Genomic DNA, 116,165 nt, shown 5'->3' with positions numbered 1-116,165 from the left:
GGAAAAAAAAAAAAAAGAGTCGCGGCGCGGCCTCGACGGGGTCGGAGGCGAGAAAGGTGTGGGGTGGGCGCGGGCAAGGGCGAGGGCGAGAGCATGAGGGTGAGAGGCGAGGCGGGTCGTTTTCGTTTCTGCCTCTGCCTCCGCTGCCTCTTCAAAAAATGAACGAGAGAAAAAAAAAAGAGAAAGAGGAAAGAGAAAAAATAATAAGGGTATTTTGGTCAGTTTGCTAAAAATTCGGTCCGAATCTGCAAAATCGAAAAAAGTGGCCCACTTTTGCAAAAGCGCAAAACTAGTGGATTTTTTATGCAAATTGGCCATCAAATAAATATAAAACAATGGAAGTTATTCAAAAAACTAATTTATTATGTATTATGTAAAGCAAAAGATTAATCAGGCAAGAAATAACTAAGGAATAAACTAAACATCAATACTTATCTATATAAGTGCATATATATATATTTGAATGAGTAATGCTACACCCACTTACATATTCTACAACACTTTACGAATTATATGATGCTTCGTTGATATAATTACGAGAAAAGTCATTTAACTCGACAGCCAAATGACAATTCTAATGGCTAAAGTGAATTAATAAATACCATTTTTAATTAGCAGAAGCAAAAAAAAATTTACAAAACTTGCAAGAGCTTGCTTAGTATTAAGACACATCTGACACTAATAAATAAAATAGAGTTGAGATAAAAGTATATATATAAATAGGGATATAATCTGTATTTTTCGGTGAAACCGTAAAAATATATCGTAACCGATTTATTATTATATATGCGGAATACAATATTAGATACGAAAGATATTTTCTGATCATACTTTCTCATCGCAAGTAACACAATTTTTTTATAATCCCAATCTAATTTAAGAAACCCCCGAGGAGGTACTAGACTACTAGTAGAGTAACTATATATCTCAGCACCCTTTTTCTCTCTCTCTCTCTCTCTCTCTCTCTCTCTCTCTTTATATATAGCTATCCACTTATAAACTCCACCCACTCTCTCATGACCCTTACCAAAAAGCTAAAATAAAATTGAGCTGCAACAACAGTACTGTAAACTGCTAAGCTTCTCGGTTAGAACGCAGTCACGTACCCTGTACACGGGACGGTGAAACTTGGTTGCTGCGCTTTTACTAATGCACATGAATACATGCATGATAGAGTATGCTTGTGGGAAATGCTAAGTCTATATATATATATAGAGAGAGAGAGAGAGAGGGAGTAGGATTACTATACTCTTATGAATATAGAGCCCTTCGTACTCATAAGTTATTTTTGATGATAGAGTTTCCGAATCAACGATCCATTCCGTTAAATATGATCTAGAGCATTTGAAACTTTTAAAAAATAAATTTAGTAAATTTTCAAAATCATAATAAAGTCTATTAAGTAGGTATAAAATGAATGATCAAAATCAAACGATATCCTAAAAATGGATGATCGGATCCTTCAATTTAAGATCGCAGTAATTGATCTTTATCTAGATAGTGAAAAATTTTTTTTGTAAAAAGTTCAATCTATTCCAATTCTTTTACACTGTTAAAGTAACAAGTATTCCATACCGGCCGTTAAAAATTGTCAATTTTGTGACCTTTTAATCGTAAGGTAAATAATGTCGAAAAGTTATGAAATTTGATTTCTAGAAGTTTTAAATTTTCTAGATAATGTTTAACGACATAGATCGTCAATTCGGAAGCTCTATCATAAAAAACGACTTATGAGTACGAGAACGATCATATTCATAAGAGTATAACAGCCGAACTATATATATATAAAAACCATTTTGAGTTGTATCTCTCTTTGTGCAACACTCCATCCTAGCTAGTGTTATGACAATTATTATAGGGGTTTTCTTTTAAAAAAAAGAGTAATAAGACTTGGTGAAATTTAGGTTCTTTGGATGAGGATGTTGTATTTTATTATGTGTGCTTACAAATGTACTCTTATATTTAATTAATAGAAAGATCCTAATTGATAGATATAATTAATTTATAAGCCACGTATCAAATCTAACAATTAATTTTTTTAAAAAAACTTTATAATTATATATATATATATTATACTTATTTAGTATTATATATATATATTTAGCGCGGAGCGGCAGTGACTATGAGAAGGCGCGAAGTTTGGGGCCGTAAAGTAGAGGAGGCGAACGTGATCCATGTAAGCACGTAATTCCGCACGCGTCCGTTTGCCTTATTATTATTATTTTTACTTTTCGTTTTGGCAAAACTCTTTTTAGACACCTCGGGTATTTTGAGATATTGCGGATCTCCTCGGATGGCAGCGGTGCGGGAACGACAGCTTCGACTACAACGGCGGGGTTGGGCCGCGTGCGAGTTAGTGAAGGCGATACGGTTAATACGTACGAAGAGTTATATGAAACAATATATTAGATGTATATAAAATATCTATAATATTATAGTATATATATATATCGTAGAGAGAGAGATGTGTTATGGGGATTAATTGGACCATATTTAGAGAGAGAGAGAGAGAGAGAGAGATGTGTAATGGGGATTAATTGGACCATATTTAGCGAAAGCACGAAGAGATCTCCATGGGGGGCCCACGCTAGATTCTATATGTCATGGTGGCCAATGGTGGGTCGCCACGTCGGACAGGGTGTGGCTAGTTGTCGGAGAGAACCACCCTGAACCAAAGAACCCGGCCCCTTGGCTCGAGTATATATCGCGGGAGAGGATGAGTAGTGATTGGGAAAAAAAGATAATTTTTCTTCTTTTTTTTTTACGTTTTTTTCAAGGAGAACATGGAAAAAGATAAACGCAGTAGCAAAAAAGTGATCACAGAAGAGAGAGGTAGATAGAGAGAGAAAGAGAAAGAGAGAGAGAGAGAGAGAGAGAGAGTCTCTTGTGATTTCCAACACCTTACACATTCTGAATCACTGTGGAAAGCGACAGTTCATCACCGCTCACAACAAGTATCTCTCTCTCTCTCTCTCTCTCTCTCTCTCTCTCTCTCTCTCATTCATGTGGAACATTTTACTACCATTCTCCGCGCTCAATATTTGATAATATTCACATTTGGTTACTCTCTCTTTCTCTCTCAAGATAATAAAGAATGTGAGTTTATATATTTACTAGAAATATTTAGTAATACCTGCCAAATGAAAATTATGGTTCTTTCTGTTTGTTCACATGCAATATTCGATTGTGTTCTTTGTTTCTGCAGCTGGTTGTATATATATATATATATCATCTTTTTTAAAAAAAATTATATGTTGTAGATCCAATAATTAACTGGTTTGTTCCATCTTATTCTTTGATCTTACGGAGCTTGTTTACTAATTGTTCACTTTTCATCATTAATGACATTTTTTTTGTGCAAGCATACTTGGATTAATTATAAAAATGTGGCTATGTGATCGTACCATAAAGCATCAGTTCCTATTAGAACTTTGATGTTCAGCTCCTACTTGTCTCAAAATAATAAAAAGAAACCACCACCACCACCAACAACAACAACTATATAGCTAATTAAAAATATCTATGCCATTTAATTTTCGAAAATGTCGAACGACTCATAATGATAAGTAGATACTAACTAAAAAAGGGGTTAGAATTAAGGTCTCTAACTTCTCTAGAAGCAACTCAATTAATATCACAGGCTACTATATATATATATGTATATCCAGTTGGTTACATAATATAAATGACATGCAAAGTAAACTAGCTATAAATATATAATATTTGCACAAGATTAATACATCACCTAACTCGGTGATCGAATATTAATTAATTAATTATATGACATCAAATCACAAGCGCGAATAGTCATTTTCTCATTACACAGACGATTACGAATCTAGAGAAGGTCCGCAAGATCTTCTTAGCACATAGTAGTTTATACCTTGACTTGTAGATCACAAGTTCAATAGAGAATTAACATATATATAGCATCTAAATACTCGCAATGAAACTCTACTTAATAGAAACCTTGAGCTTTTTGTGGCCCTGGCATAGTGATCTCTTCGTCCCTCTTCTCTGGGTTAGCTCCATCAAGGGTCAGCCCGAAATGTATGCGAGGAAAATGCGCCCACTGCACGTCGACAAACGAACAACATAAAATTAGAAGAATTGTAGTGAAGTTAATTCTATGAAGATTACATGCAAGAAAATATAATTAAGGAAGTTGTATTTCAATATTCTCTAGAGCTACTGAGTCAACAACTGATTCCATAAGGGTTGTTTTTTTTTTTTTTTTTTTTTTTTTTTTTTTTTTTTGAGAGAGAGAGAGAGAGAGAGAGAGAGAGAGAGATTTCTTAAGGTTGATCTTTTCTTTTCCTTTTATTTTCCTTACCTTTTCTTTTTCTTCTTTGAGTATAATTCTATAGGGTTGATCAAGGTGTGCATCTTTTATCATCTAATGGGAGCTATTAATTAAGAAGCAATAACAAGGAAAGTATAACTAGGAAATTTAATAAGTTATTCACATGAATTATTAGTTCAAGTTTTAATGATTGAGATGAGAAATGAGAAAATTGAAGCAGTGAAATTGCAAGCCAAAAGAAAAGCTGCTAGGCCACTAAACAATATCCTATGTATAGATAATGATTAATTCCTTATCTTTAGCTATCCAGTTTTAGCATATAAGAAGAATGTGTAGCACAGCTAGTTTTGAAGTGTGACATGTGAAACTCTGCAGTTGAATAAGACTATAAGAGTAATGGTAGAAGATAGTACATGATTTTGATATCGTTTCAAATCAATGTAGGCTGTTAATTTTTGATGTACTCTTCAATTAATGCTACGTACAGACGAATTCTACAAATTAATGTCTACTCACTGGCATGCATATATAGCTGCATTTCATTGACAAGTATATGACAGTTATGAGATCGACTAAGCAAGTTATATATTAGATAGAAAAATGATTGTTTTCAGATATAAATTTTAAGATCCCTATTAATACTAATGATTTACGTATTTTGAACCGGTGGTCTAGACCAAACAAATTGCTATAGTTCTTATGGACCAAGTCATTTCATATTGTGTCATGGTAGTTGTCAGTCAAAAGTGTGAAAATTAAATACTTAGCAAGACAAAGTCTACAGCATGGATAGTATGGTCTTTTGAACTCACATTGCTTACTAATTTTGAGCTATGTGTGTGGTTGCACCTGACAAGGACGTCAAGATCTAAACAAAAAAGCTTGTAACACTTCAATAGTCAAATACTGGATTAAAAATGGTTAATATTTGGGTACATATGGGCTAAGCTTCTTAATACTAGTAACTTACTCTTAGGCCCCTTTTGTTCGGAGTATAAGCGGGGCTATTCTGTCAAATGAGATGATTTTTTGTCGGGATATTTTATCCTGGTCAAAGCTTGCTATCTTAGGTTATTCCGGAATAGCTTGAGATATACTATACCACCATTTTAGTATAATAGTGCTATTCCAATGTTTAGTTTTAAACTTTATTAAAATTATAAATTGAATTAAAACTAAATTATATATAAATATAATATGTTATATATTAATACTATAATATTATTATTTTTATTATAAAATTATTAATTATATTATATTAATACATATTATTTATTTTTAAATATTATAATAAATTTTATAATAAATAATATTTAAATATTATAATAAATTATTTTTATTAAATTTAAGTTTATGTAGAATTTTAAAAAAATTATAAATTTATTAATAATAAAAAATTTAAAAAATTATTGAAAAAATTATTTTTTATCAAATTTATAAATTTATTATAATAAATTATTTTTATTAATTGTTCCCACCCCTATTCATATTTTAAAATTTTAAAATTTATAATTTGTAATCTCACAATAAAAGTTTATAATTTTAAATTCAAAATTTTAAATTTGATATTTTGAATTTTTAAATTTAAATTTTATATTTTATGTTTTCAAATTTAAATTTGATCTTAAATTTAAAGTTTGAAATTTAAAATTTAAAATTTTGAATTTAAAAATTGAGATTTTAAAATTTAAGATTTTAATTTCAAATTTTGAAATTTAAATTTTAAAAATTTAAATTTAAAAATATAATTGTAAAATTTAACAATTCAAATTCAAATATAATGAGAGGGATAATATTATTATTTTTATTTATAATTATTCACTATCTTATTATTTTTATTTATAATTATTCACTATCTTTCTTATTCTATCTCATCTATCCAAACGTTATTTTTCTTATTCCCGGAAACAATCCAATTTTTATCCAAACGCAAAATTGGTCTAGTTCTTGCTTATACCTGAACTTATACCTATTCTTATAATAGATAGTTCTTACTTATATTCGAACCAAACGATACCTTAAGCATTTTTAATAGGAGCCGACAAGTTGTTAGTACATAATAACATGACGGTTCCCGTTACAATTTTATAATATTTTAATCATGCTATTGAGTATGTAATGATGCTATAGATGTATAACGAGTTAGTTTTGGAGCTTTCCATCCTCCTGAATTGGGAGTTGCTCAATACTTGGCTACCCTGCACAGCTAGACAATACTAAAGGCCAGGGAGGAGATTTTAGAAACCTCGACAATGCTAAAAGGGCACTAGATAACATGGTTGAGCATTGAAGGTTGAGCTTATAGGGTGACTATGAAATGCATACAAGAGATGTATTAACTTCCATCAATGGCAGGTTATTGGTTGTTGACAAAGTTGTGAATTTATCACTGTTACCACATATATGTTACTATATAATATATATATGGTTTACTATCCTAATAAACCATATATATATACTAATAAACCATATTTATATATGTTACTATATATAATATATATATGGTTTACTATCCTAATAAGCAAGTAATATACATAGTTATATATGTTACTATATATAATATATATATGGTTTACTATCCTAATAAACCATATTTATATATGTTACTATATATAATATATATATGGTTTACTATCCTAATAAGCAAGTAATATACATAGTAACATATATAATATAAATAGTAGTATATATATATATATATATTATATAGTAACATATATAATATATATATATGGTATGTAATATATATATATGGTAACAATCACAACTTACTTTTGTATGTTGTTAGTGTTAACAATCGTTCCAGAAGCTAAAACTAATAGAAATTAATAGGACAACCAATTCAGTTTAAATTAGGGAATTGCTTAGTATAAATAGGGAATTCTGTGTTTTCTCAAAAGTACAAAGAGAAAAATGTTAGAATTTGTTGGCATTATTGTGATTATTTGNAAATTAATAGGACAACCAATTCAGTTTAAATTATGGACATTCCACCTAGATACATCATAAATATAGCAAATGATCTAGCTAGGACAACAATTTCAAATACTAATTACTGAAATGCCAGATATCAAGAACAAAAAGAATCGACCTTTTCATCATTATGACGGGACTAATAAGTGTTAGTATTTCATGAATTAGGGAATTGCTTAGTATAAATAGGGAATTCTGTGTTTTCTCAAAAGTACAAAGAGAAAAATGTTAGAATTTGTTGGCATTATTGTGATTATTTGTTTGAAGATTTATAGTTAGTTCCAAAATATATTAAGTCTTGGTTTTCTATAGAAGTATAGATTAATTAGTACTTACATTCCTCAATGCACTACTAAATCCATCAACAAATATAAGAACTAACTAACCTTAAATGTATAGAGATTGCGCTCGACAGGTCAGAATAGAAAGAGTGCAACTAATTCTTAATATTGCATCGGAAAGTCTGAATTGTGATTTTCCATATCAATTGAACCGACAAAACTCGATACGTTATAGCAAATGTTCTAGGAAAACAATTTCAAATACTAATTGAAATGGAAGCAACAATATTTCAAAAATAAAAACAATTCACCTTGTTATCATTATGACAATTATGAGAACTATAAATATTTCATTTTGCAATTTTTTCTTAGTATAAATAGGGAATTCCAAGTTTTCTCAAACATAGGAAAAAATAAATGTCAGCATTTGTAAGAATTATAGTGTACATTTGTTTGGGGATTTATAGCTAAGTTGTATAATATATGGAGGTCATGGTTTTTTATGAAAGTATAGATTAACTATTACTTACATTCTTCGCCGCAGCACTGAATGCTTCCCTGTGGCTAATTTCTGGATTGTTAGCCTTTATCCTTTGGATTTCCTCCCTATAATTGAGAGAAGGACAATCCATACAAAACAACGACAATGAGAGAACAACATGATGGTATCATTAAATGATGTCCAATACGAGTAAAGTGGTAGTAAGACGCAACGAAAAGTTTAAGACAAATAAGCAAGTAAACAAATTTGAAGAACTTACTTGATAAACCTGTTATATGCTGAGGGAACACGTTGTCTTTTCTCCGGAGCTGGTCAGAGAGAAAGGAGCAAGTGATCAAGAAATGGCAAAGTATGAAATTATCAGATCACTGGCTCACTTATCATTATCTATTTATCCTACTTTTCTTGAAGATAAAATGTTAAAATCAAGGAGTTAAAAATGAATTGCAGAACTTTCTAAGAATAATGTCGGTAGCATTGGATATGGTTAGACTAATTTTGAAAGTTGGTATTATCTGAAAGGAAATTTTATCGCAGCGAATTACTTCCGGCCTATTAGCCATATCAATGAAGCGCAAAAGATCATCTCAAAAGTTATCATTAATAGGCTTGAGGGAGTGATGAAAGAGATTATTCACCTTCTCAATCCGGTTTTTCTAAAAAGGCAACTAATTCTGGATTCATTTGTGACTGCTAATGGGTTAGTGAGGTAATGCGCTAAAAGAGCGGACGAAGGTGTTGATATTAAAATTTATTTTTAGAATTAAGGCATACGACAAGGTTAACTGGGTGTTCCTCATGAGGATCTTGACCTGGCTAGGAGCAAGCTCTAGGTGGCGCGACTAAGTAGTACAATGTATCTCTAATGCCAAAATAGCAATAATAGTAAATGGGCATGTAACACCCCAATAGTCCTACATCGGATGGGATACTGATTCCGATCAGTTTATATGAGGCATACACGCTAGTAATAATAATTGCGCTTAAGTATTTTGGGCCAGTTGTTTGGGCCTAACGAGTTATTATTGCTAGCAGGTCGGGTCGTTACACTGGTATCAGAGCCGAATACCAATTGGAAGTGTGAGAGCTAAGTGTTATACGGGGCAAAGTACTACACTTGGTGGGAGCCACCTCTTGAACCTGTAGGAGTCACCTCTAAAATCTCACATCGCCTGGTAATTTTGATCATGGTCTGGTCTGTCTGTCTGTGATCTGATTTGGATCCGACGAGGATGTCAGGATCTAAACAGGGGGAGTTTGTAACACCCCAATAGTTCCATATCGGATAGGCCTGTGATTTGGGCCAAATGAGTTATTGTTGTTAGCGGGTCGGGTCATTATAGGGCACCCCACTAAGTGGATCACTGTGAAGAGGGGTCTATGTCAAGGTGATCCTCCCTTTCTCTATCTTTTCCTCCCTCTATCTTTTCCTAGTAGTAGTTGAGAGATTGGCAAGAATAACTACTAGTGTGGTGTGAAATACCCTCTTGAGTAGTTTGGGGCAGACTGTGGAGAGTAAGGTAGAGTTAATTCAGTATGTGGACAATACAATCTTCTTCTGCTAGGCGAAAAGAAGACAGATGAGGAATCTCAAAGTAATTTGGCGCCTTTTCGACTGTCCTCTAGACTAAAGATTAATATGGATAAGTTTGAACTATTCAATCTGGGAAACAACCTTGCAAAAAGGGATGGGTAAGCTAGATTATTGGGATACGGGTGTGGGACCCTCCCGATGTGTTATGTTGGATCAACCCTCTTCGACAGACAACTTATAGGGGACAACTGGTGTCTGATGCTTCAAAAGATTGAGAATAGAATAGGCGAGTGGCAGACCAAACTCCTTCCCCAAGGGGGCAAACTAGTTCCTAGTGAATGTAGTGATTACTAATCTTCCGCTATGCTCTCTTTCAGTTTTTACAACTCCGAAGTGAGTACTAAAATGCATTGAGGCCCCCTTAATTAGGAGAGCTTTTTTCTAGAAAGGCAAGAAATCAGTGTGCGAAAGATAGTGCGTGGTGAAATGGAAGACTATGGGGAGGAGCAAAAAGAAAGATGGTGTTAGGATTAGAGATATGACAAACCTGAATATAGCTCTGCTAGCAAAATGGTGGTGGCGATTCTTATCAGAACACCTTATCAGTATACTGTACTACAGAAGAAGTGATCGCTCAAGGAGGGAGCTACGTACCTTGAGACCCTTTTCATAGTGGTAGTGTTAGATGTGCCTTGAAATTAATAATCGACTTCAGTTTTGGAACTCCGACTTGTCGACAATTTCGCAGTGCGACTAATTTGAATAATAAGTTGTGAAAAAAAAAATGAATGTCTGTGGTAGGTAACGAAGGGCTCGGGCCAATCGGCTTGAACCCATAGCCCACCACTGACATTTGCCAGAGGGTGCAGGGGGCTCCACCCCTTGCGGTACGGATTAGATTGGATCCGAAGCCCGTTAAGAATTTGTTTCTTCGTTTCGCCCTAGAGGCAATAGATTGATTGTACTCTAAACTTTGTATTCTCTTTTTCCCAGCAAATAGTTTTCCATATAAATCTTCTTGTGGTTTGTCTATTTTCGTGTTCGCCATTTTCATTTCCGTTTGTGGATTTGTCATAATAGGTAGAGAGATGTGCTAACTGTTAAACAAGTTTTCAAATGTGGTGTCATTTACTCGATAGGCTTTGGTAATAGTACTCACTTACGGTCAGATATATGGTGTGGGAACTCTCCGCTTCGGACTTCCTTTTTGTATATTTACAATGGTATAACCTAGAAAAACTGTTGGGTCAGAGACTGTTATGACTAGCATAGGTGGTAGTGGGAGATGATCTTGATTGGCTATGTTCCTTCTTCATCGCAGGTAAGGGAAGAGATCTAGGAATTGAAACTGCTACTCTCTAACTAAGTCCAGGCAACTAGACATGACAAGATTAAGTGGAGATGGTCTCACTTGTAGAAATTTTCAATTAAGTCCTTACATGGATTCCTTCAGGATGGAGTCAGACTGTATTAGATATGTCTCAAATTTTAGAACCACAAGGTTAGAATCTATTTTGTTTTGATTATCCTATTAAGTTAAATTTAAATTTTGCCTAATATTTTTGAGAATTTTTCTAGTCTTAGTAGATTTGTTTTCTAGTTGTGTTAGGATTTAGCCATTATAGCAAACATACCTTTTATTCTATTGATCTGGGGCAGCACATAAGGAGAAGTATAATGTATTTTTGGGATTAGAATTTTGTAAGACGGGCATATATTGTACACCACTTTGATTATAATGAAGATCTCCACTACGTCTTCACCCGTAGATGTAGTGGCCGAACCACATAAATGTTTATGTGCTTTATTTTTTCTTCTCGATCACTTTCTCGATTCTCTTTTGGCATTTTTATACCCGACGAACTAGATCTTTTCTACTTTTGTCATAACAAACTAGTATCAAAGAAAGTTTGATATCAGTGTAAGTCACGAATTTCTCGTAGATCGGCATGCTGCTCTGAACTGTGGAAAATATATACCGCACTAAAGGCTAAATTTTTGTGTGGTTAGTTTTAAACAAAAAGTCCTGACGGTCGATGGCATTCGCTAGTACTCCCCTATGGGCAATCTATAGGAGCCGTCTTGCTCCAAGTCGGCTTCTACAAAGCAGTCAGAGTTGGCGACTATTGCTACAACATGGTGAGTCATATGGCTAAAGCAAAATAGAAGAATCTTTCAAAGGAGGAAAGTAAACCTAACACACATACTGTTTGAGATTCGATCGCTTAGGGATCTCTGGGCAGAGTGGCGGGTGGTCTCATAAAGCTTATGTTATTGGGTTTTGATTTTCCGTTGTTGTTCTCCTTTTCTTTTAGCTTCTTTTCATTTTTCTCCTTTTTGTTTACCCCAAGGCCTAGTTGCCTGATCAGTCTTTTATAGGTAAGTTCACTCTCATCCTTGATGAATGAAGCAGTAACAAACCACCTTTTCTCCAAAAAAAAATAAAAAAAAATAAAATAATCCCTAACAATTAATTAATTGCAACATTCTTGCTGCAATAATGATCAGTTTCTAATTCATTTTGGATGCTTCTGAGAGAACTCGAATAGTTTGTTCCTAGGAATTAGTGCAACTATGGAATTCTCTTTATACATGGGAATGTACTTTAAAAGAATCCTTTTTTAATTGCAAACTCTCTGCTTATAATATCTTTCTTTTTGCTGCAAGGGCAAAGAATAAGGTCAAGCAAGTACATGATCGAACAAGAAGAAATTTACTTAGTCAAAATTTGGATGCGTCTACTTAATTTGAGTAATTTCAAAAAGGCTTACGGCGCATTGGTTGCACTTGTTGCTGATTGTTTGGCATGGAGTACGCCATCGGCGTTTTGTTGCATTTGGAAGATGACTCGTACTCCCCACAGTTCTCACGAAGTACTTTGTTGTGAATCTGTAGTTTTATATTAAGTACCAATTACGAAGAAGACATTGTTAGAGACTACTATTTTGTACTTCCGGGTATATAGAAAAAAAAAATTTACTTCTTTAATTACTTCTTTACACACAATTGATGAAAATATTTGTATATGTGTCAACTTCTTGTTCCCACGCGCCTTATTGAGTCATGCCATGGAAGCATCACTATATATATATATATATATATATATATATATAGTACAAACAGATAAATATTAAACAAACAGACCGATCATCCCTAGCTAGTGCAAGTGGCAAAACGCTTGATGGTTTTGCTCGAGGTTCAAAGTTCGAAGTCTAGGCGCTTCACGTTTCTAGCTAGATTTATTTATTAAAAAAGAAACTGAACGAAGTGGATATCATGCTACTTTTCTCTCTCAAAAAAAAGAAAAAATTGGCGGATTAATTAATAAATCTAGAGATGCATGATGAAAAACTTTGTTCTTCTGGTGGAACTCACCGTATCGCATGAGATATAGCTAATATTTGTTGTATCACTTAATCCATCTCTCACTCTCTTCATAAATGATGAACATAAATTATCATAAGTCGACATCTAACTCTCTCTCTCTCTTCTCTAATTAACTGCATATCTCTTGAATAACCAATTAATAAGAGAAGCTAGGAAGTTTGGATTAGCTCCTACAATGTGTGCGTATGTGTATAGGTGCATGTTCACATATGCATGCATGATAAAAATACATATACTCATATGCATACATAAACTGTACAAAGGTGGGGTGGAGAATCAGAAATACAATAAAAGTCAACAGCCTCAGGAAATCTGAAAACGTACCAAATATGTTGATAGAGTGACTTTTTTTTCTTTTTCTTTTTTTTTTCCTTTCTTACTCTTTTTAAGCAAAACAATGAGATGGTATTTTCAAATAACCTATGTTCTCTATTTTCCAGCAAATCTCTTTGTTTTGGGATGTAGGCTTTAATTGCCAAAAATGTAAAATTCGAGCGAAAAGGATCAATTTTTTCCAGAGGTCAAGGGTTTTTTATAATTATTATTAGAAATTAGTTAATGGTTCTTTTCATACCAATGTAAACACCCTAAACTAAATTCTTGGAGATTAAATGGTAAACTATGTTGTTCATTGATTTGTATTAGAGAAGCATATATATATATATATATATATATATAGGGTTCGGATAGGAAGTTATTATTATGAACCTGGTAATCTTGACGAGCGAGCGTTTGAAGCAAATTTCCCATATTCACCGACAGCAGAACTCCACAATGTCCGCATCGAACTGTTACAATGTTGAACAAACTGTTGCATGGAACACTGACCTGCACCAAAATGATAACCAAAATTTGACGTTTACTTTGATCATATGTTGAGGAAATAAACTTGTTCATTCATAGGTATTCACATAGTTTTACAGTAAAGAAAAACAGTTAATAGTTCACAAGTTTAAGCTCATTTTGCTTTAAAGCAAAACAAACCTTGTGAATATATAGGAACATCACCTTCTATCTATCGAACAAAGATGCAGATTAATGTAACTTGATAACGGATATATAACACTTCTTACGGACTTTTCTTTGTTGCATTGGAGCATACATTATAAAAAGTTTTTCAACAAAAAGTGTAAATAATGAGAAAGGAACCAAATTACATATCCACTCAAAATAAAAAAAGGATCGAAGGGGGATGCAATGAAAATTACATGTAAGCGTAACATAAAAATATAATATAATCAAACCATATAAGTGACTCAAAAAATAACAAAAGAAAAGGAGAAAATGTTAATTTCCACTTTTAACAGTTGCTTCACTAATATTACTTAGTTCTACTATTAACAACTATGGGTGAGGGGAGATTGAAAGAGCCAGCTGGAATAAAAGGTTCACTTCAATAGAGAAGGTCTTCTAAAATCAAAAATATGGGGGAAAAAAACAAAACAAAATTGTAAAAGTTTGCAGATATTCATTCAAAATAAAAAAAAAATGAAGAAATATAAAAAACAGTGAATTACTTCAAAAACAAAACAAAGAAACAAGTGAAAGGAAAGAACCAATCATCCAGTAGGAATAAAAAAACCCAAATGAGCAAACATAGGAAACAGTATATAGTATGATACTATATATATACCACTCAAAGAAGAAAGGGGAAATATATATATCATGGACAATATCTCTTGTTCAGAAAAAAAAAAAAAAAAAAAAAAAAAAAGAANAGAGTACTATATCTATGAAGGGGAAACAGGTATAGACTCCCTATGCTCCCCTATTCTCCTATAAAGCAACAAAGATAAAAGATCCTTCAAATGTGAATAGAGGGCTTAGATGAAAGAGGAGGAAATTAAGGGAAAAAAAAAAAGAAAAATGAAATAACATTAGAAACACTGATTCTCTTAATAAAATGCGTTTCCTTTTGACCTGAAACATTCAACTCATTGTCCTCTCTTCTTTTCCATATATTCTGACTTCTTTTTTTTTTTTTCTTTCTGACTGATTTAAGTTATGCAAGAATAAGTAAAACGATGTACTAACAACAGGTAAAGAGAGGAAAACGACATGTCAAACGGAACCACTTTGTGGATATATAGTTAGAGAGAGGAAGAGACAATTAAAAAAATAAAACAAAAATAAAAAAAGAGGGGGATCTTTGAAAGGTAAAAGTATGATCTTTGGTACAACAAAGTAAATACTGGTGAACAGCCTTTGCAGCTTGGCAAAAGTAAGTGAGAAGTGAAAAGATTTTGGGTGGTGATCTCTTGCAGCAGGATATATATATATATATATATATATATATATATATATATATATATATATATATATATATATATATATATATATATATATATATATATATATATATTTAAGAGGCTATGCATCTCAAGTAGTTAAACTCAGTTACATGAAGAGGAGAAATCCATGTAGGGTAAACCATACATATATAAACTAGAAATGGAGATGTGATTAAAACCTCACATTAGCTTATTCTTGAAGAAAGAAGTTAAGAGGAATTTATAGGTGATTAATTATACACTGCACCAATATTCCAGCGAACAAATTGGGTTGCCTCCAACAAGTCCATCTTTATCCGCCATTTTTTTTTATAATCTTAAACATGGGATATTTGAATGCAGTAAGTAGATTCAGAGGAAGTTTAATTTGGGATAAAGCGCTAGTGTACCGTAGAATCATTCTGATTAGAAATTAACCTTGTATTGGTTAATATTTATGCATAACAGCTCAAAAAGGCAAAGAATGAGCTTAATCTCTTGATGAACGCAACAAAAGTATTTTTTTTTTTAAAAAAAGGAGCTCTTCATGAACTACTCTATTTCAAGAAAAGGAACAGTGGATTGTACCATCAAACCATATGAAAATTAATGGGTCTTGATAATCTATTTCCCTTTAAATAGCTCACGAATATAGTAAACTCTTGGTAAAGTTCAAAAAACATTGGCATTTGAGTCCAAAGCATAACCAGAACTAGCTAAGTCCACTCAAATGGAATTGCCAACTATGAACTGTTAGCCAATGTAATGGTTAGGTATGACCTTTATATCATTTCTTGAGTGTAATTCTTGTTTTTTTTTTTTTTTTTCCTTTTCATTTTTTTTCCTTTTTTTCTATGAGAATGCTCTCAATTCTTGTAGTTCTTGTTAGATCTGAAATCAGATGCTCTAAGGTTTTTATCATAGATTATGCTCTGTGTGTGTGTGTGTGTGTGTGTGTGAGAGAGAGAGAGAGAGAGAGAGAGAGAGAGAGAGAGAGAGAGAGTGATCGATACCGCGAGGATGGTGCTGCAGAAGTTGCAGTGAACATAGCAAACATGCTCAGGTGCGATTTGGGTCGACATTTTCCGATCTGAGGACCGATGAAGTAGCCTACGCTACGTACATAAGCAAGGGAAGAAGAAGAAGAAGAAGAAGCAAGGAAGAGATGATGATCTGAAGAGTGATGGGGCATATATATATATATATATATATATATATATTTATATATATATATATATAAGATAAGAAAGGAAGGATATAGCTTTCCTCTCTCTCTTAATTTGTTTTCTTTTGTTTTGGTAATAATATGGAAGAGGTGTCAAAGGATAGCAGCAAGAAGCAAAAAACAACCATGGTGGGGCAATAGTTTGGTAGTGGTTCTTTAGAGGTGGTTTTTGTGGAGCAATGGGGGGAGAAGGTGGAAAGGGTTATGATTGAAAGAATGAGTGGGTGGAGACTACTACTACTGTACACCTCTCTCTCTTTCTCTCTCTCTCTTTCTATGTGTGTGTGTGTGTGTGTGTGCGTGTGTGTTTAACAGCAAGTGGGGGGTGGGGGAGGAGACATTAATGGCCGAGAGAGATGCCAAAGTCCTACTATGCTATTTTCTGAAGTTACCCAATTACTCATTTAATGGGAATCCAAATGTAAAGTGATTAACTTTTCTTTTTGGGAGAAAAAGTCGAACTAGCTAACAGNTATATATGTAGTTCTTCAAAATTAGTGCAGTTCTTTTAAACCGCAAGAGCCAAAAATAGCTTTTCAAATTCATTTACTAGTTCATTAGATGTGCATCTTACTTCGGACAGCTACATTTTAACTACATACACTGAATTTTGGGAGTATTTCTACTTTCTATATCTACCGTACTTTATATTTTGTTGGTCGAAGCTCCGTTATAATTCAAGTTTTGCAACAATTATGTACACTTTGTTAATAGATGCATGTGATAGAATTTCAACAAGAGTCTCTTTTTTTTTTTTCTCTCTGAATTCGGCATGGATCTTCACCATCCAACTTACATAGAACTTAATTAAGCTTATGAATAACACTTGAATTTTCTTTAATTGAGAGAAAATGAAGAGAAGTAACAATGCAAAGCAAGGAACGAAGAGTCCATAATGTATGAACTTCTTTGTGAAATATACTCTCCTATGAGCTCTTCCATCAAGCTTGACAGCGGAAAGATCAAAGTTCAAAAGATTTCTGAATAAGAAAACAGATTTTTCCACTGTTTCCATGTGGCAGCAACTGAAATTAATGGATAATATGTGTTGTTTAAGAGAAGGATTATAAGGTTAATTAGGCAATTCAAACCACTTTAACCATGCTTAACGTTACCTGTTGCTTTAAGTATGAGAGTAGGGACTATTATAACATTTCAATTGTAATGGAGAATTTGGTAATACAATATGTATAATAAAAACACTCTTATGCTTCGTTTGGCAAAGAGAGTAGGAGAGCAAAGAAGAAAGAATTAAAAAAATATAAAAAAATTTCTCTTCTAGTGTTTGAATGAAGGGAGGGGGAAAAAAGTTTCTCACTTAATTTCTCTTCATTTTTTGAGAGAAAAGAAATTGACAGTGTTTTGGAAGGATACGTTTACTGTAGCTATTTCTCTTCTCCTCTCTCTCCTAATATTTCAAAGCAAATGAGAAAAATAGTTTTCTCTCCTGACTTTTTTCTTTTCTTTTCTTTTCTCTCCATTCAAATAGTGTAAAAATTTAGTGTAATGAAGGCACAGTTATAACTTTAAATTTTTGTTTTCATTCATTTAGTTTTGTAATAAAATGTGACACCCTCAGGATTTGGAATAATCCTATATATAAGATATAGCAAAACTAAACTTGTTAATATGACTATAGTATTTTGTGCAATGGTTAGACCAAAGAGATTAAAGAAGTTGACTGAGCCTAGGACTAGAATAGGTCTCTAGAATGGATGACCCTTCTAGGAAGCGGGGCATCATAGTTTGTATCATAGCCAATCATCAGTCGGAAGTGTGAGATGAGTCTCGACTGAGTTGGAGTTATACGGTGGGCAAAGCGCGTCTTCTCCGTCAACAATCATTGTAGGTGTAATGGCTTCCCATAAGGTCAGCTGAAGCTAACGAAACAAGTCTTACATCGCCTAATCTTTGCAAGTGCAGTTAAGCTTGACGAGTACATCAGGGCTTAAGGGGTGACACCCTCAAGATTTTGGATAGTTCTGTATATAAGGTATAGTAAGCCGGTTAAATCTCTTAACTCGGCTATAACATTTTGGACGTTGGCGAAGCTTAAGAGATTAACAGGTTTGAGCGAGTCTAGAACTAGAATAGTTCTAGACTGAGTGACCCTCTAGGGAGGCAAAGCATCATAAAATCAAATAATTTCACTGCATATATAGTCCAATTTCTTCAGCTTTTGACCTAATCTTTCAGTAAGTCGTACTTGTTTCATGGCCACAATTTTAGATCTTGGTTTTATACATATAAATGGCACTGAAATTAATGAATCAAAGTGGCCACGTTCTGAATATAATTTGTCGGAAGATTATCAAGTGAAATTAACTTACATTTCAGGTGTTTCATTGATCTTTGAACAGGGATGAGTGAACCCACCGATCTGGTGATAAAAGGCCTTAAAAAGATAAGTTTCGCATACAGTAATCACTCGCTCCTTAATTTCTTTTAATTTAATTCCTCGTTAATTAGTTGATCAGTTTCTCTCTTCTTTCACAACATTTATCAAAGAAATTGCATTTACCGGACAAAAATTATTGCCTCTATATATACGCTGCTTTTATACTAGCTAGCATCATTGACAAAAATGGAAAAAATCTAATTTGTTGGGCGTAAAAAGTACAAAAAATGAATCGAGAAAGAGAGAAGAAAAAAATTACACAAATTAATATATATTTACATAGTTTAGCTACTGACTTACGTTCACGGATGAAGACGGATAAAAACTTTCAGTATAATTAAAGTGGTATACAAAATATGACTTTCTCACAAAACTTTAGCCTCAAAATATACACTAGTACTCTCTAATCCCCTGCACTAAATCAACAAAATAAAGAGCATAGTGAAACTAGAAATAATCTCAATATGATTAGACATGCATCATCTTAATTTAATGGATTGACCAAAATAGATCAGGATTTTCTAACTTTAATTAATTTGCAGTTCAAAAATTCCTGATATATCTAATAAGTGTACATTGCAAGACTAGTCACTTAAGTGGATTTCAGCCATAAGCTGAATTACTGTGTGCAATATTCATCACTTCAGCTTATTAAATTATTTTTGACCTATTAAAGATGATCAGTTTAGAAAAACAAGTCCAGTACTCTTGACTCAAAGGCATTAATGTTTGTTTTCTAATTGTCCAAATTAGCTAGTATATGTTTAACCCCATCAATAAAGAATATCAAAATATACATCCAGTACACCTTAGGTCATTTCTAGGTCAATCAATAGTGTAGTATAATATTTATATATATCAAGTCTGGTTGCTATATTATCAGTAGCACGGAGGCCTCCGTGCTGTCAAGTTGTTTCGATGATGTAGCTTTCGAATTGATGATCGATTTTATTAGACTTGATCTATACTGTTGGAAATAAATTTTATAATTTTTTGATATCATTTATCTATCAAATGAGTAATCTAAAAATGAACGGCTGAAAATAAAAATCTCATAAAATATGATGGTAAAAGACTTAAATTTAAGATCAGAGGTACCGGTCTTACTCTAAATAATGAAAAAAAAAATTATAAAAATTTTATCAGATTTATATTGTTTTATACTGTTAAATTTACAAGCACATCACATTGACTATTAAAATTGTCAATTCTATATATATACATATAAATTGATCAACCTTCTTCAAACTTTACTTCTTGTTCTAAACTTGAATTAAATTCTACAGGATCATTGAAATATATGCATCATGCACTTGCATATGCACCTCATTCAACTAATGAAGAGCCTCAGTTCAGCTATCAATAATTGCTAGATGTTAACTGATATGTGTCTCAAGTGTTAGGTTAAACATATAAATTTAGAGATCGACCATCCCCGGTGCAAGTAGCAAAGATATTGATGCACGGTCGGTACTCAAGATTTCAAATTTGAAGTTTAATTACTTCACATTTTCAGCTAAGTTTATCTACTTTTCTCTCACTCAAATAAAAAGTGTATAAATTTAGTCTTTGAAGTTTCACTAATTTCAACTCAAATGATGAGGTTTGATCTGGATTTTGGAATCATAGTTTTGTTTCAATCGGGTCATATTTCACAGATATTACGTAATTATAACTGAAAATATAAAGATCCATGTAATCGAACGTCAGGTCAAACTTATGGGATCAAATAAGTAATTAGAAACTTTTCCTTCTTTACGAGAAAAATTGATGTGATACCTCCTTCTATCTCCTGAGTAATGAAAGAGTTCCAGCAATAATAATATTTAAATTGTTTGCAAAAGGAATGATGGTGACAACAATCGTGCCCTTTTTTCCTAATTTCTTTCTTTCTTTCTTTCTTTTTTTTTTTTTCTTTAGCTCATGTGTGCCTAAAGTGGTACAAAATTTGGTCAGTGATTCAGCATGCCTCCACGATGTAATGTCATTTCAATTGGACAGTTTGGATCTTTCGATAGGATGTATACCTAACTTTAAGGAACTAAAATCACTATGTATTGTGCCCATCATGATAAAACAATACTAGTAAATCCATTATTGATCACACAGCCCCTTACTACATGCATGATCCTCTACTATTCTAGTTTTGTTGTTAAGTATAAAATTTATCGCTCGCTCAAGACCTTTAGTCCTGACCTGGATCCGATGAAAAGAAATGAAATTCATTATATAAGGTATGACCATGAATGAAAGGAGGAAAAAAGCCAAGCTGCGTACAGGAAAATTTCATGTTGCTACGTACCATTGTCTCATGCAACAATGAAAAAACAAAGAAAGATGAACAGTTAGGACGTAAAATAGGTGTTTTTACTTATTATCTACATAAATATAGTCAAAATAGAAATACTTTTACTTGGGTAAGGGAACAGATGACTAGCTTGATCTCTTTCTACATTGATTGCGATATATGTAGTAAGAGCATTCATTTCAAATGCACATCCCATATATGTTTGCACAGTAGGATTATGAAAACCCACAACAACCCTTGGTTTCCATGATTTTAAGCCGATCTTATTTGGGATCGCAAATCCCAAGTTTGTCAATGAAGAGCTAAGAATAGTGATTAGATGGATATTAATGATTGTTTTCTCAAGATTAAATGGTTGTTAATTTTCGGATACGTGGGACCGGTAAGGGTTATATCTTTAGAGAAATGCTTCGATACACCGACTTATTTAAATCTAACCGTTTATTTTTTGAGGATATAATTGACTTTTAAACATTAGTAACCTACTCAACAGGTTACCAATTAAAATCAATTATAAGGACAATGTTGGAAAATAAATGTTAATCAAATACCAAATTAATAGTTTCCAATACTTTGTCTCCTTATTTAATTTTGTTACTTACCAAATTAGATAGTAGCTAATTTTATAAGTAACTAACCCCGAAACTAAAATTTAACTTGAGTTTTAAATTTATATTTATTATAGTATAAATTAAATTTTAAATGAGTAACAAATTTTAAATTTAAATTGTTAATTCAATATTAAAGTAACATAAAAGTTCAAAAATATTAATCTATTTTAAATTTGAGTTTAAATTACACTGTGCTTATAAACCCAACTTTTATTTTTATTTAAATAAAAATTTTCTATCTTTGAAAATAAAATTCAAATTGTTAATTCAATATTGAAACAACATTAAAGTTCAAAAATATTAATCAAATTTAAATTTTAAATTTGGATCTAATTTGAATCTCGATGGCTCTATTAGCTCTATTAGTTTGATTTTTTAGATTTGAATTATTCTTGTTATATTAGTTAAAATTTTATTAAATTTAATAGCTCCATTAATTGTCAATTATTCTAATTCATTTTTCTTAAAATTATTAAATTTGATAAAAAAATTTTATAAATTCAATAAAATCTCTTTTTTAACAAAACTACTTTGTTTAAAATTAAAAGTAAGGGCTCGTTCCAAAAGAATTTGAAAGTTGAGGGTGCTCTTTCTTAGTTGCTTATAGTTGAAGGGGTCATTGGAAACTTTCATGTACGAGGCGTCGCCAATAGTAATGCTAGACTCAATCTCATAAATGGCAAAAGTCCAAAATTGCTCTCACAGGTATAGCATAAAGTGAATTAAGCTACCGTTTGGTTCGGGTTAAGAAAAAACTAATTATTCCAGGAATAGAACTAAGTTTAGGATTAAGGTGAGGTTAGAGTATTTTTGTATTTGGTTGGGGGTTGGAGTTAGTCCAGGATAGTGAAAAATAGTGTTTGGTTGGAATAGGTGGGATAAGAAGGATAATGAGTTATTATGAATAGAAAATAATGTTTGGTTGGGGTTTGGTGGGGTTAGGTGAGGTTAGCTAACCCGGAATAACCCATTTGAAGTAGGGTTAGCTAACCCTACCAATTTTTAGAAGTATTTGGAGATAAAATGGGGGTTAAGGGGTTATTCCACCCCTTAACCCCCAACCAAACGGAGGCCTCCAATACTATTAACCGCTACCGAGAAACAAATATATAGCAGGTCACCAGTTTTGCCTGGCTAAATCATAGCCGTTCACCATAGTAAATTAATAGACAGGATTAAAGTGGTGTATAGGAGAATCACTCATATTTTTAACAATGCACCTAAAGCATAAATGATACTACATAAAATAAAGAAAATATAAAAAAAACTTGCAGATAACCAAGGAAATGTTAATGCATGTACACTGCTTAGGTGGATCTCCTAGTATTACATCAAATACAATTTACAAATAATCTACATACTCATGGAATAAGAGGCCCTCAAATAACTCTTTTTATTTTATATATATATACTCTGCTATTAATAGCATCAAGCACTTAGTGCTATCAAGTTTTCTGCCGTTAGATTAATCCCTTTGATTATTTTTACCCGTTAAATTATACTATTCAACCAACCACCCACTCAACCCTTGGGGGCCCACATCATCCTAACCGCACATTTCTCAATCCAAGGACTAAAAAACTAATAGCATCAGTATTCCAGCCTATATATATATATATATATAAAATTAGACTGGAATACTATTAATAGTAAAATTCTCTTTTTGCTATCAAGTTTTTAATCCTTGGATGAAAAATTGTAGGGCTAGGATGATATTAGTCAGTTAGAGTTGAGTGGTCCCCCTAGGGTTGAGTAGTCCCCACTGGGTTATAGTATTTAATCCAATGGTTAGAAATGATGAAAAGAGTTGATCCAAAGGTTAAAAAACTGGTAGCAACAATGAGATTTTGCTACTAATAGTAGCCCAGTCCAACTATATATATATATATATATATATATGCAAAGTAATAATCTTTTCAGTACTAGCAATAGAAAGTTTCTTTGATTAAGTTAATTACTACAGCACTATCGAATTATATTCGATCTGTAATAATAAATACAATAGAATCTTAATAAATGATTAAGTTAGTGAGTAGTTACAAATCTAGCTCATTACAAAAATTAAGAAATTAAAAGAGCAAATCAAAATTTTGGTATTGCACCTTGCAGTGCCACAACATGTGCGTGCATGGATGTAAAGTTTGCTCTATCACCTGAATAAATCCAAACCAAGTGTGACAAATGAGAAGCACAAGATATCCAAGATGGGGGACTCTCATGTGGGCAAATGTAGGACTAAAGCTAAGCCATGTGAGGTTCCTCAACCATTTTTGGAACTCTCATGACACTACAACAAAAGCGGTCTATAGCGACACTTTTAAATGTAGGTACATGTTAAAAAAGTGCTGCTAGCTAAAATTACCGACACTTTTAAAAAGTGTTGGTATATAGTGACAGTTAAAGAGTGTCGCTATAACCTAAAAGAGTGCTGCTAATTTACCAACACTTATTTAAGCATTTAGCAACCACCGAAACTCTATCTCGTTGGCTGCGTGGCGGAGGAGGATGACAGGAAAGGTTCTTCGTCTAGAATTTCAGTAGATTGAGTGAAGAGAGAAGAAAAGATGGTAATTGATTTTTCTTTTTTTTTTTCTTTTCTGTTTGTAATCGGGTCAAATGGACTGGGTGTCGTGGGTTGAGTAAAGTAATCTTTTATTTTTGGTTGGATTGAGCTTTATATTTAGGCATAAGTAGATGTTTTTTTAAGTTTTAGCATAAATGGGACACTTACTCAAAAGTGTTCCAAACATGTGTTCCTATAATCTAATTCTGTTGTAGTGTGAAAACCTAAAACTCATTTCGGAAAGAGAAGTAAAATCACATGCAAATATTACAATGATATTTACAAAGGTGACGAAGAGTTCCTTATTAAGGGTTTTTCAAATTAGAGAAAGGCTAATGAACAATTGTTTTCCAAATGGTTTGGTAATTGATGTTTTTTTCACTTTCCTCTTTAAACTGGTATATTACGATCATTTGCATATCCTAGTCGACTCACTGATCATGAATTCTAATTCGATCCGAATTTGTAGTCTTTTTTTATTAATTAGATTAGAATTATTTAAATCAGTAGATTGGAAAATGTATTTCATTTGAGATATTTACAACATTTGAAATATATGCCTTGGGATTTATTTTTTTCTTAGTTTCTTTACCATGTTAGAATTATTATTATAACTCTAAGCGTATAAATAAAATGTCGTAAATTCATTATACTTGCAACAGTTCCACCGAAAGAACGTGTAACTCTGCGGGTCCAGATCGTTGCACTCGTTTTACTGTCTTCTGAATCTTTGATCATATGTCGTGTCAAAGTCTCTCCGCTAGATTGTCGTAGGAGACTACTAGAGCCTCCCATAATTATTCACCTTCCAAAACCCCTAAATATAGGTGGAAATTCCATATAGAACCTAGAGAAGCAAAATAGAAAGAGGAATTTAAAAAATCAAATGGAGTATCCTATCAGAATCTCTTTTAAAATATCCTGATTCTCATATAGACATTAGGATTTAAACATTTATTAATATATTCACAAGGATAATACATTTCTTCACCAATCAAAAATATATAATCCTTATAAGTAATTAGGATAATTTCTTATCTACATCTCACGTGGATTGGGTTGATCTTGAACGGGCCAATGTGTGTCCACAACATGGCAACAGTAATGAATGGTTAATTTAATTAATAAAGAAGTGAACTTTTTTTAATGGTTTCTAGTTTAGACTAAGTTTAAAAAAAAAAAAAAGGTCCCTCATCTGATAGAAATGTTAGATCTATTTATTGGTATCAAAGCTACAGGAAAGAACAGGAGATTCAGGACTTAAACTCGATTATATTGTTTTATTTTATTTTATTCTTCATGGCCAAATATATGCATGCAAGTACTTTCGATTTACCAAGTTCCTGAGAGAGTCATGATTCTCATAGATTTCAACTTATCCTATACAGCAATTACTCATATTATTGATAAGCTTGCTAACTCTTGCAAGAAATACTAGTCTATTAAATATAAAATAAAAATATATAACACCATTTTTTATCAGCTTAAACTATTGGAGAATAACAGTTATTTCTGATTTTTTTAAATGATATCAGAGCAGGAGATCCAAAGTTTGAGTCTCGCCTGACTCTTAGCGTTATTTAATTTTGTCTCGTTTAATTAAGTCCACGTCTTGAACCTGTTAAAATGTCAAAACATGATGGTGAGTTTTAAATATAAAAATATAATTTTTTTTTTAGCATTTGAAGAAAACGGTTGATACTCACTAGCTGGCCAACTAAAAAAAAAAAAACAAACAAAAAAAAGTTGTTGTAGAGTTAAGTAAATCACTCCTCACAAAAACTTGGAATCATTTGCATCTAATAATTGTAGTAGATCTTCAAGTCCAAGCATTGTTTACGCCGTAATTGTAAGCATCACTGCAAATTAATTATAGAGCTTACAACTTGAGTTTGTCATTTATCCTTGATTCTTTCTTAATTCGACATAGAGGCCAAATAATATATCGAGAGAAATTAAAGCAAAGTTAGTGCCTTTGTATTATTGTATATTGTTACACACTGCACTTACATATTCATGTATCAAATGTTTTAGCACGAAAACTAAAGCTAGCCCACTTGGTATTAGCTCCACATGAATTCATCTGAATATTTATGTTCTGAAATGTATGTACCACTTCGTATAACCTCCAACTGACTTTTTACAAGTATAACACTAAACTCACTTACACATCCTATAATTAACATTTTACAAGTGGTGATGTAGAGGATTTTAATTTAATGATTGCGACAATCCGCAAGAGTAATGTTTTATAATTCAATTAATTCGCCAAAGAAGATGAATAAGAAACAGCATATATAAAAATGTACTAAAAAATTTACGAGTAGACTCAAATAATAACAATTTGTAGTACTGGCGAAAAAATGTCACTAACTATAGCAATCAACAATGAAACACCCACATGCGCGCGCACAAATTAAATCACCACTTTCCCCGGGGGATGCATCACCTGTCACTCGAGGTCCCCCCCCCCCCCCCCCCCCCCCNAAAAAACAAACAAGTAAAAAGTTTGAAGCTTCTGCTTTAGCGGACACTGCAAGTGAAATCATGAGCATCAAATTTACCGGTTTATATATTGATATCTTTTTTTTTGTTGGGAGGGGGGGACCTCTTTCACAATGAAGAGAGTAACATCGTTTTCATGGAATAGCTCGGATAAGTAGATAGATATAACATGGCAAAGAAAATTGACTTATTTGTAATTTACCTTCTATCTACTCAAAAAAAAAACAAACAAGTAAAAAGTTTGAAGCTTCTGCTTTAGCGGACACTGCAAGTGAAATCATGAGCATCAAATTTACCGGTTTATATATTGATATATAGTTAGATATATAGCATTTCATCAATCAGTACTACGACCGTAACAGACGTATCGCGATCATGTTTCTGAATAGCTGAATCCAAATAGTACTTTTGTAGAAACTCCGGGAAGCCCCGTTCGGAGTCCCCGTACCAAACATGGCCTCAACCTCAGCCTCAGGTTCTTGCTAACTTGTCCTTTCCACAAGCCATTAACTCTCCATTTGGCCCATCAGGTGTTGGTTAGTTTTTGGATTTGTAGGTGAAGGAAAGGGACCAGCAACACAGATTAACTTTAAACAGCAAACTTAATTGAGTCTAGCTGGAATAGATAATGCTCATTTTTTCATGCCTAGCTAACATGTTGCAACGACCGGACCCGCTAGCAATAATAACTCGTTGGGCAAATCAGTATCCCATCCGATGTGGAACTATTGGGGGCGTTACAAACTGACGTCCTCGTCGGGTCCAAACCAGATCACTGACAGACAGATCATGACTATTACCAGGCGATGTAAGATTCTAGAGATGGCTCCTACGGGTTCAAGAGGTGGCTCCCATCAAACCCGTTGGTGTATGCTTAGTTCTCAAACTTCCGGCTGGTATTCGGCTCTGATATCAATTGCAACAACCCGACCCGCTAGCAATAATAACTCGTTGGACCCAAACCACCGGCCCAAAATACTTAAGCCTAGTTATTATTACTAATATATAGGCCTCATATAAACTGATCGAAATCAGTATCACATCCGATGTAGGACTATTAGGGGCGTTACACATGTACCTCATTTTCCTGTCCTTAGTTGCTACTCGGAATTTGTTTGATAAAAAAGGGAATACAATTGATAGTAGAAGAATAGTATTTATTATCTACTTTTTATCCCTCGGACGCATCGGATTTATATTTGGTGGTGGTACTGTTATGGATTCAACAGATAAAAAGTTGACAATAAATGTTATTCATCTACTATTAATACATCGTATCGTATCGTATCGTATCGTATCGTAGCTCAATTCAGGAAAATGTTGTATAAATTTATGGGCATGCATATTGTGGACGCATGAACATCGGATCCAATACTATTTCTCAAAAGATAAATGTAATAGAAAATGGCCCGACAATATATTTAACATCTCCGCTCGCAGGAATAATTGATATAATTGGCACATGGAATTGATAGGCGAGATAAGAGGTGGAGATTTAACCAATTGCAATATAATTAATGTAACACAAGACCTCACAAAATGACAGGAGTTTAGAATTAGCTCTGATGCAATATTTCCGAGGAGATCGATTTGATAGGAAATACATGAGGATTATGTTTCGCAAGTTCTTAGCTTACTGAAGTAACATATGTTTATATTCGATCGGTTGATGGAAAGTACGAAAAGATGTCTACAACTGCATATTCTAAGTCATGTTAAATGAATCAAGATTGAGAGGACCTTAAAATGACTGTATATTGTCAAGATCCTAATCTGCAATTTCGAAAGAAAATCTTCATACTGAACACATGTAATTACCGAATAACTTGGTCCCGCATAATGCACTTCCAATTCTCAGCAAATTGGGTAAAATGCAAGTTTTGAGGATAACTAACGATCAAATGTGACAGCTAGACGCCATGTGCGCTGGCAAGAAGATTGTCAGCCTACAGTGAGAGAGAGCCATTCAATGAAAACTACGTTGGATTCGATGATTGCAATATGTACAAAAGCAGATACTGTTCCGCGAACTTGACAATTTCTTAGCCAAAATAGATGGAAAAAAGAAAGAAAGAGTTTATATAATATGAAGTATTTCCTAACAAGCACATTAATTACTAGGTCTGATCAATGTGACCTTCAGAGAACAAGGGAGAATTATACATTACCTTGGTATAAAATTCCTTATCAGAAGAAATGGATCAGTAAATTTTGATATAGATCTTTAATTCCTTTATGTAAGCATTTTCACCTGTCTAAGTAATTATATATGTAACAATGTGACTTTACTTTCATGCAAAAAAGTATCACCAATTCAAGTAGCAAAACCACTGAAATAATTAAAATTGTCTTTGAATTGAATTGTTATGTATTAAATCTTATATACTCTTACTAGCTAGAAGATAAGGGAGAGAGATGGAGCATCTGACCCCCCTTTAAATGCGGAATTGGCCGCCATGAAAGCCGCCAATCGCCATCACCACTATTGCTGCTGTTTGTACTTCGAACGCAGGCCTACTCGGTGAGAATAAACGACGCATATATATATATATCTGAATGCGAAAACCATGCACATGACAAAAATAGGTATTTTGTGGATGTAAATAAGTATGCTAAATCTGCAATATTCAGATTCATGGATTGGTACTGTAAGTGTGGGCACCAACATCGTAATCTCGCGCAAGTAAAACCTGTTGCACTTGGCCTGTACGCACACCACATGATTCAATCCAAAATAGAAACTAGAGAGATCCTGTAATCTAGAACGGTCCCTACTCTACCACTCTGCGGCAAATAGTAATTTAATTCTGGTTGGATCTTCTAAAAGAAAGAAACAAAAAATGAACAAGTATTCAGGACCAACATGATGGAAATTAATGAAAGAGAAGTCAAAAGCGTTACGCCTAGTGGATAGAGGATATCTCATATTTGAATCATCGATTACACGAGCATCACAATCTCAAATTGAGCGTGTCTTTGCATCGTGAATTTGTCAGAGATTTGTCGTATCATTGGAGCTCTTATCTTTCTGCTCCGGGTTTTTCAGTATATACATATACCTGAAAAATCATCTATTTACACATATAACTATATAAAATCTACCTGTACAGATATACCCTTGAGTTTTTTACAGAGGATAATTTTGTAGAGGACAGAGGAAATTCAGATTTGGCCAGGATATGTGTAGATAATTTTGGGTATATATGTGAACATTTGCAGTGTTTTACAAGTTCGCAAAAAATTAAAATGAATGAGAATCATAAATATCCAGCTTGTAGCAGAACCTGCATAAGCTTTCGAGTCCCAAGCTCATGCACATGTATGATCATAAACTAAAAGATATTAACAGAATATCAAATGCTCATTAGTGGACATGCTTGTACCAGCTGAAGTTTTTTCAAAAGTGCTTTCCCAGTAGAGCTTATTTATAAGCCCCAACTATTCCTTGTTGAAGCCACAAGATCCAAAAGCCCATCTAAAAGCCCGACTGCTGCTTCTCGAGTAGACGAGCACTTCAGAAAGCTTAGACCGAACGACGGCCACCAACATCCATTTTGTAGTTTCAGATTCTCTTCTACGAAGTCAATACAAAAAGTTAATGAACAAGCAACACGAAGAGCATCAAGGACAAAATGCAAACAGTTGATTGTTCCCCAATTCGCCAGTTTAGTCGACATGGTTTAGTTGTCACACAATCATCAGTAATTGCACACCATTTTACTGTCATATTATACCGAGTCTCAACATTTTTGTACGGCAGCGTTATACGAGCATATATCTGAAGCGTATCTTACAAAGATAAAGAAGGATTGCAATAAAGCAAAGAAAAGTATGTAAATCTTGGGTTGTGGTAACCAAGTTTTACATATCAGTTGCTGAACACCTGACTGTTTCATCCGTTTCGTCACCTCGTCTCTATCATGTTCTTGACGATACATCGCCAAATGAAAAATTACGAAAGCGAGAGATATTAAAGGAAAAGTTAAAACCAAAATAAACATTTGCAAAACAGCGATCATCTTACCATGTTGTCGAATTCAAGTGGAAGTGACTCCTGAGTGCAATGTTGGTAACTGCCATGGCTTCTTGCATTCAATGATTTGTGAAGACTGAAGATTAGAGCAGATTTCATGCAGCCGAAAACATTTGTTTGACAGTCTACAGTTAAATAAACTATTGAACAACGGAATGTTCGGTAAGTTGTGCGACGGAAAAACTAGCTATCAAATGAGTCAAGAACTCGACTACTCGGGCTACAAAAGACCACAATGCCCAAGAACACAAGAACCACGAATCCTCTAGAACAAGAGATAAACGATTATAAATTGTGTGGATTTGGCAATACATAAATTGACCGATGCACGATAGCAAAAGAAGGCGCGAAATCCTGAATGGCGGAGTTATAGAAGTTCGATTCGTCGAGTTTAAGAACTTCTGCTTTATTCTAAATCTTGGTCCTTCCGCGACAATTTGAGTTCTACTGCGCTGTCGTGCACATTTGGTCTAGTTCATGTAATCGCTTCTCTTTTCAGAGAAGCAATAGTCACGCGCTTGACAAATAAAGATTAAAATAGCTCTAACATGAAACTTTTGATTACATTGTAATAAAATTTAAGTGCGTCTCTAAACAGTTCATTTTCCTACTCCAATGCCCCAAGTAAATAAATTCCCTGTGCAATGTTTATTATCATTCCTCACACAAAAAATACAGCTATAAAGAACTCAACGAGTATACACTAATCAAAATTAAACAATTTTCATAGGAAATTAATCTACAAAAGAGAAAAAAAAGGGAAGAACAAAAGAAGAACTAGCTAGCTACACAAGGGGCAGGGGACCAGACCATTCTCATTGCAATTCGGGCACCGAACGGCGGCCGATCTCTCCTCGTCGTAGAGCTTACGACTACCGTCGCACTCGGCGCACACCACGAACCTCATCGCGCCGCACCCCTCGCACGCCGCGGCCCCGCGCCTCCGCGGGGCGCGGCGCAGCAGCGGCAGCAGCTTCCCCTGCTCATGGAGCCCCACGACCTCGTCGGCGCCGCCGACGTACCTCCCCCCTATGAACAACCTCGGAGGGGGCACATTACTACTCTCCAGAAGCCTCCACATCTCTTCCTTGTATCCCAAATCCATGGACACGTCCCTCTCGTGGAAAACCACCTTCAGATTCTCCAGAAGCATCCGGACGGCGTTGCAGTCCTCGAACGTCTTCCGGATTCCTCGGAGGCTCGTCGTGTATAAAGTTACGAATTGTTTTCCCACCGGAGGGCAGCACTCTGCGGATTCGGCTGTAGGCCGATTCCGCTCGTAGTCGGCCACCGCCTGCCGGAACGCGGCGAGAAGGGCCGGGTCGAAGAGGGTTGGGGAATGCGGATTCGGGCGCCGGAATGACGGCGCTTGTTTGGTGGTGCTCGCATCTTCTGCATCTTCTCCGTCGGGTGGTTGGGGATCCGATAAGATCATTTGATCATCAGCTCGGAGACTGTTCTCCTTGTTATTATCGTCGTCGTCATAGTCGTTGTGAAATTGTTTTATGAGCTGAAAGGGATGGAGCAGGAAAGATTTGGGGGATGCGGAGGCAGGAATGGCGAAGTTCGGAGAAGGCGATGGCAGCGATTTGAGCGACCGCAGGATTCTTGATTTGAATTCCTTCATCCCTGATTTTTTTTTTTTTTTTTTAAGCTAAAAGAGAGTTTTCGAAAGAGAAGCGTAGCTTCCCACAGAAGCAGTTCTGGAGGAAAGAGAGACGTTATTTTTCTCTGAACTCTCTTTTCCTGCTTGCTGCTTTTTCTATGTAAGAAGCTCCAGTACCGATCAGGATTATTAGCCAACGGCTATACTGGTTTTAAATTTGAGAATAAGGTCTTCGCGTCCGAGAGACTGAGGATGAAAGACTCAGCGTGCGCCCGGTGTACCGTGCACCACACCCAAAAAATCTCAGGAATTGATATTTTTAGTCTTAGTCTTAAGTTTGATGATCTCATAACAAGAAAAAAAATCTAAATCATGACATGATATAAAGTACCTGTTCTGATAATATCAAGCTTAGATTTGAGAATGTCAATTCCCGAATTCAAATAAAAAGGGTTTGAAATCTGAATTTAATATATCAGATACCAGGTTTTCAAACTTGTAAATTCTTTTTTTTACACATGATCCTATTAAATCTTCTAAACCATAGTTATTATAATAATTATTATCAGATTAAATTCTAAGGGTGGTGCATAAGTTGTAAATATAGACACGTTGCAAGCAATATTTTATCCTCGGAGTAGTGGACAATAATTAACACAAGTAGAAGCAAAAGCGGGCAACGGTCATAATTCACGGTGGGGCCGCACGGTTTGAGAGGGGCCCAACAAGTTGTCAACAAGACAATTTGACAAGTCATACAATTCATCGTCCCGCCTCTTAATTTTAAAAACTTTATTTTAATATAAAACAATTTTAGTCCGGATTTTAAGGCCAATTTGCATAAAAAATCAACTTATTTTGGGCTTTTGCAAAATCGGGCCATCTTTTTGGCTTTTGCAGATTCGGTCCGCTTTTTCAGCAAACTGACCAAAATACCCTTATACCTTTTTCTCTTTCCTTTTTCTCTNAAAAAAAAAAAAGAAGGTTAAATAATTTGAATGAGAAGCACCACATTGAAATTTGTTCTGCTCGAAAGACCAGATCCATAGGGAATTTTATGAAGGGAATATACTAGACAAAAAGGAAAAAAATATATCCTCACGAACTTTTCTGCAAATATAATTTAAACAGCTTTTTTTACACCTATTTACCTCTTGATTTAACCTGATTAAAGTGCGATTCCCAGATTACAAGCAACTAAAAATAAAAATCTAACGTCTCGCATCCTTTCTTGATACTAAACACTTGCAGAATTCTCAATAACAGGGAAAAAGTAAGGTTACATGCACGACCATTCTATATATACTACATAAATGTCCAAGCAAAAGAGCTCGGATAGAATAGAATACATGCAAGACTCTTTGCATTCAAAATGGAATATAAATGTCAGTTTTGGCTGTAATCACCACACCAAGCGACCTAGCATTGCAACCCCAGAAAACAGGAGGGGAATGAAAAAAAAAGGGATTACCCCCGACTACTGTTGGGCGCATTGTACACGCTGGGCCCCGCCAAAGGCGTCGTCGTCCTCATCGTACGCCTCCTGAGCCTGAGACTGCTGCTTCCTCCTCATCTCCTCCTCGATGTTCACGTCGTGCAAGGTGGTCTCCTCACACTCGTCCAGCTCCATGTCCGTCAGCTCGGACGCAGGCTTTGGCGGGAGCACGGCCTCGAGGGCTCTGCACTGGTCGAGGGTCAAGGAATCGGGGAAATCCACAGTGAAGTGGATGTAGAGCTTCCCCTTCATGAATGGCCTCTGGTAGACTGGCATGCCCTCGTCGTTTATCGCCTTGAATTGATCTGAATTAAGGTGCCAAGCGACAAGTCAGAGATACACAAAGTTGAACAGAATCAAAGAGGCATATTTATAACCTTTCCAGCTTTTACATATGTAATCCTACAGAATCATCTACTTCCTTTGTAAAAGATGAATTTTTATATTATACATCCCTAAAAAAGTGGTTTTGATGGCAAAAGGACCCTCTTGGTTGTCGGAACAAGTTGGTGTTGTATTAGTTTTTTGAAGGGAAAATCTATTCATATATGCATGTGTATGGATGCACGTAAATAGATAAGTTGCATAAAGATGTAAATAGATAAGACAATACTGCACATGCATACATGTAAATATCTCCCTTTTTTTTTTTTTTTGTTCTGAAGTCATACCTGGTTTGACAACTTCACCAGGATTTGATTTGATAAGCAGCTGCCTATTGTCCAAATGAGTCAAAACAAACTGGAACCCACATAGAGCCTCGGTGAGAGACAATGTGTGCTCAACAAAGAGATCATCGCCCTTTCTCTTGAACTTGGGATGATCCTTCTGCTGGAGTATTAACACAATGTCTCCAGTGATTGTGTCGGGCTGCACCAAATAAACAAAATAAGTTAAAAAGGTATGGAACAACAACTTTGGTTAAAACTTTGGAGCTTTTGTGGCGCAAGAAGCCAAAATGAGCTTTTGAGCTCCGAAAGCAAAAGCTCCCCATCTAAAAATTCTGCGTCCGCAGACAGCTGTTGGAGAAAATTGTTCAATAAAGAGAAGATACAAGTGCTTTTTCGCACAAGTCTAGCAAACAGCACTTATTTGTAAGCTCCAAACGTGCCACACGTGCCCAAATTCAGGATTTTCAATGCATAAAAAACTCGAACATACCGCTTCATCTGCCTCTCCAGGGAAGGTGATCTTCTGGCCATGCTGCATCCCCTTCTCAACCACGATGTCCAATACCTTCTTTTCCTGGACAACCTTCTCACCATTGCACTGTGGACACCGGTCATTCTCATCGATGGCCTCACCCGTGCCCTTGCACTCATTGCATGGGTGCTGCATCTGTTGAATCATATTAGGCCCCAACTGGCGGATCGAGACCTTCATGCCTGTGCCCTGGCAGGCACCACACTCCATCGAAGCACCAGATTTTGAACCCTTTCTGCCAAGTGCAATGTCGCAAAAGTTAAGAGAACAATAACAAGTTAGAAAATGGCCATTTCATGGAAAGCATAGTCACAACAATCCCCAGGTCTTCGAGAAGTTTGTGAATAATTTACAAGAGTTCGGTTAGCCAATACTATATGAATTATCTGCTAGCGTTAACGTGTGAATATTAACAACCAAAATCACAGAAAGAATGATTAGCTAAATATTGTTCCACTAGTTTAAAAAATTGGAAGAATTTTCATTCTTAACAGACTGATTCATTATATTTTGAAGTTCCTTTCGGAATAATTTAAGAAAATTAACAAATGTTATATTGTTCCTTTATATATTTATGTTTTCATTGACAAAACATCTGATATTAATTTACTGAATATTAGTCGAAACCAGAATTTTCAACCCTTCTAAAATCATTCCAAATGCCAAACTTGTGACTATGGTAGAAAGTAGGGTGTTTACCCATTGCACTGGGAGCAAATGATATTTCGGGAAAGGGAGAACTTCTTTGTGGTCCCATTGTACAGCTCCTCAAGTGAAACTTTAAGAGGGTGGATCACGTCTTCTCCTCTCTTTTGCCTTCTGCCTCTGCTGCTTCCACCACCTTTGTAGCCACAGTAACAACGGAAAAGATCAGTAACTTGATGGCAAAAGATGAACTACAGAGAAAAAGGTTAATCATCATGTTTAAATATGATGCATACCTCCAAAGGAGCTTCCACCAAAGAATGATTGGAAGATGTCGAATGGGTCGTGCACACCTCCCCCTGCACCCATTCCTTCCTTAAGGGCATCCTCGCCATACTGATCATATATCTCGCGCTTCTCTGGGTCACTGAGGACTTCATAAGCCTGCGCCAACTCCTTGAACTGAAAGCAAGCAGGTCCTACTAATCAGCTCCAACTTAATAAAGGACAAATTATAACTATCCTTCGACAATTTATGTCAACCGACATACAACATCGTCAAATAACCCACACATCATCAGCATCAAAGAACTGAACTAGTTGTGGTGCATTAACAAATGACGCACTTACAACCAACCGCAAAACCAGAGTTCGAACAAAAATCCTTCTCAATCCTCCTCGGACACTTCCAATACATAAACTCAGCTTCAAAGGTAATTCGCTTGACCAGATTAAGATGCATTTAACTAAGTTCAGTTGAAATAAAAGAACTTATCGAGAAACTTAAATATTTGTAGGTCGAATTTGGCTGCATATTTTGTAAGAAGGCAAGTACAAATAACAATACTAAGCCATACGGTATTTAAAATGAATGTTCAATGACATTGTATCCCTCTACGTTCTTTCATAACTTCTTCCTACCCCTCATTCTGCACCAACTAGTTTGATTTCTTCTTCTCATTAAGCTTCGAGAAGTTCCATCAACATTTCCACAGCCCCTGGATTCATAAAAGCTTTAAAGAAATTGAACTAAATAACAAATCAAAGGCTTTTAGCAACTCTAGGCCGACATACAATCGATTGACCTCGTAGCCAGATCCCCCTACAGAAACAACCCACCGATTGATGAATCTGACCACGCCAACTGATCAACAAATTAAACTGCAGAATTTCCAACAAGCTACATACTTCTAATTCCTTTTATTCACAATTAGCTTATGCCACTCCTTTCTACAACATTCTCTTCCTTGAACCTTCACCCCAACATTGCAATCAACAGGTAAAAGATAATTCAACTAAGTTGTTCAGAGCCTTCAAATTGTTAAATCTCTTTTCTTTCTCCACAATTTCAAGATTCAAACACAAAAAAAAATAGGACTATGAATTCAATCAATTCCCCTAGGTTTGAATAGCTAAAAAAAATTAGAATCAAGCCAATCCACTAACTTGAAACCATAACTAGTAAATTTAAGTAAATCAATTTCCATTCGACGGAACTATAATCGTCGTGAATAGAGAGATAACAAGGCAATTAAAATCCCCATATACTTGCAAAAGTGGCACACGAAGATAAAACGTTTTCTCTACCAGAAACATCTAAAAAAATAACAGCAATTCGATCAATTCAACAACCTAATCGAAGATCCAATGAGCTAAAAAAAGAAAAGCAAAAGTAGGGCAACCTGGATGAGGAACAGCATCAGAGATCGCTTACCTTCTCCGGATCCCCGCCCTTGTCGGGGTGGTTCTTGATCGCGGCTTTGCGATAGGCCTTCTTGAGGTCGTCCTGCGACGCGTTCTTCGACACGCCGAGGATCTCGTAGTACCTCGTGTTGTCGCTCTTCTTCGGCGCCCTCCCGAACATCTCGGCGACGAAAACCTAACCCCAACCCTAACCCTAACCCTAACCCTAACTCTAATCCTCCGATCCGAACACGATCTCAACGAAGAAGACGAAGACGAAGACGACGCGGTGGAGATGGAGATGCGATTTTGGAGCCTCCCGTAAATGAGAGGCGGAAATTATAGTTGGTGGGGGGAGAGAGCGGGGAAGGTTCTCGAATGGTCGAGACTCTGATGAGAGTTTCTGGGAGCGGGAACGGATCTCGTCCGTCGGCTGCTTATTGGACGGACGAGATCGACGCTGCGGAGAAGATTCGCGTATCTTTCTCGCCGAAAGCGTTCCGAGCTAATTTATGAGTTGCAAAAACTACGCGCAGGTCCCTGAACTTTGTACTATTATAACCTGAACGGGGTGCATGTGATAAATGTCTCAAAATTAGAAGGATAAATTGTAATTTTGATCCTCAAACTATAACCATTGTGGTATTTTGGTCCTCAAATTTTAATTTGTTATAATTTTTTGTTCGAATATTCAAAATTAAGTTAGTTAATTTCTACATCCTAATTTTGCTCACTACATGCTGATAACATCTTAATTATATCGCATTATCAATCATAATATTATTATATCACTTCTATATTAGCGATATAATAATATTTAGTTAACTAAATTGGGTTCTAAAATTTAATTGTAGCAAATCTGAAAATTCGAGTCAAATATATTACAAAAAAATAAAGTCTAAGGACCATTGTGTCCACCCGCCTTAGAGTTTGTGAACCAAACATGCAATTTACCCAAATTAAAATTTAATTGATAAGATATATTTAATAGCATTAAAAAATTTAAATATAAAAGATCAAAATTTTTTGAATATTTCCTCTTACAAATGGAGTTATGACCCTACTTTTTAGCCGATATTAAGGTTATTACCTGGCGCTTTAGTAATATATATATTTTTAAATTTTATAACTTTTTATATATAAAATTTTTAGATAGCGTGGATTGTGTCTATCTAATTGGGCTTTGGTTTTAAAATGTTGTACTATTAAAAAAAAATTAAGAATTACTAATATTTATTCTATTATTAAACTATTATACTTAAGAGTTACATGTTAATAATTAATTACGTGTTTTAGTGAAAATGTAAGTTCAACTGTTTTGAATTTAGCACAAATTTTTTTTCTCCCTTCCTTTCATGTCCTTTTCTTTTTCCAACAAAAAAAAAAGCAAAAAATAAATATATTATCTTTTAGAACAAATTATATTTAACATATTTATAAAACCGTACTAAACAAATGGTTTACCACAAAAATTAAAACAAAAAGTCCACCAACCATTTATTTTGCATATGTTATTCATAGTTTTGTTGTAAACACGACGCGCTATTATACATAAAAATATTGTAAGTTGACGTGCATTAACATAAACATATCCTAAGAACAATGCTAATTAAGATTGGCTTTTGCATTATTTCCAAGAGTTATTTATGTTGGTCCAATGTTTGAATTGATTTAATATAGGCTAAATTATAGAAACCCCTCCTATAATAATCCGTTTTTTCACTTTCCTTTCCTGACATTTAAAAATCTACATTTTGTCCCATTGTAAAATGAAAAATGTTCACAGGAAGATTACGGTGTGTAAAATGATCATTTTGTCCCTCGCTATTTTCGTCTTCTTCCTCATCTTCCTCAGCCGCCCCTTCGATCGGCCGCGATTTCCCCCTCAATCGGCCTCGATTTCTCTCGATTTCCTTCTCCATCTGCTCCCCTTCTCTTTCTGCACCCTCGCCACCCCCTTGATTTCGATGATAGTAGAGAGGAAATCGAGATGGGTGTTGATGGAGAGGTAGGCAAGGGCAACGAGGGCGAAGGCGAGGTGGAGGAGGAGGGCGAAGGGGATGTGGGCGAGGGCGAGGGTGAGGCAGTGGAGGAAGGCGAGGCGGCGAGGCGGCGAGCCAGAGGGAGGCGAAGCAACAAAGAAGAGGGCGAAGGGGTATTTTCAGCATAAAAAAATATTTTATAATGGAACCCTAACGGTAGGGAATGAAGTGCACATTTTTTATTTTACAAGAAAAAAAAGTGTAGATTTTTAAATGTCAGGAAGGGAAAGTGAAAAAGCAAGTTATTACATGAAGGTTTTCAGTAATTTAGCCTTTAATATATATTATTTTTCAATATAATATGATCTAATGAAGAGATGAAGAGCTTTTTTCTATTATGCATTTGACAAATTAGGCCCCTAAAAATTACACCTTTACTAATTTTCCTATGATGATAAACCATAAACTATTTCTTGAAGATTCATAAAACTGATCTTATATATTTAATTTGTTAATAAGTGTTGAGTAATTTTTTGAACTGCAATTGCTCTAAAATACTACTGAAGCGCAGATCTAAAGAAATATTTTAGTTGAATGTAAAATGGATTAGAAATTAGTTTTTAACATTAAAGTCATTATGGTTGCATTTATTGCATCGAAAGTGAAGAGAAGTGAGGTGATTTTTGATTGTAAATATTCACTTCCGATGTTAGATATCCCGTAAAATCACTTTGATTCAAAACTCAAACTCTTAAAAATATCGTAATTGACTTCGAACAATCCCGAAGTGATCAAAGCCAATTACACAAAAAATAAATTAACTGATGGTCCCTAAAGCAGGTGGCTAATCGCTTGATAAATTACTACTAGTTGTTCTAAGTTCGAAGTTTAATTTTGTCACATTTCCAGCTAAGTTTATCTTTAATAAAAAAATATAAATGAAGTAAGTAGCATGCTATTTTTTCTAAATAAATATAGTAAAAAATAATAAAATATTAACGACTATTTTTACATTATTCACTTTATGTCAAATAAATAGCAAAATAAAAAAAAAATTACATCCATGGCTATGGAACATGAGGTAAAAGAAAAGTAATTAAATATAAAGTTTAGTTTATCTCAAAATCTATTATTTTGCCATCTTAAATACAAACAGGATATTAATAAATTATTATATTTTTCAAAAGTTTTATTTTTTATAAGTACGTAGTTACAATATTATATGTACAATATTTTAAATAATCGAAGAGAATTAATTGTTAGACTCTCGCGGTTTGACGTGTAATTCTAGTCTACGTATTAAATACCCAACAATACAATATTAATTAATAATTATATATATTATTTGGTATAACCATAAATGCGTAGCCACTTTGGCGTACTTATTATCCATTATTCTCTTGTTATTTATTATATTACTATTATTAATAATTATTATATTATTATTATCTATATATCCTCTATTAATTCCCGTATTAGCCTATCCACGTGTCATATTATCCTTAATCTATTCTTAATTTGTTGTACACGTGGACCCGTCCTGGGTCCCACCTGTAGGTTTTCATGTTCGGTTTTATTTCTAAATAGGTTCTTTTTTCGATCTACCCCTGCCGTTTCAACTCTCGACCCTCTCCCCTCACCGCTTCGATCCCTTTGCCCACATCGCTTCGACTCTCGACCCTCTCCCCTCGCCGCTTCGATCCCTGCTATCCCGTCGCTTCGATAGCGTCTATTACTCCTTCCGTCGCTTCGATCCTGTTGGTTGCTCCCCCTAATGCCTGAAAAATGGATTTGGTTCATGCTCGCTCCCAAAATGAGGCCTCCTCTCCGTCTCCTCCTCCTCCCCCTCTACCTACTCTCTATTACGGTAAGGATCATCTCATCTCTAAAATTTTTGTATGGATATTCTTCCTCTCTCTAATTCTCTCTCTCTCTCCTGTGTTCATCGTGGAGGTGAAGGTGGATGCGGCGCTAGGGCAACCTGTGGTTGTGAGCACGTGGGCGTTCCGGGAGGCGGCGAGGGCGACGTAGCGCGCTATGGACGGCAGCGGGTCGTCGGCGGTGGACACCATGGTCGCCGGATGCTCCGCCTGCGAGGAGCTCCGCTGCGACGACACAGGTCGGTGTGGGGGTGGTAGGGTTTGATTCAATTTGCCCTTAACCCTAATGGTTTATCTCTTTTGATTAGTTTAGTTTAGTTTAATCTATTCTTAACTACCCGTTTTTATTTTAAGATATATTAGGAATTATTTTTCTTTAGCTTTACCTATTTTTACATTGCAAACTACTATTGCTGTCATCTGCTGCTGTTGTAGACTGCCGCTGCTGCTGCTACATCACCTGCTGATGCTGCTTCAATCTACTGGTAATATTTTCCATATGGTAATTAAAAAGAGAGAAAATAATGAGAATAGATAAACCATTCTATGATTAGTTTGTTTCTATTCAAAAGCTTTTAAGTGCAAGTTCAAGTTTACTAAATCAAATAAAGTTTGGTACTCCTCCTGAGATTAGGACCCTAAGCAAATAGAAAGTTAGCAAATACAATCTCCAAAAGCAAAAAAAGTAGTTCAAAAGTGCCTTGACTTTCGAAGGCAATTGAATAATTGGATAAGATTTTATAGAGAAACGATTTCTCTGTAGACATAAGAAGCGCAACGAAAACTACTCAAGCTCAATTATCATGGAAATGACAATGTAAAGAAGGTCTAATAACAAAGATATTTTTGAAAGTTTGATTTGAATTTTAATTTCATTCTCAAATTTTCGAGCAACTCTAAGAGTTTTGAAGCTCTATAAGATTCTATTTATATGCAAAGACAACTTCAATTAAAGAGATGGACTACTTAAAATTTTAATTTTTAAAAAAAATTAATTATCAAAAGATTTTGCCCAAAGATCCACGCCTCGAGAGCATTTGCGAGAATGTGCTTGCCTCCCCCCACAAAAAAAAAAAGAAAGGAAAATGCTACGTGTACATCTCTTATTCGGTGTGGATCCCAAAATTTACAAAAGCCCCTTATTAGGTTTTTAGTTCAAAAAAACAAAAAATCGATACCAAATTGGAAAGGATTTTCTCAAAAAAAAGGCTCAATATTTTTTTTTTTTTTGAAAATCCGAGGATGTAGAAACTTAACCAAAACACAAACAGGCCTGTCACATACATAAAGGATTTATTGTCTATATGGAGAGTCTTCTCTTTATATACATGCACTACGTTGGGATACAAAGCAATCAAACCATATGAGGGTCTATTATCCAACCAAACGAGCAATTACAACAAGACGAACAGAATGAATTTTCACCTTATTCCTCACAAATATAGATATTTCTTTTCAATGATCTTTTAAAATTTATTCTATAAGTTATTTTGTAGAGAGTAAAACACATTTACATTAAAAGTTTTAATAATTTTAAAGTATATTAAAAAGTATGAAGAACATTTTTTTTTAATATTCTAATTTTTAATACTGAAGCATCTCATGTATAGTTTTCTTAAAATATACTAACTTAGCTTTCCCACCATTGTGATTACGAAATACTTTTCTAAGAGAGTATGGTGCATTTAATATTGATATTCAACTGTTGCTATTATACAAGTAAACGTGGCATTAAATTATATTATTTACATTTGTCTCAATAAGACAATTAAAGTTATGTGTATTATTTTTTTTAGGAGAATATGTTAAATGCCAAATATGGGATTATCTTCAAATTGCAGCATGCGTTAGATCTAGCTATATCATGTCAACTTCTAACTAGATTGGTTGGAATTATCACGAAAAGACATTTGCATATTTCACTTGCTCTGGTGTTACATTTATTTGACTTTTGCTGATTGCCAACTGCTTCGTTTTCGTATACAGCAAATTTGGATGATGCGAAAGTAGCAAGCAGCGCGAACCTCTCAGTAATGGTATTAGATTTATCGATCCCATCTTATTTTGAAATCTCCATATGATAAATTTGTGGTCGAGTTAAGCATCTTATTAGAAGTGGCTGTAGTGTTCCAGGAAATCGGAGAAACGAATAAGGTAGCAGCTAAGTAAGGTCGAATATTCAGTTTCTTCGTATGACATGGCATGGATAGCCATGGTCCCTTCTCCTGGATCTCCTCAAACCCCGTACTTCCCTCAGTGCGTCGATTGGATGTTACAAAATCAAAATTCTAATGGATCCTGGGGACTTGACCACATTCATCCCTCTTTGATGAAAGATGCTCTATCTTCCACATTGGCATGCATGTGTACTTGCGCTCAAGCGATGGAATGTGGGTGAAGAGCATGTAAGATGAGGTATTAAGAAACAGAACATCATCAACATTGTGTTCTGCTCAATGGAATAAGAAACTTCGCTTTTCATTTTTGTCTTATTGCAGGGCTACGTTATATTGGATCTAATTTGTCATGTATTCTGGACGAGAATTATCAACCTCCTGTCGACTTCAATATCATTTTCCTTGCAATGCTGAACTTGCCATCGATTTGGGTTTCGACATTCCCATAAGTCAGCATGCTATTTAGGATATTCTTTTCCTTCGAGATTTAGAATTGAAAAGGTCAGGCGTGATGGTTATTCGAATGTAAATTTTGTTTGAATCTTATATCATCAAATTTCACTTAGTATACAATTTTTTTTGTAATTGGCATTTATGTTGTGACACGTATATTGATTTTTTAGGGATTCTACACACAATTCTGAGGGACGAAAAGCATACATGGCATATGTATCCCAAGGATTAGAATATTTCTAAGAATCTATTTTATATTATAAAATAATAGTGAATGAGTATATTACTATCTAAACATTTTTTTCCACAATTTTCACTCAACATCTTCAGTTTGTTTTATATTTTGCCCGCCGCATCGCGCGAGTTACTACACTAGTTTTATTATTATTATTTATGATTATCCTGCCACGCACCACGTGGACCGTTTCCCTAATTTCTAATTTTTTAATTAATGACACGTGGGGCCGGCCTAATTAGGAAATCTAATGATTTTTTTAATAATTAACTAAGGCTTTTTTTTTTTTGTTTTTTTGGGAGTGTTACGTATATAAACATCCCTCCTCAACTATTGGCCATTTCGAAATGAGTTTTTCTACACATTTTTTTGTTATTTTTAAATTTAAATTATATGATTTTGATTTTGATCAATTAAATTAAAAATTTTAGGCCAATATATATATATATATATATATATATATATAGAGCTAGGCTACTATACTATCGGTAGCACGGAGCGCTCCGTGCTACCGATAGCATAGTAGCCGAACTCTATATATATATATATATATATATAAAACTTATCTTAACTATCATCAATTTTAAACAAACTATTTAATCTTTTAAATATTTTAAGTATGCTATCCAACTTTTTAACGTATTTAATTTGAGTCAGTTAATAATTATATAATTATTAATTTATTAAATTAAATAATTATCTTAAGTTTTATGTTAAAATATTCATCAAACGGCTTAAATTAAATAAATATTTCAATTATTTTTTTAAGAAATAAATAGTTAAATTAAAATGATTTGTAGTTTAGATAAATTTTATAATTTTTATAAAAAAATATGATGTTTATTTGATAATAATACTATTAAATTTAATAATAGGACGTACAAAGTAATTTTTTTTAAAAAAAAAAGTTTAAGGGCCTACCGCGGAGAACTCTATAGTCAAGGGGGTCTCAATACATTTTCAACCTATCTGTGCAAGCCACGCGCATCACGATCAGAGGCGTAGTTTGACTACTCACAGAACAGATGACGTGGCACTACATTCAACACAGCTGTGAAATAATAATCCAATAAAAATATGCCACGTAATCAGCTTTGTGTTATTATTAAGTTATCCTCGAGAGAATAGTAACTAAATGAGAAAAAAAAAGAACAAACTTCAAATACCACCCTATAGTTTCATACTTTTTCACCTTAGTATTCTATAATTCGAAGTGTATTAATTTAGTATCTATGATTTTATTTTATTTTTTTTATTATTCATTCAACTATTTTTTTTTTCGTTAAATTAGTAAGGAAGTTAAAACTAAAGGATACTAAAGTGAATGTTCGATAAATCGAGCTGAGGTATCTAAAGTTTTTTGTATATAATTTAACGAAATATTAACGAAGGAGCTGATAAAAAAAAATGAAACCTCATGTACTAATTTGATACATTTTAAGCTATACAGTACTAAATTGAGAAAGTACAAAACCCCGAGGTGGTACTTGAAGTTTACCTTAAAAAAAAATTGATATAATTACATCTGAGCTCTCAACAGTGAAAAAGGGCGTATACAGAAAAAGGCGATTCCTTTTGTTCAGAATCCTACAGCGGGAGCGAAAACGAGCTTTTTTTTAGAGAGAGAGAGAGAGAGAGAGAGAGAGAGAGAGAGGAGGAGGAGGAGGAGGAGGTGAGGAGAGAGAAAAAGAGGGGCAAATGGTATATCCCCTCGCCTCTCTCTCTCTTTCCCTCAGGTGAATCCCCTTTGGAATTTCTCATCCCCTTTTTGTTAATTTCTAACAGGAGATTCCCAGATCCGCCGCTTTTGTGAGCTCAATTTGAAGCATCTGGTTTGAATTTTGGATTCGCGGGGTTTTAGTTCGAATTTGGTTCGAATTCGGGGTTTCTTTTAGAGTGTTTCTTCGAGTTTTTTTGATCGGATCGGGGGATCGAAGCGGCTTCGCCGGGATTGGAGCATCCGTGCAATGCATGTTTGATTTGATGAGGTAAAAAAGAAAAAAAAAAAGGTTTTGACTTTGATTCGTGTGGGAGATTGAAGTCGAATGTGTTTGAATGTGTTTGGTTGGGGGTTTGGGTGGAGTAATTTGTGCTTTGTTGCGATCAGTGTTGTTGACTTTGTTTCGTAGGGTAAATGATACTCTCTGCGGTTATTGAGCAGAGTTATTAAGGTTTTGTGACTTTTCTTTTTGTGGTGATGTTTGCGGAAGCTGCGAATTGCTGTTGATCTAGTAAAAATTTGCATCAATAACTCATCCATAGCATTCGGACTGTTAGTTATTACGAAATCGACTGTGTGGAGTGAACAAAATATGTTTTTTTTGGGTAGCAATATCAGTTGTTATGTCTGTGTTCTTTAGTTTTAGTTGGTACTTATATGTATAATTTTAATTCAGGCCTTTGATTTATTGTCTCATGTCATGGTTGTCCAATGCATAGTTACTGAATAATTCTTATTGAGAGTTTCATTGACTGATAAAGTGCACTTTTTATACTTTACTCTATACCTCTCTAAGTGAGCTTTCTTAACTAAATAAGACAATTTTTCACTGCTAGTGTCATAATGAAGTTCAATTCAAGCTTTCTTTAATTGAATTCAGTGCATCCTACCTTCTAGTGGGAGAAGAAAAATATTGATGCTTAATGTCAAGTTGTCTAGATCAGCATTTTACTGTTTTCTCGTCCCTTTACGAGCATAATTACATACAAAAGTGACGCTTGGAGCTCTCATACTAACTGTTTTTCTCTTTTTGCAGCTGCAGGCATTGATCTTCTGAAATTTTACGTAACAGGAAATGGGTATCCCTGCTAAGTGGCTTCGGTCATTAGTTGGTCTGAGAAAACCTGAGAAATCACGGGATCCAGAGGATAAAAATGTGAGTAAGACAAATTCCATGAAGATTTATATATTGTTTTGAACAATTTGTTCATCATCCTTGGTCATATTCTATTGTTATGTTTGTTTAGATTCACGTTATAAGATTCCAATTATTATGTGCATTATGTTTACTGGATGTTTGCCAGCTTCTGGAGACTTTTTTGAAAGAACTTGGCTATTCTTGGAGAGCATGTATGAGATTTGTCCCTAGCTAGATTGTTAACCTTGTATGTTGGATATGCTTTTGATCGTTGTGCTGGACAAATTACTTGATATCAGTTTTTGACACGTAAACTTGTAATAAAGTAACACTTGAAGCCGTACTGACATCTACTTACGTCAATCTTCTACATAAGATCCAACCAACGGTTTGCACTCTTAAATGTGATTATTAGCATATTTCCTTCACTCTCCTCCTATCTATCATGTATTTCCCTTCTGGATCTTGTGATTCCTGTGTCACATATTGTCACCAATTGCTATCTCTGTCAATCTGGAGTCCCCAGCTGCCCACTTTTTGTTTAAGAGAGATGATAGCAATTTCAAGAGATCTGGACTCCATCAAAACGACATCATGCTAAGTCGCTGCATCCTTGTTAATTTGTCTCGATATGGCTAGCTGACATCAGCGTCGTAACCTCGTGTGTATTAATCCATTTGCTTATCCTCACTAATGAATTGATAATGTCGCAGAATAGCATTGGTGATGATCAGTTGCTGCACCATGGAAAAAATTCTACTGGTCAGGATGAGTTCAGTGTTGGTACTTCTTCGACCGGCAATGGAGATGCCCAATCAAGCTCAAATCCCAGTACCTCACTTCTTATGCCAGTGTCTTCTCAAACTGAGCATGATGCGAAAGAGAACTGGGCTGCCACAGTTATTCAAACCGCATTTCGAGCTTTCCTGGTATTGTGTAATGTCCTTTAATAATGTGCTCTTAATATCTTTGTTTCCAAGGTGCTGGTAATTGTGGCTCATAAATTATTAAACTACAATGTAAATATTGTCTAGCATTAGCATTGCTACAGGGCTGAGTAGTTGTGGAACACCAGAATCAGCTAGTAGTGTCTTCGTTTTGTCCAAGTTGGATATTGTGTTCAAAGGTGTTTACCTAACTTGGTTCATGACTCGCAGATTGCTTTGCTTAGTTGAAAAGGTTCTGATCAAACATGTGAGAATAGGCTAAAGAGCTTCTGCACTCTGCATTTTGGTTATATTCCAAATGTGTGATTGTTCTTGATATCTTGCAATCAGTTACTTATGATTGATTGACTTTTCAGGCTAGACGAGCTTTACGAGCTTTAAAAGGATTGGTTAGACTTCAGGCCCTTGTGAGGGGTCATGCCGTCAGAAAACAAGCGGCAGTAACACTTCGCTGTATGCAAGCTTTGGTAAGAGTTCAGGCTCGTGTCAGAGCAAGGAGGGTTCGCATGGCTTTAGAAAGTCAGTCGGGCGAGGCAAAGATTCAAGAACAAGATCATGAGGCCCATATTCGGGAGATTGAGGTGAGTTGAGCTACCCAACAACTTGCACTAATGTTGCTCTAAATCTAAAGCAGTATTAATCATCAACATTAAGACCTTTTCTTAGATGTTTTCAGTTGCATATGTTATAGAGGACGAAAATAAAGCAGAGATGCTCCACAGATTTCTTTTCCTATACTTGTTATTAATAGTTGGTTCTCAGCATGACTGCAATCTTCTCAAAGTTGACTAGTTGGCAAATTTATGTAGCGTGACTAAACAATTCCTCATGCTTAAAGTCATGCAATTTCTGAGAGAAGTCTGTGTGTACAAGAAACATGATCATTTTGGAACAAAGCAGTAGTCTTTACTTCCATGAAAAAAATACTAACAATGGAAGGACATCCAGACCAGACTTGCCTGGTCTAGCTAGCCGTAAAGATTCGGATCTTGATAACTGTTTAGTTGTTGAGCTTAACACAGCCTAGCTTGTAGAAGACCGTGAGGTTAAAAAGGCCTGGTTGTGTTTCGTCGGGCCTAGCCCGAAGTTACAGTGAGCCTGCTTTTGTATGCTGTCACCCTTTCCCAGATTGTAATCTGGATCCACCAAACCTATTAGCACTCCTACGCATAGTACCCTGAGAAATCTAATTAATCAGTCTGATAATAATTATTCTAGTAGACTAGTACTAAATATACAGCAGGATTTAAAATGCCATTTATTTTTCCATGTTGGAAATAACTACATGTGGCATTCACTATTTCGTTAATGCAACTATTCCTCGATAACTTCCATTTGTCATAAATTTTGGGATATGACCTTTTTCACTAAAAGGTGATTTCCCAGTTATGATCCCACCAAGTGGGGTCCTGGGACAATCCTATTCTTGATGTAATCTGCTGGTGGCTTGTAAGTTCCCCATTGTATCATTTAAATGCAGGAAGGCTGGTGTGACAGTGTTGGATCGGTGGAGGAAATACAATCAAAATTACTAAAAAGGCAAGAAGCTGCAGCGAAGCGTGAGAGAGCCATGGCATATGCTCTAACTCATCAGGTAACTTCGAATAAGAACACCACTTGGCGTGGGATAGTACTAGATTGGATGCGTTGAGATTTGTTACGTTGACATGATGCTAATTTTGCTACGACAGACCTTGTTTCAGCTTTTTCTTTAAATAGCATTGTTAATAGAATTGACCTGACAAAAAAGAAAAAATGTGTCAGTTTTGGTCTGTTTGGATCATTGGTGCATTCTTAATGGAGATTGCTAGACCTCGGAATTCAACTTGGTATGAATTAGCTCTTACTGATTAAGATTTTTTGCCCCCCTGATTAAGAGTTTTTCGTTTTACTCATTTCAGTGGCAAGCGGGTTCCAGGCAGCAGGCTACCTCTGCAGGGTTTGACCCTGACAAGAACAATTGGGGCTGGAAATGGCTAGAGAGATGGATGGCGGTCCGTCCATGGGAGAACCGATTCCTCGACATAAATCTTAAAGACGAAACGGCGGTGCATGAGAGTGAAGAGGCTGAGGGAAGTGGAACTAAGACGCAGTACAAAACACCCGGAAAAAAACCCATTTCGACTCTTCATTCCAATGTTCTGAACCAAAAGGTGGGCCCGTCGCACTCTGAGGGAAGTGGCTCTTCATCAAGCCGTTCTGCAGGTGTGCTAGTGTCTTCTACCTCGAAGCTAAAGCCACGGTCCAAAGAGCTTTCTGAGGAAGCCATCTCCCGACCTTCTGAACCTGGCACTCGGTCATATAGCAATCCAAAAGAGAGGCCCGCACAACAAGATTTACAAGCTAAAAGAAGACTATCCCTGCCAAAAGGCGGTAAGTTCAATCCTCTGTACTGGTAGAGTTATTCTCGTCCCCTTAGAATTGCTTAATGCATTGTAAGTTCTTCCTGTTGCAAGTCTGCTGCAATTGTTCTTTCACATGTTATGGTTCATGAGCAACTCTTTCTACTGGATAGTTGATATGACTACTAATGCACATTATCATGTCTGGGGGCTTAAACCCTGCTATATAAAATAAAGCTTTGAAGCTTCAATTGCAGCGGCTTAAGGAGATATTTGATAAGCATGTATTTCATATTTTCATGTAGTTTTCTTTCAGGTATGGTTCCGTTTTAAGCTGCCACTCAGTAGCATGCATAACACGTATATGAAGAGAAACTAATTTTAGATTTTCCATGTAACTCAATTAGTTTCCTACATTTCACCTTCTGTTTTTAATTTATACCGAATTAATAATTCTCAGGTAAAAAGGTTCTGACCGGTTTCTCTGATGTAATTCATATCAAACAGGTATAGAAGCAGGAAAGCCTGTCAAGTCCGCGCTTCACCAGCCTCAAAAACCCATCAAAGATACTCCGAAATCCGAATTGAAAAATGGCGTGAAGCCTCTCGAGCCTGCTCCGAAGAGAGTCGAACTACAAACCGGATAAGCCATCTTCTGTTGATCAAGGATATTTATTACTATTTAGTGGTTGATACACGTTTGTTCCTTCGTAGTATCGAACTATCTGTGTATAAATCACTAATCTTTTAGTCTTGGGGTTGTGCTATTTTGCATTTTTATGTGTTTATATTGTATGGATTGTCGCGGCTGAACATTCTGAAATTTCACTGGGAGAGAGAGCTTGTTCTGTTGCTGTATTCTGGTTGTTTTGAGTATTGTAATGTTATTTATTTTTTTTTTCTTAGTACCATTTTTTTGAGTCTGTGAGTGAACCTTGGAATGTTATTTATATATAAGTGTTTAGCATTGTTGTCTTTTGCTTTTAAATTTTGTTTCTATTGATGAAATTTGGTTTACCAGGATTAAAGCAAGTTTCCAACATTGTATTGTAATGTTATTTAATGCTTTGTAACAAAACCACTCAATTCAAAAATGGTCCCTCAACCATGAATAAATATTATTTTATCAACTTTTCCTTAACTTTTGGATTCTTTTCTTAGTCATCTTGCTTGATTAAATTACAGATTTTATCCAATTTATTTGTAAATGAAACTAAAATAATAATGGCTATAGTTAATATCAACATAAAATAAAATTAGTAAGATTTTTAGAGCAAACTACCTGTACACATATATCATAGGTGTAAAATCTTGCATCCTACACTTTCTAGTATGTAGATTTTCTAGGCCAATTTGCATAAAAAATCCACTTATTTTGGGCTTTTGCAAAATCGGGCCATCTTTTTGGCTTTTACAGATTCGGTCCGCTTTTTCAGCAAACTGACCAAAATACCCTTATACCTTTTTCTCTTTCCTCTTTCTCTCTCCTCTTTTTTTCTCTCGTTCTTTTTTCTTTTTCTTCCCAGAGAGCGGCGAAGACGGAGCCGAGGTGCCCTTATACCTTTTTCTTTTCTCTTTTTTTCTCTCGTTCTTTTTTTTTCTTTCTCTTCCCAGAGAGCGGCGAAGACAGAGCGGTGTCGCCGCCGATGCCCCCACTTTCCTCGCCTCCGATTCCCCTAAGGCCGGGCTGTGACTTTTTTTTTTTTTGCATTTTTCTTTTCTTTTCTTCTCTGACTCTCCTCCACAGTTTCCGACGACGGCGCCTCTCTCGCTCCTCCCTGCCCTTCCCGTCTCTCCTTCTCCCTCCTTCTCTGCTGCCTCCGACGACNCCGTGCGCCGACGCGAGGATCCAGCGGGGGGACGGGTTCACGTTCGGCGTCGCCTTCTCGAGCCGCGACGCCTTCTTCTTCAACCGGGCGCAGCAGCTCTCCCCCTGCGACAGCCGCCTCTCCCTCTCCTCCTCCGGCTCCGCCCAGCTCGCCGTGTTCCGCCCCAAGGTCGACGAGATCTCCCTCCTCACCGTCAACACCACCTCCAACTTCGATCCGGTACGGCTTCCATTCGCTCCCCCTCCCTTTTGATTTCTCTATTCTAGGGTTTCGATTTCGCCCCGATGAGGTCTCTGGATTGACGTCCGATTCTAGGGTTTTTTGATCTCGTTCCTTCGCTGTTTGCCTTTTTTTTTTCGATTTCTTTTGTTAAATTGTTTTTTTTCGACGTTTTGATCTGATTATAAGTAGATTCTGAGATGATCGGATCGAGAAATTTGACTAGAGCAAGAGATGGAATGTCTTTTTATTTCAAAAAGCTAATCTGGATAATATATGCATTGATCTGTAAACCTCTGTTGTGTGAAAGATGACTGGGAATGTGCTTGATGGTCGCTTTCTAGGGTTCGTGGATCTCCTTTCTTAATCTTCTATTGGGATCTGCGCTGTGGTGAATTCTTGTTTGTTTCTGTGGTGAATTCTTGTTCCTTCCTTGTCGATCTGATTGGAAGTATGTTTGGTTAGGGGAAAAAATGGAGATTATTGAATTAGAGGAAAAAAAAAAATGATGTATGGATGCTAATGCATTTTGTTATAGACGTTTTTTGGGACCGTAGGTAACCATGGGAGTTGCTAGGGATGTGGTTTAGTGGGATTGTAACAAATGATTCAGAAAGAATGAAGTATGTAAGCTGTTTGTCGTAAGATGTAGGTCGATAATGTGTGGTGTTTCTTTGGTTAACTACACACAAAGTGAACTAAAATTATGAGCGGGTATGATTCCATGTCATCCTCCTTGTTGTTTCCCTTTAATTTTGAATCTGTATGGTTTCTGCTGTTACTTTACTTCTTTTGACCTTTTGATTTGGGTATAAGTAGATTTTGAGATGATGGAATCAAGAACTGGACAAGAGAAAGAGATGGAGTTACCATAAAAAAGGGGGACGGACTAGAATTTTGCAAAAGAATAACTGAGAGGAACGAACCTGTGGACCTCATCCCTATTTTTCTTTTGCTTTCGCTTCCTTATTTTCTATCTCTTTGCCCGTCAGTGACCTCACTATTCCCTTTTCTTTCCTAATGAAATAGAAATTTTGCAGGAGACTACTAGATAAATCTAGAAATCGTTGTTGAAATCTTAATATATTTCATTTGGGCCATTTAGATCTAATCTTAAGATTTTGTATGGATAGAGTTAGAGCAAGATTTTTCATATTCATTGTAATTTCTGTTTAAAGTTTTAAGCTCTATGTGCTAATAGGTGTTCACTAAGTGGATCGGCGGTCCTCTTTCACTCATATATAGCTAGCTGTTTTAGACCATCGTTGGCATATTTCCTACAATATCTTGCGAGGAAATTGTTTGCTGAAATCCTTAAAGCTTTTGCTCGAATTTTATTTCGGAATCAGCAAAACAATGTTTTCTGGAAACTTTGAAGTTCCTCCTTTTTAAATTTTTATTTCTAATTGTGGAGTCTAAGGAACAATGTATGTCCGCCTACCTTAGATTTTTGTTTCTATAGCTCATTGTTCTTCGGAGTTTTGACATTTAGTATCATTTGGAAGCGAAAAAGGTTAATTTACTCTGTTGTGGAATTTGTCTTCTTAGTTTTGAGCTAGACCAGCATTCAAGGTGATACTATTGTCACATCTTTTTATTTCTTGACTTTTGAGTTTTGAGTACATGTAGCATTACGAAGCAACAAGGGTGTACTGATCCTGGATTTGAGCTTGCAATTGGAACTATGATATATTATTCCTAATTGTGTTATTTCATTAAGGAAATCCCATTGTGGTTATTATTAAAAGGGTAATATGATGGTTGAAAATTGAATTAGATCTGGGAGTTGGTAATCATTTTTATTTCTAGTGTGGAATGAATAGGATTATACATTCGCGTTTGTTGCCGCTATTGTCCTTACCTTTTTCACCAGTTTGAGTTATTTTCTGCAGCCTTGGACTTTATATAATTGGTTTTCTATCATTTTTTGTCAAAAAGAACCTAGTAAATCTAATTTGAATTGCTATTTATTGCTTTTAAATCCTTTTAACAAGACCTCTCTACATTTATCCCAGTTTTTCCGGAGGTACGCAATTAATAGGCGTCTTAGTCTCATTCAGGTCTCCTTTGTTTTGATACAGTCAGCAGCCTGCTTCCTATTATTGCCATGAAAGTTCACTACATGGACCCCTATGTTGGTCCCCTGTAAAGCATTTCAGTGGAGAGAAAGTTGTATATCTGGGGCTTTGTTTTTCCATATATTCTTGGTCTTACTTTTTCTAGGATATTCTAACCCTGTTTCTTCCATTTCTCCTCTTTTTCCTTCCCTAGAACAGTTCTCTCTGATTTATTCTTCCCTTTATCCTCCACTTTTAAGTTTTAGAGGGGCATGGAATTTACAGTCAAAATTTTCTGTCATGGAATGGTTAGGAATTGAATGTAAGATCATGTCTTTAGCTTCTTTATAAAAACACTTTCATTGCACATTGGATAATATTTAATCTCTAATATAAAACTTGAATAAATAAATAAAACAAACTCAAATTCTTCAGTACAACTTACAAGAATAAATTGTATGATGTTTCAATTTGAAGTTGGAAGAACTAATGAAATAATATTAAATATTTTTGGAAAAAATAAAATCTAATTTTATATTGTAGTACATTAATACATATGAGAAATTTTGGTACGTTCAAAATTTGTCATAGATAAAATAATATAATATGATATGATATGATGTTATATTGAAGGTGGTTACTAAAATTGTCATAATATAATATGATATGATTTGAACTAATTGAAGGCAGTTACTAAAAGCAGGGGAGAGAGAGAGGGGATATGTTGATATATATTTCGCAGTATGACCTATCTTCATAGGAGGGAGTATTAGATCATAATCCTAATCTGCTCGTCTTCTTATTGGGTGAACTGAAACCATCGACCACCTCGCCAATCAATAACCCCCTATTTTACATTACTATCTCATCCCTTAACATCTTGCTAATTTATTCAGGGATCTTGTTTTTCCACATCTTAAAATCACTTTCGTAGAAATTACTCTTTATAATTTGTACATTTCTAGGCCAATGCTGGTGGATACATGGTAGCATTTGCCGGTAGAAAGTATGCAGCAAGGTCGCTCCCGGTGTTTGTCGCTAACAGCTCATACACAGTGAGCGGCTTCACTCTGGTACGTCGCCATAATATCTCACCTTTGTATTCAATCAAATTCTACAATTTATTCAATTATTCAACGGAAATCCCATTTCAGGTCCTCGAGTTCCAAAAGGGCACGCTTCAAAACCTGTACTGGAAAACGGACGGCTGTTCTTCATGCTCGGGGCAGTCGTCTTTCGTCTGCCTCAACAAGCAGACCTGCGCGATTAAAACGTCAAGCTGCAAGAGCCAGGGGGGCTCGGTCGATTGCAGCATAGGCTTACAGCTTGCGTTCTCCGGCACCGACAAGCACTCATGGTACGAGGTGTCGAACCTCCGCCAGTACTCCCTCTACGGCCTATACTCCAACCTCAGAGATTCCCTCACCGGCCAGTTCAACAAGTTCTTCTAATTTGTCTTCGGCGTGCTTCGTTGGGTTTTTTTTTTTTTTCTTTTCTTTTTCTTTTTTCCTGATCAGTACTGCTTATGTAATATGCTGTTGTAATATTTTAACATGTTGAGATACATCTCTTTTGCTGCTAAAGTTTCTGTAAATTTGGTGGACACTTTACTGTGGATCTATGTATGGCTCGGCCATATTAAAATTTATTTGTTATTGTGGCGTTTTAGATGTCGTTATTTTACTTTCTTTTTTGGAATTTTTTTGTCTACTGGATTAATTATGTGCTAATATTCGGACTTTGGAACTGTTTGCTTTCGCGAAAAAGTGTGGATAAAAAAAATTTGTGAGAAAATTTTTGGTAGAAATTATTTTTTTCGGTTTTTGTCTGTTTGGTTAAAATGAAAAAAAGCTTTTTGGAAAGTCTTTTTCTAAAATTTAATGAAAATTAGTGTTATTGTTTTTCAGATTTTTTTTTTTTCTCTACGAAACAAAAATGCTAGTTTTTATAAAATCTGAAAAAAAAATGAAAGAATTATTTTTTTAGAAGCATACTGAGTGAAAAAATTGAAGAGTCTTTTATGGGAAAAAAAAAAAGAAGTTTTTCTTAATTTTTTTTTTCATATTTTTTTTGAGCAACTGCTGCATTTGATAAGTATAGTTTGATAAATGTGGCTGCATGTTTCAGCCACTCAAAATGTTGACAATCACATTATTATAATTATAATATTATAACTAGAATGTCAATTTTATTCTTGTACTCAATACTTGTAGGCAAAATTTATATAAAATCAACCTCAATTTTCGCAGTTTGAGACCGGAATATTTGATGACAATAGGATCAGAATAAGTGCATTACATTATTGTATCTCCAAATTAGGCCTAAATATAATATTCAACTATTGCATTGATTTTTCTCTTTTTAAATCATAATTAGAAATTGCCTTGGTTATAGTTTTGGGATGTTTCAATGTATAGAAGGGAAAAGAAGAGATATTTTCTTGGTGGAAAGAAAAACATGGAAAATAAGCCTCTGTACATTTTCTCTATTAAGACCTGTTTTTGCCATTATCTCTTTCATTTCAAAAAGACCAAAAAAAAAAAAAAATTCTAACTTTCTTTCACTTCTATCTTTTCTCCCATCCAATCAACGCAAATTAATGCTATCTTCTTTTCTCTACATAGCCGGATAAGCACAACCTTTTTTATCTGCACATATACTTTCTCCTTTTTTTTCTTTTTTTTTCTTTTTTTTTATAGGAATAATTATGTATGTATCGTTTGGTTCGGGAATAAAAAAAAAGTGGCTATTTCAAAAATAAGTATAAATTGAGGTATAAGCGGGGATTAAATCAATTTTGCGTTTGGATGAAAATTGGGTTATTCCTGGGAATAAAAAAATTACGTTTGGTTAGGTAAGATAGAATAAGAAAGATAATGAGTTTTGTAAATAAAAAATAATGATATTATCCACTTATTATATTTGAATTTGAATTTTTAAATTTTTAAATTTATATTTCTAAATTTAAAATTTTAACTTTGAAATTTAAAATCTCAAAATTTAAAATAAATCGAATATTTAAAAAGTTTGAAAATATTCGATTTATTTTTATTTTTATTTTTTAAATACTCCTCATATATTCTACCGTTATTATAAAATATTCCGCAGTTATCTCCTGTTAAGTTAACTTAGGTTAAACGTGAGTTAAATATCTATCACAATTAAAAAAAAATAAAATACCAATTTTGTGCTTAACTTAAGGACAAATAAGAAATATTGGTGACGATAGAGAGATATATTGGGAAAAACCAAAAGTCAAAATACTTTTTATGTCCCTGACTTTAAGGGCAAATAAAAAAGTCAGTGATGGTGAAAGAATATATTTGAAAGGACAAAATAGTAATTTTACAGAAATAACAGAGTTAATTAACATATTTTAACTCTAGAGGTATATCAGTTAGAGGAATATCAAAAATAAGTTGGAACATAGAAAAGATATTTTTAATATTAGCCTTCTAAGAGGGGCAAATCGGAAAATCGAAAAATTTTCGGGAATATATAAGTAATTGCCCCTTATATATNCCATGTACCTTTAAATTCTTTCCTAGATGAAAATGTGTACAAAGGCCCCTCAACTATAGATTGTTTTGAACCTAGGACCTAACACTTTTTTAGTTGCGCTGTGCTTTATACGATAATTCGGTGAGCCGAAGCAAAAATATATAAAAGATGTTCTCTTTTTAGTCCTCTTTTTAGTTACATTTTTCTAACTAAAAGAGTAATCATTTTAAGATGCATGTAACCAAATAACTTTTCAGAAATGTATGAAGTTATGCTGAGATATCCAAACTTTATGTGATTTTCCATTTTAGTTTTTAACATTTTAAATTTCTATAATTTATTACAAATTTTTATTTAAATTCTTGACATTAAAATTAGGCTAAATTACATAAAATTTTTCTATCAAAATTCGATTTTTCACTTTTCCTCCCTGTCATTTAAAAATCTACATTTTGTCCTCTTATAAAATAAAAAATGGTCAGAGGGGAGTACGGTGTAAACTGTGATAACAAAATGACTATTTTGCCTCTCATCATTTTTGGCAACAGGAGAGAAGGCTGAGGGCATTTTTTGCATAAAAAAATATATAATAATATTTTATAAACGGAACCCTAATGGATCACTAACGGCAGAGGGTGAAGTGAACATTTTTTATTTTATAAGAGAGCAAAGTATAGATTTTTAAATGACAGGAAGAGAAAATGAAAAATCAAGTTTTGACAGAAAAATTTTCTGTAATTTAGCCATAAAATTATCATCAAGTTGGACAAAAATTATCATGTGATAACAGTTGGTGCTAATGTGCTAATTTCGTTTAAAAAAAAACACAAAAAAGCTTTTTTTAAAACAACTGCAATAATGATTAAAAGCCAATAGTGCAATTAAGCCAGGGACCGAAAAAGAAAAAAAAACACTCTCCTAAAAGGTGTGGAGTGAGCAAAACTAAGAATTTCTAAGGAGAAAATAAACTAATATATACATATTCATTTCCATTGAATGTGAACAATATTTTTTCAGATTAAGTTGAAGCACCACTAAGTTCATTCTAATTAAGCATCTTTTTCTTTCTTTTTTTTCTTTTTTGATTAATTCTTAATCCAGAGAGAGAGAGAGAGAGAGAGAGAGAGAGAGAAAGAGAGGGGTATATAACATTGTATGATGTGGACATTGAATCAGATTCAACTTTGAAATGGCCTGTTTTAATTATTTTTTATTTTTTGAAAAGACCTTTTAATTAATTGTATTTCGATTGTGTTTATTTCATCACACAGTTATTTATTTATTTTATAATAAAAGTGTCCCTCTTTCTTTTTTATTTGAGAAAACAAAAGTTAATTACACCATTAGTTGTTCATCCTTATCCGATTAAGACCTCAGCATTTTTGTTCTTTTTTTTTTTCTATTCAATTTCTTATCATTATTAGTTATTTCTATTTATTCCTTATTATCGAAAGTTTATTAACTCTAATGAAAACTGTCATACATGTTGATATAGGCCTTACCGTATGATAATTTTTATAAAGTTTATTTGCATACTATCAGTAGCATTCTAGCTCCGCTTCGAGTCCTTCTTCTTCGGAGCCAACGTCAGTGCCGGCACTAGCAAAGGTATAGGTGGAGGAAGAGGAGGTACCGTTTCTCTCATTACAGTCGCCGAAGACAGTTAAGGCGATGAGAATTGGAGAGGAAAATAAAAATGAATAAAAATATTTTGATTAGTGTACTCAAAATTCGAACCTGTAAAATTTAAAATAGTGATCCTTTTTTTATAAAAATATATAAAACTTGTGAATTTTTTATGGATGGAAAAATTTGGGCAAAAATGGTATAATTTACCCTAAAAAGTTTCCTCTAGCTAGGGCTAGATTCTGTATTTTATCCCAAGGACAGCTGTCATGCACTACTTGGCCCATGGTAAATACTCTCTTGGATATGAAAATTAATTAAGGACCTACATTTAGTCACTAAATAGCCCTTAATAATGGGGGGAGCACAATGAAATTAGGCACAAGAGCCTCTTAATTATATGCTGTCCTCCATGCTATTTCTTGTTTAATCTTTGGCCTAACATTGTCCTCTTGCATTTTGTTGTTAGTAGTGTAGGTAGAAGAAAAGTGAGGGGGCTTTTGAAATCTTATTTTTAATTTGTACTTGCCTATATATATATATATATATATATATATATATATATATATATATATATATATATATATATATATATATATAGCACAGGAAAAGAAAAGTCCCATGGAATAAAACCATCTCCCTCAATGTAGATAAAGAAAATTGTTAAAATTATTTCTAAACTTGTTATGCGAATAAAATCACCGCGATCATCTGATAACGCAAAAAGTATTAGAACTATTTTTGGGCTGTTTTCTGATCTTTATCTGAATAATATGCTTTAGAGCTAATTCTAAGCTACTTCTAATGTGACAGATTTTGAAATGCATATCTAGATATTCCACATGAGAGAGTACATCCATTATGTATATAAACGAGAGTATTAATAATTAAAAAGTGTTCATGTGTTTTTCTTATTATATTGTTCTTTTGGATAACAATAATTTGTACTTTTGAAATTGAGCCACAAAAATCTCCAATTTAGGAATATATATATATATATATATATATATATATATATATATATATATGTTTGGTTTTGTAAACTTGTGAACAAGATAAATGATGTACATGGAGGACCAGTGGAGGCAATAATTTCTCTTTATGGAAGGATATGATTAAAAGGAAGAGGTAAGTAAGGAAAACCTAGGGGCTTAATTGTATGGTTGTTGTACCATTTGAGTTGGCTTGAACAGGAAATTAAAGGTGGAATCCCAAACTTTGTTTAGTTAACTTTTTGCTTTTTGTAATGGCACTTTCTTAACTCTTAATTATTTTCATTTAAATTATGCTTGTAAAACACACAAGAAAATTAAAATTTCATAGAATATAACACTTATTTTGTGATATTCAATGTGTTTGTAAGCTTTTTAGCCGACAACATAAAAACTTCAACAAAGAAAAACAAAACTACGTATATTCCACTTATTACTCGACAATGAGTAATGTCACAAGTATAATTGAACGCAACCTAGCTAAAATGATATTGTAATATTGACCTATCAGTTCTGTGTATGTAACAAATATAAGTAAATGGATTAGTTTGCCAAATTTCAAATGTGGCATGTGAATGCAATGCCAACTATGAAAGGTTAATTCTTTAAAATATATATTGACATCTATAATGCTAACTCATAAATATTATTTGGAGAATACTTATAATTGATATATATATATATATATATATATATATATAGGGTCCGGCTACTATCCTATTAATAGGATTGGGACCCTTATCCTATCAAGTCGATTTGAATGATCAGAACTTCAAATTGATAATCGGCACCGTTGAAGTTGATCTACACAATTAGAAATGTTTAGAAATCAAATTTTGTATTATTTAAAAATCATTATCAAGTTCATCTTAAGAGTTGAAAAATGAACGGTCATAAATAAATAACCTTCTTAAAATAGAGGTTAGACTTTCTCAGTTCGTAATCAGAGTTATCAAACATTATTTAAATAGTATAAAGAATTTTCTATCAAAAATTCAAGCAATTTGGATTGCTCTACACCGTTAAACAAACAAACAGCTCATATAGTCCGTCAAAAATTGTCGATTTTACGACACTTTGATCACTATGTAAATCATTATCAAAATTTATGAAATTTAGTTTCTAGATATTTCAAATACTCTAGATCAACTTCAACGGCTCCGATCATCGATTCGGAATCTCGATCATCAAGAACAACTTGATAAGACAAGTACTCCTATCCTATTAATAGGATAGTAGCATTAGCCTATATATATATATTTGATTTTCGTAAATGCTCTATGCTTAAATCAATTTGCAGAAAAATTTATATAATTAAAAAAAATAAATTCATTGAATCTGATGAGAATCAACCTATATAATGTACCTTAATTTGTTTATACTATTTCCCAAACATTTTTAGTACAAATGGACATTGTACTTAGCTACCACGTACCCTTGCAAACCCATATCATTGTTGCATAAAGTGATCCAACTCTCTCATGAGTACAAACCCAAAACCCCCTCCCCCCTTCTTTTCGGGGCACACATCACATATGCACTCATTAAACTGTACTACACATGCATGCGCCAGTAATAGTATTATATGAATTAGGCTATTATACTATTAATAGCATGCATCAAGTTATTATGGTGCTATAAAATTTTTGACTCTTTAATGAAAAAATGTACAGTTAGAATAATAATAGTCGTCTAAAATTTAGTGGAGTAAAATAATATAATTTAAGGAGTAAAAATGATCAAATAGCATTACAACAAAAACGGTGTATAGCGATACTTTTAAATATCGGTACAGGTTAAAAAAAAATACTGCTGGCTAAATTACCGACACTTTTTAAAAGTATTGTGATATGTGGGGTCGATATAGATAGGGCCGCCTTGATATTTGGCACCCACTCCTCCAGCAACCTGTCGCGGAGGGATACGTGGCGATCATAGTCCTCTACGGTTCCTGCGAGATCCTCGCGGCCGAACTCCAGCCGCCACGTATTTTGGCACCCACTTTCTTTTTTTTATTTTTTATTTGTAATCGGGCCGAGTGAGCTGGGTGTGGTTGGTTGAGTAGATGAACTTTTTTGTTTTTGATTGGATTGAGTTTTATATTAGGACTTAGTAGGTTTTTTTTAAAAAAATTGACATAAATAAGATACTTATATAAAAGTATTTCAAAAATATGTCTCTATAATCTAATTCTGTTGTGGTATAAATAGATCTAACGATGAAAAATTTATTAGCACCACTTACTTGGTGCTGTTGATAGCATTGTAGTCGGATTCGATATATATGCGGTAAAAAGAAAAGGTAAAAGTCCGTTGCCTTACTATTTGAGGGAGAGGGCCGTTATATACGTTGCCTTGTTTGATAATCTACTTGGCCCCAACTTAATCATAACCTTTCTTTTATTAGTTTAATCCCCACTTGGGGCACATTAATATTAAACCACCCCCCACTTAATTATGTGAAGGGAATGGTGATCACAAAGAATTAGAAAGTAATGAGAGGTGGATAAGCCCTGCCATTAATGAGCATTAAAAATATTACCAAAAGGCTTTGTTGCATGAAAACCTTCTCCTATTGGCTCTCTCTCCCTCTCCGTGCTCAGTATAGTGCCCACTATTATACCCCCACATACACACATCACAACACATCTCTCTCTCTCTCTCTCTCTCTCTCTCTCTCTCTCTCTCTCTATGTAGTAAGTTGCTACTCAAAATTATGTAAGTGGTGTCATTTGTATCTTCTTGGCCTTCTCATATTTTATACTGTTTTTTTTTTCTTGCTTATTCTTTTTAGGTGAAGTATATATTTGGGTGTATTATCTATTATATAATAATTCTTCATTGTAAAATTTTAAGCAAGCAATTTTCTTTTGTCTTAAATGGTTTCTGTACATACTTTTTCAATCAATTTTGATGTGGGCTTTCTTATAAGACATTGAAATTTGATCCGAGAAAATAAAGAGGAAAGGAAATAGCATTATTATCTTGTTTAGAGTAAATTAAGTTGGCTTCTATTTGTTTGAATTTTAATGTGTTTTTTTTTTTGGTTTTTGGTTTTCTAAAGGTTATTAATTGTTACCACGCTTAGGTTTCAGTATATTGAAAAGTTAATGTGAATATATCATCAAGATTCTTGAGTATTATCTACTTTTTAATCTTTTGGTACAATTGAGATTTTATTAAAGTTTCTTCTGCAGAAGGTGAAAGAGGCCACTTATATATATACTCGGAAAGATTAGAAGTGCCGGATTCTCAAGTGTGTGTGTATATATATATATATATAAAGAAAAAGTTTTTTAAAAAAGAAGAAGAAGAAAAGAAATATAACAATTGAGCTAATTACTTCTTTTGCACTAGAGAGGGGCAACCACATTGCAGGAGACAATGAGCTTCAAAGTCCATGAAGGAGTTGGTCAAGTTTCTTTTAATCTGCAAAATAATGGGAATCCAATTCCCTGGTGGATTGGAACTCAACCACTCCATGGGGCAAGTTTTGGGCAATTTAAGTCCTTAAATGAGAAGAATACAATGGGAGAGGAGGGCTATTTGGGGCCAGCAATACCAGTGAAAGTTACAGGTGATGCTACTGAGTTCTCACTATCTCAAGGTATTAATATCTCCTTATACAACCTCTGTTGGTAGTATATAAATATCCAAAAAGCTCCTTTGGTATATATAGTTCATTCACTATTTACTATCTTGTAATACTCAAAAAGTATAGAATTTTCTCTTCTTTCAAGTTTTGTATTACTTTTTCATGGAGACATCATACCATTAACACATTGCTAGCTCTTGTGAAAAACTAAATAATTAAGTACCATAGAAAAGTGTTACACTTCGATATTGAAGATACTAAATTACAAATTCCCTACACTATATATAGGAGGTTCTTATTTTATTTTATTTAGTTTTCTAGTGTTTGTTCTCAACCTTTTTGCCAGTTGTGGGAGTCTTTTATATGTTTGTTCCCTACCAAAATATATCCACCCAGATATAAGTTTTGATTACATGGACCATACATATTTTGTTTTTGCAGTTTTCTAGTTTTGGAAGATAATTTTGGGGTGGATGCTTTTGATATTTTTGAAAGACAATCATGTTTCCTTAATTAAGGTCAACAAAAAAAAGGATAAATGTGTGAAACAACCGTTATACTCTAAAAGCTTAAACTGTTAGAGAACAGTGTTTTAAACATTTTTATATTTAACACTCCCCCTCACGTTTGGGCTCGAGACTTTTTAATCGGCCCATAACGTGGGCTTGAATTAAATGGGAGGAAATTAATATGCTAGGAGTCTGGTATGACTCGAATTCAGGACCTCCTGCTCTGATACCATGTGAAACAACCGTTGTACTCTAAAAGCTTAAGTTGTTAGAGAACGGTGTTTTAAACATTTTTATATTTAACAAAATGGGAGAATGTAATGGTAGAAATATTCAAGGAACTCTCATTACAAGATGAGATTTTATTGTATTGGAGGCACATTCTTTAGATAGTGATTGTGATTTGGAAATAGCTTGCTAATTGTTCATTAAGTAGATGTTTCCATTCCTCAAGTAATAAAGGAAAATGTAACTAGAACTGCTAGAATCAGAAAGATGAAAGTGAAAATGTACATATATTAAGACTATTTCTTTCGCTTGCTTGTTGCATTGTTTACTATCAGGTTGATCTTTTAGATATCATGATATTATGTCCAATCTAAGCTCTCAATATTCCATGATGTCATGGGTTAATTGAATCCCCACTGTAAAAATTACATGGTTTAAATTCTTGCATTGTAATAAATGGGGTAAATTTTAGTTGTAGTTCATGTGACTTAATTTCACATCTATCATACATGAAGTGCTACAACACTTTCATAGTAATCAACTTGTCTTAGCCCCAATAATCGATTTCTACTTGGGCACCATTTATTTGAATAAAAGCTCTTTATTTCTAAAATGCGCATTTAGTTAGATAGAAAAACTTATTTAACATTAGACTCTTATGTAAGATAGACACAAACAGAAAAAAATAAATTTGTTGCTTGTTAATTTTGTTTGATAATACAAGCTAGATCTGCTTTTCTTAACAAGACAATTGTCTTTGGTCTATTGTAACACAAATTAAAGTTGCCATCACAATAGGAGGGGGAAAAACAAAAGAAGGGAAAAAAAGGACAATTAATGGTCTATTTTGGGTTAAAAATTATGCTATCAAGTTTAACTTCATTTCAACCCTCTTAGTTCCTGCAGTGCCTCCTCTTGCATGGCTTCTTTTTTTTTTTTTACCCCTTAACTTAAGCATGTATCTTATGCTTCTAAGTATACTTTGCATATAATGTTGTGTTATACTATACTCAAAAAGAAAATTGTGTTACAGTACTATTATTGGACACTGAGTAGGTTTTGTTTCAGGAAGTATAAATACAGAAAAGAAAGGAGCAAAATTTTCGCAACCTTTGGAAAATCTCACTCTACAATCACCATTACCTGAATATGTAGGCCATTTTGACTCCGGGCTCGGTCACTCTACGGTAGGAATTTTTTTTTTTTAACCCTCAATATGGGTATTTTAAGTATTTAGGAAACATAAACAATCTAATTGTGAATATTATTGCTACTCTTGCACTGTCATATAATTAATTACTGTGTTTCTATTACTGTATATATAGGTGTATTCCAGTTTTTCTTATGCTGATCAATGTTGTGGGCTATACACCTCTTATGGAACTCAAGCAATGGTTTGTTTTATTCACTTAACTTCTTAATTAATCATACTAAGCTCTCTACTGTACCATTTCTTCAATTAATATAAAAGGAACCACTTTTGAGTTATATGAACTTATTCTACTGAACTTGGCATAACTAAGCTGTTACAGTTGGTTTCAAACTTGTGATGCACTCTTTTCCAATTTATATTTGACAAATTATTCGAACTCGAAGCATTCTGAGGTCAATTTCACGTGTTCAATCGGTTTATGTTCGAAGATACGATTCGCGAAATTGAGGTAAAAATAAATTGAATAGGAACTAACTAGCTAGCTGAGAAGAAAAGGAGAGATGGGGATGAAGAGTTTACTTGTTAGTAGCTAGTTTTAAGGTTTTGTCAATGGCCATACCCAAATAATTCTTCATAAACTCCGAAGTTAAATTGTCATGACCATTCTTTTAGTATTGGGTGAATTGCAAGTTTGGTCCTCAAGTTTTAATTTATTATTATTTCTGGCTCGAATTTTCAGAATTGGTACCGTCAAGTTTTATAACCCACTTTAGTTGATTAAATCTTGATATATCGTTAAAATAAAAGTGCTATAGTAATATTTTGATTAGTGATGCACCAAAAATTATGATATCGATGCGTCAATACTTAATCAATTAAACTAGCTTTTGAATCACTCTTATAGTTTGAAAACCGAACGTGCAATTTTGCGTCTTAGAATTCATTCAAAGTGACTGTTTCTAGTTTCTGATCATCTTTTACTTTGTCAATTTAGAATGGTCGCATGCTTTTACCTCTGAGTATGACGGCGGACGAACCGATCTACGTGAATGCGAAGCAGTTTCATGGTATCCTGCGTCGACGCCGAGCTCGCGCTAAGGCCGCGAGGGAGAACAAGCTGATCAAAGTTAGAAAGGTACGTTCCCTTTCATATGTACATGAGACTTTTGTAGCGCAATATCATGATGTGAACTTGCTGCAGGTTCTTTCTTTCAGCAAAAAGAAAAAAAAGGAAAATAATAAAAAAGAAGCTATTTAGGACTAAGAAAATAGTTGTTGTTATTTATAGAGTAGTTGAACTAAACACGGCCCTGGTATATAAGATGAATCCTCACAAGCTCAAAAGCACCTACTTTGTCAATAACAATTCACGAAGATTAGTCGTCTTACACAAATGAATATTTGTTGAGAATCTCACAAAGACTGTAGAGAATCAATCCATATCATCTTTACATCGCTCAAATTTCTCTCCTCTCAGCCCTATCTTCACAAGTCGCGCCATCTTCATGCGATGCGTCGAGCAAGGGGCTCCGGCGGTCGGTTTCTCAACACAAAGAAGCTAAATGGCGAACCAAATCCAGGCGGTGCCGACCGCAAGGCGAAAATTGGGCCCGCCACGTCTCCAAGCTCTGAAGTCCTTCAGTCAGACAGTCTCAACAGAAGCAGCGGCTCGAGCATATCAGGATCGGAAGTTTCAAGCTTGAGCTTATACGCCCGAGAAGAAGTCGACCAATTCAATTTCATCGAGCATCTCCCCCCATCCATCCTTCATCCGACGGAAAACAAGCTAAACAGAGATAACAACAACATTATCACCAACAAATGGGCTGCAGCAGCTGACAACTGCTGCAGCCTCCTCAAAGTTTGATCAAAGAAGCACTAGAGGGGTTGGGTATACAAAGCTAGAAGTGCTTTTGCTTCTTTTCTAGAGCCCCTCCTTGGCTTCTAGCAACCTAAAGAAAGAGCTGGAGAAGCCCAGTTCAAAGGTTAAGGTATTGTCCCTTAACATTCGTTCATTTAGGTTGCGGCCGCAGGCAACTCATTCTTGGCTTTTTACTGCATTGAAGGGCTTTCCTCATCATCTCAGGGTAGTTTTGATGGTGGAAATCCTCTGTGCTATGTAAGGAAAAAGAATTATTAGTAGGGTTTGCTCCCTATCTTCTTCTGGTACTTTCTGATTAGAATAAGGACCAAATACTATGGTTTGGTTCATAATATTGGAGAATTTGGAACTAATTTCTATTTGGAATGTTTAAAACTATAGACTATATGTAGATTGTTGCTCAGTAATGCTATCTAACTCTTTGGTTCTGATAAATCTTTACTTCCTATGCAAACTAATTAGCAGTTTAATTTTGCTTTGGAGATTTCAAAATGTTACCTAATATCAGTGATGATGCATTCTAATTGGTAAATTCCTTTTTTTTTTTTAACTTTTATACTGTTTGAGGATGAGTAGCTCTAAGCACTTTGATTCTTGGTTGCAAAAAGCCAGATTGTTAAGACCAGATTGTTTAGACCATCCGGTAATTTGTTATTGAAAGCTTTGAAAAGATGTCGAAAAATTGAAAAGGAATGACTAGTCTAACTTTCAGAGGTATGTGCATCATCTTGTTGGTGGAAGAAATAATCTTGAAAAATCATGGTTATAACAGATTTTAATGAAGAAAAATAACTCTTTTTTTTGCAATCATCAAAGAAAAACTCTATCCAACACAAGCCATTCCTCAGTAACTCGTTCTTACATCCAAACAGGCCTTTGATCATTACGGAATTAAGAATCTAATTAAAGGTTCTATCAACAATTCAGGTTACCGCATTCAAACTGTAAGAGATATAATGGAATAAATTACTCTGTATCCAACTACGTCGTACTCCTTCTGCTGAGTCTGAAATTCACCGAATTACTTTCGTAACTCAACTTTATTCCGCCCAAAGGGGTACCCCTCAAATCCCTTCAATGAGTTAAAATGAATAAAAACCACCAACAGAACAACAAACAGGCCCTGAAGGTGTTGAATGGTAGTAGTGAACTCAAAATATAGTGATTATAAAATCTAAAACATGCCATACACATTGTTCGCAAAGAAAAAGATCAAGCCATTCAGTGCGTCGTCGATAATCTTTTGCTAGCTGAAAACTGCATGACTTAGAATAACGATTTGTAAAACCTAGAGAGCTTCACCATGGAGCAGATCAAACAATTTAAATGTGCTGATAATCTTTCCATTGTAAGAAACTGCCTTAAATGGAATGATGATTTTTATGAACCTACCAGTAAGATCGAAAGAACAAACAGAAGGAAAGAAGAACTAGAAGATTTGTAAACCAATTCCAATTTAGAATTAAGTTCATTATCTGCATATGAAAGAAGAGCTCATGTCTAAATTAAATGATGGCAAGCGTTACTTCTCCTCTGCTTCATTTGAAAACCCATAGATTAACGGCATTTTTACGTAAGTTCGAATCCACCATACGGGTTTATACAATATAATGCATGCATTTTAAGCATTGTTATGTCACGTATTTTACATCAGTTCAGGTTCACTTAGATTTTAGCAGCCCTGAATTTATTTCAGCTTGATAAAAAAGTGCCTAAGAAGCTTACTTCCATAGCCTATAGCTCCGTTTTGTTTCTCAATCACGAACCAACTTCGAATCACATCAACAAGAATGCACCAAAAATGGCAAAAAACGGAAGAAAGAGCTAATAAAAATGATCACACATCTTCAAGGAGATTGGAATTGTCCAAGATGTATAAACTAACATAGTAATTCTCCATTTAAAAAAAATGAAGTCAATTTACAGAATCCTACTAGTCTTAGTAATCTGTTTATTCTTTTCCTTATCAAACCACAATCAGAATGCACCAGTAGTATCAATTTCAACTTTCAAGCAAAGCTTAGCAATCAATAGCAATAATAAAAGATGCAGCACACTTCAAAACTATGAAATGAGGAAACAAATAGAGGTATTACTTGCGCAGCAAAACAGAACTAGTTGTGCCCATTTAAAAATAAAACATAAAGATCATGATCAACGACGTATCAGGCGATCACAGCACCGAAACTTCATGAAGAAAAGTGAACTATATATACATATATATCAAAAATCCAACTTTACTAAGAATGTGTGTATATATATATATACCATTCTAACAACAAAAAAATATCAGTAGCGCGTATGAAGGGGTCATGTTTTCTCTGAGACAAAAATGAACTCTCCCTTTCCACATCTAAGTAATCTGATTATTCCGACCAAATTTAAAAAGAAAAGGTTTGGACCAAAAAGACAAATTTGGTCACATTAGTTACTACCTAAAGATCCATTATCAAAAGTAGGCATAAATCTATACGAAATCAAACTAAAAAACTCAGCTTGGGGGCTTAACCTCACACTTTTCGATCTCGATTTCCGGTTCCGGGAGCTTCTCCTCTTCGCGTCGCTCCGAATCAGCATCGTTGGCGACGGCGTCGGCCATGGCCTTCTCCGCCCTGAGCAGGGGCTCGTAGTAGTCGGCATGGGCGTCCATACACTTCTTCAGAAGCACGGTGGCCTTGGCGCACTTCTCCACCACGTCCTCGCCGCTGTTCTCCGCGTCCTTGACGCACTCCTCCCACGCTATGAACGGATCCTTGCAACCCCCTTCCTTCATGAACAAGCAAAACCCACACTCCGCCTCTTCCTCTTCTTCTTCTTCTTCCTCCACCACCACCTCTCCCTCTCCTCCCTGCTTCTCTTCATCCTCGCAGGAGGGATTTGGTTCCTCCGAGGGGATTTGAGCTTCGGATTGTTGATCGGGTTCGGGATTTGGACGAGGGGGAGGAGGAGGAGGAGGAGATGGGGACTCCATTGCGGAGGGTAGGGTTTGTGGGGGCTCCGAGGAAGAGGATGGGAAGAGAGAGGAAGCAAAAGCGCCCATTGCTGACCAAGAGGAAGAGATTAGGGTTTTCGATCGAGGATCGTGCGATGAGAGGCGGCTTCGTCCTCGCCGAGTTCCGCCGCCGCCATTCCCTCTCCGCTTTGCTTTAAAAAACTATGAAACCACGAGAACCTCTTTCCGTGGACCCGGTGTATAGACTATGAACCGAAATACTAAAGCCCTACTGCCGGCGAAAGAATCCGGGCCGTTGCCTATCCTACGGCGGACAACGTCGATTATGGGCCGTACCTTAAAGCCAAAAATGCTATAAGCTCAACTTGTTGATGGGCCGATTTAGGCCTCCTTTGGGATCTGATCAAACAGGCCAGGTGAGCTAAGTCAACACAGGATAGCCGACTCCTATCCGGCCCGTTGCTGATACTTCAAAGTGCGTGTACTGGAACGCACGCACGAATCTCGATGCCTGTCCTACGCTCAGAGAATCCTCCTGTGAGGGTGAGAACGGGCCCGAACATCCATGGGCCGTAGCATAATTGAAGCCCAAAGAATCCGGACCGTTGCCAATGCTTTAAGAGTCGTGCAGCGAGAAGGGTGCACGAATCGCGAAGCTTATCCATTCGAGAGAGAACTGATCCATAGGCGGGTTCTTCTTTATCCCCTTCCTCGCCCCTCTCTCTCTCCTCTCTCTCTCTCTCTCTATCTCTCGCGCGCGCGCGCTCTCTCTCTCTCTCTCTACGCTCCAATGGCGACCGCTGCGTTTCGCTCCCTTCTCCACACCATCCTCACCCTCCCCTCTCGTTCCCCCCTCTCCAAACCCTACCCCAACCCTTTCCCTCTCCCTCTCTCCGATTCCCATCTCCCCAAACCCAAGAAGCTCCTCTCCATCGATGCAAACCTCCTCTCCCTCTTTCCCCTCCTCCCCTCTCCGCCTCGCCTCCTCCCCCTCTTCGCCTCCTCCTCCGCCGCGTACTCGGAGGAGGATGGCGCCGGAGACGAGCTCGGGGACGAAGGAGACGAGCTCTTCTCGGAGCTGAAGTCGCCTCCGGCGACCCATGAAAGCGGGCGCCTATACGTTGGCAACCTCCCCTTCTCCATGACCTCGGCTCAGCTCGCCGAAATCTTCGGCGAGGCCGGCACCGTCGACACCGTCGAAGTAATCCAGTTCTCATCACTCCTCAGTTATTTTGATTATTTTAGTAGAGATTTTTGATGAATTTAAGCGTGTTTTTTAGGTGATTTACGACCGAGTCACCGATCGGAGCCGGGGATTTGCATTCGTTACCATGGCCACGGTCGAGGAAGCAAATGAAGCTATTAGGATGTTTGATGGATCAGTGAGATACATACACTCCTTATAAAGAAAATTTTTTTAACCCTAGTTACTCAATTTAGTATCATTTTTTCTTTTCTTTTTTTTTTTGAAATCCAATGTTAGAATCATTATTCTATGATATTTAATTAATTTTGAAGGACTTGCTGCAAAGGAATCATGTTTAACTGAATTCAAATGGATGAATTGTAAATTGAAATCATGATTTGGTTCAATCCAGAGCACTAGTATTCTAATTCAAAGCATAGTTCTTATCATTTCGAGTATGGAGCAATTTGTGTTGTACCAGCATTGATCTGCTTAAGAGTGGCAAATTGGCTTCATGAGTCAGTTTTCGTGTTGGTAGTCAATTCATTTTTGTCTAATTTTCACTTTAGGCGGGTCTGCATCACATCTGTTTTGGGTTTCTCTCAGTAACTTTGTATCATGTTTGGTCGTGCTCCGGTTGTGGTATCATATAGTGTCTGAAATTACCAACCCTGTTAGATCCGCTTTCGTTGATTTGTCCCATATTCTGATATCTTTGGTGCAGCAAGTGGGAGGGCGGACTGTGAAGGTGAACTTCCCGGAGGTGCCGAGGGGAGGGGAGAGGGAAGTCATGGGACCGAAGATTAGGAGCGGGGCTCGTGGGTTCATTGACAGCCCTCACAAGGTATACGCCGGAAATTTGGGGTGGAGTTTAACCTCTCAGGCCCTTAGGGAAGCCTTTTCGTCCCAGCCTGGGCTGCTTGGAGCCAAGATCATCTTTGACAGGGACACAGGGAGGTCGAGGGGCTTCGGCTTTGTTTCCTTTGCTTCGGCTGAAGAAGCCCAGGCTGCTATTGAGGCCATGAATGGAGTGGTAACAATAGATTCTCTTCTTCTTCCTCTTCTTTACAGTTCAGTAACACTTGAATAGTTTCACCTAGTTGTAATATAATTATCTTAGTTCTCGAATAGCTTAATCTGTTAGAAATATATGTCTTTTTCTCATGGCAAAAGAACAGGAGGTCCTGAGTTCAACTCTTTTGAGACTTTCTAGCTTCGCTCAATTTTCCTTCCGTTTAATTTTAAATCTACTTATAGCTTAAGCATTTGGAGAAATCTGTTGTTTCACAAATCGATGTTTTTGGATTACTTGGGGGGAAGTGCAATTTTTGTGTCTGAATTTATCGCAGAAGTTCATTTTAAGTCATGGCATTTTAATTTGCTGGAGTTGATGCATTAAAATTCAATGTCTGTTAACTGTTGTTGAATTTCCTAATCGTCGGCCCTTGGAGATGGCATGGCCATTAAGTCAACTGTTGCATCGTCTCTCCATTAAGGAAGATTACACTGCACTAAAGGCAGGACCCAATTGTAACACAAATGAAGGTTCAGTTCATAAGTTGCGACAAATTAAAGTTCTGTGATTTCAAGTTACTGATCAATGGTGTAATATAGCTGATAGCATTGTATCATCTTTTGGGATGACAACTTTTATTGCTCTGTCATAGAATACATAGGAATAAGGCATAATTTTTCTTGCTCGTGGTGCAGGAGGTCGAAGGAAGGCCACTTCGCTTAAGCCCTGCTGCGGGGAGGCCGCCAGCTAGTCCTTCACCAGAATCTGCAACGCAGGCGGAGGTCGAAGAAGGTGTATTGCAATCAAGTCCTAGCTACTGAACACTTCTTTATGGGTAGAAAGAACGACTGAAATAGTTGGAACTTCTATGGTAATATGGATCAGTTTCTCCATCTAGTTATAAAGAGAGATAATTTACCCATGCCTATTCAGAGGTAATTTCAAGGAAGTTCAGAGAAATAGAGAGGGGAGAGAGAGAGAGAGAGAGAGAGATCCAACTGATACAGAATGGATGGCCAAGTCTTCAAATACTTCAGATTAAGTATTTGTGCAGTTCTTTGTATCGAAGCAGATCTACTGGTATTTGAGATTTGCCTATTTGTGATTTTACCTTGCGGAGAAGGGTTAAAGCTGCTGATCCACACTTCCTGCTTTGAGTCGATCAACGATGATGTGGTATGAATTTTTAGCAGCAGTTTACTCTTCAATTTGTTTAGTTTGGAATTAAATCTACATAATTTAAACACGATTTTGGTTCCCTGCTGACATACGAAGAACAAGTATCCTGATGGTTTATGTCTGTACGTATGCTTATATGTTTAAATCTCTCTATTTGTTTCATGCTCATTCATTGCATGCAATAAGGAAAGATGGAGATAAAGAGGCCTTCAAAGTAGCAACTAGCCTTTCTAACATGAAGTTAAATTACTGAATTAGGAAAGAACTTGTGATAGATTTGAATTTCGGAAGGACACAAATTGATTTGAACATAGAAGAAGGAAAAGGATTGCAAATAATTACATAGATGAACAGCTCTGAATATTTTCAGTTCTAGTTATGTTATTTATAGTTACACATGAATATTGTTTTATGGTCGAAGTCATTCTTTTTAGGGTAAACTTTAAATACCGCCCCTATGGTTTCACACCTTCTCACTTTTGTACCATGTAGTTTAAAGTGTATCAAATTAGTATCCTATGATTTTATTTTTATCTTTCGTCAGCTTCTTTGTTAATATTTTGTTAAATTATATACAAAAAACTTCTGATACCCTATCTAGGTTTATTGAATATTCACTTTAGTATCCTTTAGTTTTAACTTTATTATTGATTTAACGAAAAAAAAATTAGTGGAATTGATAATAAAAAGAGAAAAATGAAACACAGGGTACTAAATTGATACATTTTAAACCATAGGGTAGTAAAGTGAGAAAGTGCGAAACCACATGGATGGTATTTGAAGTTTTTCCTTCTTTTTATTATTAACAAAAAGAATAAGTTAATATGTTAGCAGTTATGCTCATGGAGTGTGTACTCTTGTGCATGGCATCTGCAAGTTCATAATTTGATGTCTCCTTCATATTCATATTCATATTTATAAAACTAAATTAAAGCGGGGAGAGTTATTAACTTCTAAACATGTTGAATTTGTTTAGTGAGGTATCTATCTTCTTAGCTAAATATAATTTGCAATATTCTATAAAAGCCTTGTCATAATTATTAGAGAAGTGTGTTGTTAATGTATGCAAAACAAGTATAAATAAATCCAAGAAGTGGTCAGCTGATTGACCCAAATCACACAACTATCATCAATGGGCCTATTTGATGCAATGATATTACCATGTACATTTAAATGTATGCAAAATAAGTATAAATAATAAGTAAAATAAATCTTATATATGTACTGTCACTTCATATAGATGCTAAGGCTAAGTTATCGGTTTGGTTACTCAGAAAATTTTTAAAAAAATTACTTTCTAGCGGGAAAAGTATATATCTTCCATCCCTTTTGATTTTTAAAAAATAATTTTTTTAGAATTTTTTTTAGATTTTATGAAAATTCTTTTCCTCTTTAGAGTTTTTTATTTGAAAAATAAAACTATGGAAAGGATGTTTTGTATTGAAAAAAAACTTTTTTTTTGGGTAAAAAACAGTTGTTCATAATTTTCGAGAAACCAAGCACGCCTAAGTAGGCATAGATATTTCATAGTATAAAAATTAGCTTAGTATATTGAAAATAAAAGGGCTTTTTTTGCAAATAGCTCCTTGATAAAATTTTATTTTAAAATTGGCCCTGTTAAAAATTTATTTGTAAAAGTTGGCCTGCCCCTGCTACGTAAGCGTCACGTCAGCGCCACGCGGGCGGGGCAGGAGTTTAAGTTGAACACGGTGAATGGTTCACCGTGTTCAAGATATTTGTATTGGACACGATGAACCATTCACAGTGTCCAATACAAATATCCCCACATAGCCAAAAATTGGCTAAGCCGAGTTAGTTGTATTGGACACGGTAAATCATTCACCGTGTTCAATACAACTACCTAGGACTTAGTCATTTTTTGGTTAAGACTGTATTATTATTGAACACGGTGAATGATTTACCGTGTCCAATATGATATTTGTATTGGACACGGTGAATCATTCACCGTGTTCAATTTAAACTCTTGCCCCGCCCGCGTGGCGCTGACGTGGCGCTTGCGTGGTAGGGGTAGGGCCATTTTTGCAAATAAATTTTTGACAGGACCAATTTTACCTGTAGGGGTATTCATGCATTTTTTTTTAAATTTAGAAGGGCATTCATGATATTTTAAAATTTAGAGGGCTATTGATGAAATTTCAATCTCCTATAGGGGCATCTATGAAATTTTCCCAAAGCATAGCATATCGATATATTATGTTACGTCAATTACACATCGATACGTACCGTGCCAGTAAATCTTGAGTGGGAGGCTTGGAGCTAAACATGATGAGGGATCAAAAAGTTGGGAACTCAAAAAAAAAAAAAAAAAAAAAAAAAATGGCAACTAAGGGCACTCATTAATGCTCCAATGAGTTTTAGAACATTCCTATGAGTGAGTGACTTTGCCAAACCAAGACCCAACAACAGTACAAAAGCACCCTCCCCCACATGTTAACTGGCCCTTTGCAAGTGTCCACCACACCTCCCCCTTAACTTTATTTTATTTAAATTTAAGTACTAAAACAAATGGTTGGAAAAGTGTAACCCATTATGGGCTTGTCACATCCTTTTGTGCCTTAAAGTTGGGAGCTAAGATTAGGAAGGACCTCTCCCAAAGGCCAAAAGTGGATCATGACAACTATAAGTAGTAATTTAGTAACACAAAATACTTTATTGTGTCAGATATTTTTAAATTAATTGATTATTAAGCATCTAGGTTAATTAGAATCTAGCTCGAGAGAAAAGAGATGAGAAAAAGATTGGATGAACAAAGAAGATATGGAAACCTGGTTGAGATCATTAAAATATAATTTGATTAGGAAAAAAATGGAGTGTGGGTTTGAAAAGTTTACTTATGAAAAGATTTATATTGAATAATTAATAAAAAAGTAAATAATAATATCATGAGTTAATTTCATACTAGTGAAGTTACCCGCGCATTGCGGCAAAATGATACTATAGAATATAAAATATAAATAAAATAAAAATTTAAATTTTTTGATTTGATATAGGACTTAAATAAACACAAATATAAAATATAAAATAGATATAGGTATTGATATAACAAAATTTATAATTTTGGTAAATAAATCACACGTAATAATAATAAAATAAGCAATAAATTTTTTTTTACCCCACACACATCTTCATTGCACTATCATCGGAGAGGCAAATTCCGATCTTTATATCACCTTCGCCGCTAATGTCGAGCTCCTCTTTAGTCACGACCATATCAATCCCGTATCCACATCCTCTGCTTCTTCTCTCTCACTGACTCCAAACCCATCACCGTTTTCTTTTGCAGCGCTCCGTCACGATCCTCGAAACCCTAATTTTAATCCACACACAACAAAAAATTAAAAAAAGTTATAAAACATGAGCCCTTTTTGTGCGCTAAGAAAAAAAGAAAAAAAACAATATGAAAAAAAAGATATGAAGAAATGGAAATGAAATCATGTAAACATATTAATTGAGAGATAGGAGGGGAGAAAAAAAAATAATATGAAAAAAAAAATGGAGAAATGGAGATGAAGCCATGTAAACATATTAATTGAGAGATATAGAGATTAGGAAGATGAAGCATTGGGTGGGGGGTTAGAAAGATGAAGCATTGGATGGAGATGATATTATGTAAACACATTAATTGAGAGGTGGGAGTTTAGGAAGATGAAACATTGGATGAAAAAGTTAGATGAGAGAAGAAAAAAGTGAAGGAGAATTCGCCACGTGGCAAAAAATTAGGAGAAATAATGTATAGGTATAGATAGGTTCCTATAAATATAGTGAATTGCAAATATATTCCTACAAAATTCAACTTTTATATGTTGCTCTATAAAAGTCCTAATGTTTTCAAATATGTTCCTGCCGTTAAAATTCATTAGAAAAAATTAATTAACCATAGGTAAAATACTTAATCATAGTTAGTTAATGAGATGATTTAACCTTTTTATCACTCTCTAACAGTTGGAACTTTTAGAGGGATATATCTGTGATGACGAAAAAGTTATTTCACTTATAAAATAAAAAGTGCTTTAACGAAACTTTGTAGAAATATATTTGCAATTCACTATATTTGTATGAACTTGTACAAAATTAATCCAATTCACTAATATATAGAGCAGGGTTGCTGTGCTCCTCCGTGCTCTTGAGCCGTTTTCGATGATGGAATTTTCGAATCGACGATCGGCTCCGTTAGACTTAATCTAGCGCATTTGAAGTTTCTAGAAAATAACTTTTGCGATTTTTTTATATCATTTACCTAGTGATCGAAAGGATTCAAAATTCATAATTTTTAATGGTTGATATCTGCCGTTTTCAAGTTTAACGGTGTAGAAGTATTCAAATCAAATGAAATTTTGATACAAAATTTTTTATTCTATCTACAACAAAATTAATATTTCTGATCGAAAATTTTAGTGCTATATCACCACTTTTTATAGGATTTTTATTTTCAGCCGTTAAAAATTATTGATTTTGAATCCTTTTGATTGCTAGGTAAATGATATCAAAAAATCACAAAAATTATTTTCTAGAAACTTAAATACGCTAGATCAAGTTTAACGGAACCGATCGTCGATTTGGAAACTCCATCATCGAAAACAGCTTAGGAGCACGGAGGCCTCCGTGCTCCTAAGAGCTCAGCAGCCCTGCTCCTAATATATATACTAACAGGTTAAAATCTAAAACTCTTAAAAGTCACACATTTTGAGGTCGAATGATTTTATTATGTCTGTCATATTCTTCAGTCAGGTGGGACTATGTCACTCAAAATTTGTTGACAAGGAGAGGGTCATGAGTTCGAGTTTCAGGTGCGGGGATTTTGGATAAAATTTTAAGCCAAATTTATCATTAAAAAAATACTTAACTAATGAATTAACATGTCATGTTTACATTTCATGTCATACTAATAGTGAATCACTATTAAAAATAAAATTCAAACCATAACAGTTCGTTTTTCATATGAAAATGACGAGGCGATAATAAATTCCAAATGCATGGTACCATAAATAGGTTTGGGACACTGAAACTACAACTACTCCATGTAACCCACAACCATTTTAGTAACAATCAAAGGGGTTGGATCTCTTTATCAGCTTCTCTCTCGTCCCAATGAATAATTGTCTATCAGACCAGTAGAAAAACCCAATGTAGTAATATAAAAATCTCACAAAATTTATTTGAAATAATCTAATTTATATCAGATGAAAATCAGATAAAACGAAATTAAAAGAACTAGACGAAAGTGGTTTAAGAAAAAGGCCACATGAAAAATGCTGAAATTCACTCTAAATTCGTAAGTTATCGGATATAAAAATTCCTTTGCATATATACAGGCCAGAATTATAATTTGTGTTAACATAATAAGCACAATTCGAATCGAAAACTTATGCCCTCGCACTATAAGAATATCTTTCAAGTAATCTATTAATGTATCTTTTTAATGGTTAAAGAAAAGTGACCAATCCAGTTAAAGTGGACAAAGCTAGCTAACTCTTATAATCTAGGAATAATTTCATCAATACCCTTCTAAGAGATAGGAATTTCATAAATGCCCCTATAAATTACAAAATATCAGCAATACCCCTCTATAAAATAAAAATATTCACAAATACCCTTAAGATTAACATTCCGTTAAAAAGTCATCTAATATTCTGTAAATACCCATTTTACCCTTATTAATTACTAATTTAACTAAGTGTAATAATTTAAGATTAATTACATGATCAAGATCAATTCTTAACCTTTCAATCACATAATAATTCAACATTCTTTTTAAAATTTTACAATTAAATATCTATAGTCTATTAAGTGTAATAATTAAATCTTGTTATAATTTTTCGCATGTAAATTATATATAGTTGTAATGCAATATTCCATTGTAATATTCAATATTAATTTCAAGATTTAATTTTTTTGAATTTTATTTAAATAACCACATTAGTCATACAAAAAATGTTTTGATATAAAATTTTTTTTGATATTAGTATTTTTCATATGACCCAACTCAAGCAACAGTTTTTTAATTGCACATTTTATTGTCACGAAAAAATAACATGTATACGACGCCGCTCACCATTAGTTCACTTGCATGGCCTAGCTTTGAATAATATATATAATTATTAATTGAGCTCCTATATTTTTAAAAGTATCAAGTTATTAGTGGTTGTAGATTTGTGTTCCATTGATTAGAGATGTGCGGTTAGATGATGTTTCCACATATTTTTATCTACCATAATTGTACTAAAAATATTATTTTTAAAATTTGAAGGGTATTTATGAAATTTTTTCTTTATTAGTTGCTGTCAAAAGAACACCCCAACGAGGGTAAATTAGTCATTTATATAACCATAATCATAACGTCCGTTAGAAAAAAAGCATATTGCTATTAATTTTTTACATTTGAAGGCGGTTTATATATTATTTTCAATTTTATAGGGGTATTTACGATATTTATGATATTTAAGAGGGTCTAGTGTGATAATTGCCCCTATATCTACATAGCTTTTTATTAAGTGACATGGTAGACCTGGTCCACCCTATGACTCCCCCTTTCTATTCTTTCACCATCATTTGTTTCCTCATTCCGAAGAAATAACCACCTGGAACACTAATCGAATTAAACCAAGTGTACTTGATCCAATTCAATTTGGTTTGTTCTATTATAACAACTTAATATGTATTTGTTCTTATGATGCTTCAGATCAAAACTTTAGCAGATACAACAAGATGGCATTACTTATGTGAAAAATCAAAATATTTTTTAGCTCAGATTGATTCAGTTTGTTTTTACCATTTCTTTTCTCATATTTCAAATATGTTCATTTTTTTTTTGTCTTAAATTTATATTTATGAATTAAAAGCAAAACTAAGATGGGTTTTATGATAAGCAACTAAATGGGTCCACCACTGATATGGTGGACCGGGTCTAAACAATACTTTGTCACTCAACCCCACTCAAACAGTCTCTAAGGTCCACCTCAAGGCAAAGTCTCCTTTATTTGCAATAAAAAAGATATATATAGAGCTAGGCTAGTATACTATCGGCTATCAAGTTGTTTTCAATGATGCCGCTTTCAAATCGACGATCGTCTCTGTTAGACTTGATTTATACTATTAAAAATATTTGAAAACTAAATTTTATAATTTTTCGGTATCATTTGATTATCAAACGAGTAGTCTAAAAATGAACGGTTGAAAATAAGAATCTCATAAAAAATAATGATAGAAGACTTGAATTTAAGATCAGAGGTACTGATCTTACTCTAAATAGTAAAAAAAAATTTCTATAAAAATTTCATCTGATTTGGATTGTTTTACACCTTTAGATTTACAAATGCATCATATCTACCATTAAAATTGTCAATTTTCAGACCTTTTGATCACTAACCAAATGATGTCGAAAAATTATGAAATTTAGTTTCCAAATATTTTTAATAGTGTAGATCAAGTCTAATGGAGCCGATCGTCGATTTGGAAGCCGCATCATTGAAAACAACTTGGTAGCACGGAGGCCTCTGTACTACCGATAGTATACCGGCCTAGCTCGATATATATATATATATATATATATATATATATATATATATAGAGAGAGAGAGAGAGAGAGAGAGAGAGAGAGAGAGAGAGAGAGAGAGGCGAGAGAAGCTCCCGTTCCTTCGTCTTCTTCGAAGTCGCTCCTTCCTCGTCCCTNCATAACGTCCGTTAGAAAAAAGGATATTTGTGATAATTTTTTACATTTGAAGGGGTATATATGATATTTTCAATTTTATAGGGGTATTTACGATATTTAGATATTTAAGAGGGGTAGTGGTGAAATTGCCCCTATAATCTACATAGCTCTTTATTAAGTGACATGGTAGACCTGGTCCACCCTATGACTCACCCCCTCTATTCTTTCACCATCATTTGTTTCCTCATTCCCAAGAAATAACCACCTGGAACACTAATCGAATTAAACCAAGTGTACTTGATCCAATTCAATTTGGTTTGTTCTATTGTAACAACTTAATATGTATTAATTAATAATATGCATTAGTTCTCATGATGCTTCAGATCAAAACTTTAGCAGATACAACAAGATGGCATTACTTATGTGAAAAATCAAAATATTTTTTAGCTCAGATTGATTCAGTTTGTTTTTACCATTTCTTTTCTCATATTTCAAATATGTTCATTTTTTTTGTCTTAAATTTATATTTATGAATTAAAAGTAAAACTAAGATGGGTTTTATGATAAGCAACTAAATGGGTCCACCACTGATATGGTGGACCGGGTCTAAACAATACTTTGTCACTCAACCCCACTCAAACAGTCTCTAAGGTCCACCTCAAGGCAAAGTCTCCTTTATTTGCAATAAAAAAGATATATATAGAGCTAGGCTGGTATACTATCGGCTACCAAGTTGTTTTCAATAATGCCGCTTTCAAATCGACGATCGTTTCTGTTAGACTTGATCTACACTATTAAAAATATTTGAAAACTAAATTTTATAATTTTTCGGTATCATTTACCTATCAGACAAGTAGTCTAAAAATAAACGGTTGAAAATAAAAATCTCATAAAAAATGATGACAGAAGACTTGAATTTAAGATTGGAGATACTGATCTTACTCTAAATAGTAAAAAAGAATTTTCTATAAAAATTTCATTTGATTGGATTATTTTATATCTTTAGATTTACAAATGCATCACATCTATCATTAAAATTATCAATTTTCAGACATTTTGATCACTAACCAAATGATGTCGAAAAATTATAAAATTTAGTTTCCAAATATTTTTAATAGTGTAGATCAAGTCTAATGGAGCCGATCGTGGATTTGGAAGCCGCATCTTTGAAAACAACTCGGTAGCACGGAGGCCTCCGTACAACCGATAGTATACCAGCCTAGTCAGATATATATATATTATATATATATATTATATATAATATATTATATATATATATAGAGTAGGGCTAGAATAACTTTTACAAGTATCACCCAAAGTGATACTTGTGTGTTTTAGCCATTGGATCTACTTTTGATTTATAATAGTCGCTTGGATTAAACTACTTCCACCACCACACCTAACCACATCATCTCAACCATTCTCTGCCATCCAAGGGCTAAAAAAAACAAGTATCACTTTGGGTGATATTTATTAGCAGAGTTTTCTAGTCTTACTAGTCTATATATATATATATATATATTATGTAATATATACTATATATATATAGAGCATAAGGTCCTAATGCATTTCGAAGTACGGGAGCCTCCGTACTTTGTAAGTTGTTTTCGATCGAGTGGGAGCGTCCGAGTTCGGCGATCGGTTTGCCGTTAGACATGATCTACGCTATTGGAAACTATCGTAGAAACCAAATTTTCATAATTTTTTGAACTTCGTTTGCCTAGTAAACGAGTAGCTCAACAATGAACGGCGCGAAAATAAAAATATCATAAAAATAATGATAATGACTCAATTTCAAATCGAATATTGTTCTTACTCTTGGGTGCTTTTGCGTTCGCACATATCTTTTAAAGTTCCTAGTAATCCAATTGGGATAAAAAAATAGACGGGGTTTGGCTAACGCACTAAGATAATCTTTAGTTGGTAATATTGTAGTTCACTGGCGAATAAGATTTATGCCAAAAGTACTAATATCTCATTCCTTTGAGGGGGGGGTATCTCATTATTTAAGGTATTGGGATATATAAATATGTCTATCTCTTTCTTTTCTTACACCGTCGGTAAATCTATTGATATTATTTTTCTTTCACGTCTAACTTTTATTCTTCTCTAACTTATTTTTTCTCTAAAATTCAACTTTTTTTGTCTCTCTCTAAACTAAGCCTTTCACTCTCTCTCTCTCTTTCTAAAATTTCAACTCTCCATTCCCTCTAAATTTGGTCGACACTAATATTTTTCTTTCTATTTTTTAATTATGGACCTCTCTTCTCTAACTTATTACTCCGCTCGTCCCTTGTTTTCTAAAAGATGTTGAACTTTGCGTAAATTATAAATTAAATAATAAATAAATTATTAATTTGTATATTTTTTGTAATATTAAATAACAATGTGCCCTACATTAATATTACTGTGTGAACCAAACACAGGAATTTCACTTTCTTAGTAATAGATGATAGTAATAAGATTTTCTCGGATATCTTTTATTCTTAGTAATCTTTATAATGCGAACAAACGCGCCTTGATGTTAAGAATAGAATTTTACTATTAAGTTCACTTATAATTTGGTACTTTTACACCGTTGAATTAAACGACATTGCACATTCGGCCATTAAATAGTCATTTTTTACCTTGTGATCGCCTCGCGTATAAATTGATGTCGAAAAATGTATAATAATTTGGTTCTAATAGTTCCGCAATGATAGATTTATGCCTAACGGGAGCCGATCGTCAAATTGGATGTTCCATCATCAAAAATCAAACTTACAATTACGGAGGCTCCGTACTTTCAAAGCCACGGGGAGTCGTACTCTCTCTCTCTCTCTCTCTCTCTCTCTCTCTCTCTCTCTCTCTATATATATATATATATATATATATATATATTATTATTATTAAGGTAAAGATGTGTATAGGTCCCCTCAACTATAGTTATTCTAAACTAGTCCCCTCAACAATTTTTTAAGGAAAAATTTCAAATACCACCCATATGATTTCGCACTTTGTCACTTGGTATCCTATGGTTCAAAGTGTATCGATTTAGTATTCCGTAATTTCATCTTTTTTTTATTATCCCTTCCACTAATTTTTTCTTTTGTTAAATCAGTGACAAGTTAAAATTAAAAGATATTAAAGTGGATATTCGATAAACCTAGGTGGGGTATCCGAAGTTTTTTGTATATAATTTAATAAAATATTAATAGAGGAGCTCACGAAAAGAGAAAAATAAAATCATAGAGTACAAAATTGATATACTTTAAACCATAGGGTACTAAAATAAAAAAAATGCAAAACTACAGGAATGATATTTGAAATTTGCCCTTTTTTTAATGAACTCCTCAATAGCGAAATAAAAAATTTGATCAATTTTAATAGCTTTCTTAATTAGGAACTGCTATTTGATCTAATTTTATTTATTAATAATTATTAAATTCTTTTTTAACTAAAATAGCTTAATTTCAAAAACTTGAAAGCTAAGGAAGATCTTAAATAATAAAAAAAAATACTTGAGGGGGTGACCGGCTGTAGGCGGTAACCCGGTTGCCTCCCACGGGTGGGGCCCACGCCCCGTTACGCCAGTGCCAGCTAGACTCCCCTTCCCCGGTGACACGAATCCCCAAAAAAAATCCCCCACTTTCCAAAATCACATACAATCACGACCGTCCGTTCTTGTCAACGGACGGATACGGCGCCTCCCCACCACCAAACATGCTCTCTCCCTATCAGATTGTCGATTTTGGCCAAAATTTACCGACACCGCCCCAACTATATGATATTTAGAAATTGGCCCCTTAATTTTACTTTTCTTAATTAATACTTCAAAAATTACCTTTGCTTGTCGAGTTCGAAAATTCTGGTAAATTTGGTATCGAGCTATTAATTATTATTAAATTAAAATCGTTAAATTCGATGAAAAATATCAATGAATTCTCTATAATTTTTAAATTTTTTAACTAAATTTATTTATTTCAAAGTTGTGGGGGGTTTCTTTGTAAATTTTAGGGATTATTCCTCGGCCGCTTCTTCGAGGAAGCGAAGCGCGTTGAAAGCCTCATAACATAACACAAGATAGATATTGCGAACCCACCCAAAAAAAAAAAAAATCTCTCTCTCTCTCTCTCTCTCTCTCTCTCTACTCTTTTTAATTTCTTTAATTAATTAATTAATTTATATATCTTCCTCCCGTTCGATATTCTTTTTTCTCTCCCATTTCGTTCACGGAGCTGCGGGGGGAGAGAGAAATCGAGGAGAGATCGAAGGTGATTGCGCGATCCCCCTTGGAGCGTTCGCTCTCATCGTCACTTCGTCTTCCTCCTCCTCCGACGATCCGTCGTGGTGCGGGGCGGGGCGGGGGTTGGGGTTTCGGTCGATTTCGGTGGCGGAGGAGGTGAATTGCGTCGCGAATCGCGCGGTTAGGGTTCCGTTTGATGAGGCCCTCGTCGCCGCCCCCGAGGAATGCTCCCCCTGCTTCCGCTGCTTCCTAGGGCATCCCCCGCCCCCGATCTCCGCCGCCGCAGCTTAGGATGGACGTGGACGCGGCGATGACGACCGAGTCCGACCACGATCCGGCCTCCGCCGCCGCAGCCGCGAACCACCACCACGAGGACCCGTCGACGTCGCCCGCGGCGGCGCCGTCCGGGGCGCCGCCGCCGCAGCCGCCGCAGCAGCAGCAGCAGCAGCCGGTCGTGGCCGGGCCGAGGCCGGCCCCGACCTACAAGGTGGTGAACGCGTTCATAGAGAAGAAGGAGGACGGGCCCGGGTGCCGGTGCGGGCACACGCTCACGGCGGTGCCGCCCGTGGGGGAGGAGGGCACGCCGGGCTACGTCGGGCCGCGCCTCATCCTCTTCGGTGGCGCCACCGCCCTCGAGGGCAATTCCGCTGCCCCGCCATCCTCCGCCGGTAGCGCGGGCATCCGTATGCTTCTCTTCTTCTCTCCCGTTCTTTCTATTTATCAAAACCTCTTTTTCTTGATCCCAGTTGTTATCTCTTCCCTGAGACCCTAAATTTTGCGAGGAGAAGGTTGTAGTAGCTCTGACTTGTTTTCAAGTTGAAACCTTGGTAACATTCTCTATGTAGTTATCTCGAATTTGCAATCTGGAAATGTGAGCTTATATGTGGTCTCGTTAATGTAATTTAGATTTTTGTTCTTGTTGTGTTCTGGACCTCTGAATTTGGGATTGTTATTGCTTTCAACTATTATTTTCTCCTTGGGTTGTAGGTTTAGCGGGTGCAACTAATGATGTCCACTGTTATGATGTGTTGGCTGGTAAATGGACGAGGTAAGATTATTTGAAAGTTTGTAACTCTCATCTCATTAAGCAATTGAAGTTGGTATATGTCGGTTTATGACGAATGGCGCCGAACTTATGTGGGAAATATGCTTCTTTTCAGGCTCACTCCACTTGGAGAGCCACCGTCACCAAGAGCCGCACATGTTGCAACTGCTGTTGGTACTATGGTAGTCATTCAGGTACTTTGAATCCACCTTTTCAGTTAGATTTTAATAATATATTTGATTCATTAGTAAATCTTCTTGATTGAAAAGAATTCGAAGATGGTCTTCCATCTGAAGTTTATCCTGTTTTCCTGTTGTTAATTTGTTATCCAGGGTGGTATTGGCCCTGCTGGTTTATCTGCGGAGGATCTTCATGTTCTGGATCTAACGCAACAACGGCCACGGTGGCATAGGTGATTATTGATGTTAATGTTTTGGAAACATGCTGATTTAATGTGTCTTTGCTGATACTTGATACGAGCGGATGCAGGGTTGTTGTACAAGGACCAGGTCCTGGTCCGCGATACGGGCATGTGATGGCTTTAGTTGGGCAAAGGTTTCTATTGGCTATTGGTGGGAATGATGGTAGGCAATTGTACGCTGTAGATATCAGAGCGTTCTCCAATGTGCCATACAAACTTTTTTTTTTTCTTGTGTTTCCCGTATTTCCTCTTAATGTTAGTTAGTTTATTGTTCTTTACTATGTTCTTAGGTAAGCGTCCTTTAGCTGATGTTTGGGCACTTGACACTGCTGCTAAACCTTACGAGTGGCGGAAGCTAGAACCGGAAGGCGAAGGCCCACCTCCATGCATGTGAGTACATTAGTTGGAATGTAGAATTTGTCTGACGACATTAGTTTTCTTTCTGTACATATTGCTCCTCGTTACTTAAAGGAGTGCATTTCGCTTTAGACAAATCATGTGCCATCTCTCTTCGTGACTGTGTAGAACTTATTAGATATTGACATAATGAAACTCAAATTTCACCTGTTCACTCAATACACTCATATGTGAAGCTTTATATTATGTTTTACAACTTGAGCCATATTTAGCGAGTGTTCCTTTTGGTGTGAGGTTAAGGTTGTCTTGATGCTCTATGGTCTTGCAGATTAACCATGAAAGCAATCTTCCTTGTAAGTAGGATAAGCTGGCAGATTTTGTACTCCTAGACCCTACAGTAGCAGGGGGCCTTGTTTACAACAATGCCTTCTTGTAAGTTGTAATCCATATTTATTGTAGCCTATTAATAGTTATAGTGGGAAAACTTGTTTTTGTCTGTTCATTCCTCTTAGTGACTAGTCTTCAATATCTTGATGCTTACATCCAAGGAAAAAAATGGGTTTTAACGATCATGATCTCTAGGATCACCATGCTGATCATGCTGCAATAGCTGAGTTGTCGATGTCTTTTTCAGCACCAATAATAGGGGGGATGCTGATTGTACGTGTTCAAAACTTCTGTTTTTCTTTTTAATATTTTTCAAGTGAATGAGTCTTTATTTTTTTTTTCCTCCTCAGTTGTTTCTTTCTACTTTTTATGCAGTTGAATGATGAAATTTGATGAGACTGGGAGTTAATTTTGGTAGTTTAGATGCCTGATTCAAAAGCTAAAAAAATCTGATATAATGAGTATAAATTTGTGTTTGTATCTTACGTAACTATTTAGAAAAGAATTTTGGGGATTCCATTTCTGGAGACTTGAGTTTTGAAACTGGAGTAAAACTGAATGTTGTGCCTTTATCGTACAACACTGCATGTTTCAAATATCTTTCCTTTCCTTTCCTTTCCTTTCTATTTCTTTTTGTATCTTCTTTTCTGATATATTTCTTGTAATCCTGCAGAATTCTGCAGTAGAAAGCAATTAACTCTTTCTTATTCCGTTGTAGAGTTTTTATGCCAAACTTTTAGTTCTGTTTCAGTTTCCTGTGGTCGTTATTCTAAACAACTCTGAAGTTCATATTTAAATTATTGGTGAAGGTTCAAGAGTCTTTATTATATAGTTGTAGGCTTAAGTCATATGCTAGGGCCTAAAGCATTCTTAGTGTAGCATATGTGTTATTGCTTGACCCTCTTTTTCGCTGTAAGCATTCTTAGTGCTTCCTTGTAGAAGCATTCTTGATTTCCCTATAGTCTGACAGTTTGCTCAACCCTCTTGTCCACTGTTCTTTTTCTGAGTGCTTGAACCTTCTTTGCATATATGGTACTGCACAAGTTAACTTTCTTAGCATATGTGTTATTGCTCATGCTTGAGCATGCCAAATTGTACAGAAGGTCGCCTTTTACATGCCTGTGGGCAACTTTGCCTCTATGTGAGGTATGACTAGCGCTTCATAGTTATATCATCTGTGAAATAGTTATGATCAATTTTAGCTTTGTTCTGCCTTGATAAGTTAAAATATATGAAGTTCTATCAACATTCTCCTTAGTGTAGCTACCTAGTTTGTACTGAAAGAAATTTGATCTCAACCTGGCCTGGATACAACATTGATTTTGCACCTTGTACCAGTTCGCCATCTGATATGATTTTGTGAGATAAGCTGACAAACTATCGTGGTTGTTTTATATGTGTTTGCATGCGCACTACCATGTGCATGTCATTTATGACATTGCCCATAATTTGCATGAGCACTGAGTTGAATGTTGTGTTTTATGTAAGCTTCTTGATAAAGAAAATGACGAAAATATTCTTTATCCCTCAAGATTTTCGTTATCTTTGTTATTTAATTTTGCCATTGTTGTTCTTTTAATTGTCAAATTGTCCATTCTTGACTCTTACATCTATTTATGTTTGTTTAGGTATGCAACTGCAAGTGCACGTTCTGATGGTCTTCTTTTGCTTTGTGGCGGGAGGGATGCAAACAGTGTGGTGAGTCAAAAGATTTTGTATAAAGCATGATTTTCTTCCAAATATGTTGTCGACTCTCTCCAGATAATAGGTTTATTGTTTGCTGTAAGTGTTAATTGCATACATGAAATTTGAATAATATGTTTGGAGCTTTACCTTCGTGTTATTTTATCTAACAAGTTTCTTGGATAATGCCTTTTCACCTTTTTTGAATGTTAGCTTTCTTAAGCCTCATGACAATAACTAATTTTACTATATTATATTTGTTGGCTAAAAGCAAATGCAATAATGCTGTGCTTTTACAATATTTCTAAAATCAATCATTTATGTTGCAGTTGGACATGTTCCTTTTCTCATCATATTATTAGGCGATTCATGTTATATCTGAAGATGCTTTGCTTCTTGCCACATTATTAGGAACTATGTTTATTACTTGCTGTAGTAGGCATAGTATTCTTTGTCCGCATTAGAATGTAATTAGGCGCATATATAACTTTGGCAGGTAATGTCGTTTAAATCAATATTAATGAATGATTTGCTATTATTTGTTATCTTTTATACTTGTAGCCCCTGTCAAGTGCATATGGTCTTGCAAAACATAGGGATGGGCGTTGGGAGTGGGCTATTGCTCCTGGTGTCTCTCCATCTCCAAGATACCAACATGCAGCGGTGAGCTAATTTAACTTCTTAGTGTTGTTACTTCTGTCGTATAAATATCACTGATTTTCTTATATTATTCTTTCAGGTTTTTGTCAATGCACGACTTCATGTATCTGGAGGGGCTCTTGGAGGGGGCCGCATGGTAGAAGATTCTTCTAGCGTTGCAGGTAGTTATTTCTTTAATTTTTGCTGTAGAAAGTACTTATAAGCCGTTACATAGTATAGCATGTATTAACTAATTTCAGTCATTTGGCATAGCTATTGACTATTTTAGACCCTTAAGATTGAATTTTTAATATCAAAAAGATACATTTCAATAGAGGACACGATATTGCAGCGGTAAATTTTGTTAAATCTTTTCAAATGATTAGAAGGCCTGTTAGAGCCGAAGATCCCTGTGTTAAGGCAATCAGCAAAGTGAATTCATGCAGTATGCTATTTCTGATGCTCATCAGCTTCTATTATCATTTTGACCTAAATGGATTTTAGATCTGTCAAGAGAGAATGCTATAAATTTTCTCTTCAATATAGTACAAAAGTGATTGCAGTGCAGAAAAAGATATAAAAGATAAATACATTTTGTGCAGGTACGATAATAATGCTTCCCTTTTCAATGGCCCAATCACAGTACAAATATTGTTTATACAGCAACAGTCTACTAGATTCCTTTTACTTTAAATCAAGGATTTAAGTGCCGTGGCACAGGATCATGCCGGAAACTTGCCGGCATGGTACAGCACGGTGCGTGCCGAACGGTGCCAATACGTGCCGGTCAAAAAAATTCTTGTGTGCTGACACATAATAGCATGAAATATTTATTTTCTTTAGCAATAAAATATTCTAACTATTTATTATGTCTTTTTATTACATCTTTTGAACTTTATTGAGGAAATTATTTACTAATTTAAAGAATAGACGGTTTTGAGTTGTGCCATCAGCACGGGGTCTGTATCGTGTCGGTATCTTGTTGGCACGATACGGCATGGTGGATATGGCTCGTGCCGACGGGCACTTAAAACCTTGCTTTTAATATGCCAGTTGTTTTCAAAGATGTCGCTATGGTGTTGGTACCAGTCAGTTTTGTCATCATCGACACATAGTTTTTGTAAGCATCCATGCATTCTATTGAATAATTTTTTAGTTAATATATAAAAGTTTGTTAATCTGCCAAAGTGGGTGGTGTGAGCTGTCATGTCGCCCTTCCACGTGATGCCTTACACAGTATATAGTTAAAGATAGTTCTTATTGCTTTAGTTAACATGTTGTCATATGTCCTAAGCTATCCATCATTACAGTAGCTAATCGACTTAGCACCTGCAAATCAAAATTGAAGAACATGAATTTTTAGTTATGAGTCGTTTAATCCTCTCTTTTCTTTGCAAAGATTTATGTGTTTATTTCTCCTTTCTTCGTAGTTCTGGATACTGCTGCGGGGGTATGGTGTGATACAAAATCAGTTGTTACGAGTCCCAGAACAGGCCGGTATAGTGCTGATGCAGCTGGTGGAGATGCTTCAGTTGAGCTAACGCGACGCTGTAGACATGCAGCTGCTGCAGTTGGTGATCAGATTTACATTTATGGAGGCTTACGTGGTGGTAAGGATTTTAATTGATTTTTTCTATATAGACTTGTCTGTAAATGGCCCGTGTCCATATCTTTTTTTCTAAGGTGATCATTTCTAGATTCTGACTTTGTGTTCTATCTTTTTTGGACTACAATTTTACCCATATATTAACAATGAATGGGTTTACATATATCCTCTTTGATCCTTGGAATTTCATGTCCATATACTGTTTTCTGCTACTATTGTACAGCTGCAGATTTAATATCTGGGCTGCAGATGTTTTCCATATCTCGCTGCTTCGGCTTCAGTGATATCTATATTACACACTAATACTGTGTTTGTTTATCATACTGTACCAGGTGTGCTTCTTGATGATCTTCTTGTTGCTGAGGATCTGGCTGCTGCTGAAACCACAAGTGCAGCGTCCCATGCTGCTGCAGCTGCTGCAGCCGCCAATGTACAGGTAGGAAGATCACCAGCAAGAAGTACTTATGCTGATGAAAGACAAGGACAAACCGGTCCTGAAGCCGTTCCCGGCAGTGCTGTTGTGCTTGGAACTCCAGTTGCTCCTCCTGTTAATGGAGATATGTATGCTGATATAAGCACTGAAAATGCCATGCTCCAAGGACAAAGGTAACCCAACGTAGATGATATGAAAAACTATTATTTTGAATTATATTCCTGCAAAATCTGAGTATCCATATATTCCTTTGGAAAGTTGATTTCTTTCATCTATATGCTTGTACTGATAGAAATGCCCCTCTTCAGATTAAAAAAAATATATTTTCTAATAGGAAACCAACTTCATGTATTGGGTGACTCCCAACTTGATGGTATCTTTTGCAAGGAACTACTCTTTTCTGCTGTATATATTATATCCTCAATTCAGAACTCACGCGGAGGATGTCTGTAACTAACAGATGAATAGGTCTTCTTCTCTAATGTAAGCTATCATGTGAATTGTTGACTATGTTACTTAGGTGTTATCTTTGTACAGGAGAGTGAGCAAAGGCGTGGAATATCTTGTTGAAGCCTCAGCTGCAGAAGCTGAGGCAATTAGTGCTACTTTAGCTGCTGCAAAGGCTCGGCAAATCAACGGTGAAGTGGAACAAACACCCGAGAGAGATCATAGTTCTGATGCCACACCGAGTGGAAAACAAATCTCAAGCCTGATTAAAGTGCCAGACCCTTCACTTTCAAATACACTTTCAAATAGTGCCACACCACCTGGCGTTCGGCTTCACCACAGAGCGGTCAGTAGAACCTTGTCAATTTATGTTCTGCTGTTGTTGGGATTGTCTCTTATGAGATGATGAAAAACCTATTTATTGGTCAATATTGTTCTGTTGATACTATCATATGCTTAATCCCAAGGATTCATGTGCCAACTGTGCACGATTGTTATGCACTGATCAGCATGTACAAAGGAGTACCCTGATTCCCTTAGCACAAGTTGAAATGTCATTTCTGTTTTCCCTATTTTCTTCTATTTAATGAGATTGGGATGCTCCCAAATTGTAATTTTATGTTTACAAGTTGGTAAGAAAGACTTTCAAGATTAAAGGAAAAAATAAAAACACTCAAAAGTTCTTCCTGTGGCACATTGCGTGTGCCATACCACATATTGCCACCGTTCAACATGACATTCCCAGGCAGCGGTACTTCAAACCTTGTTTAATCCCACTGCTTAAACCTCGAGAAAAATTTGTGGTCTAAGCCCATTGACCTTGAATAACACAACTTTTACTATGCAGGTAGTTGTAGCTGCAGAGACTGGGGGTGCTTTGGGTGGTATGGTTCGGCAGCTCTCGATCGATCAGTTTGAAAATGAAGGAAGAAGGGTCAGTTATGGCACTCCTGAGAGTGCATCAGCAGCCAGAAAGTTACTAGACAGGCAAATGTCTATGAATACCGTGCCTAAAAAGGTAGAATTAATTGCTATAGTAAAAAAAGCATTCATTTTGCATTTGACAAAGCTTGCATGTCTTGGCTTTTCCAGGGAAGATTGAAAGATTCGAAAAATTAATGCTAGTTCTATTTTTAGTTCAGTTTTAGAGAAACAAATTTATATTTAGAAACATAGAAAGTTTAAGATTGCCATTATGAAGTACAAGCACCTGAAGTTTTTACTACTAAGTATTTGTTTTGCATACTTCTGATATATGTGATGCTAAGTCCAGGTAATTGCACATCTTTTAAAACCCCGTGGATGGAAGCCCCCCGTGCGCAGGCAGTTCTTCCTGGATTGCAATGAGATTGCGGATCTCTGCGACAGTGCTGAAAGAATATTTTCAAGCGAGCCAAGTGTTCTTCAACTCAAAGCCCCCATTAAGATCTTCGGTGATCTCCATGGTCAGTTTGGCGATCTCATGCGCTTGTTTGATGAGTATGGTGCTCCTTCAACAGCTGGGGACATTGCGTAAGTCTGCTCTTACTATTTGTGGAAGTAATGCACTTGGTTTATTTTGTATGTCGGAAGAACTATTTGAAAGATTTTATTAGCTTCAAGTATTCATGTATATTTTAGTTGAACTGGAAATCACCTGTTGAATTTTGAAACAATACTGTCTTCTCGTCTTTAAGTTCTAATGCATGCTTTCTGACATGAACCAAAGAATTTTAAATGCTTGAATAAGAAATCAAATGTGAGGCTAGTAGTTTCATACCTAGAAAATGGAATTAGTTTACATGATAGCTCTCTTTTTTTAAATTACTTCCTAATCACCGAGTTTTATTGCTAGTTTAGTAATTTTGCTCTAATGTTTTCAGTTATATCGATTATCTATTCTTGGGAGATTATGTTGATCGTGGCCAACACAGTTTGGAAACAATTACTCTTCTTCTTGCACTGAAGGTACTCTTGCAGGGATTTCTAAGTTGATAGACAGAAAATTAGATCTCTAATTTACCAAGCCATATAATCGGGGTTATATTGCAGGTTGAATATCCTAATAATGTACATTTAATACGTGGAAACCATGAAGCTGCAGATATCAATGCTTTGTTTGGCTTCCGGATTGAGTGCATTGAGCGGATGGTGATCATATAGTCTCTTATCTTTTTTGTTGTTTTTGTGTGTAAACAAGTCGCATATTTTACATTCTGTGTTTGAACAGGGAGAGCGAGATGGTATCTGGACTTGGCACCGCATAAATCGACTCTTCAATTGGCTTCCTTTGGCTGCATTAATAGAAAAGAAAATAATCTGCATGCATGGTGGCATCGGTCGATCTATCAATCATATTGAGCAGATCGAAAACCTTCAAAGACCAATTACAATGGAAGCAGGATCCATTGTTCTGATGGACCTTTTATGGTCAGGAATTCAAACCATAGACCCTACTTAAAACGATCTTACCACTTCCATCATTAGTCTTTTGCTTTTCAATTCAGGAGCACAATGTTCTTTTTTTTTTTTTTTGGCGTTCTTCACAGGTCTGATCCAACAGAAAATGACAGTGTTGAAGGGTTAAGACCAAATGCTAGGGGTCCGGGCTTGGTAACATTTGGGGTCAGTCTTCTTTCTTGATTTGGTTTGCAGGTTGTACTTCTATGATACAACTTACCTGTTTTCTAAAAACTCTTTACTTTTCTACAGCCCGATCGTGTTATGGAATTTTGTAATAATAATGACCTACAGCTAATAGTACGAGCCCATGAATGTGTGATGGATGGCTTTGAGCGATTCGCTCAAGGTCATCTGATCACTCTCTTCTCTGCTACTAATTATTGTGGTAGGTTTTTTTTTTTGTTCAAAGTGCTTAGCAAATTATCTTTCTGTTTTTTGGTTGACTTTTTTGTTCACCAATCTTTTGTATATTTAATTTAATGTGTGTAGGTACTGCAAACAATGCAGGAGCTATTCTAGTTTTGGGGAGAGACCTTGTGGTTGTTCCCAAACTTATCCATCCTTTACCCCCTGCAATTACTTCACCCGAAACCTCTCCAGAGCGTCAAATTGAGGATACATGGATGCAGGTGCAATAGCTTCTTAACTAAACACGGATGTTTACTAAAATAAAATGCAGATGCTATTCTTCAATCGTTTATGAGAACATACATATAGTGCCCGTATAAATTAAATAGTTACATATAGTAAGGTTTAAGTATTATGTCTATATTGAATTTAGGTTAGTAGTATCTTATATTCAAGTGGAAGAAAACCAATTTTTTTCTATTAGCATTGCATTTTGGATTCTCAATATGATTTTCTTCTATTCAATCTTTATTTGTGATCTCAGGAGCTTAATGCCAACAGACCGCCAACCCCCACGAGGGGCCGCCCACAAGTAGCTAATGATCGAGGTTCTCTTGCCTGGATATAATAGTTTTTCTCATATGTTTATATATTCCGTTATTTTCAAGGCTCCTGGTTGGAATATATGGCATTAAATTTAATCCTCTAATATACGACGGATCGTGGCGAGATCAATGAGCTGAAGAATTCGAGTGCCTGATGGGGTTCGGCGAGGACAAGCAGCTTTTCACAGGAAAGGATGAAATTCGAAGCAGAAAAAACTCTGATCAACACACGACTTACCAATCTCTCGCGTTATCTATAATTGCTTCAATGCATTGAGAAATCCTCTGAAACATTGATCAGGAGTTTGCCTCAGTTCCTGCTGAGTCTTCGCCTCTTTGTATATTCAGCTGCTGGGTTAGATAGGTTGAGCATATGCTTGTTGTCTTTCTGTGTTTACCCAATTGGATATTGTGCGGATAGGGCCTTTTCTATTGCTAGTCGGGTATTCTTTCGTGCCATCTAGATTTTTCTGTCGAGGGGACGTAACTAGTGTTGGTGAAATATTACGAGTTCCCACAACGGTCCTGGGGTGCAAGTCTCTGTATAATAGAAATGTCTTGTTGTTGTAGCGCATATATCAACTCTTAATTTCTGTGGTGCTGTTTATGTACAATGTGAGTTTTGAGTTGATGTACGAGGATTGATGAAGAGCATCTTGGTTATAGTTGAGGCCTTTTCTAGTGTGTCATTAGCACTGTCAGAGAATGCAAGAAGTGCTGAAGAAATTCCGCTTCGCCAGAGTGGTGACGATCCAAGCAAATAGTGTCATCCCAGTGAAGCAAGCTATAGATCTTACATGCTTAATTTCTTCACCCCAGCAAGGATTTGCGACTGGCAAACCCTCAATCCGTTCAATGAGAGAAAGGAAATCTACAACCTTTGCAACAAGTAAGATTGCGAACCCAACCCACAGAATTGATGTCCTTACTATGGGATGACAATAGAGGCATTTGGCATGGAGCAGGAAAATATATAACTAGAATGAATGCACTATTATATAATCGATCAAGCAGTTGACATTTCAGGCTTTACCTGGATCAAATCTGCACAATTCAGTTGAAATCGACATCAACGGCGTCTGAGTCAATAAGACAACAGCACAAGTAGAAAAAATGGCCAAATAAATTTAATCCTTCACCAATAACGCTTACATTAGCAGTTTTGTGAGCACTACACAGTTGATCAATGATTCAATGAAGGTAACATATCACGATTTCTGTGAAAAAAAATTTAGATGGAATGATCGCTAGATACAGAACATAAACAGTGGATTGTTATATGGCTATTTTTCAGCACAAACACGGAATAAAAGTCCTGTCCCATTGAGCCCCGGACCAAAAAAAAAAAAGGGACCTAAAGTATAGTTGAACCAATAGCTAATGCCTGATTAAACAAGGTGTTAACTTTGAAAATAACACAAGAAGCTGAGCTAATGGTACCTGTACCTGGGAGCAAAATTTCGCCAATAGCTGAAGATATATTTCTCTTTCCTGTCATATTTGCCCATAATATACAACAATCACATAAGACAAAACCTCCCATATGAAAAAATTTTGAAGTAAGATCTGAAGCAGCTTTAGGGTCTCATTAAGGAGCCTGCAGAACAGTAAGATAAAATGGGTGCCCTTGTCCCAAGCCTGAAGACGACTTATTTTTCACTTCATCAGTTATTCCTTCCCCCTGTGGTTGTATTTTCCAATGCAATTCATAATTTGATAAATTATATGTTCCAGGTGAGAATACAAAGATTTTGAGAGGTAGTTTGGCTGTAGATGCTGGCTCCATAGCAAGTTGAGTGGAACTTAATGCGCTCCAAACAAAAGGGGGAGTGCTTTCACTTAATCGCTTTTGAGAACGGCTCCCTTGGACATTAGAAATAAGCTTAATGTCATTTGTTAAAGAAACATCATACCATCCTCCCTGATCGTTAGAATTATCAGAGAGATGAACTGCATCACTGGATTGGGTCGTCTCTAGCATGCTGTCAAATGTTGCAACTCGGATAGAGACGAGACTATTAGAACAGTTGTGGATCGTCAACTGCAGATCAATCTCGCAAAAAGAACTTGAAAATTCATGATAAATTGTTCGAGGTCCATCCATTAGCCACCAAATTGGGCTAGTCCTGCTGATACTGAGAGAAGAATAAAACATTAAAAAAAAAAAAAAATACAAGGCCCTTGAAGCTTCAAAAATGAGAGAAAAAAAAGAAAAAAAGGAAAAGAGAGTGATTTGGAAAAGGTCCTGGGTCTAGTTCTATATCTTTTGGATTGAACCCCACGACTATAGTAGTAGTAGACTTTAGTCTGAGTCCATTTGAATATAACTGACTCCGTACCAATTCTTTGGGATGGGAGAGTACTTAGTTGACTGAAAATTTAAATAAAACAGAATCTGCCTAAATCAAACAGTAGTCATCTATATAGTTACGGGGTAAGCATACATTCTAGCCAAAACAGAAAAAGGAAAAGGAAAGCTTAAAGAAGATTCAAGCTCTTGCCTGCAATGGCATGCATGGTTAGATAGCAGCAGCTGGTTTGGTCCTTCCTCTGAATCCAAGTTACTACTTACCATCTTTGAAATCATGATGAAATCAAGAAGGCTCTGATATCCCTGAACCATACAGAAAGAGTCGATGAAATCAGTCAAAGCGGAATGTTTATTAAGAGCAGAGCAGCTTAATTTTATGAAATGCATGAGTAACATTCAAGTTTGCTGGAGTGAGGCCACATGATTTACGATTAATTAATAACATATATCAATAATAAGTTGGACCCCCCTATATGGATGATATTGAAAAAAATGGACCGGAAATGGAAATATTAAACATTGATCTAAACTAAGTGGTGATAGGCTAAAGCCACTACTGAGAAATGTCCAAATACCATGCATCCACAATGCAACATCAGATATAAGTTCTACAGGTATTTAGTGAGATCAATAAGCCTCGGTTATCTAATTTGGAAGGAGATGTCTGTACCTTCACTAACTTTCCCTGGTGATACCTTTCTTGATAATGAAAATCAGACAAAGGTGACCTTGATACATCTAGTAGCATATCGTTGCTGATCGCAGACGACAACAGCATATCACTTCCTTGGACAGACTCCTCATTCTTTTCACCTGTCATTAGGACCTAATAGGCATACGCATACAAGCTCATAAGACAAGGAACAAAAGAATAATCCGGGGCATTCAACATCACAAATGTAATCAGCAACGAAAACATTGTGTTAAATGAGAAAAGGTTAAATTGTAGAAAACCCCTGCAAATAGCGTCATTACAGTTTCTCTTCTGAAATATAAAAAACCAACATTCAGCAATGTAACATTTAGACCTTTAGCACTTCAACCCCCTTCCTGTCACATTTTTCATTCACGTACTGCTCTGTAGCCTTAAAATATGAACCTCGAAACCATTCTATGATTTTTTGACAATTCTTCAATATTTGACAATTCTTCAATGTAAAATGTGACAAAAGGAGGTTAAGTGATAATAGTCTAAACATTTATTGGGTTTAGATGTATGTTTTTCTATCCCGGGGGGTCAAAATGCAAATGGCTCTATTTTCAGAAGGTTTGTCTTCGTATTAGCCTCAAAAAAAAATTTGTTAATCAAATATTTAACAGTTTGTGGAAATGGGCCAACAAGACAACTACTTTAAGACATGGTCAAATAAGATTCTGTATTCCTGCATGAGACTATCTATTTAAAGTAGATTAGTTTAACAGTGGAATTAATAAAATGCTCTCAAACCTTTAGCTTAAAGAAGCATGATAATGTCTGGCCCGCAAATATTTCTTGCATGGAGCAGATAGAATTGCAGGAAGGTAATGCTGATATCACCAACTGATTGCCAACACATGACAATTGATGCAGTAAGAATGTCTCCGAAATGGTTCTATTAACAACGTCCATACGCACAAAATACTCTTGTAACCTTGACGGCCATGGGCTGATCAGGAATGAAATATCTAATGACGGCAAAACCTGTCAAAATAAAGGGGACATTACTTGGAGAACAAGACAAAGCTGCCAAATGGTGATTATACTTTCATAGCATGAAAAATAGTACCAAAACAGCCCACTTAATAAAGAAATAAACTCAATAACGGCAAGCAACAGAAATAGGTAAAGATAGTTGATGGAATACCTTTCCAAAATGATCTAATTATCTACTTCATGAAGAAAACAATCAGTATGTACATAAAAAGAAACTACATCCACTTGTTCAACCATTTTTCTCACACTTAATCAAAGTTTCTTTCCCTCAATCTTTTCTACTGCATGAAAAAGTCAATTCCAACCACACTGCAAAAGGATTTGCCAATTCAAAAAAGCAGTCATAATTTTTTTTCCTTCCTGTTTTCTCCTTTCTTTTCAATTTTTCAAGTTTTAACTATTAGCTACAGGTATCTATAAACAAGTGATTTCCAAATTAGCTTTCAACTTACCAACTGATGGCTGCATCTATGTTATGTCTGACCTGCCGGTTGTGCTCAATTTCAAAAAAAATTTGCCAACAGGACTGGATATATTCCCTTATTACTTTGTTTTTTTTTTCATCTTTATTACTTCGTATTACTGAATACGTGAAGAAAAAAATGGTATTAGGGCCAGATGTGGGCAAGCCATGTGCATGCCTAAATCACTCAATTGCTCCGAAGAATAGAGGCTGTTATGAAGAATGCCAAGAGATAATTATGCAACCTAACCACAGTAAATTTATGAAGACTGAAAACTTCTTGGTGACACGTATGAGTACACAAAAAAATAAGCACCAGTATCTCTCATTCTTTGCTCAGATTCCTAGAATGAAATGAACAACACAAAAGTCCACAATGCCAAAATACATACACATTCAATAATGGAACCACTGTCTAAATTTATTACGCAGTGGCTTATGGAGCAAATAACTAGGGTACCCACTTCCTCAAAAAGTTGAACTGGTACCAGCAAGAGTTCCACAACCTTCTCTACCAGGCATTGAATCCACCAGAGAGCAATTAAAATAACTCATTCAGTCAATTTATTCCAACAAATCTCAGTTCTCAATGAAAAAGTACATTAGGTTCAAAAAGTTGCACCTAGGTGATTACTTTTAAACATACCGGAAAATGTACCCTATAAAACATGAATTTTTTAATAGAAATATTACCTCCAAATTGTAATTCATGCGCAGTGTACGGTATGTCATGTCACTAGAACCACCTTCCATTTCATAGTATATTGACATATAAAGAGATATATTTCCAGAAGACCCAGAATGAAACCAAAGAGGCCATGAGAATGTTTCGCCGCCTCGAATAGTAACATCCTGTATAAAAAAAGTGAAAACAAATTTAAAAGATTATAGACCAACTTTGTAGTAAGATTGAAACTAATGATCGTATTCCAGAATTTCTCCTCACATTTGGAAATGAAAAGAAGGCACTCCTGGATAAATTTTTAGCATTTCCTGACGCATCCTTGTTTTCCATTTGTCTCTGCTTTTCTAAGCATTGAGGAAAATCCTCATGAATGTCCGCAGAATTAGCGGGAATCAAGAATCTCGGATGACTTACTTTCATCCTGATGTTCTGCAAATTTCAGGAAGATTTTATTAGTTTTTTACGACAATTTACCAAGAATATAGCGAATTTTACTTTTCTTTTACATAGATGATTTACAAAAATTGCTTGGTTAAATATTGCTTCTAAGACAAACTTAGAAAACAGTAAAGGCAAAAAAAAGGGTAAAAATATTAAATCATGATGATCAGACCTTCAGAGAATATTCTGAATGGTTTCTCAGACTCAGCATGAGAAGCCGTAAGTCACCCGCAAATGTTTTTGTTGGAAAACCATCAACACGTCCCTCAAGTTTTGGTATGCCCTAATTGTAAAAAAAGGAGTTACTACTTAGATCTTCAAACAAAAGTGGATTAAGAAAGTGGAAGGCACTGACCTTTATCACAATTAAATTCAGGCTACTCTTCCAAGAATGCTTTGATCTCTTCCCTTTCTTGTGTTTCTTCTTTGCATCAGTCTCAAAGTGTTGATAACCGACCACCGAATCTGATAGAGTCCACCTCAACCCAACTAATTTTAGAACACCTTCCACTTTCGGAGTAACTTCAAGTTGTACCTGAAAATCAACACAAGCAAAATGGAAAAATTAATGCAGTGAAAATGGCTAAATTATATCAGGGAAATCAAATTCTGATAAGTACAGAGCAACAGTAGACAGAGTAGCTATAAACATTGCCTAACTATTAGAAAAAACAGCTACATAGAAGAAAATTCTCCTCAATCTTTCCCAACCAATAAACATGGAGGCTACCGAGCTGTGAGACATAAATGTCGACCATGAGTGAATATGCAAACATAGCAGGACATATCATATATTTTACTTCCTTTATGAATTAAAGCATGTGCTGGAAATTATATTTGATGCTATTGAATGTTTTTCCTGGGCAGATGATTGGTGGTTGAAGATTGGTAACTAAAACAAAATGAAGCCTGTGGCCCATAAACGACTGGCATGATGGGCTTCACAGGGCAAAGGTTGTCGCACCTATATTCACAGTACAAATCAAACTTTGATACACAGTGTGAAGTTATGGACGTCAATCTTCTCCATATTTTTAAGTATCATAAATAGAAAAGTCGACACTAATTGGAATATGGCCACACTTCAATGTCTCATTTCGATATTACTGTACAATGACATGCTTCATGCCATTACTATTTTTTCTTTGGCAGGTCATTCTACAATATTTTCACAAGCATATTACAAGTGGAAAATCAAATTCAAGGAAGCAGTTCAGGTGCAGCATATACAAAAAAGTTAATTAAATCTGTTAATATTATAATTCTGGAAACTTAAGACTTATTGACCTAACAAATGAATTGAAACATTAACCAAGCATTAATGCCACAACTAGAAACATACTAGAAAGTAGAATCCCAGGATCCATAAAAAAATTCATGAAAAGGAAACAATAAATATATAGGAACTTGTTACTAGGAACCTTACCCTCTTGGTTTCACCTCCTCCTAATTCGACATCAATCTTTGATAAAGTAAAGGAACTGTTTTCACCTTTTTGATCGCTGCAATGATCAATGACAAGCGCCATTTTTATCCAGAAGGTTCTAGACAAATGATTCTTGAATGCAATAACATTAAACTAAATTAGATATACCTACAAAAGGATGTCTTCATCAAATTTGTATCTTCTTGAACTTCAGCAGATGACACACTTCGGTCTGCATAGTTGACAGATATATTTCCCCAATACACGTGAATTTGTTGGGGTTTTAACCAACTTTATTAGCACACGAAAATAGTTGCAAGTTTCATGGGTGAGCAACATACCAATAGTTGATGCCTCAGAACTTGCAGAGAGCTCACAGATAAGAGAAATGGAAGAAACAGATATTGAAATCTGCAAAGGATTTTTAAGCTCAACCTCCACTTTTACTGCTTCTGCAATCAATCAGATCAACACTTCATCAGTACATGCAAAACAGCCACCCACTATAGATTTATCGACAAAATTTTTAAAAGTTCCTCACTATTGTCAACCTTTTGCTAACTTTTTGTCAAATCTTTATATCTACTCCAACAGAAACATCTCACTATTGTCAATTCATTTTGCTAACTTTTTGTCAATTCTTTATATCTGATCCAACAGAAACATCTCACCATTAACAATTTTTCTGGAAAAAGCAGTGTGGAAGAGAAGACAAGAATCAATCTCAGCCAATGAATTAACCCTGTTTGGCTTCCTTAAATCCTTAGAAATCAAGGAATTGGAATTGTAGTTTTCTCAAATCCAGTGTCTAGAACAGCTATAGAATTCAAGAAATTTCAAAGAAATTGGTCGGATTTCCTATGATAACCAAATGCCATCATTTGAACTTTGAAGTAGAGTAGGGCTACTATACTATTATGAGTAGTGGGCTCTTAATACTCATAAGTTGTTTTCGATGATAGAGCTTCCGAATCGACGATCCACTCCGTTAAATATGATCTAGAGTATTTGAAACTTCTAGAAAATAAATTTCGTAATTTTTCGAAATCATAATAAAGTCCATCAAGCGGGCATAAAATGAATGGTCAAAATCGAACGACGTCCTAAAAATGGATGATCGGATTCTTTAATTTAAGATCGGAGTTATTGATCTTTATCTAGGTACTTAGTAGAATTTTCTATCAAAAATTCTACCTATTCCGATTCTTTTCCACCATTAAACTAGCAAGTATCCCATACCGGCCGTTAAAAATGGTCAATTTTGTGAGTTTTTGATCGTAAGGTAAATGATGTCGAAAAATTATGAAATTTAATTTCTAGCAGTTTTAAATGCTCTAAATAACGTTTAACAGTGTGGATCGTCGTTTCGGAAGCTCTATCATCGAAAACAACTTATGAGTACGAGGGCGATCGTACTCATAAGAGTATAGTAGCCGGACTCCTTTGAAGTAACACTTGGGATTTCACCCAAATTTGAATAGACTTCAATTGATTTCAGCCCAAAAGAAAAAAACCATTGAATTCAATTAAATGAAATTTCTATTTGGATAATAAGAGAGATAAGAAATCATTTTAATGTGCCTACTTTTCCTAGTTTACCCTTAATTTAATAAGAAAGCTAATATTACTATTTTAAGAAAGGATGCTTTTGGGTTACCGATACATTGTGGCTAACAACAAATGAAGTTGCAGAGGAAACAGTATTATACATTTTTCTATTAAAGGGACAGTTGAGAAAGCTACTGAACCCCACCTCCAGCCACACAAATAGAAAAGTCATCGTCTTTTCTGGAGGAGGATTTTGGTTGTGAATCAAGCCAGTTGGCCCTGACAGTAGACACTGGAACCATTTCTTCTTCCAAGGCTTGCCACAAACTCTCGGTGACATCAACCTGCTTAAAAGAAAAGTCAACAGCAAGCAAATGCTTAATTCTAGACATCCCAGAATATGCAAGCTATGGAATGTTAAGATTAACACTGATACTTGTTACTTTCTCTGTATCCAGAACATGTGTACAGAAGGATCATAGGTTTATACAGAAGCAACAAAATGCAATAAAAGTAATATTTCCATTGATATTAATTTGTAGCCAAAGTGTATTTAAAGATTCAAACAGTTGCTAGTCTCTCTATACCTGTAGTTGAGAAAGATATTATATTGAAATACTATATGATGGTTTTGCTGTATAGATAATCTAATGTGTGTGCTTTTCAACTGCACACTAGACTTCAGTGATGAAAAGCAAATACTAGACTTCAGTACAAACTGAGAAAATATCCTTGGCTCGAAGTCTTTGAGGATGAATTTCAAGAATAACTTGTGAAAAAAAGATCATATATAAGACCTAAGAACAAGCAATGATGATAAACATAAATGACCAATAATAACAACTGGAAAACTTCTTCAGACATCTCCAAAGGATAAAACATAAAGAAAAGGAAAAGAAGCAGGATAGCAGTAGAGTATGGATCAACTTACATCAGCAGTAGATGCATAAGTCCGATGATCTTCATAGACAATTTTGAGCGAAAATAAGTTGATAACAGGAAGTTGAAGCTTACATACATCAAAACTCTTTCCCAGTCTCTGAGGTACTCAAAGTCACAGACTGTCAGTATAATAGGTAAACTGTACCAAAACAAAAAAAGGAGGGTATATATTCATAAACTACCTGAACAAAATGGAAGAAGTCATTAAGGAAAGTGCTTTGTGTTGCCAATGACTGATGACCACATGCCAGAACCTCTAACATGTGGTTGATTGCCACATCAAACATCCCAAGAAATCCGTACCACCTGAACAATGCAAGAAAATAAAGTAAAACTGAAAGGAAAACCAGAAATACGATAAATACAAATTTAAAACTGATAGGATACCTTCCGACATTAAAATGAACATGATCATTTATGTAACTCCAGGCATTTTCGCTGTACACAAAGAGAGCATTTCTATACGCTCGAATAGCATGTTTTATCTGCACATCACACAAAGAATGCTTAGGATGGGCAAATCTACGACAAGTTTGTCTATCATTCATAACATTGTGAATTACTAAGAGAAATATGCAAGAAAAATTAGACACCTGATCAGAGATATAATAGCGATTGCCAGCTAGAATGAGATGGAACCCATACTTCCGCAATAGAGGTGGTTTGGATAACAAATAGCAGCCTGCTGCTTGCTCAAGCATTACGGCAGCATGCAAAGAAGGTTCCTGAAGAACAACGGTTGATCAATGGCAAACAAAAAAGGATCATCCAATCATACTTTCTAAATAATATAATTACCTCGATCGAAATACGGAAATAAACACCGGATGCCTCCCTATATTGTGCCCTAGCCTTGAGCATCTCTGCCCACCAGAGGCCACATCTGCTAGCATATCTCTGACCTGATGAACCAACTCTCTGCACATAGTTTTTCAATCGTTATCTAAGTGGATGAAAAAGGCAATTTAGTTACATTGGCAAAATGAGAAGTGTAATAAAAGACAAGCAACGAGAACTTGGTCTTAATACATCAGTAAAAGGTTGTAAAAAGGAAAAAGAAAGGAAATAAAACAAAATAATACATAATAAACTACTGCCCTTTTCTCCTACTCAGCTGCTCTCAATTTCTAAACATATTTCCCAAATTAACAAACATGTAAAGCCACTTCTACTGAGCTAAAAGAGGTATATACCAAATATGTACTGAAAGCATTTTCCATGCAGTACTCTGCTTCCTTTCTTGATTGATCCAGCATGAAGTAACAAAGTCCACTCATTTCCTGTGAGATTAGTACAAAGAAGTAACAAGGCAATTCAAAACTGAATTAATTAGATTACCAACAAGTGAGGAATAAGTGTTCAAGCTCCTATAGTATTACAGACAATAGGGAAGTGCTTATAAACAGAAACAAACAAGAAAGCATAAGAATGTACAGTACCTTAATCCTGCTCATCAAAACAGACTTTAAAGAGTAAAAGGCTGGTAGTCATGCAAACAGGGGTGGAACTGGGCCCGGGCCTAAACAAGGCCCGGCCCGATGGGCCATGTTTGGGCCGGGCTTTGGATATTAAAAATACAACTTTGGGTTCGGGCCGGGTTTAAAAATTTAGGCCCGAAAAAATTTTGGGCCTATTTGGGCATGTCCAAGCCCGACCCGAGCCCGACCCAAAAGCCCGATATATTAATTATCAAAATAAAATATTTAATTATATATATTATTTATCTATTAAAAGAAATAAATGATATAGTATATATTGTTATTAATGATATGTACTTATATATATGAGGATATATTATATATTAACAAAATATTTAGTTCTATATTATGATATATTTGATCTTAGATATTAATTTCTTTGATGTGGTAAAACTAAAAATAGGTATTTTATTTTAATTTTATACAAATAAAAGTATTCATATATTATATGATAGATGCATAAAATGGGCCTCCACAAAGCCCGATGGGTATTGGGCATTGGGTTTGGGCCTGGGCCGGGCCTCAATTTTAAAAAAAAATTGGGTAAAAGCCCGACCCGAAGCCCAACATTTTTTTTGGGCCGGGCTTGGGCATAGTAATACCCGACCCAAGCCCGGCCCAGTTCCACCCCTATGCAAAAATCAGGTATGCAGTATTTATCCAACAACCAGTAGCTGTTGGATCTACCTCAGGTCACGTCCTAAATTTGCTTACAAAACCAGTCTAGGGTCCCATTTACCCAAGAAATAAGCCAACCCCTAGCAACCCGAGATATGTCATTTGCTTTTAAGTTTGTTTTGTCCCACAGTAACATATTCAAAGTATTCTTAATGTAAAAGAATTATCAAGTCAGGTACCTGCACGCCAGCATAGCGTTTCCAAGCTTTATCGAGCTTGTAGTCTGTGGATAGTAACCGGTAATTTGACAAAGCAAGTTCATAGTCTTGCAGTATGAAGGCATAATCACCCAATATTCTAATCTGGGTCTCTATTGAGCTAAATGTATACCTGTTAGAAGGAATAGGGAAAAAGAAGAATTTAAGACAGTAATGTATATAAAATTTGGAGTTAAAAGAAAATGTAAATCCAATATTGCCAGCAATAGATCTCTTACGTAGAACCACTAGGGTCTTCAGGCAAATCATCTTTTCCTTTTCGCCACCACAAGTTCTTTATTTGGTTTCTAAAACCTTTCCTGGTTGTAGCTACCTAAAGAAAACCAAGAGAATTTAGAAAGTTGGCAACTGGCATACACCAATAGGGAGTAATGAAAGCACATACCTGCTGATTGAGGATGCGTATCTTCTGCTCCATAAATGGGATGATATGGTTAGAATTAAGATCTTGCATGAAGTCCTTTATCTAATCAAATAATCATTAGAGAAAATAAGTGGCTTATCTAGTAAAGGCACATGTACGTGCATCAAGGTTTTATGTGCCCATCAGCATGGGCTGTGCCCACCATATCATACCATACCATACCATACTGACAAGATATCTGCACTATAAGACCACCAAGCTGATGGCACGGCTCAACATCCTTTTTTCTTTGAATATAGTGAGTAATTATCTTATAAAGAGCAAAATATTTGATAAAGATATAAAATAAGCAATTAGAATATATCGGTGCCAAAGAAAATAAATATTTCATGTCATAGTGCGTCGGCACATAGGTATTTTTGTGACAGGCACACATCGGCATGGCACGGCACGGCACGACACTATGTCGTACCATGCCAACAAGTTCTAAGCACAGTCCCATACCACGACACTTAAATCCTTGATGCGCATTAAAACAAAATTAATCGTCACTCTTGTGTACAAGGCCAAAAGGGTGTTTTGGAAAGTAAAAAATAGTTCTCTCTCTTGCTTATCAATAATATAGCACTATTTAGATTAAAAAAGTTAGTACCATCCCACCATCTATAATGATGGTTGATGAACGCTCACCGATTTGAGATCTTCCAAGTTAAGGCACCGGGCAATGTCTTCTCCAAGGAAGCCATGAGTTTTCTGTACAGAATTGAGATGTAAATATACAATATATTTACTAAACACTTTTAGCACTTTTAGAAATCAAAAGGATTAACTCGTTTCCTCAATTGTCAACTTACATAAGGTACTGATGAAAATCCCTTGTTATTAACATCTTCTGTGGCAGAATTAATGCACAACAATTTACAGTCATTTGGACCGAAAGTGTTCCTCATTTCTGCTAAAATGTGGGTTGCCCTTTAGTAGAAAAAAAAAGAAATGAAACTATTATAATCAATCTTCAGAGAACAAAAGGCAATTCAGACTTGCATAGAAACTGAGAAATAATATCAGCAAAAGATTGAAAAATTAAAGTGATGACCAATTATGGACCATCTTCTTCACTGAACCTCCACTTTTTCCCTTGATGATGTAAATTTCTGAAATTTATTTACATAAATATATAGATGACACATAAGCATAAAAAACCTGGTATAAGTTCATAAACTCCACAAAATAACTATATTGATCTGTGAATTTGCAATTTATACCCTGTAATGGCTAGAAGGTCAAAACTAATTGATAGCATCTATAATCTATATCATGGCACCACCTCTTCTTCATGTCTTCCGTCCGACGCACCAATGCACGTTGTTGTCTTCATTATACTTTTTTTTCATTTTTTTTCTTTTCAGATAAAGTAAATCTTCAATTTTAAACCCATAGACGGAAAGAAGTAATGACAAAGTAAATCAGAAAAAAACATTAGAGTAATTCAGACAATTCACTAACCCTCAACATATTTAAACAGAAAAACTAGAAATTTCTTCTCTCGACAAAATTTAGAAGTATCTCAAAAGGAGACAAGCCAATCATTAGCCCCGTCAAGCAGTCAGTTGGAACAATAGCTAGCTATTGGTTAGTTGTTATTACATAGAGGTACAAGCTACACTAAATTGACGTAGCAGCCTACAGCCAATGACAGGAAAGAAACATGTCTAAGTGATATGCTGACAAATCATCAACCAGCACCATTCAGTTCAACCTCTGCTTCCTTTCTTCTATTTCACTTCATATTCTTGATCTAATTTGCTCCTTTGCATGATTCTTTCATCTACCACACTGCTGGTTAAGGATCAATCACAGAAGCTTCAGATCTTATCCTTAGAAAGAGAGAAGGCTCAGCGTAGATAATTAGGTCCAACTAATTGTCTTTTCCTGATCATTGTATTCCAATAAATACTGTGGCATGCCATTCTAGCACAGTATTTGAAACGGCTTATAATTTTCTTTTACCAAGAAAAGTACATAAACATGGAGATTGATTCGATGTCTCAGATAAGGCATACCTGGAAATTCTATGCTCTCATGAGCTCATCTAGTCTATTGCAGTATTCAGATGGCAAAGATCAAATACAATACAGAAAATGATGGAAGGCAAAGAAAAGTACTTCTCTGGTGAGCTATCTTGATTATCATGCAGAAGAACATAGTGCTTCAATATCTTTGGATCCATGAGACCATCATTGAGAAGAGAAGGCAACTGATTTGTGTTGAAAATATCGACAAATTTATTGATGGGCTGTTCATCCTTCGATGAAACAACTAAAAGGCCTGTAGGACAATTCAAGTGCATGAACTCAGCACAAATCAAAAGCTATCATGATGTTCAATAACAATAAGCTATTCTCTATTTAAGGACACTTTCCATAGAAACAAAGCTTACATGCAACAGGGTGGTCAAAAGTCTCATGCTCCGAAAAGGACAGAGTCCGTATAAGTTCTTTATTGAATGTTTGAATCCATTGTGGGCATAAATCAGATTCTGAATCTGCAAAAAGTATTAGTCAGCGCCAGTTATGTGGTATAAGGAATCCATTATTAGCAAAGATCTAACACCTTACTGGTTATTTTTCACAAAATTAACCTAAATTAAAGAGAGGAAATACGGATCAAAGGTGCCATTCCAAGGCTCATGGATAAATATACAGATGCACCTTTAAATGCAACACTTTGCCACAGATACATGCATTATGTGAAGATACAAGGATACCTAATCCTCTTTTTTTTTATTCATGAAGATTTAAGAAGATTTTAGCCTAGTTTGTGGATACTCTGGGAAAAATGAGATCAGAAACCATGTCTTATATGGATCTTTGATCTCACATGGGGCGGGATTAAGTATGGATTGATAGAATTTGTGCAGTGGGGCAACATTTTAAGAAGCAACAGACTGTTGCTTTTTGCACAATACACAAATTTCATGGCCTCACACAGCCATAAAGAAACAACGTTTTTTTCTTACTTTTGAAATCAGCTTTTGACACTGAAAAGATTCCTCATCATATCTTCCAAATATGTCCCCATCGTACAGCCATCTCAAGTTTTCTAATCCTGTTTAATATCAGATCACTTGTTGTACAATTCAACAAATCACCTAACATACTAATTAATGTATATTCGCTCAACATTAAAATTTTGTCACTTAAAAACAAAGGTAAGATGAACTAGTTGCATCTTGCTCACTATTCTTGACTAGTCCAATACAAAAACAAACATAGTTTGCTAGATCATGTAAGGTTGTCTAGTAGTAACAAAGTTATTCCCATAAGAACAGCTGCAGCAACTACAGAAAGATAAAAATTCAAGTCAAAAATGCTTTTAAGCCAGGCAGTCCATTTTCCCTTTTACCATTAATTTAATTTTAGAAGATACTTAACACAACATACATAAAAGTATCACTGTTGATTTAATTTTTAGAAGACAGTTAATACAAAATACGTAAAAGCTGAACAACAGAAGGTCAAATTTGCCAGAAGAGCGGCATCTCACTGCTAAGTACAGTTTCAAGTTGTGGAGGGTCGGAAAGCAAATCAGAAAGAGCCTTTTCACCAGAGTCATGAACAACCTGCTTCAAATGCTCTTTTGCAGCCTGTTTCGAAATAAGTGATCAGTCGTACAAGCTGCCATACAGCCAGCTTAGGAATAATATCAAATTCACAAGCAATAACTCATACAAAATTATGTGGGCCATTTTATTTTCAATTTATCAGCAATGCTCCTAATATGTAATCAGATACTCAAAAAGAGTGAAGGTGAATAGGGATAGTTTAAACATAATAGCACTGAGGAACACTTCAAGAGATTATATGTGGGCAACCGAGTGGCCAAAGACTGCCCAATGCCTCCAATTAGCAACTAGGGTTTCTATATCATGAGAGGTGAAAAAGGCAGCATTAGGGCAAGATATTGGATATTAGGATACTTTCTCATTTTTGAGTCAGGTTGAAAGGCATTATGATTCCACTGACACTATAGACATCATAAAGTCCATCTTAGCTTATCTCAGCTTTGATCTCATTCAATGGAAACAGCACTAAATAGTTCAAAATCAAAACCATTAATAAGGAAAAAGATTACCAATACTCCTCTAAATTTTTACACTCTGAGACACAAGTAAAAAAAAAAACAAAAAATCAACACTCTGAGAAACAGCTAGAAGCTTGAAAGGATCATTCGTCTTTCTATCCAAAAGATTACATAGAAATAACAAATTAGCAGAAGGAACTAGTTGATAGGCATACAATTACCGAAAAAAAAAACTAGCTATCAACGTCAACTTCACCTCGTAGTTTGGTTGCCGCACATCAGAAGCATAAACCATTCGTAGCTTGAACATCTGTAACCTATAAGGTTGGTCATTTACGGTACGAACAGGCACTACACAAAGAGAACACAAACAAGAAAATTATCAATTCAAGCTAATAGCAAGAATATGCTAATTCACAACGATTCATAAAGAAGCAAGAATATGCTAATTCACAAAGATTCAAAAAGAATACGAAAGAATCTCCGAACCATCAAATTTCTTGAAAACAGAGAATGGGAGGAGCATGTCGACGAAACCGAGCCCGTTCTTGCGGCAAGAATCTTCGACAAGAGGAGTTGTGAGAACCATGACCACCGGAGTTAGTTCTTCTAATACCAGCCTCCCCAAGTAAGTTTTCAGCGGATCCATCTTATAATATATAAATTAACTGGAATCCTCGCCTTCTATTTTAGGAGGAATGTGCTTGCGATCTAATGTCTAAGAACACTCCCAACGATAACCAAACCTTTTCATCTACATAAACAATCTTAGAGCCGGAATTCAAAACCAATTCGCTCAATCTGATAAGAAAACGAAAATTACAAGATTATTCAAGCAAAAACGTGCTCAAACTGCGTATAATTCAAGAGAGCAACGATGTAAGAACAACAAAGAAAGAAGAAGAAACTGAAACACTGATCAGATCTACTAAATTACCAAAATAATAAAAAAAAAGAATTGAGTAAAGCAATTACCGATCCTAGATCCAGCGACTAAATGTAACAACCTGGGAGAATAAGCAATAGTAATTAACAGGGGAGGCAGTAAAAATGGCAGCTTTACAAAAAATATAGGCGAGATAAGCGGCGGCAGCAGGTTGAGGAAGGCGAGCTTGACGGAGAAGTCTGGCGAGAGGCGGTCCGGCGGAACTCCGGCGAGGCGACGGGCTAGGGCATCGTCGGAGCTGAAGGGGAATGGGAGGATCGAGGTTGGAGGAGGAGGTCCGACCGATCTTGGTATTTGGAGGCGAAGAAGAGAGCTGGCGGGTCGGAGCTGCGAACCCCGGATCGGGGGGAAAAGGCGATCCCACTATCCGCCGGGTTGCGGATGGTGTGGAGAAGAACGAACCGGCGCCCGCTTACCATTTACTAGTGGATCGGGCGACCCAGTTCCTGGATCGGGTGTAAAAGGCGGACCCGATATCCGCCGGGCGGAGGATAATGCGATTAAGAAGGAAACTGACATCCACTTACCGCTACCAGAGAGCTTTGGACCTGCCAAGCCCAGACGAGGCCCAGAAACCGTCTGAATTCAACCCAGAAGGCCCACAGCTCCCTTTTTTTTTTAACAAAATTGCTGTTAAGCCCTCGTAGGATAGTTTTATTTCAATTCAGTACAAGTTGTTGAGACTATATATACCAAAATGTAATGCAAGTTAGGGACATGAATGAAATGAATTAACATCTATCTTCTTCCCCAATTATCCTCTTCTTCTCCACTATTTCTCTTCTCTTCCCCAACCCCTTTTTCCCCTTATCTACTTCTAACCTCCATCCCTTCTCTCTCTCTCTCTCTCTCTCTCTCTCTCTCTCTCTTTTGTAACTCAATCCTCACCCTTCTCTACCGTAATTCTCTATCTCTATCGAAATATAATGAACCCAGACCGGTTCGATGAGCCGAGTCGACTGGGTAATTGAACCGGCCGGTTCAGGTTCGACCGCGAGTGACTCGACGCACTGTCTCACGCGGCGAAGAAGCGGCTCGTGCCATGCGAAATTGCTGTTTGCACACAAGTAAATGCGTCCCAAAGTTGAAGAATAAGGGCCTGTCTTGCCTAACTTTTAAAAAAGTGATGGCTGAAAAAGTGATTTTGATTTGGAAAAGTGATTTTGGTTAAAAGCTGTAAAGCGTTTCGCTGAGTTTAGATAAAAATGATTTTTCTGAAGTTATTTTGAAAAACTGTTTGGTAAATTTTTTTTGATGTTTGCATGAATTAATATTTTTATTAAATTTTATTTTAAAATAATTTAAAATCTAAATTTAAATTTGAATTAAAATTAAAATTTTTTAAATTTCAAAATTGTACAAAATTTTAAATTTGATATTTTAATATTTCAAATTTTAAATTTGAAATTTTAAAATTTAAAATAATTATGAAATTTAAAATTTTTAAATATAAATATAATTAAAAAATGTATATAATATGAAATTCAAATATAAAATTTTAGTATATTTAAAAATATATAAATTAAATTAAAATTAAATTTTAAATTAAATTTAAAATTTAAAATTTAAATCTAAATTTTAAATTTAGAATTTAAAATTTAAAATAAATTTAAATTAAAAAAATATAAATATAATGAAATTTAAATATAAAATAATTATTATTTAAAAATATTTAATTTAAAATTTAAAATTTAAAATTTAAAATTTTAAAATTTAAATTTAAAATTTAAATTTAAAATTAAAATTTAAAATTAAAATAATTATGAAATTTAAATTTAAAAATATATTTAAATTTTAAATTTCAAAGTTTAAATAAAAATTTAAAATTTAAAATAATTATGAAATTTAAAATATAAATTAAAATTTAAAAATATATTTAAATTTTAAATTTCAAAGTTTAAATAATATAAATTTAAAATTAAAAATTAAATAATTATGAAATTTAAAATTTGAATATTTAAAATTTAAATTTAAATTTTAAAAAATTGAAGCTTATAATTTGAAGATTAAAATTATAATTTAAAATTTTAAAAATTTAAATTTAAATTTTAAAATCTGAAATGTCAATTAATTTGAATTATCTGAGAATTTGAAATTTGAGATTTGAAATTTAAAATTAAAATTTAAAATTTAAAATTTAAAGTTTCAAATCTATTTTACACAATTTAAAATTTGAAAGTTAAAATTTAAAAATTCAAAAATAAATCTGGAAATTAAAATTTAAAATTAAAATTAAATTTAAATATTGAATTTAAAATTA

The 116,165-nt window shown here is 35.1% G+C and overlaps 10 protein-coding genes across 26 annotated transcripts; 5 read left to right on the top strand and 5 right to left on the bottom strand.

Moving 5' to 3' along the window:
* On the bottom strand, window positions 3,734-16,462 carry LOC109714943 (protein YABBY 2-like). Its single transcript, XM_020239698.1, has 6 exons — window positions 16,264-16,462; window positions 13,689-13,808; window positions 12,365-12,482; window positions 8,319-8,367; window positions 8,088-8,163; window positions 3,734-4,072 (listed from the first exon to the last, which is right to left on the bottom strand). The coding sequence occupies exons 1-6, from the start codon at window positions 16,330-16,332 to the stop codon at window positions 3,959-3,961; spliced, it is 546 nt and encodes a 181-aa protein (XP_020095287.1). The 5' UTR covers window positions 16,333-16,462; the 3' UTR covers window positions 3,734-3,958.
* Window positions 31,488-32,714, bottom strand: LOC109715799 (uncharacterized protein At5g39865-like). Its single transcript, XM_020240972.1, has one exon. It carries the CDS (start codon window positions 32,518-32,520, stop codon window positions 31,675-31,677), a length of 846 nt encoding a protein of 281 aa, XP_020096561.1. The 5' UTR covers window positions 32,521-32,714; the 3' UTR covers window positions 31,488-31,674.
* Window positions 33,698-38,000, bottom strand: LOC109715552 (dnaJ protein homolog 2-like). Its single transcript, XM_020240634.1, has 6 exons — window positions 37,557-38,000; window positions 36,139-36,304; window positions 35,897-36,038; window positions 35,156-35,432; window positions 34,666-34,864; window positions 33,698-34,299 (listed from the first exon to the last, which is right to left on the bottom strand). Exons 1-6 carry the CDS (start codon window positions 37,704-37,706, stop codon window positions 33,977-33,979), a joined length of 1,257 nt encoding a protein of 418 aa, XP_020096223.1. The 5' UTR covers window positions 37,707-38,000; the 3' UTR covers window positions 33,698-33,976.
* LOC109714922 lies at window positions 41,126-44,322 on the top strand. Of its 13 annotated transcripts, none has more exons than XR_002217454.1 (6): window positions 41,126-41,374; window positions 41,461-41,626; window positions 41,823-41,872; window positions 43,374-43,423; window positions 43,886-44,065; window positions 44,188-44,322. XR_002217454.1 is itself a non-coding variant. In XM_020239669.1 (5 exons), exons 1-5 carry the CDS (start codon window positions 41,293-41,295, stop codon window positions 43,976-43,978), a joined length of 435 nt encoding a protein of 144 aa, XP_020095258.1. In that variant the 5' UTR covers window positions 41,126-41,292; the 3' UTR covers window positions 43,979-44,159. The 13 variants fall into 13 exon arrangements, 5 of the variants coding, with proteins under 5 accessions (XP_020095258.1, XP_020095257.1, XP_020095259.1 ...); XR_002217460.1 differs by lacking the exon at window positions 44,188-44,322 and adding an exon at window positions 43,521-43,802 and having other exon boundaries at window positions 41,467-41,626; window positions 41,823-41,889; window positions 43,886-44,159; XR_002217458.1 differs by lacking the exon at window positions 44,188-44,322 and adding an exon at window positions 43,513-43,802 and having other exon boundaries at window positions 41,467-41,626; window positions 41,823-41,889; window positions 43,886-44,159.
* Window positions 45,841-56,182, top strand: LOC109715386 (protein IQ-DOMAIN 1-like). The gene is made up of 12 exons (XM_020240363.1): window positions 45,841-46,240; window positions 47,009-47,128; window positions 47,824-48,039; window positions 48,414-48,638; window positions 49,538-49,651; window positions 49,959-50,430; window positions 50,907-51,043; window positions 51,151-51,254; window positions 52,014-52,088; window positions 52,147-52,447; window positions 55,470-55,577; window positions 55,659-56,182. The coding sequence occupies exons 2-12, from the start codon at window positions 47,048-47,050 to the stop codon at window positions 55,953-55,955; spliced, it is 2,130 nt and encodes a 709-aa protein (XP_020095952.1). The 5' UTR covers window positions 45,841-46,240; window positions 47,009-47,047; the 3' UTR covers window positions 55,956-56,182.
* Window positions 63,274-67,988, top strand: LOC109715890 (nuclear transcription factor Y subunit A-7-like). 3 transcript variants are annotated; one of them, XM_020241116.1, is made up of 7 exons: window positions 63,319-63,340; window positions 63,820-63,878; window positions 63,980-64,229; window positions 66,023-66,141; window positions 66,280-66,348; window positions 67,102-67,242; window positions 67,585-67,988. In XM_020241116.1, exons 3-7 carry the CDS (start codon window positions 64,007-64,009, stop codon window positions 67,972-67,974), a joined length of 942 nt encoding a protein of 313 aa, XP_020096705.1. In that variant the 5' UTR covers window positions 63,319-63,340; window positions 63,820-63,878; window positions 63,980-64,006; the 3' UTR covers window positions 67,975-67,988. The 3 variants fall into 3 exon arrangements, with proteins under 3 accessions (XP_020096704.1, XP_020096705.1, XP_020096706.1); XM_020241115.1 differs by lacking the exon at window positions 63,820-63,878 and having other exon boundaries at window positions 63,274-63,340; XM_020241117.1 differs by lacking the exon at window positions 63,319-63,340 and having other exon boundaries at window positions 63,536-64,199.
* LOC109715891 (translation initiation factor IF-2-like) lies at window positions 67,369-71,176 on the bottom strand. The gene is made up of 2 exons (XM_020241118.1): window positions 70,499-71,176; window positions 67,369-68,222 (listed from the first exon to the last, which is right to left on the bottom strand). Exons 1-2 carry the CDS (start codon window positions 71,027-71,029, stop codon window positions 68,190-68,192), a joined length of 564 nt encoding a protein of 187 aa, XP_020096707.1. The 5' UTR covers window positions 71,030-71,176; the 3' UTR covers window positions 67,369-68,189.
* On the top strand, window positions 71,661-74,484 carry LOC109715543 (RNA-binding protein CP33, chloroplastic). Its single transcript, XM_020240615.1, has 4 exons — window positions 71,661-72,143; window positions 72,223-72,324; window positions 72,853-73,161; window positions 73,839-74,484. The coding sequence occupies exons 1-4, from the start codon at window positions 71,733-71,735 to the stop codon at window positions 73,962-73,964; spliced, it is 948 nt and encodes a 315-aa protein (XP_020096204.1). The 5' UTR covers window positions 71,661-71,732; the 3' UTR covers window positions 73,965-74,484.
* Window positions 86,125-97,304, top strand: LOC109715217 (serine/threonine-protein phosphatase BSL2 homolog). The gene is made up of 21 exons (XM_020240123.1): window positions 86,125-86,899; window positions 87,204-87,264; window positions 87,377-87,455; window positions 87,594-87,673; window positions 87,751-87,845; window positions 87,973-88,072; window positions 90,055-90,124; window positions 90,671-90,772; window positions 90,849-90,930; window positions 92,179-92,358; window positions 92,687-92,960; window positions 93,325-93,580; window positions 94,082-94,252; window positions 94,508-94,746; window positions 95,097-95,181; window positions 95,266-95,364; window positions 95,444-95,643; window positions 95,763-95,838; window positions 95,926-96,061; window positions 96,166-96,305; window positions 96,569-97,304. Exons 1-21 carry the CDS (start codon window positions 86,509-86,511, stop codon window positions 96,650-96,652), a joined length of 3,000 nt encoding a protein of 999 aa, XP_020095712.1. The 5' UTR covers window positions 86,125-86,508; the 3' UTR covers window positions 96,653-97,304.
* On the bottom strand, window positions 97,735-114,186 carry LOC109715216 (trafficking protein particle complex subunit 8). 3 transcript variants are annotated; one of them, XM_020240122.1, is made up of 29 exons: window positions 113,935-114,186; window positions 113,449-113,760; window positions 113,216-113,310; window positions 112,423-112,522; window positions 111,317-111,421; window positions 111,042-111,204; window positions 109,731-109,848; window positions 109,567-109,629; window positions 108,898-108,978; window positions 108,731-108,825; window positions 108,474-108,624; window positions 107,332-107,418; window positions 106,937-107,056; window positions 106,732-106,863; window positions 106,526-106,623; window positions 106,321-106,444; window positions 106,128-106,235; window positions 105,402-105,540; window positions 103,990-104,100; window positions 103,817-103,880; window positions 103,649-103,724; window positions 102,578-102,757; window positions 102,395-102,505; window positions 102,043-102,210; window positions 101,790-101,948; window positions 100,388-100,621; window positions 99,611-99,766; window positions 99,131-99,243; window positions 97,735-98,758 (listed from the first exon to the last, which is right to left on the bottom strand). In XM_020240122.1, exons 2-29 carry the CDS (start codon window positions 113,606-113,608, stop codon window positions 98,218-98,220), a joined length of 3,852 nt encoding a protein of 1,283 aa, XP_020095711.1. In that variant the 5' UTR covers window positions 113,609-113,760; window positions 113,935-114,186; the 3' UTR covers window positions 97,735-98,217. The 3 variants fall into 3 exon arrangements, with proteins under 3 accessions (XP_020095711.1, XP_020095709.1, XP_020095710.1); XM_020240120.1 differs by having other exon boundaries at window positions 97,735-98,764; window positions 113,935-114,185; XM_020240121.1 differs by having other exon boundaries at window positions 97,735-98,764; window positions 114,023-114,185.

This window comes from Ananas comosus, linkage group 9, assembly GCF_001540865.1.
Source record: "Ananas comosus cultivar F153 linkage group 9, ASM154086v1, whole genome shotgun sequence".
Taxonomy (NCBI): Eukaryota; Viridiplantae; Streptophyta; class Magnoliopsida; order Poales; family Bromeliaceae; genus Ananas; species Ananas comosus.
This window is presented reverse-complemented; position numbering and strand designations above follow the sequence as displayed.

Coding starts and splice junctions, on each gene's coding strand:
- LOC109714943 (XM_020239698.1), bottom strand. CDS start 16,332: ATGTCGACCCAAATCGCACCTGAGCATGTTTGCTATGTTCACTGCAAC. Junction 13,809..16,263: donor TCTGCAGCACCATCCTCGCG/GTATCGATCACT, acceptor ATTTTGGTGCAG/GTCAGTGTTCCATGCAACAG. Junction 12,483..13,688: donor TCGCTCGTCAAGATTACCAG/GTTCATAATAAT, acceptor ATAAAACTACAG/ATTCACAACAAAGTACTTCG.
- LOC109715543 (XM_020240615.1), top strand. CDS start 71,733: ATGGCGACCGCTGCGTTTCGCTCCCTTCTCCACACCATCCTCACCCTC. Junction 72,144..72,222: donor GCACCGTCGACACCGTCGAA/GTAATCCAGTTC, acceptor CGTGTTTTTTAG/GTGATTTACGACCGAGTCAC. Junction 73,162..73,838: donor TTGAGGCCATGAATGGAGTG/GTAACAATAGAT, acceptor CTCGTGGTGCAG/GAGGTCGAAGGAAGGCCACT.
- LOC109714922 (XM_020239668.1), top strand. CDS start 41,293: ATGGATTTGGTTCATGCTCGCTCCCAAAATGAGGCCTCCTCTCCGTCT. Junction 41,627..41,822: donor GCTCCGCTGCGACGACACAG/GTCGGTGTGGGG, acceptor CTGCTGTTGTAG/ACTGCCGCTGCTGCTGCTAC. Junction 41,873..43,373: donor GATGCTGCTTCAATCTACTG/GTAATATTTTCC, acceptor TTTCGTATACAG/CAAATTTGGATGATGCGAAA.
- LOC109715890 (XM_020241115.1), top strand. CDS start 64,007: ATGAGCTTCAAAGTCCATGAAGGAGTTGGTCAAGTTTCTTTTAATCTG. Junction 66,142..66,279: donor CCGGGCTCGGTCACTCTACG/GTAGGAATTTTT, acceptor CTGTATATATAG/GTGTATTCCAGTTTTTCTTA. Junction 67,243..67,584: donor AGCTGATCAAAGTTAGAAAG/GTACGTTCCCTT, acceptor CTCTCCTCTCAG/CCCTATCTTCACAAGTCGCG.
- LOC109715217 (XM_020240123.1), top strand. CDS start 86,509: ATGGACGTGGACGCGGCGATGACGACCGAGTCCGACCACGATCCGGCC. Junction 90,125..90,670: donor GGAGGGATGCAAACAGTGTG/GTGAGTCAAAAG, acceptor TTATACTTGTAG/CCCCTGTCAAGTGCATATGG. Junction 92,961..93,324: donor GCCATGCTCCAAGGACAAAG/GTAACCCAACGT, acceptor ATCTTTGTACAG/GAGAGTGAGCAAAGGCGTGG.
- LOC109715891 (XM_020241118.1), bottom strand. CDS start 71,029: ATGGGCGCTTTTGCTTCCTCTCTCTTCCCATCCTCTTCCTCGGAGCCC. Junction 68,223..70,498: donor TCGAGATCGAAAAGTGTGAG/GTTAAGCCCCCA, acceptor TTCCTTACATAG/CACAGAGGATTTCCACCATC.
- LOC109715552 (XM_020240634.1), bottom strand. CDS start 37,706: ATGTTCGGGAGGGCGCCGAAGAAGAGCGACAACACGAGGTACTACGAG. Junction 35,433..35,896: donor ATTTGCTCCCAGTGCAATGG/GTAAACACCCTA, acceptor TGCACTTGGCAG/AAAGGGTTCAAAATCTGGTG. Junction 34,300..34,665: donor TGGTGAAGTTGTCAAACCAG/GTATGACTTCAG, acceptor ACCTTAATTCAG/ATCAATTCAAGGCGATAAAC.
- LOC109715799 (XM_020240972.1), bottom strand. CDS start 32,520: ATGAAGGAATTCAAATCAAGAATCCTGCGGTCGCTCAAATCGCTGCCA.
- LOC109715216 (XM_020240120.1), bottom strand. CDS start 113,608: ATGGATCCGCTGAAAACTTACTTGGGGAGGCTGGTATTAGAAGAACTA. Junction 105,541..106,127: donor CTTATGCATCTACTGCTGAT/GTAAGTTGATCC, acceptor TCTTTTAAGCAG/GTTGATGTCACCGAGAGTTT. Junction 100,622..101,789: donor GCATGAATTACAATTTGGAG/GTAATATTTCTA, acceptor TTATTTTGACAG/GTTTTGCCGTCATTAGATAT.